Source organism: Rhamphochromis longiceps, linkage group LG16 (assembly GCF_057381845.1).
Source record: "Rhamphochromis longiceps isolate RC_006_pf linkage group LG16, R_longiceps_female_GT1.1, whole genome shotgun sequence".
NCBI lineage: Eukaryota > Metazoa > Chordata > Actinopteri > Cichliformes > Cichlidae > Rhamphochromis > Rhamphochromis longiceps.
The window spans coordinates 29,537,448-29,681,626 of record NC_140572.1 but is presented as its reverse complement, the minus strand read 5'-3'; the positions used below and the strand labels follow the sequence as shown (position 1 = coordinate 29,681,626).

The following is a 144,179-nucleotide window of genomic DNA, read 5'->3' as shown; positions in this document are numbered from 1 at the left end:
GATTTTCTCACCTCAAAGTGAAGATCAATTTATCCTGCTCTCTGTTGCATTACGTCACTAACACTTATTTTGCCTGTAGCTTCATCTCCACAAGACACTGAATTTCATTGACATTTCATTTTTTCTGGGTGCTGCTTGTCACCTCTTGTGGGTACTGTATTTAACATAGCGTAAGAAAAAGGGCAGGGCCAGAGTAAAACACAGAAAATGTAACCAATAATCAGAGTATGTGCGGGAGTTGCATTTCATTAGATGTTGATTATTGCCTCATAAGCATTTTCCTATAAATATATGATTTTTTTTATTCTTTTCAGCTTCTTAGGACACTTCAAAGCCATCAAGTCCTTGGAGTGACATTAGTATTCTGCTCACATGTACAATTGCCTGTAAGCAATGGACTTTGGATTAGAGGAGAGGTTTATGCTGAAGGTATGGCCATAGAGCACATTAATCTTTTATTTTCTGTCAATAATGTGACACGGTAATGATGAGGGAACGATTAAGCTACAGTGAACACAACATGTTACACAGCGTGTAATGGTCCAACCTTTATATATAAGACCACATTATGTTATGTGTGTGTGCATGTTAGTATAATTTACAGACAACTGGACAACAGGCTTAAGGCTCATGCATTGTTTTGTTAGGGGCCTACAGAAAGCTCTAAATGCAAGGTTCAAATAATATAATGTTCGAATATATTTGATGTCCAAAAGGTTGTATCCTTCATGTAGAGGGGGGATGCTGCAAAGCACAATGAAGGAATTCAGGCTTTGAACATTGTGATGATATGTTGGACACATATGTCACACAAAACTATAAAACAAGACGTTCTTCATTAACAGGAAAGCTTATTCTAAAGCCGAGCACTTCAGCACACAGAGTGCAAAGGGAAGGAGCTCTTGCCCCAATGCCAGTGATGGCATAATTCTCTGAATGAAAATCGGTGGAGTCTTGGCACAAGGCGGCCTTTTGTTCAAGCGTAATGTAAGCCCTTGAGCATAATCAGAGTCCTGTGGAACATTTCTTGCAGAGGACTGTGCTGAGTGGAAATCCACTTAATGTCTTCTTGTTTGCTGCTAAATAGCAGATTAACCCCAGAGGCTTCAACTACCCCACAGCTGGTGCACAGTATTGGAAGAAGGTGTCTAGGGACCCCTCTATCTTTAATCTTGGGGGGGGGGGGGGGGGGGGTTTGTTTTTTTGGGGGGGTGGGGGGTGGAATCTGAATTGCAAGAAGGAGATTTTTTGTCACAAAAGGTCAACAAATTTCAGGTTATCAGAGGAAAACAGACAAAATGGGAAGAGGATCAAAAGAAAGAGGGTTTATACTAATGATGAGGTTAATTTTTATCAGAGAATTTGGATTTTTTTACAGCTTCACACTGACTAAGAGCTTCAGTGTTTAATTAAATCAGATCCCAGTCTCTCAAATGCATAGTTTGACAATTTTAGGACTTACATGTTTTTCTGTTTTCAAGTATTAGGTAGCACTAAATGCTCTGTTTTACAGATAGTTTCCCTTTTCTAATCTTTGTGCCAAACCAATCCACACAACCGGATTGGTGTCTCTCAAAATGTGCAGGTTTTTTCTAGCTAGCAGTAACTTGCTTACAATTATAAATATACACATTTTACTAATCAGTCCATACGTCCATTATATTCCTCTTATCTGAAGTCGGGTCATACATCGCTTCCAAGTTTCTCCTGCAGGATCCCAAAATGTTCTCAGACCAGGTGAGCTACATAATGTCTGCTGTGAGTTCTGGGTCTACCTCCTCGTCTTCTCCTAGTTTTCCATGTCTGGGAAAGCCTACAAAGGGAGGTATTCTAGCCAGATCCCTGAACCACCAGAGCTGGCTCCTTTTGAGGTGATGGAACAAGGGATCTAGTTTGATATCATTCAGGATGTCTGAGCTCCTACTTCTATGGCGTAGCTTAGCCACCTCAAGTAAAAAGCATAGATGCTATTCTGAGGCCCCTCAAACCAGAGGTGTGGACTCGAGTCACATGACTTGGACTCGAGTCAGACTCGAGTCATTAATTTTATGACTTTAGACTTGACTTGAAAAAATGTTCTAAGACTTGTGACTTGACTTGGACTTTTACACCAATGACTTGGGACTTGAATTGGACTTGAACCGGTTTACTTGAAAAGACTTGATATTTTACCCCAAATATAAAATTTAACATGCATATTATATAGAGATTGAAAATGTGACGTCATTCACGGGTAGAACCGCAAAGGATTCTGGGAACTCGTGGCAAGAGGTACTAGCGCACACAGACTTTCAATTGAAATCAGTTATACAGCGATAAAAAGAAACACAAAAATGGCAAGAAGCTGTTGTATTATTAACTGCAATAGCCGGTCGCATGACAGCCACGGGAAGCCGACGGGTAAAGAGATCGGTTGTTATCGGATTACGTCGTTGAAGAGAAATTGTTCGAGCCATGTTTCCGAAGTAACAAAGACGCGACGGATGGCCTGGATCGCAGCCATTCAAAGATCAAATATAACGTCCCAGAACCCTCCAGCTCACAGGTTAGTCTGCTCCAAGCATTTACACGAAGGTCAGTGTTTTTTAGTAGTTAATGCGTCATTTTCATAAAATAATTGGTGATATAGGTTACAAGCAAGTCTGGCGCTGAACAGAAATGGTCGCGCTATGCTCCTTTATTTATTGTGCATGAATAGTGAATTGTCCTGACACAATATTGCGTTTCGCTTCTGTTATTATGGTACATTGACAAAAACATACTTTTATTCACAGGATAAAACGGGTTTTTTTGTATCACTAATTGTCCAGTACGATTACAGCATACAATATTATTGTCACTGCTACATTTCTGTGATGGGTACCAGAAATTATTTCCACTACTAATTAATTACCGTTGAGCTCAAAGGTCCTATTAATAAACGGTTAACGAATGTGTATTTATGACGACAATTTGTGAGACTGGTAAACTTATGATACGTACGATGGTCTTTCGTTCTACACTGTGCGTTTCAAGGTCCTGCACCCATCCGTCGGTAAACTGTACCTGGGCTTGTTGCAGTGACCTGAAGTTACTAAACTTCATGAGTGTATGCACTCACTCCAAGAACCGTATGATTATAAATATGCATATAAATATGCTAAGATGAGATAGCTGACTTCATCTAACTAGCAAATGTTGTCCAGGCTACGTTGGTGATGCAGTTTTTTTTTAATGTGTATGATATTTTTGTCATGCGATTTTAAAGCTGGTCCTACAACCGCATCCAAGAATAACATGCAGCTTATCTCAGAACTGTCGGTGAAAATTATTCTTGGAGCTAGGTTTAATTGAGCTGCATTTTAAAGAGGTGCAATTTCACAATTTGTGTATATTTTCTAAGTTCACTATTTTGTCATGTGTTGAGAAAAACACAGATTTAAAAATTACATGGTCTAATATTTACATTTAGCATATAACTGCAACATGCTTTTTTTTCGTTTTTTTGAATGACTCGAAAGGACTTGAAATTCAAAGTTTCAGACTTGTGACTTGACTCGGACTTTTACACCAGTGACTTGAGACTCGACTCTGACTTGCCTGACATTACTTGAGACTTGACTTGAGACTTGAGGATAAAGACTTGAGACTTGCAAAACAATGACTTGGTCCCACCTCTGCCTCAAACCAACACCTTCCTCACCCTGACAATGCTTTGAGATGTTGGAAAAGAAGATCACAGACAGGATTGTAAATAAGGGGCAAGCCTGGTGCAGCCCATTCTCCTACAGTACAACATACAGTACAACATATTGTGAATTTGTGTTATTGCTGTTGATAACATTGATTCCCCCCCCCCCCCCCCCCCCCCATTACAAAGCTGACATCTTTAAAAAATGCCCCCCCAAAACCTACCTGTTGTTGCCTGAAAGCTTAATTTAGATTCATTTTAATCAGTACACTGGCTGCTGTCAATGTCAGCTTCTAGGCAAGGTACTTATTTAGAAACATGTTTACAGTAGTTTAATTTAAGAGTTTGTGCATGTACTTTTTATACAGTTCAGTTGTAACTGCCTTAGGTTATTGAAGAGTTTGCCTCGACACGCTGACAGAGACTGTAAACATTGTTGGGGTAATTGTCTGAATAAGACAGGGTTCAACTTTGATATGCTTTTTAATGTCAATTTATTTCCACCTGCTTTTCTTTTTTTTAAACAACATGATTTTTCATGTGTCATTTTCTTGATACGTCTTCCTTTTTCTGGTGCTTTTTACTAGAAGTTTTCTGCCTAGAATGAGTCCTGCAATGTGTCTTATGAGAGCACAAACTATACGGGGGGAGTATTAGAGGCCCTCTGCGTTTGGGAAGAAAATTGGCAATTTGTCAGTCACATTCGAGCCATTCTCCCATTACTTGTACAGACCCATTAAAAAGCTACAAGTGCAGTAACGCCTCGTGATCTATGACAGTTAGATAGCAACCAATGAGACATGTGAAACGTGTGCAGGCGTGTTAGCTTTATGCTTATGTATATGTTCCCACTGTGGGTTTTAAAGCTTTGTTTATTTTCCTTCTTTAAGGTTCAGTTTGTAGAGTGTTTTCCTGCTTAAACCCCCAAAGACTTAAATTCTTAATGTCTGAGATTTTTTTCCCCCCCTATACAGCGTGGCCCTACCTCCTGAGATTATAAAGCCAATGACATATTCAAAACCGCAGAACTCATTCCTTCTGCTCAACAGTTTCCATCCCCTTTCAAGTCCTTGCCACAGAAGGGGAGCTCATGCAGAAAGGATTTGCCCTATCCAAGTATTGTACCTGCTGTAAATGATAGATTTAGAGAGAGGGAGAAAAACTGCACAAAAAATAAAATAAAATAATAATCTCTTTGACGCAGGACACGACAAGTGAACAGACATAAAAAAGAAACCAAGCACACAGAAAATTGGATTTTCAAGAGTGCCTTGTCTCGCAAAAAATGACCAGTCAGAGGGTGTTAGTGAGGCACACTGGCTTTCATTAGTGTAGTCATTTGGCATCACTGAACCATGAAGATGGTTAAGTGATATTATGTTAACCTCCTGTTTTACATCTAGATTTGAGATTAAATGTAATTATGTGGCTTTTGTACTTCCCACATAGTCTTCTGGGTAATTGATGACTGACTGACTGAAGTCCTTTAGTGACCGTCTGTGCTTTTGTTCTGATCACAGTCCTGCTGTATGCCGTTTTCACAATGATTGGCCGAGACCACAGACATCAGCTAGTTGGCTACGGCTTTGACTTTCACTGTGGCCACATCAAAAGCAAAATGGTGTGCCCTGTTTAGCAATTTCTGCTATCTACGCCTTATTTTTAGCCCAGGGTTGGCTGAAAAGATGTGAATAATGTTGAATTTCTCTAATATGCTGAAAACTCTCAAACACATACAGAGAAAAGTGCAGCCAAACACTGAAGCATTGTCCCTAGTGTAAGGATATGTTTGACACACTATTTCTGTTTTGAATTATAATTGATCGATCTGATTCAGGTGGGAGTTTTACTAGACACATCAACTCTTGCGGCGAGGAAGCATTTTTTAAAGCTTTACTCGGTCTGCACTGCAGTATTACACAAAATGTGCAATTTTTAAGCAAGTGGTAACCTGAGGTGAAAGGCTAAATTGTCAAAAGTCGTTTAGCTGCTAGTCCCAGAGGTCAGTCAGTCTCCACCTTGCTAAAATGCTCCATTTTACATTATTAAAAAACATGTTTACAGCCTTGTTAAAAAGCTGCAAAACCATCATTTCTGTCTTCATAATAGCTCCAGGGGGGTGAAACATTTATAACTCATCCACCTGGATACTGGCCTTAGGGGTGGAGCTTCAGGTAGTTGTAGCCTCACAGGCCACGCCTCTTCATTGTGTTTGTTGGTAACATAACAAATATTACGCTTGCTTTGTGGAACAAGCTGTCCCATAATTTTGTGCGTCTGTTTTGGTGAGTAAACCTCGAATATTTTATTGGTCCGTTTCTTAGCAGTGTTGTGTTGCAACTACACAGTTTATGCATGCAGCTTGCAAGCCAAGTATGCTGGAGATAACCGATAACTTTGCACTCTGTCTTTTCATCTAATATAGGAATGTAAAAAAAAGATCAATGTCCAAAACCAGTAATGGGTGGCATCACATCCATATTTTATAGAGTCTACTCTTTGCAGTTATGCAGATTAAGGCTATTTTGAGTGACGGGTGGGTGTCGGCTAGGCCACTAGCTGTCTGCTAGGTCACCTCAGGTAATTGGAGTCACTGAACTGGAGCTCTGGACCATGTTGTTGTTGGTTAATTGTCTATACAAAAAGTTTGAGCTTCCATTTTGGCGTCTGAAATTGTAGTTTTGTTTTAGAATCCTACTTGACAAGCAGCCATATAACTTTGGGATGGAGCTTGATAACAAGACTTGCTTGCTATAGTTGATGATTTGGCATTCCTGCCTACATGCATAACTACATACCTGAATTAATGAAATCCAAATATGCCTGCACAAACCAGTGGGTGAGGTGATGGTGCCCACATTCATTTTTTTCCGTCTTGAGGACTAATGGAGGAGGAAATATGCCACGTGCAGAGACAGCTAGAGTACCTAGTCAGTTGTGAGAGGAGTGACGTAAATAGGTTGGTGAATTATACAGTCCCTTAATTAAATCTTAATGCTATAAAGCAATAATTTGCACAAGAGACTTTTAATCACACTTACATAATATAATCAGAGGTTTCTGTGGCCCATTTAATCTACAGGTGTCAGACTGGGAGCAGCTGCTATTTTAGGAGGGCCAGTTGAATTAACCCTAGGAGCTCTCAGTGAGCAGCAATAATGTAATCTTATAGCTTCATTTACGTCTTCAGCTCTGTAGAACAATTACAGTATAGAATAAAAGCAATAGGAAGAAAGGGTGTAAAGATTCTTCAAACTTTTTGTGAGATTTTCAGAGAAACTGTTTCATGGCCCCAAATTTAAGTCTGAGTTTAATTAATTCTTAGCTTGCATTTACAGACATGACTTCTTACTGAATCGCCAACAAGCATTGCACCAAGATATAAAGTTTATAAGAGAAAAGCTTAGAAATAATGCATCCAAGTCAATGCTAACTCAAAGACCTTATACTGACTTTGCATTGCAGTTGTCCATCCACTCTGTGTTTGTGTCAGCGCACATTCTCTTGAGTGTAATTGCCTCATGCTCAAGTGTCTTTCTGGCTTATTAGCGGTAGATTGTGTTTCTCCGTAGCCTCAATTTATTGTAAGGAAAGTTTCAATGTTGACTAGTTTTAAGTGAGTCAGATGGTTGCCTGTTTGTAAAATAATCACGCTGTTGCACATTGACCCAAAAAGAAATTAATCTCATCCCCCTTTTTCTTTTTTTTTCTTTTTTTTAAAACTGTCTACTTACTGTAGAGCTTTGGACCCTCTGGTAGCTCGGGTGCCAAAAGTAACGAGAAGTAAACAGTGTGAACCAGAAGGCGTGAACAAATCAGACAGTCAGTGACTGAGTTTGATTCATTAAATCGTACTCTACGTTTGCTGGACGAGCTTGGAAAATGCCATGGAGAAGATTGTGAAGTAACTGTTAGAGGTGATGTTAACTGGCAAGCTGAGACTAAATATTTAAAAGCCTCTGATGCTTGTTATTGCACATATGAATACAAACCTGCTGAGAGAATGTGTCAGTTTCCTGTCACTATCATTATTTACGCAGGGCATGTGGGAATTTTCCGGTATTCCAGCAGAAGTTAGTTTTAAATCAGCCCAGAGAATATTTGCAGTGCTATAGCATAAGAGATTAATAATTTGTCAGTTATTATTTTCAGTAAACATCACTGCTTACATGCAGTGGTTACTTTTAAATCTCATCAATGGCTGTTTTAGATGTTTGTTTACCTGAGGGTTGTGGCTAGGGATGGGTACCGGTGTCCGGTGCCATGATGGCACCGGTTCTGACATAAACGGTAGTAACCAGACCGAAAAGCAGCGCACATTTCGGTGCTTTATTTCGGTGCTTTTTTTTCCTGAGCTGTGATACACTTCTAGCCAATAATTTTACGTTTCCGAGGATAGTAGGCGGGTCCAGGTACGTGCGTTCTTTTAGAGCAGAGCTACAGATTAAAAATGCCCAAGGCGAAGCGGTCAAAAGTCTGGCTGTACTTCACAGCAAAATATGCAAACTCAGCAGCCTGCAACAAGTGCTTTAAGCTGATACTGTGATACTGTCAAAGGAGGTAACACCAAGAATCCGATTAAACAGCTGGCGACGCATAGCGTTTTTTTTAAAAGCCCAGAAATGCGCCATATGATAGCTTGCTGCGAGACCTCACACCGAGCACATCTACTGTGCGTGGGTTGCCTGTTATCTGACCCGGAGTTAGCAACATCCCCCAAAAACCCCGAAGAGGAGAGTCCTGGCCCCTAGCCCTGCCAGTGTAGCAGAAATGATGAGGATGATGATGCAGCAGCAGCCGTTCTTCTCTGCGTGAGTAGCTTAATGTTGTTCGTGTGTGGAAAAAGTGGAAAACAGTTAGAATGAGAGGTTTTGGACAAAGTTTGTGTTTTTTTTCCATTGATTAAGCACTGCTTCCAGCCAAGAGTGATACCATATATGCCCCATAGCTGCAGAAAAGGCTAACATTGTTATCTTTTTACAAAAAACCAGCTGAACATGAGAGGTTTTTGGACCAATTTTGTGTTCTCCATTCTTTAAGCACCGGTTTGAGCACCGTTTGAGCACCGGCACCGTTTCAAAAGTACCGATTTGGCACCGGTATCGGATAAAACCTAAACGATACCCATCCCTAGTTGTGGCCTTAACATGCTCATCGGTTGACAGGATTTTGGTTTATCCCGTGCATTCAAATCGGTCAGCATTTGTCTACGATCCTTTACTTCTCCTTTTACTCCCACTGAAGACTAATTTTCAACCCGCTTTGGTCCATTATCTTGATTATGACCTTAGTTTGCACAGTTTTCTGGAACAGATTTCATACAACATATTTCTGTGGCTGCTGGCTAATCTTTCCTCCTACTTTTCTTCCCTGCTGGATGATAAAGATGATAATCAGAGGAGCCTTGGGGCTATAGAGGCAGATGGACCCTCATCCCTCCCTCCTGCCCACAGCTGGTCTGACCTCACCATCCCTTGAAAGCATGATACCTGTGAATACCCTGATTATGGCCAGGCCAGACTGCACAGGCCCACGACCCCTCGCTGTGCAGCTGAGTGTTGAGGCAGTAGAGTGGGCATGATTGACTCTCACTGCAAACCCTGTTGGAGAGCTGCGTTCCAACAGACAGACAGAGCGAGTGGGAGACGAGGGGGCAAAAGAGAGAGCCCGCCCTGCATTCTCCGGCTAATTAAGTGTTATTATCCTGCACAACAGGAGGTACCTGTGAAATAATTGGCCACAGCCACAGCTAAATGTTCCAATCTGGAGGTGAATCCAGAAGTACAGCAAAAGGTCACATGCCATTATGCATTGTGCTGATCTTATTAGTGCAGCAGTCCATCAAAAGACCTACCATTAATTCATAGCGAAAATACCTCCTGGATTAAACTGTAGTGTCTTTCCTTGATTTAAAGTCAGCCTTGTTTAGGTGAGAAAATCTTTTTTTTTTTTCTGACCTGCTAGTCAAAGAGAGAGTCCCCTTGAATTTTATCTTTTTATGCCCACTTACCTCCTAATAGTTGACTCTTTTGTAGTGCTAATGTCAATTTGAGAAAGGAAAAAAGAAAAAAGATATATATATGAATATGTGTTTCCTCAAATAAAGGCAGTAGTGAATTAAAAGCCGAGTCTCTAATAATGCCTGGGTCATGGCTGACATAAACAAACAGTCAATCTTCTAATACAGGCAGGGAAAAATGTTTTTACCAGCAAATGTCTCACAATAAAAGCCCATTTAAGAATTAACATTTCTCCTACTGAAATGCCTTTGATTTAAAACTGAAGTGCTGAAATACACGTCTTCATAGAAAGACGAAGTCGTTGTGTATGATAAATACGTCTGTGTTCATAAATGCGTACAATTTGTCATAAATCAGGGCAACTCGTGATAGATCGGCTGTAAAACAGCTCTGAACTCTTGGTTCACTGTCTTACCCTGTCAATAATTTCTTGTTATCATCAATCACTTGAAGATATTTTCAGTGACATTCAGACTGAAACTTTCTATTTCTTCTGTCAGACTCTGGTGTGAACTCATTCATCAGCTCCTTCAAATCTTTGTATGGACTGTCTTCAGCAGTATTGCTCATAGTGGCCATAGCCATGCCAACAAGCTGGGTCGTTGTTTACGTAGCTGTGGCATATACTTTTTATTGTAATATACCATTTGCACTCAACCATGTGCAGTGTATGCACGTCACAATACTCTTGCAATAGCGTGGGTTACTCTGGTGAAACGAGTAACGCCACGCTCTTGAGCTTCTAACGCCATTTTCTCATTTCATCGTTCACTGGAAGCACGAGTAAATGCTGCCAACCACTTACACAGTTCTCCATCGAACAAGTTTTTGTTACCTTCTGCAGTTGAATTAAAATAACAAGGCAAATCCACCAAATTAGTGATGTACTATTTGATCAATTTACTCCTGTGTCCACAAATCGTTCTTTATAAGAATTTTGTGGGAATTTTATCAGTATAAGCAAACACTAAACCAAGTAGCTGTACTTGTGCAATATAGTCTTCTTTCATTATTAACCTACAAATATCAAACTGTTGATTAATGACTTCTTTAAAATGTACATTAAACATTCAAATATAAATTATCTTGATTATCAGCCATAAAAGGCTGGATTTCGGTGCTGCTAAATTGAATATTAAGCTGAGCCTATCGGCCTGCAGCTGTTTATTTATCATGCTGGAATGACGACTTTCAGTCCGACTGCGTGGCTAAATCCTGTTGGAGTAAATGTCAGCAAGGCAGAACACACAAACTGAGCCAAACAGCTGAGCAAAATATTGAAATAAAATCCCTCCAGCTACTTTGCTTACTAATTATCCCAGATCAGCATCCATCACTATGCATCATTAGGTGGATACTACAAAAAATAAATAAATAAAAACCACAGAGAATCTTCGGTTTGTCAGACTGTGTCAGTTTTTGCAGAATACATGAGCCGGAAGAAGCGACGTGACACCCGAGACTGAACTTAGCAGGGATTCCAGCTGTTTGTTTGGGGGTTTTTTTTTAATCGAGTGCTGTTCTTTGCTTTTGTCTCCCTGCATTTAGAGACTGCAAGTGCTTCCAGGATATGTGCTAAGTTTCTTCCGTTCACATTAAATCTAATATGTTTTTGCTCATTTCACGAATATAATTGTGCACCTTTTAAAACTTCTGCTTTACTTTCTGTGTGAACACGTTGCAGCAAAAAGTGCGTTGTGTTTAGGTTCAGGGTGATAGACTGGACTGAGTCTTGTATGAGCTGTAACTGATGATTAAACTAGATACTGCAGTGTCGACTCTTAATCTATTTCAGGAATACTTACTATTAATTATAATTTATAAGGGTCAGGGTTATGGGAGGGGAATAAAGCGAATGCTATAACAATAATAAGGGTTTCAATTCATGAGGAGAAATGTGTCTTTTAAGAAAACAAGTAAGGGCTCTTTCAATAAGAAACACTCCTATTTTATTTAAATAACTCTGTTTTTTTTTTTTTTCTAACTGTATAATGGACTTAATAATATCACTGTTAAGGCAACAATATAATCACACTGTCAGCAATGTTGCTAAGGTCTTTGAATGCATGAACATTGTGTTTTTGTCCACCCATTTGTTCTTACTGTGTGCTTTTTTCTTTCTTTCTTTCTCAATTGCTTTATTGGAAATCAATCTTTTATTCTTGGCAACAAGGCTGTACTTGTAATTTGTGTATACTACATTCACGTCTTTACTGAGCTACACAGATGTATCTTCTTAAAGTAGGAATTTAAACTGGATTTGTTTAAAAAGAAATAACCCTAATGTGAGCTCTTAGAGGCATATTCTTTGATGGAGAAGCTCGATGGTCAGTGGGCTGCTGTGGTTATGTAACATGGCCTCAGTTTCTGATATAGCTCTATTTAACTACTTTGGGCTGTTGTGTGGGCGTGTGTGGTTCTTCTATCCCTCCTGTGTTTTCTCAGGTACTACTCTTCTTCCTGTGGGGTTGGTGGTTTGACCAAATCTGACTCGACTCAGTCAATAGCCTGGGGGGTACATATAGTTGAGGCACATGAGATGGCTAGGGCCAGTGTAGTTCAGGGCAGCGTGTTTGGGGCAAAGTATGACCCTCGTTTGACCAGTATTTTTGATTTGTTAGTTTTAGAAGCATTTTCGAAGCTCTCTCAGTAATTCAATAATAAAACTCTGCTGTCTTCTTTTATTCTCCGGAGTACTTTTAGATTTCTTTCCCTCATCCCACGGACTTTACGGGGGGTTTAACCCTCTCTAATGACCTTTAAGAGCAAAGGCCTTTGGTCAACACTTACGGACACTCTGTCAGGACATCTTGACATCAAGTTTTAGCATAACCTTTAGCAAAAATTTTCAACATTGTGATGCCCCCCCCACCTCCCCCAAATAACAACAACAACCCAAAAAAAACTTAGCAAAGTAGCTTTGGTTGTCTGATCTGACCAAATGGTCAGCAGACATACAGTCATGTCAATAAGCTAGCACACACTCATTCAGTTCTAAGGTTGTACATATACAGGACATTATACATTCTTAGATGAACAACACATGACATATTACACATAGCTATTATTTAACAAAATCTTGGCCAAAATGTAGAAATGTGTGTAGAAGGAAAAGTTTTAAAGACCACACCATGATTTAGGAGCTTACAGAACCACCTTTAGCAGCAATAACTTGAAGTACTCGTTTTCTGTATGACTTTATCATTGTTGGGGGAACAGGTTAGGCCCACTCTTTTTACAACATTGCTTCAGTGCGTTGAGGTTTGCAGGCATTTGTAAGGTCCCACCACAGAATTTCTACTGGGTTGAGATCTGGACTTTGACTGGCAAAATTTGTTTTTTGGTGAAAACCAAAATGTGCTACTGCGTATTTTAGGAAAACGTATCCACTCTGGTCTCATCTGTCCAAAGGACATTGTTCCAGAGGTCTTGTGGTTTGTTGAGATGCAACTTTGCAAACCTAAGCTGTGCTGCTGCTTTTAGAGAGAAGAGGCTGTCTCCTAGCAACCCTTACAAACAACCTATATATGTTCAGTCCATCCATCCATTCGCTTCCGCTTATCCTTTTCAGGGTCACGGGGGGCGCTGGAGCCTATCACAGCTGTCATAGGGCGAGAGGCGGGGTACACCCTGGACAGGTCGCCAGTCTGTCGCAGGGCCAACACACAGGGACAGACAACCATTCACACTCACATTCATACCTAGTGACAATTTGGATTATCCAATTAACCTATCCCCTCAAGCTGCATGTCTTTGGACGGTGGGAGGAAGCTGGAGTACCCGGAGGGAACCCAAGCAAACACGGGGAGAACATGTAAACTCCACACAGAAAGACCCCGGCCTGATGTTGGAATTGAACTCAGGACCTTCTTGCTGTGCGGCAACAGTGCTAACCACCATGCTATATGTTCAGTCTTTTTATATTATTTTGTAATTGTACTGTCATGAGATTTTACATGAATATGCTAACTGAGCCTGTAGAGTCTGCGTCCCCTCATAGTTGCTTTTAGGGTTTCAGGCTCTGTAAACAACACTTCCATGGATAACGGAAACCTTTACTCAAGAATACATATTTTATGCCATTTTCCATAGTCATGTATCGGGATTTGCTCCTCCATGCCTGTAGTCCGTTATGCATGTCAGTTCAACAGTGGCTAAAATATAATCCATCCATGCTAAAGGTAAAAGTTTGCCTTTACAAAATAGAAAGTTCTTGCTCTGTAAACAACCAGGCATTGTTGAACTTTTACTTTTTGGAACAAAAAGGTCATAGGCCACTTTCACAGTTGTAAACACTCATGGGTGTTACTAATTTGATCAGTGATGGCTCTGTTCTGCCCAAGTATGCCAGTGACCTTGCATTAACAATAACAGAATCTAAAACTGAAGTAGCTAAATGGAATTCTTCCCATACTGATGTTATTAACCTGGGATTTTCTACTGTGACTTGTCAAAATATCTTCTCCGAAGAGCAATAGGAACAAATTACTGATGACAATTTAAGATGTCATTGGGGAAACAAACAAACAAACAAAGTAAACCCTCTTAGAGTATTGCCTTTTAAAAAGTATAAAGCCCCCGAATTGAGCAGTGTGCCAATGTGTTCAGTAAAAAGCAAAACGATTCACCGTAAAGTTAAAATGTTCCCTAATGAGCAAAATAAGAAAATAAGATTTCAGAGTGAGACTCTTTGTTCCTGCTGTGAGCAAGTGTGACATGAATTAATGGGCAACTAGTAGCACAGTGTGTTGTTATTTCACAGAGTGCTTTGATGAACTGAAGGAGCCACAGCAATACTTTTAATACACAGGATTATTGCTTTCTTTATCTTTGCTCCGCAGAACAAAATAAGAATCGACGCGCATTCATAACCTGCCCGAACAATATGGGGTGTTGTCAGATAACTGAACATCATGCTGTGAATGGCCACATTTTGTTATTAACAACTGACCTCGAGTAGTGTATTATTCAAACAAATAATACACAGCAACCTTCTCTAAAGTTTGCACAGGGCTGATGCACAGACCAAATGGAGTAAAATGGCCCATCTCTATTTGTAACAGCAAGTTTTGTTATTAGTGTGTTTTGCTTTTCACCCCTTGTTGCCCTTGATATAACAGCGTAACCCCCACCAAGCTTTTTGTCAGCCAATTATTCACCTGATGCTAATGACCAGTTGCCGGCTGTACTGTCGCTCAGATATTGTGCCTGAAGACTGATATATTGATCAGGTGAGATTGATCAAGAGAGGGATGATACAGCAACATTACATGATTTATTTGGGTTCTAATGTCTTGCGTCAGGACTGCCCTCTGGGAATCGGCTGTCTAGGCCCAGTGTGCTTTCATCTTCTGTCTAAGTATCACACCCTCTTTATAGCCTACAGCTTCACCTTTTCCAAAAGCAAGAGGCAGACAAGGTAGTAGAAAGAAGAACTATTTAAATAAATCCCGGCACAGCTTGAAAGCTAACATATTATATTGTTGATGGAGGAATGTTTTTGCTTTCTGTCTCTCGTTTTATTGGAATAATTTGCATTCTGTGGATGGAAAAATTTAAAGCATTCAGATAAGCAGTTTTCCATTTCACAAAAACAGGCCTTAACCAAAACATGACAATCTAACCTGTCAACATAACATTAGTATTCATCACTTGGGGAAACTAATTTGTGTTGCATTAGACATTCTGACTACATGCGGATGTTTTACTTAGTGTATTTATTCCATTTGTTTAGAAAATCTCAGAAACGTAATGAACACAAAATCAAACCGTCTCCAAGTGGCAAGCAATGAATTTGTTCAGGTTTCAGCGGGGCAGTGAATGAGGCTGCTCTGCAGAGCTGACAGTAAACAATTTCAGGTTTTCGCTCTGAAAAATATATAAATAAATAATTAGAAATGACCATATGATGCCTAAGGCTGTTTGAAGAGCAGCTGAAGCATTTTAGTCTGCGAGAGCTCCATCGGGGTGCCACAAAAACCTCGCGCGGCTCGTTCACGACAGCGAGCGCGCTGTATGTACAAATTATATATGCAATGATGCAACATTTATTTCCGAGATGGAAATATGACCAGTTTGATTTAACTTTGAATATTATTTCTTTTTAAAATACTTTGTGAGTTACTCAGTAGACCTATGATCTAAACAGCACTGAAATAGCATTTGGGAAAATGCACAGACTGTCCCTAAACCCTCAAGCACACAACATTTAATGAACATGAACAAACGCATTAAATGATAATACAAAAGGATGCAGAGGAAGTGGAGAGAAAGCGAGAGAGGTCACGGACATGCATGACTGGAGAGTGTAACGTGATTATAAAACAACTTCTGTGCCTGCCTGAACTACCAAAAGCTCTGTTATGTTTCCTTCAGTGGACAAACACCAGTTTATCACTATTATTCAATCAAATATATCATTAAATGAGCTTATTTTAAATATATATGATACTACTTTGCACCATCAGCCCTTTTTTCCCCTTGCAGTCTTTTTCCAATAATAGATATTTATGCCATGGTTAATAAAATGTCAGATCCCTAATGAACAGGAAGTCTCCCAGTGGCGAGCAGAGAATTTGTTCAGGCTTCAGCGACCCAGTAGCTCAGGCTGTTCAACACAGGTGGCAGGCAAAGCTCACGCTGTTGTTCTGAGGGGCTGGAGGGCAGGTGAGCTTCTGTCAGAGGAGAGGATGGGTCGGACCCGTGAAGCATGTGGCATGTTGTTGGTGCAGCTGATGGGGAAGGGAAGGGGGTCGGTGGTACCTCCCAGGCTACCCATCCTGTCCCCCCCATCCCATCTGTGCTGCGCTGACAAGATGTGCATAGAATAACAAGTCAGCATCTGGCCAATAATGAGGTTCCCAGCTCAGCATCAAGATATCAGATGCTAACAGGTAGATGATTGTAATTATTTAGACTCACTCAGTTTAGTCAAGACCATGTACTAATAAGCACACTTAAAGGCTGATCAAAGTGTGGTACAACCAAAAAGAAAAGGGAGGAAGCCACAGTTATCTTTTATTATAGTTATTCCTAAGCACTAGAAAAGAAGCCATAATGTTTCATAATCCTACATGTGTTGATTAAAAAAGACAAAAAAACTTAAAGTACAAGATAAATATTCAAAGTCAGCCTGATTTACAGACCAAATTAAAATCAAATTAAGTTTTCAAATACGTTTTCTTTTTTTTTTTTTTAAAGTGCAGTGTTGGTGAGGCTCTGATCTGTGCCGTAGTTGCTTTACACCAGTGTTTCCATGTCTGAGTGTACGGACATGAGCTCTTGGGCACGAGTGATGCAAATTTTATCCTCAGAGGGCAAACATGAGGCACCATGTTTTGGACTTGTCCATGAGACACAATGCACCAGCTCCCCATGCGTCCTTCAGACAGATTCTAATTGAAAATAATACAGTAGGAACAGCTACTCATCCACAGCAGCTGTCCGCGTCTGTGTTTGTAAGCGAGCATAATTCCAGCCTAGGCCTGGACCTTAGAACGGCGAGGGGCATCTGGTTGACAGACCTCAGTGATCTTGTGGAAGTGTGCAACGTTAAAAGATCAAAGAGGTGTGGGAGTGGGTGCTATCCCATTCATTGACTTAAAAAATAAAACCAGTGAGCCAATGTGGAGAAGCTCATGTGAAATGAGCCTGTTAGGCACTGAGCGACAGCATTTTAGATCACTTATGGGTGAGAAAGCAGACTGACTGTGTAAAGCCCGTAGTGTCTGTGTTGGGGTAGTCAAGCTAAGATAAAATAAAAGGCTCAAGAACACAAAAAGCTTAACCTTTAAAAAAGATACGTTAAAAGAAACTGGCGCTTTCAAATGCAGTTATTTGTTTATCAAGTATCAGTATTTTCACAAATGTCCTACAGTTTGTTTTTCTTTGTAAAACCAAGGCTTTTCATAACCCTAGGGGTCAATGTCATCAGTTAGGATGGCGTAGAGGTTAGGGGGTCGAAACAACACATCTGTTAATTGAGATTAGGCATGTTTTGTACCATCCAGGTTGTGATGTCCTCCAGGCAGTCCAATAAGGCCTTCAGATAGGTCATGGCTTTACCTTCTCCAAAGCATATTAAAATGTGAGTCATCTGCACAGCAGTGGAACAAAATATTATATCGCTTAAAGACTATAACTTTAGGCAAGCACATATACAGCTTGTATTTGGACAATAACACATTTTATTTTGTAGTTTTCCCTGCAAGCTACAAACAATAAAATTAAAGTTCTCAGAGGCTCAAAAGCAGACAAACCGTCCATTCACACAGCAGTCTGTTTGAGAAACTAATATCATTTGAAATAGAATTATTGTTGCACACTGATGAAACTTATTTGCAGTCATTGACTATCTAAAGAACCAGTGGATCTCATCTAACATTTCCTCCCTTCAGATGCTCTGCTAGACCCTTACTGCAGCCACCTTCAATTGCTGTTTGTTCGTTGGCTTGTTTTATCTTTAATACCTAAAAAGCATCCTCCTTTGGGTTGCGATCAGGTAACTCAATTGGCCATCAAACAATATCCAATGTTTTATGCCTTGAGAAGCTCTTAGGTTCCCTTGCGGTATGCTTTTGGGTCATTTGTAATGTGAAATGCCATCTGACCATTTGGCTGTCTCTGAGCAGAGAGTATAACCCTGTACAGAATACATCCTGATACTTCTATCAGCAGTCACGTCATCAATAAACACTACTGACCAAAGAATTTCTTTTTTCAGAACTGTGCCGACTCAGAACAAGTAGTTTAGTATTGTTAGATATACACTTGTTATTTGTTGAGACGATTGATAAGGCTACACAGTCACTGTGGCCACCTGCTGCCTTTTTGCATTTCTGTTAGTGGATGCATTAAACACATGGGACATGTTAATTAGGAAGTTTGAAAGCTGCTATGTGATTATGGTTTTAGTTTGGATAGAACCAGCGAGATCTATACTTGGTATACATAAATTACTTAGATAAAACCTCCTGTTATTTTTTAAGTTTCAAAAAGAATAGTAAAGTAAAAAACAAGCAAGCTCCTCTCTGACTCCAAGACCATAGGAACCCTACATCTTGTCTAATTGTCTTTCTAGGTTTGTTCTCATTTACAACCAACTAAATTAGCTATAGCGCCGGTTGTGTTCTCTCCCAGCTCTATCTCCTCATTTTGCCACTGTGACTCAAGAAATCTGACACCATAAACTTTGAAAAGTGTGTGTTAGTGTGCTTTTCTTAACAGGCTGTTGGGAAGTAAGTTCATTTATTATTTACGATAAACTTCATATATTGTAGATGTTTCGCATCGTTGGTTTGTCAGTCAGAAAAGATTCAGTGGTGACATTTAGCTTTTGTTCCACTTGCTTCCACAGAGGGCTCTACAGAGGGTTGTGCGGTCAGCTGAGCGCACCATCCGCTCCGAGCTCCCTGACCTGCACTCAATCTACAGCAGGCGGTGCTGGACCAAGGCCAGGAAGATCGTGAAGGACCTCAGCCATCCCAACAACAGACTGTTCTCTCTGTTGAGGTCAGGAAAGCGATTCCGCTCCCTGAAGACCAACACGGAGAGACTGAGGAGGAGCTTCTTCCCGCAGGCGATACGGTCTCTCAATCACACCACCACACAGTACTGACCCACACATATGGTTCTTACACACACACTGGACTTTCTGGACTTTGGTTTTGCACAACACTGGTCACTATATTCTTCATTTCCGGTTAATACTTGTACAGCTGCTGTTATTGTGTATATATTTATTTATATTTAGATTTCTTCATACATTCTTATATAGTTCTATATTGTGTATTGTGTATTTTGTTGTACAGTTATTTTATTTTCAACTTTAATTTATATATGTATCTTTATCTTATTCTTCCCAGTTAAATTTACCCTTCATTCTAATTTGTGTTGTACAGTTATTTCATTTTTAACCTTAATTTATATTTTATTCCTTCCTAGTTAAATTTACCCTTTTTAATTTTTCATATTTATTTCCTATCTTATTCATAGCCTTTTCCTTTTTTGTTCTCTTTAGGTCACGAGCAGTTGTCCAAGCATTTCACTACATATCGTACTGTGTATGACTGTGTACGTGACAAATACAATTTGAATTTATTTTTTTATTTTTTTATTTGCTTATAGGAAAGAGGATTTCTTTCATTTTTTATGCTGGGGTCAGTTTAGAGAACTAACAAATGCACTTTAGAAGCAGGAGGCGGAGACTCGCCTCAGTTACCTGTTTTGCTGCCATGACCTTCAGTTATGAAGGTAGCTCCCTGCTATTTTGCAAGTCGATTACTTGGTGCCCTTTGACAAAGGCTGTCTTTTTTGTATTTACTGTTGAAATAAACTACTTTTACTTGTGTATTTATTGTTGTCAAGGGAACAGTTGTCAATCATTTAGAAGAAAGCGCTGTTGTATATTTAGTGCCAGGAATATAACAAGTTGGTACATTCAACTCAGTGGAGACACTATTGCAAATGACAGTGTGGTTGAACTGAATGTTTAACTTCTTTCCCTTTTTGTGGGCACATAACTATTGAGGGTGTCTTTGAGCATTGTGTTGCATTGCCGCATAGAACAGCAATCTGTTTGTAGTTGAAGAGAAGTGATCCTCAGGGCTATAAAAAAGATCACTGAACCCTGCTCCTTGCACTCATGTGCAAAGCATGGCAATTCCTCAGTCCACTGCACAAGCTTCCCATATTTTCCCCTTCCCTTTGGGCAGTGTGTTCTTACATATACAGAAATATGAGTACCCATATGGTCCTTCAGTAGATAGTACAACCTTAATAATGAGAGCTCTCATTAGGCAGTGAAACCTCTGACTTTCATCTACTATTATTACATGGTAGCAGAATTTGTGCTCGCAAAGGCTGAACTAAGCTACTGAACCACACCATGTCCAATCTCAGCATTAATGCAAGCTGATATGTTACCTAGCAAGCTACACCAGTCATTTCAGCATTTTCAGAGATGAAAGGTACAGTAAAACTCAAGTGTTCTGAATTTGTAATGAAGTGGTGAGTAAATGGCTCCAAATTTTCTTTTGCAGATGCACAGTGAAATCCGCCTAAACCAAAATGAACAAATGAACAGAATTTCGAAGGATCACAATATGCTTTGCTCAGATAATTTTACATCACTGTGCAAGCAGTCATGGCAAACCTAATCCTGCAATTTAAACAAAATCCACGGCCTTCCTCTTTTACATTCTCTTAACTGGGAGGATGTTTTGCTTGATCTGCTTTGGGACTTTTGCTCAGTGTAAATATCGGTGGCTTGCAAAGCTGCTTGTGTTAACCACCTTAACCTTTTATAATAAAACAAGCATACAGACAGCAAGTTAAAAAGCCGGTATCTTGACCTGGAATTTATAGAAAATAATCAGTTGCAAAATGAATTAACCAAAGCAAAATTGGTGGTTGCACATTCTGTTAAGACTGTTTATGGCATGAAGCAAAACAAAAGCAAAGTAAGAAAATCCTAATAAAATAAACACAACTATATAAATATCTGTCCATATAAAGGACAAGTCATAGAATAAGATTAAATACTCTTTAATGCCTTCAGGGAAATTTATTCTCTGCTTTTACCTGTATGAAGTAGGACCAATGAGCAGCCACTGTGCGACACCTGGGGACCCAGGACTCTCTTTCTGTGAGGCATCAGTGCTGCTACAGCTGCCTAGAAGGCAGATGCAAAACAGAAGCACAACTCATGAGTCATAGTTTTATTAGTAGGTCATGTCAAGCGGTGTCAAAAATAGTCTTCACACCGTCTGGAGATTGACTGAACTCTGTTTGCTATAATGGATCTGTCCTACCTCTTAAAAACACGGAGGGGCAATGATGGAAAATAATATTTTTTTTCTTAGCTGCAACATGCCTCTTGTTCTATCAAGTATCATAACTGTTTAAAACACACCTGTATAAATCTGTATATAAAAAAAAAAAAAAAAAAAAAAAAAAAAAAAAAAGTAAAGCTGAACTTGTCTGCAGTACATACAGTTACTAATGTTAATTGTAATCCAGAGGCATTTATAATTTTCTGCACATTTCAAGTTTTCCACACCAGCATCACCACTGCAAAGCTCAGCATCTGTGTGCACTCCCTACACTGCAGCGGAATAGTTTTGAATTGAACCAACCCATCAAATAAACATTTCTAAGGCTCAAAACCCGACCAGTTGGCTAAATAAATATTACAAGTGCAGTGATGTGCAAACTATGTGAGGCACAAACATTTTCAGTATGATTTATATTCAAACCCAGTTGATGGCACAAACCTTAAAACTATGGTTAAAAAAACTCCCCAAATTTGTTTAAGTAGAGGAGGAGTAGATCTGCAGAGCTGATTTTGTGTTCTTGTCAATTAATTGTACTGTTTGCAGAGTTGCAGCTGGTGCTGCCTGTGTAATCAGCTGAATGATTGCTGTCAGTCGCATTTACCGTTGCTTCTCAACTTTCAGTATTTACACATAAAAATAAATAAATAGACATGCCATCCATGACTTACCACATGAACATGACATTCCCGGGAAAACATAAAGAACCATTGTACCAGGAATTCTGCCAATGCACCGATGCATGATCAAATAGTGAGATTTGCTACAGCGGCAAGAAAAAAAAAAACTCCTCCATTTCCCTCCTTCTGCAAACATCATTACATTCATGTATAGAAGAAAAGCACACTCATTATTATTTATATTCAGTTTTCCACACAAACTATTAAACGCTGATAACTGCTACCTTATTTTAAGTAGTTTTATGTATATATATATATTTTAAAAAAATCCAGTTTAGTGCAGGTATGGGAAAGGGGGCAGAGCTTTTTTTTGTTTCTAGAGTAATGCAGCTCTACGGTGGTCACAGTCCTTTACTGCTGTGATGCTCTACATGCTGCCATTTTAGCAGTGCATGGGAAATTCATGTTAAACCTGAAGAAAAATATTAATGTAACACAACAGATGCTGCAGATGTTGTAGCTTCCTTGAAATGGCTGTTGCTAGTACCCCATTTTCAATGTTGTTATCCAGTTAAATGACTGTTACCTCATTTTAAGGTGGCTATGTTGGCCCCAGAGTTTTAAAAGAGAAATTGAAGTCTGCTTAAGGGGACAGGAGGAATAGCAATTTTATCAGTTTTATCTGCTAAACTTGAGCATAAGATCTATTACAAATAGGATGGAAGGTCTTTACTTTGCCATTACTGTATTCTGCCACGCATCGTGTAATAGCACCGTTTCATTTTTTTAATATATACATCTATGCCTATTTTTTTTCCTATATCCAACAACTCTGCAACCAAAAACTGAAAAACATGTTAAAGAAAAATGAACTAGCAGACACATTTTTGAATCCAAGTTTTGTTTCGACACACTGTTTGCTCAGTTATTTTCAGGCACCGCAAATATTTGGTTATGGCAGTAACATTATATCAGGAATAGACATAGCACTGCCCCCAAAGAGCCAATCATCAGCAGTGTTGGTCAAGTTACTTGAAAAAAGTAATCAGTAACTAATTACTGATTACTTACCCAAAAAAGTAATCCCGTTACTTTACTGATTACTTATTTTCAAAAGTAATTAGTTACTTAGTTACTTAGCTACTTTTTAAAAATACGATTTACAACCTGAATAGGTAATAAAGCGATAGATCTGTCAGGCCAATTCTACTTTTTCTGCATAATCCATCATACAAAATGTAATCAAATGGAAAAGTATCTTTTTAAAACTTGTTTTATTAGTTTTAATCTTTTAACTTTATGCGTCAAGCAAAAATTTAATTATATGCAACATTCTCTGACTTGAAAAAATTAGTTTAACATTTAAACCTATTTTCTGCACATTCCAGCACATAAAATGTTTTTTTGTGTGTGTTTACACTCACTCTTTCAAATAGATGCAAGTAAAACACAGCAGAAAATAAATAAAGTCACAGACTAGCGGTCCTGTTGCTCTATTTTCACCTGTAAAGCAGGAGCAGGGTAGGCGGAGGTTTACCCTGGTGCAGGTGTGCCGCAGCGGTCAGTGGAAGAATCCGCGAGTTTCTCTGTGAATTTCCCATTACTCATAGCGCACTCGGTGCTTGCTTGGAAGTTTAGGGTTTTTTTCACTGTAAAAAGAAGTTTTCTTCCCACGCACAATGGATGCTAATGTTTTTGTCACTTTTTATGGAATCAAACTCAAAATAAGGTCAGTACTTCCACGCTTTAAACGCTGCACGCTCATACTCTCTCGCACTTGATATATTATCCATTGTTGATCTGCACACAGCTGTTGTCGCTTACGTCACTGTCATGAGACATTCTTGCAAAAAAATCACGGTTTTAGTAACGCCGTAACGCAGCGTTCCTACGGGAAAGTAACGGTAATCTAATTACCGTTTTTGCAATAGTAATCCCTTACTTTATTCGTTACTTGAAAAAAGTTATCGGATTACAGTAACGCGTTACTGCCCATCTCTGATCATCAGTCAAAACAGGAAATTTTAACCAGTCATGCTGCATTGACAACTACACTGAACAATAGAGGTTCATACCTGCATGCATAGTAGAAGTATTAGAGAGAAAGAGGTGGTTTATATGGGATTTTTCTAATGTTTGAATAGATGTGGTTTTTATAGCACTACAACTAAAATAATGTCTCTCTCCCTATTCATTTACATTAGGGCTTCAAAGTAACCAGCTATTGTTGTGAGACTTGCTTGTGAAAGCGTTTTGTTAGGGTTTGTAAAAGATTGTGCTTTGGCCTTTGACAACATAACACGTTACGAAGCTCAGGTTTTTATACATTTCTAGGATAATTCCAGCAACTTCTAGGCGCCTCTTACATAATCTCTGTTTCTTTCTGTTTATCAGGGATTAGAGTGAATGATAACACATCTTTAGGGAGGTAGGTGCAGGAGGGCACCTACTAGCCACTATCTATGTGAGTGATTACAAATGATGCGAGTCACTCAAAAGGATGATAACATCCAAAGCAGGTGGACTTGTCAAACTGTCTATATAACATCCTTTGAAATATAATTGTGCAGGTCTGCATTGACAATGGCTGTCATGACCACTGATCTTTTTGTGATTTTTGCATGGGTCAGATATAAATGGGTTTTCAGGATGCACTTCTCTCTTATTTTTTTTGCTCACACAGTGATGAAGATGGCTTTTTGCACGAGCAGTGCTGTTTATCATAGCTTGTTTATGCACGTCGTGTTGAAAATACATTTTTTGTGAACAAGACTGAAACTGGTTGCTTTTAGTTGAAGCCCCCAAGGCTCAGAAACAGCGGAAATTTCCATCACAACATAATTATACTGAATAGAGTTCAGTGTATAAAGCTCTACCCACAAAATAGACTGAAGAGGTAAAACTACAAAAACTATGACATTGATTTTTAATGAAAATGTTACATCAGTTCTAGAGATGAAAGAAGTTGCGCATAATACAGAATATCCTTAAAACAGAGGCTTTAAAAAAGGTGAGTCCAGGTTAAAATCAGATGTCAGGTGGGAATGCAGTAAAAAAAAAATCACAATGAGAAGCTTCGTGGAGACAGACTTCAGTAACTTAACTCAAGTACCCTTCAGTGTATTTCCTCCCTAGATTGTAACAGTTCAATCTAAATTTCCCCCTCATTGAGCAGAGATCTCTGATGTTTGCTCAAGGAAAAACAGAACAAATATCAACCCGCTGTCTGCGGCCTCTACAATTCTACATCTTCAAATATGAATGATATAAAAAAAGAAGAAATACAATATTTTGTGGCATTTATGCAAATATGACATTTCCCCTGCTGGCTCCACAGAGCAGGGTTTTGCTGTTGACCACAGATACCTGTCCGTTTTGGTGCTGAGGTAGGAGCAGCCTCTGCTGCACTGGGTCTTCATTATTTGTTATCAACACATTAATATATCAAATACAAATCGCACACATGCAAGTCTAAGAGCTAGGCTGTTTGTGCTCTTCATCTGAATAGAAAATACATTACATGTCAAAAAAGTGCACAGGCATATCTTTTGGCTCCACATTGCAGTGCATAAAATGATTTTTATTTCATTCAGTTTTAGTGAGAGAAAAAATACTTGTGCCATAGGCATAAGCAGAATAGATCTATAATAACAATCGGCACCTGTGCTTTGTCTTCATTTCCTGACGAAAAGTAAATACAGGCGATTCACAATATCCATGATGCATCGACATTTAAAGAAACGACTGTATTATTAGGCGATCGAGTGAATGTAAGTCTTTTTAGCAAACAGTGCTTTTAACAAAGGTAATCAAGAGTAAAAAAATACACTTTGCATTAACTGTCTGTCAGTTTAATGGAAAATCTAATGTTTTGTTCTTAAACCCTTTAAGACGAAACATTTTATAAGTGCTCTTGAAATTGTTACCACATGCTAGAGACAAACTACAGTTGTTTTCGTAAAGAAGAGAAAATTTGCTTTATGGAGAAATTCATGTATCCCAGTAGCACAAGGCATAAAATACTGCAATGTGAACACAGACAGAAAGAGTAAGGTCCGCCTATATTTTACCATGTGCGCTTCACGTGACCTTACTCAACCATTTTGGGCGAAGTAAAAAATGTCACATGGTTGAAAAATGACAAAATAGGTTTATTAGGTCGATCTTGAGAAATAACATTTTCTTCCACTTGTATGCTGATGACACGCAGCACTAGCTCCCATTAAAATATTAAGAAATGGATGTGCGCTATTTTTATCACCTGGCCCTCCTTGTAACAGGTATCAATAATCCCATCCCATCCATCCTCTTCTACCTATCCTTAGCAGGATCGTCGGGGGGGGGGGGGGGGGGGCTGCAGCCTATCCCAGCTATAGGGGACATAAATCGATAAATAGACTTCTTAAAAAAGTGAACATATTAGATCAGTTTCATTGACTCCACGCTGGCTGTCCATTACTTTTGAAATAGATTTTAAGATTTTATTCATTACTTTTAAAGCCATTCACAGTCTGGCTCTGGCATCCATATTGGAACTGAAGTCCATTAATATTGTGCAGCCTGCGATCCTCAGAAACGTGTTAACTGTTCCCATTGCACACCTTAAAACAAAAGGTGATTGAATATTTCCTGTTAGGACTTCTTGGTTGTGGAATAGTCCACCTTAATTCCAGCTCACACTCACTGTCATCTTGTAAATCGATGTTAAAGACTGATAGGACTTTCTTATAAATTTTAATATAGACCCTATATCGTTTAGATTCTTAGCTTATGTCAATTTTGTTTTTTTGACTTTTAAATTTTAGGTCAATTTCAATTTACTCTTCATTATGCAGGCATTTGTAGCCTCTTTATAATTTTAGATGTTGCACTTGAGTCTTGCATGGCCTATTTTAATTGATATCCACCTTTTTATACTTTACCTCTTCTAAGCCTATTGTTCATGTATTTTTGAGAAACATGCTGTTTTTTTTTTTTTATAAGTGGTATTTAAATAAACTCAAATTTTTATTTTTAAAATTATTATTAAAAGAATGAGAAAAGAATGCCCCATCTATTTATACCCATTTAAAATCTTGTTTGTCTTACACCACCAACAATGCCATATTCAAAGCAACTTTTCTTACCTTTCTGATACTTGGTTTGAACTTCAGCAGATCCTCTTCACCATAGTTACGATCAAACAGTCATTTGTGAGTCTGAACTTTCCCAAATGAATGAACTGAGTGAAATTTGCTGAAAACATTCATGCTCTCAAGGAGATAGATACATCTGATTTGAAAGATCTCTTTAAAGTTTAATGAACACTGCAACCTCCTGGGAAAGCTAGTGAGGAAAAATTACAGTACATTAGTGCGGTCACTCGCAGGGTGAACGCTGTGTCTTTTTAACTTGAAAAGAACTGAACAGTCCCGCAGGTTTCACATTCAGCAGTCTAGATCAAAATAATGCAAATGTCTTCACTTTTCCTTTAGTTTCTCCCTTAATTTACACACCGTGTGCATTTTATGCATCCTCATATTTGGATACTTTAAATTTAAAAATTCTTTTCAGTCCATCATTGACTAAACTTTTAATTTTCTGCTTTTCCCCCACAGCTTTCTGGGAATACAAGACCATCAGCTCACACAGGTGGGTACTGTTTGGTTTAGTTTAACCAAGTCTTTAAGTCTTATCCAGTGTAAATTTTGAGCTTGTAGATTGCCTGTAGTTTAGCTTTAAGGCGGTGAAAGTTGAGGTTCAAACCACAATTTAGCAATAATCGATCTTGAATGGTAAAAAAAAAAACTTTACAACGACCATGGCTTCACATTTGGCGCTGGTTTAGGCTTTGCGGATGTGTCAAGGAGAATTTTCCATAGGTAAATGTTTGGTTTCTCAACCAAACTTTACAGCTCCTACAGTGTATCTACACGTTTGTAGTGTAAGCAAAGTGCTACTTGTCTGGTGAAATCTACAACCAGACATTAATTAAAACCTAAAGCAAAGCAGTATTTTGTCGTGCATCTCAAACAGTATTTTGTCATAAACCGTTTAGCTTGTTTGCATCCATCTATTAAATTACTGCCATCTAGTAGGAAGTGTTGGCTGTTCTCCCTGGAAGCAAGATTAATTCTGTTTGACTCTGACCATGACCATGTCCCGTTTACACTGGCTTGAGCTTTTCAAGCCAAGTAGCATAGACAGTATAAAAGTAAGCATAGCTACCGTGATATCACTGTTTCCATCTTGGTTAGAAAAAAAATGATGTGATGAGAAGAGTTCAGTGTGAATGTGAAACCACTTGTGCATTGGTTTGTCAATGAGCATACCACAGATAATTATCCTGTAAAATGGTAAATGGCCTGTATTTATATAGCGCTTTACTAGTCCCTAAGGACCCCAAAGCGCTTTACATATCCAGTCATCCACCCATTCACACACACATTCACACACTGGTGATGGCAAGCTACATTGTAGCCACAGCCACCCTGGGGCGCACTGACAGAGGCGAGGCTGCCGGACACTGGCGCCACCGGGCCCTCTGACCACCACCAGTAGGCAACGGGTGAAGTGTCTTGCCCAAGGACACAACGACCGAGACTGTCCAAGCCGGGGCTTGAACCGGCAACCTTCCGATTACAAGGCGAACTCCCAACTCTTGAGCCACGATCGTAAAGCCTGTATGACCAGGATTTACAAAATTGACCATTTCCCCCCCCCCCCCCCCCCCCCCCCCCCCCCCCCCCATTAGTCAGAATCATTTTTCTGCAGAATAAATGCTTTCATCATTTATGTAAAGTTTGCCAGTGATATACTTTAACGTCGAGTGAAATGCTCTAAACGGTTCTAAAGACATTCGTCCATCACTCGTCAGTGTCAGTTAATAGTAAGCACTTTGATGATCCACACCAAGAAGACTTTCCATGAGGTTTAGGAGAATGTTGATGGGAATTTTTAACCATTCCTTCAGAATGGTCAGACACTGATGATAGGTGAGAAGGCCTGACTTGCAGTCGTGGTTCTAACTTATCCCACATATTGTATCAGTTTGGGTTGAGGTCAGGACTCTGTGCAGGCCAGTCAAGTTCTTCCACACCAAACATGCTTGTCCATGTCTTTATGGACCTTGCTTTGTGCACTGGTGCGCAGTCTCAGTAGAAGTGGAAGGGGCCATCCCCAAACTGCTACCCGAAGTTGGGAGTATGAAATTGCCCGAAATGTCTTGGTATGATGAAGCATTAAGAGTTTCTTTCACTGGAACTTCACTGAAAAATAGCCTCACACCACAATCCCACCTACACCAAACTTTACACTTGGCACAGTGCCAAGTACAGAGAAGACAAGTACCCCTCTCCAGGCACCCAAACTTGTCCATCAGTTTGGCAGATGGAGAAACGTTTTTTGTCACTCCAGGTAACACATTTCCATTGCTCTGGAGTCCAGTAGTGGCATGCTTTATAGTGGCATGGAAACCCATTCCACGAAGCTCCCTATGCTCTGTTCTCTGCTTGTCTTTATATAAAACTCAGCCCATTTTACTTCATGTTGATATACATAATACACAAAGAATGGAAGCCATGGTTTTTCCTGAGTGGACCTGAGATACACAGGGTGAGTATAAACAAGAAAAGGGTGTAGCCATTTAGGGAGCACACAAGTGAGTCAGGAATAAGAAAACTTTGTCATTTCATCTGTGGATTTGTTCTGTTCATTTGCAAAAGTGAACCGCACAACAGGAAATTGCAAAGAACAACTCCGATACGCAATTTTCACAATCATCAAAACGGTATTACAAACAATGCAGTCGTTTTTGAGTCCATCACTGATTGTTGCGGTAAATGCTCTCCAACACCTAATTCGTTGTATTCCTGATTTGGATCCTTAGCTGGCCACCTACCACGGTACCTGGAATAGAGAGTCTAAAGCAAATATAAAAACTTATTTTTTAAGTGCAAAAGTTTTCAGTGTAATGCCAGATGTTGTTTCTTTAAACATTTGTAGTTTTCATATGCAAATACAATCAGTTAATTGTTTTTTTTTCTTTGGTTATCATTGGAATGACTGCCCAAAACCATCTTCTTAAAACTGTAGTTGATGATTTGGACATTTCTCACTCTGTTACTCAGTTGACATCAAAGCAAACACTGAGTACAGAGACATCCAATAGATGGAGCTTTTTGGACAAAATGATAAAGCTGTCAGCCTTTTCTCTAAGGGAAGGCATCATGTATCCACATCTTACAGCTCTGCAAACTGCTTTCATTTCTCAATAAACAGACCAAAAAGAGCGATTTTCAACAGCCATTTTGAAGCATTTTCTGTCTCAACTGTACCTTGTATTTGAAAAAGAGAAAAAGCACTTTGTGTATGACTTGACCGTGGTGCCCTACAAAAAGCCCCTGCTGATGTTGTTGCAAAATGAGACATTATTCATAGTGTCAAAAATAACTTGAAGGTCAGTGACATTTAATCCATTGTATCTCATTTTTAGGGCATCAGACACAAAGCAGGCCTGGGGTTTGGAGTGTAATTGACTCTGACAAACATCATGACAAATGTAATGCCATCTACTCCATGAATAGTTTTCATGTGCCAGATGTGTCTGCATGTTTTTTATTCACATTTGGTATTTAGTCATGGCGTGGACTGTGAGCCTTCATTCCCTCTGTGAGACAGTAAATAACCCCAGCATCCTCTGGGAGTGACTACATAAAACACTCTGTGGTTAGAAGGGCTCTGTGCCTGCCAGAGGCATAGCTAAACCGTGGATGCTTAACTTGTATCAAGTAAAAGCAATATTCTACATATATCTGTTTATCTAGCCGAAAAACACAACAATAAAAACAAATGTCTAAAGATCTGAAATGACAAAACAAGACATAAAGAGAGAAAATGGCAAAATTGGGAAATTCTTCTTTTTTTTTCAGTGTCTAAAGAGGAACATTGTTTTTATAACCAGCCAAACAGATTACAATTTTATTTTGATTATTTCTAGAATCTTATGTCAAAAACGATTCTTCTGTTGGTTTTCACATTTTATGTGAATCACAAGACCTCTTTAAGCTGATTAAGAAAATGCAGGGCATTTTTCTTTTCTTTTTTTTTTTTAAGTCCCCTTATTTGCTCCTTTTGGTCTCTGGTGCTCTTTCAGACTTGACTTCGCACGTGTGTTTAGAGCGGTTGAATTCACTTTTAAATATGCCTTTTCTCTAGAGGTCCCAGCCCCTTGTGATGTGACCCGCATGACTAATTCCATTTAAAGGGGAATAACATGCATTAGGGCTCTCACTTTTCTGCCTTTCATTTGCATAATTTTGTTTGGCAACTTGGAAAAGGGCCATTAACAGCACTGAGACACGCACTGTAAAGGGTAGGGACGGAGGCAGATCGATACTCGATTTCAACGTCTTTAGCAGCATCGGGGTCCAGATCAGGATGCATTCACTAATTCAAATTCGTGCTGGAGTCTTGTGATGCTACTATTAGTTCCTGATAAGGAAACACCGTTGTACTGCCTCGCTTAATCTCTGACAGACACATTCGCTCGATCGATAGTCTTTTACTTTTTTGTTGCAAAGACAAGATTGATTGCCAGGGGTTAGCTCGTGCTCAATTCCACTGCTTGCACCGCTCATTATTGTTTCAATTAGGCATTCTCTAGAGACCTTATTCAGTGTGGCATGAAAATGCCGTGACCCTCTGCAATTCACATCAAACACCAGATGTTTGCCAGGAGAACCTCTGACACCAACTTTATTCAGGTTGAGAAGTGAAAGCACCATCCAAACAAGTGGATTAAGCAGGAGGTGGTCTGTCAGCGGGGAAGCATGGGGATGACCGGGGAAAGTTGCGACTCGCGCCAGTGAGGAGGAAATAATGACAATGTTACCTTCTCGTGAATTATTAAGTGCCCTGTTCTTATTTTAGCCCGACTCAAAATGCTGCATTTTCATCTGTGGGTCTGAGGCTGTGTGCAAGGGTATTTTTTTTTTTATTTATTTATTTTTTTGACAGCTGTATTACTGCTGATAAGCGAGACTGTGTGAGCTGATCAAGTAGTGAGACAAGCGTTCAGAGCAGTAGCAGCACAGCAGCAGCAGCGCTGTAGTCACTAGGAGCCGTGGCAGCAGAAGCAGCAGCAGCACTATCAGTCACAGCACAGGCAGCAGCGACAGCAGCAGCAACAAACTCTCTCCCGTCTTTTTCTTTTTGGAGTTGTTTCCTGCACAGACGACAAAAGGCGAGGAAGTGGGAGAGAAGTGATCCAGGGCTTATAGCTGTCATCAAAAACAAAACCAAAACGCAGACCTGGCTGCCCCCATGCCTATCGAATTTGTTTGCAAAATCAAATTTGCAGAGGAGGATGAGAAGCAGAAAAGCAAGCAGGATGGGGACAAGGAGAGCCTGATCGAGGAGAGCTGCACACCTCCGGCCAAGGACCTGGCCGGGTTTGCTAACTCCTGCTCCCTTCATGGGATTAACCATATCTTTGTCTCTGGTCGGCTGGGCATCCGGCAGACTCTCTGGGCTCTTGCCTTTTTGACTTCACTGGCACTCTTTCTGTACCAAGCAGCTAAGTGTGCCATCTCTTACCTGGAGCACCCTCACGTCACAGCTCTGAATGAAGAGGCGACCCCCGAGATGGTTTTCCCCGCTGTGACCATCTGCAACATAAACCGCTTTCGCTTCTCAGCGCTCACCGATGCTGACATCTACCACCTGGCTAACTTGACAGGTCTGCCCCCCAAAAACAGGGACGGGCACAAACCCACTGATTTAATGTATCCTGCTCCTGACATGCAGGACATTTTCAACAGGACAGGACATCAGTTAGAAGAGATGCTCATGAGCTGTAATTTTAGTGGACAGAACTGCTCAGCCGAGGACTTCACTGTGGTGAGTGTAAAAGTTTCCCAAAGTTTTGTGTTTTGCTCGCTCTTACAAAGTGACACCACTCAGTTGTGATTTATTGGCTTCAGAAAAAAGCTTTTATTGTTGTTGTTGTTGTTGTTCCTGCAAAAGCAACCTTGTTAAACAAGTATTTGAAACATTAAAGGGGCCACAAGTGTGTAAGTGAACAATATCCTTGTTCACACAAAACTACCTGTAAGGATGAAAGCGGTAGGATCTCGTTAAGACGAGCGGTTTAAATTCTCTTTGTGTTTCTACTCATCTCTTGGGGCCATGTGGTTCCCACGGTACAGTTCTGCATGCAAGATTCATGTCTTTTGTTCAGTCATCGAGCTGTATCTCTTCTCACTAAGTTCTAAGCAGCAACAGTGTTTCTCTTCAGCCGTGCCTCCACTAGAATCTATTATGTCAAAGAACAAAGGCTGCTCCCAAAGAAGAAAAACAGAGAGCTGTTGTATGTGGTTGTGTACTTTTCCAAGGCAAACTGCGCTTTAGTGCTGCCTCCAACCCTACTAGCTGAGAGTGCATGGCAACAAAATTGCCATCAAAAATAGCCGAGTCTCTTCTTCCTCTCTTTTCCATCTCTCCCTGTCGCTTCCACTCTCTCTTCCTGACATTGCAGAGCAGCTGCCTGCCTCTCTCTCGCTCTCCCTCTCGCTGGGCTCTTGTACCTTTCAGGAGGGAAGGAAGGAGTAATGCTTCTTCAACGTTGTATTTCAATCTCGCTGCTGTTAAGATTAAATATTTAAAGACTGACATACATGATTTTTGCATTAGCCAGATTGACTAAAAGGAATGAAACAATTTCCATGAGAGGGAAAGTGTGTGTGTGTCTGTGTGTGAGAGAGAGAGAGAGAGAGAGAGATGGAAAGAGAGAGAGGATCAGGTGAAAGAGGGAGAGTTTGTGCCTGTGTTCTGTGCACTATTTATTAAAGGCACTGTCCTTGCAGGAGATGGATTTCCCCATCTCTCCTGCAGGAATAGGAATATGCAATTGCTTTAGTGATGATAAAGTGGGGATGTCAAGTCTTAATAGGGTATGTTGAACATTGATATGCTCACCTTTCTGAGACCTGAAGATTCTGTCTTATCACAGAGATGGCACTACATTATGTCTGATGTGCCAAATTACGCTGAAGAAATAATGACGTCTCTCTGCTTCTCATTTGATTTCTCCGACACTCTAGCACGGTATTTATTTTTTCTTTATTTTGTTGGCAAGGCAGCCTTTTACATATACACATAAAATTACCTGTGACATGAGCGTGGATTCCCCTCCAGAAAATGTTCTCAGTTGTTCTGTCGAGCAAAAGAAAATGTTGTGCTCCTCAGGGTACCCAAAAAGTTTTGCAGTATTCAGTCTGATGCAGCATCGCGACTCTAAAAGTTTGTAACGTGCTTCTGGCAGGTTTGACGGCAATATCCTCTGACACTTTGACACTCACTCCTCTCCGAGTACATTAATTAGCAGACAATTCTGACATCCAGGAAATGTCTGTTCCATGTCGATGAAACGTCCTGTAGCTCTCTTTGGACACTGGGTGACTTCATCACAGATTAGGATCCTGTTGGAAGTTCCCTAAGCTGCTGTTTCCTCTCTGTCAACTATGTGATCTGCATTTTCAGGGGCTGTCAGTTAGATTTGTTACAGACTACTTGCTGCCGCCACGCATGAAAAATCACTTACTCTGAGTCCTGGTGGGAATCTGCACTGGGAGTGCAAAGAGAGGAAGGACTGGGAGTTGTGGGATCAGACTGGTGGGCAGAACGCAAAACAGGACAATGCCAGTGAAGCTCATTTACATGCATGCGTGCCTCTGTTTTTATTTGTGCACGTGTATATTTCTAACTAGAAATTGCATGCAGCAAGAAGGCCATTATTACAGGTGATGTGCTATTAATCACATGCAAGCATGTTCAAAAAAACTAGAGTCCTGCACAAACTGGTCATTATTCTTCCTCGTATAGGGCCCTGCTTCAGGATCGAAATGTATTTTCTTTTGATTGATCATTCTGGGAGCTCCAGATGTTATATTTTGATAAAAGCTTCATGGATGCGGGACTCTTGGGAAAATTGTATGATGAAAAATAATTGTGACATTTTCTGACATTTGAGCTTTTCTGTAACCAGACCGTGTTCTGTGTAATAGACCTCCGGTTTCCAGTTTTCCTTTTATTTTTCTCTCAGAATCTTTATTATATCTTTTAGTTTTTTTATTTGAATTACTATAAAATCCCAAATCTAAATAGCCATGACTGAAACGGTTTCTGCAAAAACACTAAAATCTCAAAAATATATCAATATTTTTCTCTCTTTTTTTAAGTTTGTTTATTTCAGAAATCATGACTTGCCCTCTGTGCATTCACTGATGAAAGAGTCAAATAAATATGAGTCTCAAGGCCAGGAAAAAAAAAGGTCTGGCTTCTCTAATTCATGGCAGAAAAATACATAATCACGTAGCAGAGAAATTTGTTTTCCTCTTTCCAGCATCGTGGACCGGCGTGATTATTTGACGTAGGTAATAAGGCCATTCTTTATAATTAAAGATTACATTATTGACTTGGATTAATCACAGAAGATAAAGCTGATTCAACAAGCCATGAATAAATAGATTAATATTTTTCTTCCAGTCTAACTCTGAATAATTGTTCATCTATTGTGTGGTGCTGTCGCACAGATGAGCAGCGAGCCCTTTGGCTTTTTTTAAACAGAGCTCTGAATTGGTTTGCTCTGACTCTCAGCTGTGTTTGCTGCTGCATTATCAGATTTTGCTCTCAGCAAGGACAGATCCCTTCTGCATATATTCATGGAGATAACTAAACAGCTATAGGGTGGCATGCGAGGTGATCTATAAAAACCTGGGTTAACGGGGACAACACTGAAGAGCTCTCCGCCTGCAATTTGTCATTTCACTGACTGAAGCCTCCATTGTGTGTTTTATAGATAATTGAATGTGTAATGGTGTAAGCCACAGATGATTTTCACCCCCTTCCCCCGTCATATCCTTCATAGTAGAACAAAATCCGAAGCCGCATTAATGTAAATCAATATAATGTAGAAAATGGCACAAAAGAGACATAATTGGGAGTTGATCTCAATAACTGTACTGCTCCTGTGTGGGTCATGAGAGAAAGATGGGAGGCAATGAAAAATTATAGTGAGAGCGTAAATAGGGAAGCGAATTTAAGTCTCGATGGTAACAAGCTACAGAACTGGCATACACCTAGACTTAGAGTTTTATATGTAGCTGGCGTGGATTCACATAGAGCCGACTTTCAAAACAAGTTTTTACATTTTTCTGATATGCTGAAGCCATGCACAGTCTCCACAATCTCCTACTTGGGCCTGATGTGTAAAATGTGTCTCCTGAGCCCTTGCATGAGTGTGACATTCCATGTTACAACAAGAAATACATCCCCGACCTTTGGCGTTGTCTTTGAGCCCCGCAAAAACTCAGTTACAGGATTTCATTCTCACTTATATATACGTGTGTGTGCATGTGTGTGTGTGTGTGTGTGTGTGTGTATGTGTTTGCGCTCGTGTGAAAATCTGTGTATATGTGCAGATAACTGTAGGAGTGACATCCGCTTCCCTAGAGGCTCCAAAGTGTAACAGCACATACACACACACACACAGACACACACACACTCTTCTCCCCCAGCCTGCCGTCTTCCCTCCTGGTGGAGAGCGAGGAGTGTGGGAGCGTGAAAGTGACTGGCTATCTGGACTGGCTTCGTCTTCAACAGCCTGTCAATTAGCCATCTACAGTTCCACTGCTGTGGGAGTCCCTGCAGCTTAACATGCTGTCTGATATCGGATTCAACCCTAGAGGCCAGCGGTGAGCGTTATTACATCCTCCACCACCCATAAACAAACAACTCTTTTCTTGTCTTTTTTTATCATCTTTTACTCTTCTTGCAAAATGCAGGAGGGAAAAAAAAAACAAAAAACTGATCGCATATTTTTTCGAGGCTAAAGGGGGGACTGCTGCTTTTGCAACCCAATTCAGTGCCACTGCACTCCTTTCCCACCTTCTCCTCCTCTTCCTCCTCCAGTGTATCAGAGGAAGATGAATTACAGTGCATTTGGTCTGTTGCTCCTCCTGATATGCATCACCACTGTCTAATCAGATTAAACCCACCTGTGACCAGCCAATGGATAACACCAATATGCAAACTGTTTATATTTGGGAAGATTTACCTTTTCCATCGCTCCCTGAGCTGGTTTTAAAACCTCTAACTGTGCCTTGGTTTAGAGCGCTCGGCGTGATGAGGAGAATCTGCGGCTCAGGGATGGCGGTGGCTTTTAACTTGACGATAAAGGCTTCCGATGTTGTGGTACAGCTAAACCCCCTTTCTCTAACCCCTGGGAGTCTTTTACTCACACAGACATTTGTCTCTTTCTGACAAGTCATAACACTGAGCTGTTGGTAGTGTTAATGTGGCTGCACACAACACACGCATGCACGTAGGCACCCACACACAAACATGTGTACCAAAGGGTGTATAGTGTAGATGGAATACTTCCCCACACAAACACACACAGGTCTCATCACAGATTGAGAGAGTTGGCTTGCAAGATTGATCATGACTCCTGACTGGGTGCCCCTCCCTCTCTAGAGGATCAATACATCCTTCAGTCAGATTGCTTCCCTGCCCTTCCTACTCCAAGCCTGGTGTGACTAATTATCTTGTGCTTGTGTTTTGGGCCCAGTCTCAGCTGCATTTGTTAATGCTGCCAGAGTTAGTGAAGAATCTGATCTTTGGAACAAGATATCTGTTTGTTTTAGCAAATATCCAACCCAAATCAATCAATATACACTGTCTACCTTTCCCCTAAAGGGCGCAGAAATTATCGAGCAATATAAGATGACTCACGACTAAAGCTGAGCTGAGATGAGGAGGAAAGAGCGTTTTGATAAAGCAATATAAAATTTACAGACATATCTGAAAGCCAAAATGCATATTTTTCATACAGCTATAGGACTCCCCCCCCCCCCCCCCCCCCCTACAAACAGGTCTTAAAACGGGTATCGCTCCTCAGGCTCCACCAGATTAAATGGAAGTCTTTTTCTTGAAAAATAAACCATGTGTTTACACGTTGTGCAGGTGATGGAGCATCTAAGCAAAAATCTTTTTCTGTCTACCCAATTTTCATATCGCAGATGTTCTCCATATTAGCAGGTGTGATATTTTCAAGTTGGGTATGTCCACATTACCAATTTAAAAAGTTTCTCTTGCAGCTCTTCTGCAATATGAACACGGTTTGCACCATCGATTTTTGAAAAAATGCCACAATTTGTGTAGTTTTTCCTCAGTACAGCACCACAGTGGTTTTAAATCAGTTACTCGAGATATGATTCAAATGCAGACTTTCGCTCTTGGGTTGATTTTGTGGTATGCTTTGGGTCTGTCAGATTAGTTTTATAGCATTTGTCTGAACATGACAAGAGAGTGTGCTGCTTCTATCAGCATTCAAATTCAAATTCAAATTTTATTTGTCACGTACACAGTCATACACAGTACGATATGTAGTGAAATGCTTGGACAACTGCTCGTGACCTAAAGAAAACAAAACACTAGTCAATAAACACTAGTGGCCCAATTAAACTGGAAGCCATACATACCGATGCCATAACACAGCCTCTACCATGTTTGACAGTGAGGTATGCGTTAGACCATAACACTGCCTTTCCTTCTCCATACTTTTTTAATAAATTTCTTTTTTTTTTTAAATCAGCTAGAAGTTGATTCTGATTTCACCCGCTCAAAGAATTTTTCCCCTGAAATGTCCAGGCTGTTTTTAGATGTTTTCTGACATCATCTATTCTGGCCTTTGTGTTCTTCAGCGTAACCAGAGGTTTGCACCTTGTTGTAAACCTGCTGTATTTAAATCATGTAGACCTTGACACCTACCTCCTTAAGAGTGTCCTGGACTTGACTAGATATTGTAAAAGTTTTTTTTTTTTTTTTTAACCTTGGAAACAATTCTGTGATCATTCACTTTAGTTGCAGTATATGGTCCTTCAGGTTTGGTTTTTGCAGACCTGGTTAGTGCATTACTTGCTTTAAGAATTTACAGACTGCTGATCTGAGCAAGGTTTTTTATTTTTTTTATTTCAGTTTTTGTTAGTGCTGTCAGCGTTATTCTCGTTAAAATGACGTTAACGCCATAACTGCATTAACGCGGCAAATTTCCATTAGCGAGTTAGCATGGATTGTCCAGTGCATGCACGGTGTCAACGTGTTAGCGTGGTTAGCTCATTAATGGATTAGCCCCGTGCGTTCGGTGCGAACTCGCTAACTGGGGTTTGCCCCGTTAATGCGGGTATGGCGTTAACGTCGTTTTAACGAGATTAACGCTTACGGCACTAGTGTTTTGGTTTGTTTGTTTGTGGTTTTTTTTTTTTTTTCCAGCCTAATAATGCTTCCTTTATTTGCATCAACATCGCTTTTTGGAGATCCAGCTACCAAAAGTTCAACACTTAAACTCCTGCTCTTTGTCTACTTATTTTGTCATGGAATAATGTGAGTACAGGCCTCACCAAAAATTTCCAATTACTTTAGAGCAGGGGTGCCCAATCCCGGTCCTCGAGAGCTACCGTCCTGCAGCTTTTAGATGCATCCTTGTTCCCACACACCTGAATCAAATGAATGGCTTGTTGTCAGGCCTTTGACAAACATGATGGCATGCTGAAGAGATCAAACCATTTGATTCAGCTGTGTTGGAGTAGGGATGCATCTAAAAGCTGCAGGACGGTAGCTCTCGAGGACCGGGATTGGGCACCCCTGCTTTAGAGACTCTGAAAATGTTGACTGTGTATAAAAGTAGCTCTAATTCCTAAACAGTTGATGCAATACTTTTGTTGAAACCCTCGAATTAAACCTGGGAGTCTGCACTTGAATTGCATCTTGATTGATTGTTGTAGTGTACAGAGGTAAAATTACAAACATTGTGTCACTGTCCAAATACCCATAGACTTACCCATACAGCTTAACCACAGCACTACCCTCAGTACTGCTGCTGCTGTTCCTCTGGGTTTTTTTTTTGTTTTTTTGTTTTTTTTTAAAGAACCCTCATTAAGCAGTGATTTTGGAAAAAGTTAATCAGTTATTTAAGTATGCATTTTCTTGAGTAAAGTTTAATGAAGTATTTTTGTACATGTGTCATAATAAGGCTTTTTAAAATACATTGCAGTAATGATGAATGGCATTCACTGTGAAGATAAGTATGATTATGAAAGTCTTTGGCCGAGACACTTTAAATCTACACTTGTCTTCCTAGCTGCCAATGTGAGCCTTTTATTTTGTCATGTTTCCTGGGCTCTGAATACATTAGTGGAAATTCCTCTGAAAAATTAACCAAGCTTGCTTTTAGGCCACCACATAATGGGTTGGTGCTTCTTCATCCCCCCAAGATTTAATTACTTTGAGAGAGATAGCACATGCAGGTAGACAAAAAAAACAGAGACACCTTACAAAGTAATTCTGTTTTATACACTTGCATTATTTTAATCAGTAGAAAGTAACGTAGAGTTCTGAAAAAGAAAACATTGGTTTTATGAAAACTGCAATGCTACAGTGGTGGTAAAATAAACAACACAAAAGTGTCTTGGTTTTCTCTTTGTTCTTTTAAAGCCTCATCCTAAAACACTGGAAAAAAATGTCTCATAGGACTGATATTACTTGAGATCATGGGCTTGAGCTACCAAATTAAAGGTTTCAAAGAATTTATTTTTGTGGGATAATTTTAGTATGGACCAAAATTTGTATTTAACATAAGAGCATGCCTTCTGGCAGCCATTTGTGGATTGTAATTTAAACTGAAAGACTAACATAATATCTTTTAAATGCATCCCCACTCCCCCAGTAATGAGGTCTTAAAAGATTTTAGGAGGGGAAATACAAGACAGAAAACAGCTGTAGTGACTTTCTGTATAGTATACCATGGATGTCTAGCAGAATATATGAAATAATGCACACTGGTGCATTGGTTTAATGTTACCACTAAAGTGTAGATGGTATTTCAACCAGAAATGCAATTCAGTTTTTAATAAAAACTATTCAAAGTTTCCATTTCACTGTCAAATGATTGTGCATAGATATGGCAAACCTACTTTTTAATATAATTTAATAACTGTTTTACTATTTGAAGCCATCCTGACTTCAAAATGAAGTAAAACTGATGTATTTCCAAAATAAAACTTCATTGAAACAAGGGAGGAAAACTAAAAAGTAAATTAGATGAAATCTTTGAATACTAAATGAAAACTGCGGCTGTTTCTGAGGCTGTCGTTGCATTGCTACTTCTACTGTTAGGTGGTCTCGATGTGTGCAGTCCCATTCTGTCTGATATTTTAAATAGACAGAAGTGGAGAAATCGTGGCCAGCGTTACTTGGATAAAAATGTCAGTCGGCTACAATTCAGCCGATGGAAATCGCACGCAGCACAAATGTCATACCGAATATTTACCCCTGGCACAGTCTGAACATGAGGGCCTTGTCTATCCGCTTGGCTGGACACTTGGCCCTTATTCTGAATTATGTCTAATGTCACACACTTGGCTGTGCCCCTTGCTGCTTTTTAGAGTTTGCGTCCACTTATGCAATGTTTTCTCAACAAGCATGCTTATTAATATCCTTTTGCTTTCTTTTTTTATTCTACACTCAGTTTCCCTCGTTACTGTTTCCTACAGTTAATGCAAACAAGGTTAGAAGTCTAGTACATAAACGCTAAGGTGTTATGACGGGTGTGATATTTTGTCAGAATCTGAGTTTGTTTTGTGCACCACCTGAGCAGCCCTTCCAGTATGATGATTTTTGGTATACCTTGTTGTTTCCTCTCAGGAGACACGAGCAATGATTAGTCAAACGGCTTCGGGGCCGGCTTTCCAGCAAAAGCACTAAATGCATTTTTTAACCTCAGTTTAATATCGGTTCCTTACATTGTATATTGCTTAATAATGTACGCCCTGCCTATAGAACAGTATGCTCTGATAGAAAATGCTGAATTATTCAAGCTAATGCTTTCCTAATGCCAATAGCTCCTGGTGGCCATCTTTGAGACCATTTGCTGTGGAGGGACCTTTGTTAAGTCTTTATGCAGTTTTATAGGCTGCAGCTTGGAGGGAAAGATTAAAAATTTTCCACCAATATCACCTTTTCAAGAGCAACTGCACTGCTGTAGACACAGCTTAGACAGCTAGAACAGAGCCACTCGATTCATAATATCCAGAGATGAGAAGAATTCATCTGTACCCTGGTTGTCCAGTCGGCTACAGAGCCGAGTGGGAATCATCTGTCTGCAAATATGTTCTATGAAGTGAACCAGTGCACATTATGTATAAACAACACATTTAAACCAAATTTATTTCTGGATGAATATGATCAACTAAAACACCATAATTGCTGTTCAGATCCTCACAACCTCATCTTTTATGAACCAATCAGTCAACTTCTGTGCTCACAACCTTCGGATATAGCACTATACAACCATATTTGCTGAATATCATAATGGAAAAGCTGTTGGTTTTGCTGACAACTCACTGTTGACAGGTCTGCACTGTAGCCGGCTGAGCTGGCGTTACCTTCACACACTGACAGGAGAAGCTTTTTCACAGTTCCTGGAAGTCCTTATTCAAAACTTTTAAGAGGAGATGAAAGAAGGATATGTTTTTAAAAATTTAACTGAGATTTTCAACACAGTTCAGCTGTCACTTACACTTGGGAACTCAAGCTGGTTCCTAGCTGCTCAACCGTAATATATGTAAGGCCATGATCGATGTTGTTTACATTGTTTATGTATGCTGTAACAGAAAAGATACGGCTTTTATCACTTTGTTTTCTTTGCCTTTATCCAGTTGTTTATAATGCATGCACCAGCATACTGACAGAATGTTAATCAAACAACACCCAAGATTTCTATGGTTTTAAGCTAACTAGAGCAGTACAGTGTTTACATTTTCATTGGGTACATTTTGTGAAGATAGTTATGTGTCCTTATTTATATATAAAATTACAGTTACTGTTGCAGTGGTTGATGCCTGTTTTAAACATGGACAAAGTTTCAAATATTGAGGGCTGGTAGTCAAAAACCATTCTCTAAAAACACTTCTTTTATAGCTATTATCAGTTATATATGTGTATGAAATCAAAGCAAGGGGATGTCCTTAATATGATCAATTCAGACACCGGCTATTAACTTGTAATGACACTTAAATTACAATTAAATTGCAAGTTTCAATATAAAAACAAGGCATTGCCAATTTAATGTAAAAGAAATTGTGAATGCAAAGGGCAAAAATACAGTCATTCAAACATTTTCTCCACTTGTAGCACATGCTGCACATTAGTATGTACCTTGAGCATCCCCTTCTTTTTCCCTCAGTGCAGAAAAAGCAGCCGTCACCCAGCCAGGATTTCTTCTTAAACACAATACTTTCACGCCCCTGTTTTGGTAATATGACGACATCAAATCTTTCACCTGATGTTGGCAGCTTTATCATCTGGGTCTGTCCTCTGCTGACAAAACACTTGACCTTCAGGTGTGGTGAAATGTCATCTGATTTAGCACGGCCAGTTTGAATTGCCACCACTCGTTTTGTTATCCAAGCGTTGCTTTTTGGATTGCAAGTGTCAGAGCAAATGCATTACAGTGAAATAAGCCTGTTTAAAAAGGAGAGTCACGCCAATGGGGATTTCTAGTATCATTTCAACGTAGCATTTAAATAGCTGTTACTATATATTTATGCATCTGCTTTCGTGTAATTTTAAAGAACGTGATGATGGATATTCAATTCACATTGTCTGGTAGCTTTGATGATTTGTAAGTCAAGTAAATGTTGAAACATCTCGACCTCTTTTTTTTTTTTCCCAGCACGACAGAGACACTAGATTTATGCACTACAAATCTTTGAAGTGGCGTTCAGGCGGAAACGCGTGATTTTATCCAAAATGACAGAGGGGGAAGCCATGATGCACTCAGGTCTTGAAACATTGAAGATGATATTGTGGATGGCGTGTTTTCTAAATATAAATGAAACATCGCTGCCTGTGCTCGTCCCTTTTTTCTTAATTTATGCTTCTCCTTCAGTTGGCACAGTAGTAGCTTTTTGTCCAGTATAATGTCTGTCAAGCTGCTTTTACCGATATTTTCACCTCGCCATCACCAAGTCACTCTTAGGCGTGTTTGCTTAAACAAGCATGTAACTGTCGTCATGTTATCCGATGGTGTTGTCAAGATTAATTCTCTGTTTTCTTAATGCATGCTAATGAGAAAGTTGTGTGCATTTGATTGTCAATAAAGTGAAATACGGCTCTGCTCCCTAAATGCTGGCTCCGTTCAATATCCTATTAAAGTTGAATCACAGATAACTTGGCGCGCATCAGGAAAGCAATCTGAAATTTGTGCTGACATTGATCCAGCAGGAAGGAGACCTATTGCTCCGATTAACACTGCTGCCCCAGGAGAGGAGTCCCTTGGCCATTAATAGCCCTCTGTCCTAGATTTTACTTAGACCATATAAAATGCTTTTATTTATGAGACAAATACTGCAAAGCATTATGGATGTAGAAGACGAGTACCAACCTTTTTGGCTATCCCTGGGAGCTCTGCGTTTCATTTCCAGGTAATACTTTAGCCCATATTATTTTTCTCATCTGTTAGCATGACATCTTTGCTGATTGTACAATGTTTTAAAGATTACTCTGGAGCACACATATAAATCTTAACCATGCTGTTATTGTAGCATTGGGAGTCATGTGTATTCTGAAAAATCTGTTGTGCTACCATGTTTGTCTGGTGTCGGTATGTTGCTGTTGTTCCTACAAAGTCATATTAATGTTGCTTCAGCACCTGACCAGTTTGAAAACTCGGGTGTGTGTCCCATTTGGTGACTCGGTGAACCTCTTATTTTCTGTTTACAAAAATATTTTCATTTTTCAGACGCATGTTAGTTATGCATAGCTACAAAAAACTACTTAACTTTTTATGAAATGGTTTGTGTTTAGAGAGATCCACAGTGTTTTTGGCTTGGCCTTCTGGCACAAAGCCCTGAATGCTTTGCGTGTGTAGTCTTTTTTTCTACCAGGTTTCAAAGCTATAACAAAAGCATGGCTGATCAGTTGTAGTGATGATACTGGGGCAGCATTGATTACGTTGCAGGGAGAACACCAACACAGGGATGAGCTGACATTTGGTGTAGCCTTATCCTCACAGTCAGAGTACGAGGCTGACCTCAACATAAAGCTAATGGCTCAGAGGAAAAACAGAATAGCAACCATCGTGGGACTAGGAAAAAAAAAAAAACAGTGATTTCCTTATGATTGAGTTGATTGGGGGTTTTTGCATGTAGTGACCAATTCCAGGGAGTTTTTGCAACCAACTGGTAGACAATAGGCAAAGAGACAACTCTAGGGGAACATTTGCTCAGGTTACCCGATGGGAGGCAATGTGTCACCCGTGTTCAATGCAACCATTTCAAAGACAACAAGAGTGCAGGTTTATTGCACAGGGTCGCAGAACATGTAGCAATACTATTTTGCAGTTTGCTAACATTCATATAAAGGGGGAAAAAAAGGGAAATCTGTGTCCAGAAGGGAAAAAAAGGAAAAATTCATAAACGGAGTAATAGATTAAACTGAGTGAATACTGCTCAGTAATGAGTCCTGTGGATGGTGAGTTCATTTTATACCCTCATGGTCGAAAGCCCATCTACTGTGCATATGAAAATAATATAATCAGCAGAAACAAAACCTTGGAAGGAAAAAAACAAACAGTGTAGCTCTATTTTGGTTGTGACGAAACACAGCTACCGTAGTTTTTTCTTTTTGGTCAAAAAAAGAAAAAGTAATTAATTTTTGGGAACTTTTTTTGTGTGTGTTTTGAAATTGATTACATTATGCATTATCAGATTTGTTTATAAACTCTTTTGTTTTTTTTCCTTTTTTTTTTTTTCTCTATTTTTTATTATGCTTCAGAAATGTGGAATTGAAGGTGTGGTTAAAAAGGAGGCTGAGCATTTGCAGACCAGGATTTCTTTAATTCTCGAATAGATTTATTTTTCACGTTTAATCATCTCAGATCCAACTAATGGGTGTCTCGACAAATTTTAAATGGTTCACGAGAACATCTGTAAAATGCCACGCACCCTTTCTAAGTGTGCCAATTATTTGAATACCAGATGTCTGCGTGCGGCTGTAGTCTAATGCCAACTCAGGGGAGGCTGCGATAATTACACCCACTCATAATGTGATTGTCTGATCTTACGACGCGACGAAATACATGTAACATGCATCGTGGCAGAAAAAGACAAATAGCTTATTCATTAGGCAAACCCCAGGAGCTTGGAGACAGAAAATGACACATCTTTGTCTTTCTTCTTTCTTTAACTGTGATCTCATCTGTTTAATTACAAACACTGTGATAAGGGCAGCGTCTTGGAATAAATATGACCAGTAATGAACTATGGCATCGCTGTTTATGCATGTCCTTGACATTCACTTGGAGAGGGGAGGGGGCTAACAGCATCCTTCTAAACAAATCTTAAAAGTCCACTGGAAGGGATAAATGTCAGTGGGCCTCACTGAGAAATCGCCGTGCTTTTTTCTTCTTGTTTGACCTTCACTTTGTCTACTCTAAAGAGAATTAGCAGGATATTAATAAATAATTGGTATGTGGTATATGAAAGTGATCCCCAGAGACAGATTGAATATGTCTTCCATAAAAGCATGCCCTTAAACTGACAATTAATTAGTGCGTTTAGGTAATGATAAATAATTAATTAGTATGACATTGAGGGACTTCTGGGACAGCGCGACAACTAGATAAATTACCAAGCTCCAAGATCGGCTAAATAAGCCTAAGACGTGAGCCCACACCACATAAATCCATTGTGTATTTGAATATCAGTGTAATCTAATTGGTGTCATCATATCTCTCTTGGCAAGTGCTTCGCCTAAGGATACTATTTGGCTGCTTCAGTGGAAGTGTGCTGTGAACAGATCAATAGATGTAGTGGGCATGATTATGTTACGATTATACACTGGAGAGAGTGAGAGAGAGAGAGAGAGAGAGGTGATTTGAAGAGAGGTGCCACACCTCTTGGCACAGTTCCTTCCGCTGAAAAAGCTCAGTGGGAAACAGAGCGGTCAGCGAGCTTGGCTGCAGCCCTGCTTTAGGACCAGCTGGCTGGAGAGCAGAATTAGAGCCTCCCCCCTTGTTTCCACCTGCCGTATGCTGCTCAAGTGTTCCAAATCAAGCCATTATTTGCTTCATTTCCTTGCTGTCTGACTCAGCTTGCAAGTAAGTCAGCTGCCCACCCCGTGGCATGACATGTGACTATTCTGAAAGATAAGTCTAAAAGAAATCTAAAGGCAAAACAGAGCACACTTATTTAACTACAAACAACAGGAAAAACAGCAGGATGAAGTGTGTTCTTTAAAGTCTGGGTAATAAATGTAATTCATGTTTGTCATGCCTCGAAAAAAGTATCGCAGCCTAATTCTAATGATTTAAAAAACTGCTATAAACTGTAGTTGGTGTTCAAAATTCTGCTTTGAGGCCACTGATCGACAGGTTGCAATCAGCCCAAATGAACAGCACTAACCTGCAAACCTGCAATAAATGTGCAATATTTGCAGATGTTTTCGAGTGTGGGACATGCAGAACCCTGAAAAATTAACTGCTGATGATGTCACTGGAAGATTTCTTGATATTTAACATTAAATGCATAAATTCTTATCAAAACACAGTTACTGAACCTAAAGAGCCACCGTGGACCTTGTTCCCTATGATACTGACTTCATGACTCCATAATGTGGTGGTTTACAGATTCATCTAGCTAGAAAAAAAAACCCCTGGTCGATCTTGGAAAGAGACACAAATTGGAGTTCATCAGGAAGTTCAGCTGACACAAAAATCTGCCAAATTAAAGCTGTGGCACATTGTTATGACCTCTTGTGGATAAGGGAGCAGCTAAAAGTAGCTTTTAACCTATATTTAACAATAAGGCGTCTTAGACTCATTAGCAGATGTGTAGTTTGGATGACAGCAGATAATGGCGGGATATCAGGATGTCGTTCAGTTTGTCCTGTTATGAAGCAGCAGTGGATTATTGATCAGTATCAGTATAAAATGGGGATGCTGGTGGAGATTTTCAACTCTCCATTAATTGTCTCATTTTTGGGAAATTCAATTCAGTACATTGAGTTGATGCAAATTCTAGCGTCATGAGAAAATGCATTTGCATTAAGAAGGCAAAGCTAGCAAGCGAAACTATATGTTACTGTATAGCACCAGTAGGTGTAGTAAGCAAGGACCAACCTCCAGAGCTGCAAAAACAAAGTCAATGCGAAAGTAGCAAAAACTGCAGTGGCAAGGTGCCAGATGAAGCTACGCAAAAAGGAAAGTCAGCTCCGCAGACTTCTATGTAAATATGTGCAACTTTATAGCTTAATGCATTTTTACAGCCTGGTAAAAAATATAGTTTTAGCCTCTGTTGATAGTTTTCCCCTTTTATAACATCTCTACTTGGGCTATTTCTTTTTAAATAAATCATCCCCCTAATTGATTTATTTAATTGACTAGTCACTGGAGCAGGCTTTGTTTTCATGTTCAATTTTGAAGCATTTTTAATTGATTTCCAGACTAATATGTGGCTTTCTGTGTGGTACAGCCCACCCAAGTTTGTGCTACAGATTTGATTCAGTTCAGTTTTATTTATGCAATGCCAAATCACAACAACAGCTGACTCAAGGCACATTATATTGTAAGGTAAAGACCCTACAATAATGCAATTAAAACAGAGAAAACTCCAACAATCATATGGCAAGTGCATTGGCAACAGTGGGAAGGAAAGACTCCCTTTTAACAGGAAGAAACTTCCAGCAGAACCAGTCTCAGGGAGGGGCAGCTGTCTGTCCAACTGGTTGTGAGTGAGGGGAGGAAGATGGAAGAAAGACAATCTGTAAAAGAGAACCAGAAATTAATAATAACTAATGATTAAATGCAGAAATTATTATTGTTATTTTTGTTATTTATTATGGTTTGATGCTACAGTTCAGCAAAGTTGAAAGCCCATCAATTCCATTCACACAAGCCTTAAAGTTCTTTTTTTAATGGGACCACAACAGAGTCTGTTTTCATTCCTACGTCTCTGAATAATTGAAATCAGCACTCCTAAAAGCTACGGTGTGGAAAAATGAACCAGACCTGATCCTCACAGAGGTTGCGATGATCCTCGGAAGAGGTCACCTTTAACTGTGGCTCTTTCTCATGGCCAAACTCTGGTCTGATCTCACCAGACATCGCCTTTGTACAGAGTAGATGCCACTGAATAAATAAAACCCTCACTCTTTGAAACGAGAGTGTAAGATTCCCGGATTAGCATCTCATTAGACAGAACTTGCACTTGCACTACGTGGACAAAGAAGTGAGAAAAAGAGACTGTTTGTGCCAGTGTCTTTGCAAAAGATCAAATTTTTATGTCGAGCTTGTTAGAGGCTTGATCTCCTGTTCTGTTATACCAGCTGCATTATTTCAAAAATGCTCTGGGAGAGTTGTTGGCTCGGGGTACGAACCATTTCACAAAAGGAAAATTCACCCTTGTCATTCTTTAAAAGTGCAAGATTATTGCTTAAACCCAATCAGCTAAGAAGACAGTGCAATCTAGTTGATACTTGCGCTGAAAAACTTAGTGACAGTTTGCTTCTGAGATAAATTGGCCCCGGCAAAAGTGTCTCCTGCTGGTGGCCAGTCTGTGTTATCTGTGCCATGAACATGCAATTTCTCCTTGATTGTACTCCCCACGGATAAGTAAACACATTCAGCAGAGCAGTAAACTACAAAGGACAAGCATTCAAAAGACAGTAGTAATAATCTGGCTGAGGAGACAAATTCAAACCCTAATTCACAGAGATTCAGAAGATTTCAGGTACTCGGATTGTCAGCCGGCAGTAAACGCGATTTTATTTTTTATTTTTGGGACGATTCATTTATTAAGATAAAACTTGCTGTCAGTTTGTTCTTCCTGCATGGCTGCAGATTACGAAGCAAAGAACTTTTATATCGTTCTGATTTCCTAGATGTCTCTGAGAGATGGACTATACCTGACAGATATGAATGAAATATGAAATGCCTTGGCAGCCCGGACTATCCCAAACAGCACCTCAGTTTTGCAGTACAAACAGCACTTTGCAGTTTTACATGGCCGGGTTAATGTTGCAGACTTGCATGGAAAAAAAGTGCAAGAAGAAGGTTAATGCTAGCATGTAAGTCCCAGGTGTGCCGTGCAGCAGATTTAACCGGAGGGGTTTTGTCCCATATGGATTGTGAAACATGTATTTTCATATCAGAGGGGAAACGATAGTTACGGCACTCTATGTTGTAGCGCGTATTTAGATTGAAATGGCAACGGCATGTTTACCTCTGGCTGTTGATAGAGCCATAATCTCTTTCAAACTGTGAGGACTGTTCCTCGTTAGTGTGCAACAGTATCATAAAAATCTTTATGTCACCACGAGCAGCACAAGAATCATACTTTGAATTTCACTGAAGTTAAACTGCCTTCTCTTGTCATCCTGTAGGCAGTCTGAAATTAACTTTTTTGCTCACTTCCAAAGGCTGTAAACTAAAAGAATTACCTGCCAAGAATACCACCTCTTATCAGGCAAAATAATTTTTTTTTTTTTTCATCAAAGTACATCACCCTGTAACTTCTTTGCCTTTTTGAAGCGCAGCTTTAATACACACTCACATAAGCACTTGTTTCCTCACTTATTTTCCCATAATAATTTAATGTGTCAGACCTGCCACGAACAGTAATCGGTGGGATACTGTTAAGCGAGAGATGACATTAATTTAATAATATGACATTTGTACTCGATGGTTCACTGAACAGTAGGCTTTCAGTTGTTTTGATTTACTAAAATATGTCACGAGTTGATTTCGCAGAGAGAAATATTAAACCTCCCCTCCTGCTGACGGGTTGGAAAGGGTTTTGTTTGAGCACACAGTGAACAGTCCATTAAAGATTTTTGAAGCTGATACAAAAGGGCAAATGTGGCGAAGAATGGTAAATGGTAAATGGTAAATGGCCTGTATTTATATAGCGCTTTACTAGTCCCTAAGGACCCCAAAGCGCTTTACATATCCAGTCATCCACCCATCCACACACACATTCACACACTGAAGAAGAAGAAAAAACCCCAGAATTACACAAAACACTGGAACAGCAGTGTGCACACTACTGTGTCTACCATGGAAAAGACATATGTGGTGTTTTAAAAATGTGTGCCATTTCATTTGCCTTGTAGTGAAAAAAAGAAGATGTTCAGGATACGTTGGCTATTACTTTGTCTCTTCTGTTTGGTTTCTTTGGGCTGGAACAAAGGTTCAAAATAAGTTGTTTTTCACCAAAGACAGTTTTAGCAAATTTCCCTGCATCATGGTTGGTGCTGTGATGCAGGGACTGTTCCTAGGAGCCCGTTCAAGGCTGTTTTCAGGGGAGAAAAAAGTACCTACAGCAGCGTAAGTGCTCCTAAACAGCCCTGAAATTTTTCCAAGCAGGACTTTGTGCTGTATTATGTTTTTTTAAAAAAAAACACAACCCAAAAAACAGTAGCATATCAGAAACAAGATGAAAAATAGCAGACTGCTGGTCTCTCAAATAACTGCCATCAAAAACACAAAATTTGCCATGCACACCGATGCCAAGGTTTTATTTCATTCATTGTATCAAAGCAGGAGCAATTCAGAAGCTGAGAGTTTAGTCCGGAAAGGGTCTTTTATTTAGAAAATTGACCACATTCTCCATGCCTCCTCCCGACTTCCTCCTCTCCTCGTCTGTTTTGTACAGTCTGACCTATCTCCTATCAAAAATAGATTAATAGACTCGCTGTGTACTTTTAGCGACACAGAGCAGAGAGCTCTTTCTGAAGCACTTCCAGGACACGCTGTGGCACTTCTGGTGGAAAAGTATTGTCTTGAGTGGGAGCAGTCAGCCGTGTAGCAGCGGTTTTACGTCCCCCCCCCCCCATTTTCACAATTGTTTTGGTCTCAAATTAGAAATCCTGCACTGTTTTGGGATGTCCTAACTTGGTGTCGTGGCAGAACCTATTCGAATTATTCCACCTCACCTCTGGAACGCAGTGGATCCTTCATTGCCATGGAAACAGATAGCCTGAGAGGTCCGTAAATGTTCTGGCCACCGAAGAAGGCGGCTGCACTGTCGTCCTTGAGTTGTGTCCATTCTTTGGGTCATAGCGACGTATTACAGACCACATGAGCTAGACAGGAAGATACGCAGACTGCAGGTGACTCTTTTATTTGATAGTACTGGTCACTAATCACCTCGCTTTGTTAGGACCTGCAGGAAAAGCAGAAAACACAGTTTATTCTGGTGACTGACAGCGAGCCTGCACTCTATGGCTTCATTAATCTTCTGTGGTATTCGAGGAAGAATGGCAAACATACTAGAGCTTACATCTGTGACATGAAAACCACAACTTGCATCGTGTGTCATGTCAGCTTATTTGTAACTGGGGCGTCTTGACATCAGCCAAATAGTTTTTGTGCTTTAAAGTTGAACATTAGCAGCGTCAGAATAATTTCATCTGAATTACATCTGTAACAGTCATTTCATGTACACGGAAAATGAGTTTTTTAAGCATTTTTAAATAATCAGTTGTCTTTCTAAAAAATTGTCTTTTATCTTTTTTGATCAATATAGCTGAATGTTGCCTTCCTGTTTTTCATGTCCTCTTTCACTAGCAGCAAGTAACCAGTTACCAATTTTAGTTTAATCTTTTTTGTTTTTGTTTTCATATCTGACAAATACTGCAGGATCATCATGGAAATGCTGGAGATTATCCGTGGAATAAGCATCTCTTAATAACTGCTCTATTTTTCTTCTGTTTTGTATCCTTACCTAGAACTGTCTATTATGTTACTAATTATTCATTTAAAGCCTCTTGAGATGCACTTATTTTATGAAAAAAAAAACATGGTTGCGTAAAGGCCTCATTGAAATTGTGCATCTGTAAGATTTCCTGTAAATGCAAGAAAGCTCTGAAGAAGAAGAATTACAGTCTAAAACTAGTAATAATTATCATCTCAGGTAGGAATCAAGAACGCTTTCAGCCTCTTACTTGTAACTATTTCACCCATTTTATCAGCTAATATTTGTGCCATCAGAGATGTAGAGATGATAATGAAGTTCTCCGCTTGTTTATGTGGTTAGTATTACTCGGGATCATGCTAGCTGGAAAATGTATTATTGTCATAACTCAAAAGGAAAGAGAAGGGCCATGATCATATGATGGGAAAGTGGTGGGAGGCACTATCATCCTCTCTCGAGGCCAGCCATGTAATTTCTTTTTTAGATTCACAGGCACAGTGAAACATTATCAAAGGGGACGGAACTGAAATCAAAAGGCTCCAGTTGCCGAGCAAAACCAGGCGGTGGAAAAGCAGAAGTTTAAACGTTGTGGTTTTGTATGGACTGAATAATAGAAAGCCACTCGGAGTCATTGTTTTGCTTTGATGTAACTAGCAGACAGTGCATGGAGGCAACGAAGAACAAAGAGTGAGAACAGAGACATTCAAATGCTGCTGTTCTTTTTACCAAGCGGTAATAGATACACCAGTTAGAGCTTTTAGGGTCATGATTAGCCATAATTGGCTAAAAAAAAAAATTGACATTTTTGAATTTGTGTTTCCAAAAAGATAAAGGAAAAAAAACAGTGCAACAGCATGGAGGTTTTAAATGAGCTGAAAGAAATGTCACTGTCTGTGCTTCTGATATCTCTTTCTTTTATGCAAGAGTTGCACATGAACACAATCTTTAAACATTTATTATTATATAGTAGAATTGTGTAAAGAGTCTGTATATATATAATATAATCTTCAAACCTCACTTTAGTGGGATCAATGTAGCAGGTGAGATTTAAACTATCTTAAAGCTGCACCATCCGCCTGTGAAACATTGATAATTGTGTCTGGGAACTGCTACTCCATTAGTCTCCCCATGCTGGAAAGTTAAGATCATTTGATCACCCACCTCAGAGACATCCCCGGCAGTGATTTACTCCCTGTATTTTATTTTATATTTTATCCGGCCGATCATCTATCTTGGCCTGGCACATGGAGCTTGGATTTGCCCTCTGTATTCTGTCTTCCAGATTACACCAGGTTCAGCAGCCTGTCTGCCGCCCACTGCTCAGCTGAAGCCTTCTGTGGGGCTTGTGGCACATGGCTTGGTGCCGATGATCCTGAGATGTTGCTTGAGGTTTAATCCCCGGCACTGTGAGAAATGAGGTTCTCTCGCCTCTCCTCCTTGCTCCTGCAACTTTGATCAAGCTCTAATGTGATTAGGCAGTGACCCTGACATGACTGGCCCAGCAACTTGTAAAAGAAGTGTGGAGAGAAGGGGAGAGGGGGCTGGGAGAGCATATGATATGACCAGTAAACCAGGAAAAGAAAGGAATTATTCTGAAGGTGTCTTTTCTCTGTTGCTGCTCTGCCTTGTGGGTAATAAAGGTTTCATGTATTCGTTTTACCCTGGCAAAAATTGCGATCTATAATGACCTGACATTTCTTTTTTAAAACTAGCCAAGAGGCTCATGATTTGAATGTTAACAGGGCTTTACTTGACGTAAGGTGCAGTCTACTGGGAGGAAGCTTCTTTTGAATTCTACACAATCCGGCCCCCTGTCAGACGAGTCGTCATGGACACTGATGTAAATCTCCCGCTTTCTGTATGACAGAGCAAAACATTTGCGTTCACTTCTTGTCACGAAGCGTAAATAACACATTTCAGCTACTCGCATAAGATTGGCCTTCGCTACACCCCTTACAGACATGTCTTGTTCCGAATCATGCACTGAGCCTGTTTACTGTGTCGTGTACTGGACTGCTCCCATATGTGCCGAACATTATTCTTGCCGTCAACTCGCTGATGATGTGTGGGGTGAAATGCAGTGCCTTAACATCAGAGGCCAAATGTGTCAAGTCTCGATATATTAACTTCACTCTAATGGACTTTATCAGCCATAGTGCAGAAAGTCATGGAGATTAGAGTGAGAGGGAGTGGATGCTTGATTATTTTTGCATTCTGTTTGGTTCCCTGCACCATGTCAGCAGCTGCATGCGGATAGTTAAAATGCCTCTTGGAAACAGTTGAATGCAGCATTACCTGCATTTCATCTGCTGATACAGAGCTGGGCCACAACCCCGATTGACTAAAACTGAGTTTGAAACCTGATACAATTTTGTGTATATTTTATTACAACTATGGGAAATATGTCAAGCAATTTATTGCAATGTGAGTTTCTAGAGTTCTTATGAGCTTAAAAGTCAATATTTGGTATGATCACCTTTATTCTTCAACACAGCCTGAACTCTCTGAGCAGCTTTCTTGTAATTTCTTTTAATGGTCTTCAGGAATAGTTCTCTGGGCTTCTTGAAGGACATTCAAAAAGCTCTTCTTTCGATGTTTGCTGCTTTTTGTTCTGATGCTCCCGCACTGCTTGAATAATGTCGCGATCCGGGCTCTGGGGAGGCCAATCCAGGACTAATAGTGTTCCTCTGTGTGTTTTTTTTTTTTTTCTATTCTGGTATGCTTTTACTGCATTGGCTTGTGTTTGTAATCATTGTCATGCTGAAAAATGAAGCCACTCAGATGTTTTCTAGATGATATTGCTTGGTGGATCAAAATCTGCCGCATTCGTAATTTCTTAAAGTTTGGAAACTAAACTGAACTAAAACAAAACTATTTAAATATACAAAACTATAAGAACTCGACACCCCCTCAACCTTTACATGCAATGGGATCACTGCATTTTTCACTTTCAGTGTGCGTATACAAATGACTGTGTTCGAGAACTGTATTAATATTAAAGTCAAGGTAATATATTCTACATGTACACTTTTCCTTAATATGTATTTCAGTCAGACAGCCTAGCTTGCACCTATGTATTGTGCATTTCTTGCTTTCTTTGGCAACTCCAAAGGGACAATGTCAAAGAAGAGACAGAATGTGAAAGATGTCCTGTACAATTGGCAGTGAGATGGAAAAAGATGCAGCACCACCAGGGATCCTTCGCCATTAGTCTAGAATGAGAGAGCTGGTGTAGAATGGAAATAGGCTGATTTACAGCCACGATGGTGCTTTAGATCAAGAAAAAATGTGTCAGATAACTCCCACTGGTGATTGCATTCAGTGTCTAATTTTGACCAGGCATAAAACAGTAAACAGTATTTGTTCAACAATTAAATATGGACGCAAACCTGACAAAGGCCCATTTACTGAAATACATACAGATACAGCATATGCAGCAATCCTGTGGCATGTTTGGATTCAGTGCATTTATAATCTAACAGTGGTGTCTAAATTAATGCACAAATATCAATTATAATCATAATATGATGTGTATTTGTGTGTGCATGTGTAAACAGAAAGAGTAACAGGTGCATGTAGGACTCTGTTTTCTATGCATCAAACTAACTGTAATAGTTTTATTTTGACAACGGTACAGTTTCATATTATGTATGTTATTGAACTCTGGGGGAACCTGTGACTATAATAAACAAGAGCAGTCAGAGAGCACAAGTCCTCCCGAAGGGCAGTGACTTTACTAAAACTTTGATGTTTTAAGCTGGTTTTTATTAAAACATGCTGACTTCAGCCTCTTTTTATTATAGTATGATGACATAGATATTGTGGCATCATTGTGAGATTGTTTGGCATTATATTGGAAAAAATAGAAAAAATAAAAAGTGTGTTGTATATCTTATGCATCTGCATGTCTTTTTATGCTAAATGGTTTCTTCATATTTTTTTCAAGGCCAACTTTTGACCTTGTGGGCTGACGATGAAGGTCAAAGTCAAACGCTTAGTCACCTTAGGTACTCGTGTCTCTCAAGTCCTAGTAATATTGGTGTGGAGTTTGATGACTTTCCATAAAAACTGTGGGTAATATAAGGGCTTTACTGATTTTCACATTTGTGTGACCTTGACTTTGACCCAATTTTCAACAAAATTAAATCAGCTGAAGCTGTTATTGGTATCTTCAATCACACAAAATTAGAAAATCATATCCTGAAAATTCTGGATGCTAGACTGCTAACAAACAGACTGACAGACAACAAACTGAAATGATTATATGCTCCCTTCAGGGGGAGAATAAAAGCATGAGAGAATGAATAGACCTGCAAATCTACGTATGCAGACACATATAGATACGTACGTTAAGAGATCAAGAGTTTTCCTTTTGGGACTGAAAACAGATCAGGAAGGGAAAATTAGTCACAAACATCAACATTGCGAATTTTCAACTGAGCGACTTTTGTGCCCGTGCAGATTAGAAGAACCAAAACAATACAAATAAAAGTGGTATTTGAATGTTTAGCTGGCACCGGGAAAGTTATTTGCTTTATAAATGTCATTATTAAACCAAAGGTTGATTGGCTAGCGAATAATGACACATCTGCATTTAGACTGGTTCCCGTTTCTCTTTACCTCTCAGTATGAAATTTGTGTAAATGAAGGCTCGACTGTGCCACTGAATCAGGAAGACGGTGGTATTTTTGTGTTCTGTGTTAGCTCATGGTAGCTTTCTGGAAGCTCGCAAAAGAAATTAGTCCCTTAGGGAGAGGGATAAAACCAAAAGTTAAAAAGGATCAGCATTCAGTTGATAAATGGAGCTTAAAGCCATTATTCTATAAGATCAAGCCTATTGATCACAGCAGAAGGTGGAAGGGACCTGGTCTTTGTAACACAGGTAGGTATATGGAGAGTGGATTTGACCTTTAAAAATGTAAGTTGGGATCAAATGTAAGTTTAAAAAACTTTGATTTTATGCACACATCTGGGGTGAAGTAGACAGTTTAGCATAATATTGATTTTAGCTGGCATCATGTCAATCTAACCTTACCACATTTTTTTTACATTTTATATATATATGTGTTTGGTGGAAGGAGATTTATGTGCAGAACCTTTTACTCCACTTTGGCATCCAGCGAAACAACATGCATCAGTAGAGCACAAATCTTCCTGAAAAACGACTTTCAATTTTGACAAAAACCTGGTAAACGCTCTTCTCTGCTTCATTAGGACTTATCATGCTTCCACATAGCACTCGTCGGGCACTGGGAGTCCAAAATCACTGTGTGCCTCACTGCATCCCAAGTCCCACCTCGTTCAGAGGCGTAATTTGACACTGTGGAGCTAGACAGGAACATAAACTAACAGAGATGCCAATGTGATAGCCTTTCCTAGATAAAGTGACAAATGCATCATTTGAGCGAGGTTCATTAATTTGGCTGGCCTATCTTAAGATTGTTTCTGCTCAGTAAATGCAAGATCATGGATTGAGTCATTTATAATGAATTAAGCGCATCCTGCTGCAGCGTTTCGGTTGTGCACTTTGCACAGTTTACTTGTCAATTGTTGGATTAATCAAGCTGTTTTGAATGGATGAATGCATCTGTGGCTTATAGAGAGTGAAACTTTTCCAGAAGGAGAGAGAGAGACTTTTGCTATTAAAGTGAAAATACAGGTTGAATAATGTGTCATCTATCTTTTTTTAAGTTTAGAAAGTAGAGCTAAAAATTTGGAAAATTTCTTTAGGTGAGAAATTCAGTGTTCATCGCAACCGACAAGTATGCTGTTTAAATTCTCTGCAGGCCTGTGTGAATAGATGTGGACATGAACAATTATGGTGATACCTGTGCTGTTCTGCTAGTAGATGCTAAGCTAAACTTCAGGTAAACACAAAATATTCATACATCATCTCCTCTAAAGCGATTCTAGCAAATGAATGTGGACCTGTCTGTGGAAGGTAATCTTCAGGAACATGCTCCACTTTTTAAGACTACTGAAACCACTGATTCTAGCCTGGATGTGACATCATAACTCAAGCTTCTTAAACCTATATTCACACATGAACTCCTGGCAGTGTTGAGAGAATCAGGAAGTGGAGAGAGACTCGTTCTCACTACTGGAAATACATTGTTGGGTTTTGGAGGGACAGCTACCTGGAGACCAGAGGCGGCATTCCCACAAGCTCGATGTGAACACACCACACTGTTGTCCCATGAGCACAAATCTGGCATCACACAGATTTTGGACTTAGAAAGCTGCCAGGTTAAACATCCATTAATGTCAATCTAACTGCATCAGATTTCATATGCACCTATGGTGGGTAATGGTTAGAGTAATTCAGGGCGGCTGTGCATGTGTGAAAATGGCATAGGAGTCAGAAGTCAATGATGGACAGGAGCTAAAGTGAGCAACAGCTAATTGCTGGTCTGGTGCTTAAAGAACTGCTGGATTTAAATTTCAAAGACAAGTGCATCACTTTGCCTTCAGCTAGGCCAGACACTGTGTGTAAAACTTTAAAACCAGATAATTCTCAGAAGGACTGAATGTTTTTCAATCGAATGATTCTCAGAACAGTATCCTTGGAAAGTAAAACAATGTGTATCGTGTCTGAGTGTTCAGAGCAGACTGAGTTTCTGAGGCAAACTGTGGCATTTGGGCAGGCCGGCAGGCTTCTGTTCTTTTTCCTTCGCTCAATATCTTTGTCTCATGTCTTGTTGCCCTCACTGAAACTCACTGTGCAACCATATGGCAGTCTGAAAACTTCATTGTGGTATCACTGCATGTTATAAAAAAAGAGTTGCGGTGCATTTGTTTGAGTAAAGAACATTGTGGATTTTGGCTTCTCAGATGAATTTGCAGTCCTGATATGTAAGCCTTGGATTGCATTGGCTCTTACACTTTGTTCACGTTGTGTTGTTCATTTCTTTACCCTGTACACACTTTATTTTCCATGTTGGAGCTCTGAGCTAAAAAATGAAATGCATGGCAGCTTTCCTTTTCTACCCAGAATAGAAAACTCGTTTACATCCCACACAGAGTGGGCCAGACATTTCACCTTCTCCTGTGTTGGCCTTTTGTTACTTCTATTCTCCAACATTACACGCACACACACACAAAAATATATACCTGCTTTAGCTGCATCATGGACCAGTATATAAACAGAGACCTCAAAGTAGTCCTAAGTCAGTGTCCTCCACAAGGTAAGTCAATCAAAGCCTCCCAGCAGTGAGCCATTTCTCCAAGCCTAGCTGATCATTTTCCCTCTAATATCCTCGGTCCCAGCAGCTCAGAGGCTGATCAGTGTTGTTGAAAACAGAAAACTGTCCATTCTGTCTGGGAGCAGTGGGTGAAGTGAAAAACACACTGAATTGATGACTTTGTAAATGAAAGCTGGGGTAGACTTTGTGAGACCAATATGCCCCCCACCCCCACGCCTCAAAACACGTCTCCCATCGCCCTCATCACAAACAAATTAGCAATTCAGAGCGTTGCCCTGGGGTTGCCAAGTGTTTATGTGGATGCCTAGTGTGATGAAGCCTCACATTTGTTTTCTGTCACTGACCTGTCACTCACTTGGCTATTAGACCCAAAGGCTACACTGATTTTAACCTTAAATAGTTAGAAAGACATTGGTAGTGACCAAAGAGGGGAGGACGGAAAGATAGAAGTGAGAGGAGAAATGTTTACCAACCCACTCCACTCCCCCTAATCATCCCATCACACACAAACAAAGCGGGCGTTATATCATCAAGGCTTTCAGGGAGAAAATGCCCTTCACAAAACTGGTGAGCTGGCACACTTTCACACTAAATTATATGGTGTGAGACTTGCAGCCTGTTTTGTTTTTGTCTTTTTAAATATTGTTATATGGGATCAATATTTTTAATTAACACATCTAAAGAAGACTGAAGTACTTGTCAGGTTTTTTTTAGATTATGGTTTCCAGTGAGTGGATCAGTTAGCTCTTTGAAGTGCCATTTCACCTTGTGCATCGTAGTCTTTTAAAAGGCTGCTTAACTTTGCATTAACTTTACTGTAGTCGAATATGTGGCCCAGCCCCGACGCACGCACCTCTCATTGTGAAGTTTTGATTAGCTACATGAAAGTGGAATTTAATGCTGTACGTCAATCTGATGCAAATACCACCTACAGGTGTTAAATGAGATTCAGTGTGAGGAATGCTATAAAGGTATCGGCTTGTGTTATGCAGGAGGTTATTTTATGCATGCCATACCGTCGTTTTACAGTGTCTGCTCAATGTATGTTGGTTTTTGGCCAATAGTATGAATTCAAATGAGAGGTTTAAGCTTACGTGACAGTTGCCTCCCTCCTCTTTAATTTTTGTCCATTAAACCTGTTCATGATTAGAGGTAAAGCAGAGTCTGTCCACACACAGATTTTTATTAGTGCGCTTTTTTGACCTGATGGAAAGAAATCCATGTGAACAAAACAGTCTATATTTAGTGTACAATTAAAACAAGACAGCTACAGCAACAATTATACAAAATTATACACAAACAACATATTGCCTGCACAGAGAAGACGAAATACAACAAAATATCCTATAAAAAATGGAGAAAATACACGAGGACCATAACTAATTAATAATTGCTCTAGGTCCTGAAATGGGAGGAGACATATAATTAAAGCAGGAAAATTTTAAAAGGGCTTTATGGCATATTATTAGTATTTAAACAGTGTGGCCTCACTGTGTGTGACTTGTATGAATCCAAAAAGAGTTTCTTTTCCTAGATTACAATCTTTAGGAGACTTTTTTCAAAAGCCAGTATAACTCTGGCTGCTGATTGCCGGGCCCACCTACTTGAACTGAGCTGTTTCTGATGACGGCAGCACAGCTGCAGCTCTGTATGCCCTGAAGTTTGTATTTTTGCACCCATAATGCAATGTACTATCCAAACAATAGTGTAAGCGCCTGGTTACTACTCCCAGCACAACAGTGTAGTAATATCGTCCAACAAGGAAAAAAATAAATAAATGGGAAATGTGTTTTCACAATCATCTGTATTTTGTATTAATGTTATGAAAAGAGCCAACAAACCAAAGTCAAACACATAAACCTGCAAGGCTGTGTGTTATTTATTTATTTTTCAGCTCAGTTTCTTGAGATGTTTTTAAATGTGTGCATAGAATGAATATGTAGTGTAAAAGCACGTTGAGTGCTCGGTAAGAGAGGGGGAGTGCAATTTATTTAAAAAAGAAAATTCAACATCGCGTCGCTAGTAATGACACTAAAAATGGCGGTTTCGGTCTCTTTTAAGACCTCTGCAAAGGATGGTCTCCTGTATTCTCACGCACGCCTCCACTCGAGCAGCTAACCTCTCACAGGACTGGAAATGGAGACATCCCTCATTGTAGCAGACCATATTGATTTCCAGGCCACCCGAGGAGCAAGGAAACGTGAAATAAAGCAAATTAGGAGAAGCGATTGTTTACATCCATGATTTCTTGCTAGCGGTTTTCTTCATCCTCGCCCTTCTTCCATGTTTTGCCATTTGTCGTGTATTACTTACACATTTCCATCTCCACCTTGCAGTGGAAGTGCGTCAAACGAACGACGGGCCTGCATACTCTGCCGAGCGAGAGAAAATGCGTGTGTGCACGAGATATAAGAAAACGATTGCTCCACAGGGCTTTTAACCTGCATTAACAGCATATTTAGGCAGGATATGTGTGCAGCATCCGAGGCTTTAAACACATTTTATCACATGATAAAATATGCCGATGTGTTGAATTAGTTCTCAGAACTCTTACTCATCCAGCATATGACATTAGCAGATATTTACATTTCTTTTATTTCTTTTGTGTTTATTTGATTTTTGTCTCATGTCCTCTAACACTTAAAAAAAAAAAAAAATGCTGAAAACAGGAGAAAAAAATGAAAACACATAAATGGGCTCAACTTTTTAATTGTACAGCTTAGTTATTAAATGTTTCACCAGCTGGCCAACCGTTTTCAGCTTCCAGAAACATCACACGAGAGAGCAGTAAGAATTAACCAAAGCCGTTAGGTTAAAGCAATAAAGCCAAAATAATTAGCTGAAAGAAGCTAAAGCTCTGTAGGAACGCCTGTAGAAATAATAGGTGGGCAAACAGGGAGGCAGATGTGTGATTTTTCGTGAACAGTGGGACCTTGAGCTGTGTGTGCTGCTTAAACAAACTCTGGGGGAAGAAGGGGTGAACAGTGGGTAGCTCAGAGGCGGCTGTAGGCTGCACAATTGCATTTTTTTTTTCTATTGGCTTAAATCGATCTTTTTAAATTTGGTCACCGAGACTCGTAGGTGGGCCTAGCTTGCTTGTAGCAATCTCTGGCTTAGCTTACGCATTAATTTGATCAGTTTACAAAACATTGATTTCTTTGACCACTTTAGTTGCTGTTTTCTTAAATCATTAACTGCTGTCTACCACACTTGCATCACCAGTTGTTAGTTAAAGGTTTGCACTCGTTTATTCACATTATAATAACAGAGCAATCCTTTTGCTTGTGTTCTGCTACTAAGTTATTGTCTGATAAATAGAAGGCTTTGCTGCTGAATTATTATCATATTAGACACCTTTAAGATTGTGTTCCTTTTAACATTCACTTGTATATTAATGGGATTCAGTATTTGTGGATCGTGATAAAACAGAGTGCTGCTTGCTGCAGAAAGAGCCTAATCAACATGTTGTTTCCTACCTCATTTTTATCCACCAGCTCCATATAGGATGACAGCTCATTGTGGCTGCACAGTCTTATTAAATTCAATAGCAGTCATATCAGCTCAGGGTTTATATATGTGGTGTTTGTCCATTGCTGACCCTAATTATTTAAATGTAGCATTAATCCTCAGAATCCGGGGGATTGTGAAGCTGAAATAGGGTCAGCCAGAGGTTAATGATGGTCAGAATTACCTGGGTGGTTCTCTGCACAGTCTTCTAAAAATCCTGAATTTAATGTGGCTGCTGTGTGATTACACCCCGCAGACTCGCTTTTCACCGCTTTGTGTATGTCTCGTTTGTGTCCCTATTGTGTCTGTGTGGCCATTTTTAACCTTTACTTTGTTTAAATATCAGCTGTATTTTTAGGCCCACTTCCAGATTGTTCTTTCTGTGTTTGCCAGATGTTATCTGCCAAACAAATAGCCCGTTTAATAGTATAGATCTCTGTGGGCAAAGTAAATGGTAAATGGCCTGTATTTATATAGCGCTTTATTAGTCCCTAAGGACCCCAAAGCGCTTTACATATCCAGTCATCCACCCATTCACACACACATTCACACACTGGTGATGGCAAGCTACATTGTAGCCACAGCCACCCTGGGGAGCACTGACAGAGGCGAGGCTGCCGGACACTGGCGCCACCGGGCCCTCTGACCACCACCAGTAGGCAACGGGTGAAGTGTCTTGCCCAAGGACACAACAACCGAGACTATCCAAGCCGGGGCTCGAACCGGCAACCTTCCGATTACAAGGCGAACTCCCAACTCTTGAGCCACGATCGCCCGACAAAAACAGTCAAGGTTTGACTGTTTTTGATTTCTTTGAAAGCGTTGTGAGTGTCTGGTGTTTCAGTACGCTATTGCCTAATCAATAAGAATTTGGGTGGCCACTTACATGTTCTGCATGAAGCCATTCACTCGGCTATAGTTCTTTGAAAACAAAGCACCAAACGAATTGAATGAATTTTGGTAGGAAGAAAAAAACAGCTGCGATCCTGCAGGTGAAAAACTGTGAATATTAATTCAATATGCCTTGAAAGCCCTTTGATGTGATTTTGATGTGAGTTTTTCTTCAGGCTGCACTTCACTCTGCGCGATTAGCAAGTGTTACTGGAAGGTGAGCAAGTCTATCAAGTGCTCCTTATGCAAGGTTTTTATAAATAATACAAATAATGGTATAAAAGACCTTCCAGGTGTTTTTCCATAGTCTGCTATCAGATAAAGTGGTTGTTTGCCTTTTGTTCATTCAGTATTAGTCTCTCGGCAGTGGCGAGATGTGCCTGTGTGTTGGTCAGATTACCACGAGACATAATGATGATGATAATAGTGAAGTTTTTATTACTCTGTGATGCATTTTAATATTCCCAGGCCGTGCTGGCTTAAAAGACTCCGCTAATTAATATAGACTAGATCGAGACTGCAGTGCAGCCATTTCTTACAGAAAGCAGCAATTTCCTGGACTTGATGTGTGCAGCACACTTCACTATAACCTATGGAAATGTAACCTGCAGTAGTTTTAGTGAAAGACTGCATCCTGCATTCATTTCTGTTTCTTCATCCCGTGTCTATTTGCCAGAATCAAGCTTTGGCTCGTCTTTTAAACTCTCAGTCTAAAGTCGTACCGCGGTTTGGATGCTAACAGGTGCTGCATGAAACCAAATTTCAATTGGAATATCATTACCCTTCATGTTTGTTTTTCTACTCATCTTGCATGTTCTTTTTGGCGGTTTCACCTGCACTCCTGAGTGTTGACCTGCTTTTAAACACTGTACAAAAACAACAATTACGTGACTCAAATATGCAAACAGAAGTCTGGATTCTGGGCTCATTATGGCAATACTTTAAAAAGTCCCCAAATCACTGCATTTTGAATTAAATTAATTTAATTCATTTTTTAATCTCCTACATAGTGACATTTTCATAAAGCTCAATACATTAGCTCACTGCACTCACCACTCCACGCTCAGAATAGCGGAAGCAGCCTGAAGCCTCACCTGTTTGTGATCCTAATAAGGTGATCTGGCAGCCTGACAAAAAAGGGCTCTAACTTAATTAATAACATGTCATAGCGTAGCTGGCATACATGTTGCATTAAGCACCCTACAGCTCCAATCAAGTCTAACATGACAGCGCTGGTTACCCGTGACTTGGCATAAGCAGTATCTAAGGAAGAGTGCATGGGACCCAGGGGTGCACTTGATTTGGTCATCAACATAATGAGGTAATTTTAAACAGATTGCCGCTGAGACAGATAATAGGCACATCATCAATGTGCCAGCCTGACCTTTACTAACAAACCATAAAACTGTCTTACTCTGGCTTGATATTCATGTTCTCAGTTAAGCCTTCAGACCAAGTGATGAAGCTTCAACGCGGCTTTTCCTTCTTTGATCTCTACCTAACGAATATGGTGATACTAATTAGTATGTTCTACCCAGCGATCGTACTTTATTATTTTGCTTTTTTTCCACAGTGAATTACGTTAAAAGTGTAATCTTTGATTTTTATGGAAACTCGTAAACGCTGACATTCCCAAATTGCTTTTCATGATCCAATGCCAAAACAAGCTTGTGTTTTTAGGACTTTTTTAGCAGCTGAAATTATGTTTCCAATCTGTATTCTGGGAGGTTTTTTTTTTTTTTTAAAGTTGCATAAACCTATTGATGCTTTAAATAACAACTGAACACTGTGCAGATTTTTTTTCAGAGATCAAATCCAGCTATTGAGAAGGAGAACAAGCTTATACAGTCTTCCATGTGAGTGAAACTTTGTTTTTCAACACAAATTGAATGCAGCGCAGAAAGCTGAGGAAAATTTCATTGAAATCTGTCCAATATGTGACAAAGGTATTTGAGTCCACAGAGAATTCCTGGTTCAATACACCAAATGAGTTTCAAAATACCATTTTTTAAAGGTTTGTTTTATCCGACAATAAAATGTATTTGTGAGTCTTTTAATAAAGGTCACTGTTTCGTGATTGTTTGAAATGATTACATGTTCAGCGGCGGGAAGGATCCGGCTTCAGTCGAAGCCGCAGCACATTAAACGCCGGAGCTAGTGGTGTGTGAGCCTGTTATTTACTTTGTACAAATTGACAACCTCAAATAGAAACTCTGCTCTGACTGATGTTCTCATCTCACCGTCCTGCTCAGTGAAAGATGCACACTCTCTCTGGTCAGTGAAAAATTGTGAGTGTTTTTGCATAGATATGTTAACTCTCAGCAGGGCTCCGACTGATCTGGTGCAGCTGTAGACTTTCATTTTGAGCGCACATGCGATTCTGTGTGTTTTATTTTTTACCTGCTGCACTGACTTTCCACAGCTCTTGGGGACATGAAGCCTTCGCAGCCTGTTTTTCTGTTTTAGGAAGCAAAATGTCACACAGAGACAACGTGGCACTATTTGGGACGGACAAAGCGCAGGTTGAAACCAATCTGCCAATGAAGCAGCTCTTTGTGGCATTTTAACTGCGTGGGTAATTGCAGCTTTGACTTGAGACTTGAAAATGTCAAATGCAGAGCAAAAGAAATACAAATGGACTAAAGAACAAATGTAATAATAGAGCATAATAGTCCCCATGCATCATGGCATGTTATGATGCCTGTTATCAACATTCATGGCATTAGTCATCATAGACAAATGCTCACAATAGCTGGCAACAGACATTACAGAGATGGAAGCCGCCAGTGTGATGAAGAATGTGTTGTCCATATTTCTCTTGCATCCAGACCCTTGAATGATTTGTTACACTTTCTGTGACCAATTAAATCCGTTTGCATGTAAAAGCTGTGACATGTTTATGGCTTCCTCTTTATAAATCTATTGTGGCGTGTGTTTTACATGCTAAAATCTCATTAGATTGGCATGTTTTTCATAGAAGCAGTGAGTTATCTTGTGTTTTTTTTTGTTTTTTTTATCACTTACATATATTGGACAAAGAAAAAAAGTTTTATGATGGGAACTAAATGTGTTTTCTTTAGATTAATGTCTCCCCTACCTCTCAGTTATTGTCGACAGTACAGTAGATCACATCACAGGGAGAGGCACTGCAGATTAAAAATGTCAATTTCAGACGTCACCCTCTGCTCTGTGATATACAGCCCAGGATTGGAAACGCACACAGGAATTTGAGCAAGGATTCTTCACTCGGATGTCACAGAGAAAACACCTGCTGGAGCCACATTCACTTGAGCACACACAGGACGTGACTGTCTTGACTCCTCGTGACACGACTATACACTCTAATCTCCGTCAGGGTTCGCCCGGCGTGCTACGCGCCTCAGCCTGAATAATGTTTCTCCATCCTCTGCCTCCTAAGCCACGCTGGCCTTTGACTTGTTTACACAGATTAAAGATGTGATGTTGAAACATGTGCTGGCTCAAACAGCGGCTCTGCCGAGGCGTAACAAATGTCAGCATGATGAAGGTGAGGACTCTAATGCTGTATTATCTCTGCTGCATTGGGAAGCAGGTGTGATGAATGTCCAGCAGAGACAGACGCACATTTCTACCTGTCTCCACCTGTCTCGGGAGGGGGAGGGGGGGAAATCTATTTAGCCGTTGGGGGAGGGGGTGTCAGGCAATCCAATCTGAAGATGTTTGCTGGTTGACGGGGTGGAAGTGGTGAGCGGACATGGCACGGTTTGGCCCTGGGAGATTTCTGTCTGACACGGCCAGGGAGGATGGACAGGAGAGGGTCGAGAACAAAATGGGAAGGTCAGCACAGGACAGGCAGGTGTCACCTGATGTATTGTGGGTTAACAGCTTCCGAGTAATGTTGCCATCGGTTCAGACCACAACAGAGACATCAGTGAAACAAAGCTGAATTCCTCTGAATGCCTCTGATGTTACGGGACTTATTCTAGGAAATCCTGTCGTACTAATTTTCTGTTCGGCCGATCTATGTCCAGGCTGCAACGCAAGGAAACAAGACAACAAATGATGGCAGTAATTTACCGATTCATCTGGCTATTATTAAATAATCTGTTTTAAGCCATATGGTAAAGACATTAAAAAAAACAACCCTGTGTTTCTGAGAGTAAATGTTTCTGTTTCTGTCACTTGTCAGTCTCAATGTAGCATCAGTTTTGTGAGCTTGTGTTTAAGGTTTGATTACATTTATTGGGTCATTGGTGCAATGCTTAACAGTAAAAACGACATCTTGCCGGGACTGAAAACAGCCGATGTTTATTATGTCCGTGCTGGTCTGGTGGGAGGGGCTTATATAGGGATTGAGGAGCTGCAAGAAGACTCTGAGCTTGTTTTTAGCTAGGGGCCACCCAAAGAGGCATCTTGCTCACCCAATAAAGGAAGTGACCAGCAGCAATGTGGCAACCAGACACCACTGAAAGTTAATGATATTTGGTGACCTCAAGCGACTTTGGGTGAAATATCCACTGGCAGCACAAAGCGCGCAGGTCCCGAGTGAAACTTTTCACAGCTTTGAAATGAGCGATAGCAGCGGCCGAACACAGCGCAGGATGCATCTGATATATGACTGCTGGTTTTCAACCCGAGTAAACATAAAATATAGAACAGGAGAAACACTTGACCCCTTAATGCCTAGCGTGTCTTAGTTTTTGAAACATCAGTGTGATTTTTTTATTTTATTTTTTGTATTTTAGCAATAAATAGTAAAAAATGTTGGACTTGGCAAATATGAGAGAAACTAAAAAGTTATAAATGTATTTTAAATTATTAATTACTATTATATACGTTAACACTTTACATGTTTTGGTAATTGTTTCATGGTTCAGGGTTAACAGAGTTAAGTCATGTTATTTATTGCTGATTTTTACCGATGATAGTTTAGGATCGTTCACAAAAGCAGTGATCTCAGAGAGAGGAGATGAACCTGCAGGTTCTCAACCTGATGCTAATCACAGGGCTTCATCTTGTTTAAGTTCCCCACCTGTTATTTCCAGGTGCTCTTTACTTTCAGTTCTGCTGGTTTTTTTTACATTGTACATTGCTTGTATTACTTCTCTCTGCACCTTTAAGTGTGGCATTTGCAGCTGATATTTTCTGACCACTAAAGTCGTAGTGGTCTAACATAAGGAATATGGTGGGCAAGTTTGGTTTATGGCTTCAGCTGATGACAAGAAACTTTAAGCACTTGCTAATAGCGTGCTGTAAAACCACAACTTGTCATTTTTACACTTAGATGAGGTGGGATGAGTTTGCTATTTTGGGATAGAGCCATTCACGGGGTTTGCTTAGAGCAACGAAAGTGGTAGATTACCACTTATTGGTGGTTTTTGTTTAACCACCAGTTAGGATAAACCTACTGCTTTGCATTTAAAATAAGAGCTTACTTGCTATAATGACCATCTCCCCCTTACATTAACCTCCTTTGTCCCACACGCCATCAGACTGTTTAACTCCTCTCTGGAGGGGAGAGGGAGGGGAAACAGGAGGACAAAGGAGGGGGGAACAACTAAGCTGTAGTGCCTCTGCACCTCACTGTACAATACCTTGTGCAATACTTTTTGTAAATAGTCAACAGTGCAATAGACTCAATACTTGAAATGTGCAATTCACTTGTATTTTTATTTTTTATTCCTATTTATTCTATTTATCCCCTTTGTATATTTTATTTATATTTGTCTCTGTATTTATATATATGTGTGTGTGTGTGTGTGTGTGTGTGTGTGTGTGTGTGTGTGTGTGTGTGTGTGTGTATATATATATATATATATATATATATATATATATATATATATATATATATATATATATAAATAAAACAGTTCTGTAACTGTAACTTCGGTCGTTGCTGTGCTTTTTTTGGAAGTCGAATTTCCCAGAGGAACCCACCCGAGGGATTAATAAAGTTCTATCTTATCTTATCTCTTATCTTAACCATGCTGTAGTGGCCCTGTGCTATCTTTTTTTGCAGAGCTGTCAAATATCTTTGATCTTCTCACTGGGTTTTACCCTCCTGACCTCTACAAGTATTTGTGACGCTTTGAAAATGCCTTTGCTCCAAACTGCCAAGGGTCATGCTTCAAACGGCAGCTGGAGGCAGGTTATATCGGGGCTTCTGAACGAGTGATAAATGCTGTTGTTTTTCTCTTAAGGATAATAAAATGAATAATAAGTTTCCATCAGTGGAATAATGAATGATGAATCCCATCGTGTATCGGTATACAGCTAATGTTTTACTCTCACTGAAAAGACATCAATCACTATGGCTGCATGAGTCAAGTCAGTCAACAACAGCTTCTCAGCCTCTTCAGATTCAGATAATGAATCGCGGAGCTTTATCAGCAGTCAGTGGTGGTGAAGCTTCCGTTGTATCAGATCATAGTGGTGTCTTATTCCTGTGGGTGAAAAAAAAAAAAAAACAAGCTCTGGTTTCAACATGTTAAATAATTATAAAGTAGCACACTGACCTTTTCTCTGACCCTTTTTTTAAAGGCTGTTCTGCTGACAGGCTCTAATTAACATTAGCCTCCAGAATCTGACTGCTGTCTTCTGGGAAGCGGAGAACAATCCTGGCCAGGCTGTAGTCCTGTAAAACACAGCAAAAGGCCATCAGTTCATCTGTTCATCCCCCACCACTCCTCCTCATCTCTTCCCACTCCCCCTCCTCCTTCTCATCTCCCACTCAAGTGAAAGAAACAGCTGGAAAGATGCTCGTAGACGCTGCCATTAGAGAAGCTTTCTATGTGTTGCGTTGCATTTAATCTTTTCACTCAGTTATGTAGCTGACTGGCAGCTCAAAACATGCTGATCATTTTGATGATTTTACAGCCTGACAAGCAGTAAATGTGTAAAATGCGAAATGATGCTCACTGGGATTTACGACCTTTTGGACACTGGACGTCTTAGAAATGTCTTGTCAGTTTGGAAAGTAGATTTTGGCACCTGTTGCTCTCTTAAAGCCCCAGGCTGCCAACAGTCTGAGAGCCCAAATGTTCCAGAAACTTCAGTCTTTTAAAGATGTTTATTTAACTCACCACAAGCAGAACAAGTCAGCTTGTGAAAACAGTGCTATGACATATTTTATGGAAGCTTATTTCTGCCACTGAAGAGAAAAAAATGCCATCCATAACTTGTAATTTCGAGTTAATAAGTCAGAATTTCGAGTTAACTCTGCCAATTAAGAATCTCTGTGAAGGTACTTTATTTCCTTGTTACCCGAAAGCAGAAGGCAGAAGACATCAGCTCCCAGTGCGACAGCTGCAGACCATGATTTAAAACTGCAGAGCACGTTCAGCGGGGTTTTACAAATGATGGCATCCTTGTAACTAGGTGGATCGTGTGACATTATCTGGACAACAGCAATTTGTTCATGTTCACTATACATTGGTATCTCACTGATGCCATCTCTGCCTGATTTTGCATGCGCCTGTTCCTGTGCAGTCTGCTTCTGGGTAACAAGGATGATGTCATTCACGTTGATTCCTGATTATAGTTAGAAAGTAACTAAAATTTCAAGATATGCATGGCAATTTTATTATTGTTTTTTTCCAGTGGCAGAAAAAAGCTTCCATCCTTTCCTGAATCTAAAGGTTTAAAACATGGCTATTGTATAATGATGTAATAGTGATGTCATCAGGGTCCATTGAGGCTTGGATTTGAATTTGTCAACAGAAATCTTCTCTTACCTTGAGGCGTAGGAACAAAATGGAGATGCATTAAGGCAATGATTTTAAAATCTGCATTCAACTTTCTGGCAGATGAATTCCAAATAGCTTAATGCGCCTTTTTTATGTCTTGTATCGAGAGTTGTGTGTAGTGTGCTGATGGGAAATGAAGCAGCATTACGCAACACACTCAGTATTTGTCCCTCTCCGGGCCCTGCTGCTAGCAGAGCAGGAGCTCAATTAAAGCTCAAACAGTGAGAAATTGTTGAAAGTGAGAAACAGTTAATGTTCTCTTTATACATTTTTCTTTATACATTTTTTTTAGTATTTTTTTTTAGCATTTTGTGTATAATGAATACCCAGAAGTGTGGCCAAAACTAGCAGAACTAGAAATCAATGAATGCCCTCCACTCCCTATTCTCCCTGTGAAGTTTTCTCTCCTTCATCTCAGAAGCACCTGAATCAGCGGCACATTGCTGGAACGTGGCCCCTTTCAACTTTTCGTCCTGATATTACCAGTCTTATGACAGTTGAGGCTGACATCACATAAGTGCTGTTTGTGTGCTGTATTTACTCAGGCATCAGTTAACCCTTGCTCGTGCCGCACTCTCTATATCGATTTGTTTTTTCTTCTCAGTTCTGAAGCTGTCGGCTAAATCATCGTCTCACTTTAAACACATTTACCTCTCCAAACATGATTTTCTGGCTTTTTCCCTTTTTTTTAAGTTCTATTTTTCCAGCAATAATTGCCTCTCTGAGTGTGTTTTCTAATCTGTGACTGGTTCAGATTTTTCAGTCAAGGTCAAACCACTTCTGCTCCTGAAATCTCAAAGCTTACAGTTTCCCCTCATTCTCCATGATAAATTCAGGTAGCATGAGAATACGTAGTGAAAACGATTCCCCATTCCTTCTGCGATTCGTGTAGTGCCGACAAGTACTCCCCACGCACCTGCCATTTTTCACTGAAAAAAATCAATCAGCTGCATCTGGGGGCTCGTTTTCATCATCACTTCATTGACTTTCTCCCCAGCTAAATTTTCTTTACAACTACCTAGTGATACTGCTGGAGGCCAGGGAGATCATAGCACGTCTTAATGAGCTTGTGTGTGCAAGCATTGCTTTTTCCTTTAGCCTTGTTAGCTGACATTTAGTGAAGGCGCTCATGTTGCTGACAAAAGCATTCCCAGTAATGCTCTTGGAAGGTGAGGCACGTATAGCTCTTTGTTTGATCTCGACAGCTCAGAGCCATGATCATCACACAAGCGGTCAGAGGAGCAAACCAGGTGAGACGAAAGCACCATGCTAGGATTTTTTTGTTGATTTAGCAGTTTTGTGGTTTACATTAACGGGACATATTTCTGCTGGAAAAGATAAAGCTGCAAAAGGTGTTTTATTTAAAACTTTCATGAAAAAGCTACAGAAAGTGTTGATTTTCCCCATGCCGTGCCCCAGCATGATCTGGTATTGATCGTACGCATCTCTGAAGCTCTACTCAAGTCTCACAGGTGTTTAGTAGACTGAGATCCGGTGACTGTGAAGGCCACAGCATATGACTAACACCATTATCATCCTCATCAAATCTTTCAGCGACCTGTGTGCCCCGTGGATGGGGGCACTGACATCCTAGACCAGGCCCCTGCTATCAGAATAGAAATTTTTTCATCATAGAGTAAAGGTGATCACTCAGAACAACTCTGTATTGATTTGCAGTGACCCTTTCACCCTTTCACTTTTGCCAGCAAAATGTCTCCCCACAGCATAAAAGCGCCACAGGACTTCTTAATGTAGGGGTCAAGGGTCAAGGTTTTTCTTGGGTTATAATTGATGTAGTTGGGACAATAAATATTTGGCACATTTACATTTAATCGTTATTATTTTGCATCCTGTTTAGTTTGTTTGGGGACGTTTCAGGCCTGTAAATCATTAGAAATGTTTCCTGAAATCTTTTCAAAGGCCTCATATACCTCATGTACAGTCCTGTAAACGCAGTTTGAGTTGCCCCTCATTTCTTTATATGAAACTGTAAAAAGTCAGAAACACGTGCAGCAAGTTATGGTTTATAAGGTAAAAACTGTTTGCTTGAATGTATTGAATGTTAAGCTTGAAAGTTAGTTTTTAGTAGGGCCTCCTTTAGGCTTCACACAGCCTGAACCCTCTTTTCCAGGCTTCCTGAATGACATTTAAAGCTCTTCTTTGGATATTGGCTGCCTTTAAAAGGCTGGCATAGTAATAAAATATTACTATGCCAGTCAAACTGTGTTATCCTTTGCATGTTTCTTTTCTTTTATTTCTTCTTTTTTTTGTATATTTAAGTAAAGAAATTGGGGAGGGGGTGACAGGGTACTTGTAATGAATTACCTAAAATTTGTGCTTAATTTCTTTGTATTTTTAACCCAAAATTACAAATTTGGATTACTAATACCTAGTAATGAGTCAGTCCTATACTACTAAAATTATTTTATAACCTTTGTTCATATTTCTTGCTCTCTTTCTTGTATGACTTTATCTTGGTTCACCAAGTCATGCAGCAACTGCATGGTCCAGAATAGCCCTGTTTTGTCTTGCGATCACGATAATTGCGAGAAATAGCAATGTTTGACTGTATTTTTTGTATTAGCAAATTTGTGTATTGTTAACTGAGCCGTGAAAGTGAAGAAAATCCCCTTTTTGAGTACATCTATATGTCACAGTCTGGCGAGGGCAGACTGTATGAATTGAAAAAGGACCCAAAATGCAGACTCCAAGGAACAGGGAACAAAACTTGAATGTTAACAAAAAGCGAGCCGTTTAATATGGCTGGTAAAAAAGGTACAAACAAAGGGCAAGGCAAACTGAAGCAAAATTAACACAAACCTAAACTGGGAAATCTAAACAAACAATAAGAAAAACCTAGACAAGAAACTTGGAAGCATGGCATAGGAAACATGGCGTGGACAACAGACGACCTGACAATCACACACTGAAAACAGAGGACTTAAATACACAGGAGGTGATTAGGGGAAGAGGAGACACATGAGGAAACAGCTGGCACACATGAACATAATGACGTCACAGTGGGAGAGTAAAACTGAACATGATGAACACAGAACACCAGACCTCTTCACAATAAAACAGGAAACATAATGAGACATAGACATGACAACCCGAACTTGACAACGTAAGACACAGACATGAAACGCATGAAGAGCAGGGGAGATTTAACATGGTTGGAAACACGAGGGGAAAATAATAACTAGAAACACTTAGGCATAATAATACAAACTTGATAACATAAGACACGCAGCATGAAACACGAAGGGTGAAGGGAAGCTTAAATACAGGGGAAGAAAACACAAGGAGTCTAATAACCAAATGAACTTAGATAACCTAATGAACAAAATAAACTCAAACTTAAAACGCTGGGTCAAGAGACCCAGGACCATGACACTATATTTGGGAAGCTGCTGTGGTTTTCTAACAATAACCCATTTCGAGTCAGCTCCATCCTTATAGCTGTTCAGTTCTTCCGTGCTTTTCAGTGCTGACCTTACTCCCAGCATGTGTGATGTGATCCAACATGACATCGAGTATGTCTCCTCGACCATCGAATGGCTCTTAGTGCTGTGTGCCAGAAGAGGCCCAGCTCTCCGGTTCCCTCCGCTGTCCTACAGGGAACCAACCGATCGTCTCTTCTTTTCAAATGGAGCTCAGGTTTTTCACTGTCGCAGCAAGAGTGTCCCTACAGAGCTGCTACTCAGCTACTCAGGTATGTGGAAAGGTGTGAATGAATGTCACTGTGGGAAACAAACACATGTTTCACCCCTCCACCCCCGCCGCCCCTCCCAAAAGCACCCAAATGACTGTGCACAGTTGCTTATGCAGCGTTACCTGTCAGGGTTTGTAGTGGAGCTTATGTTCAGTTTCTCTCTCTGTTGTTTCTACAGCATTATTTCACCACACCCCACACATTTCAGTGGAATTATTTACCTGAAACCTGATTTGTTCTAGACATACATACAAAATATAGTTCTTCTTGGTCTTACCTTTCACAATAAAAGCCCCAGAATTTTACTGTGTGACTGTTATACTTTTGGGGTTCTAAAGAGAACTCTTACTAATATATTTAGAAGTATGTCAAAACAATTTAGGATTTATCTATATTTTTATGATTGTTTATAGTAGTTTTATATCTAGTAGTTGCTGTGACTGTAATTTTTAAAAATATATGAATTATATGATTATTTAAATTACTACAAATACATAATGTAGAAATGTATACAATATGATTTTTCTGGCCTTTTGCTTCATGACAGAAATTCCAGCCTCTTCTGAACAAATAAATGTATATTTTTCACATTAAGCATATTTTCTCCAACACATGTAGTCCATTTAGTAAATGGGCTGGTAGATATATAGTGTCCTGTTATATAGTCCTTTTCTACTCTAACTCGGCACTCAAAGCACTTTTCACAAGCATCAGTCACACATTCAATCAGGTCTTTATTCAACACCTTTTAGCGATTTCTAACTTTGATGCACACACTTATGAATGGATTTAGGGGTTCAGTATCTTTCCCAAGGACATGCAGACTGGAGGAGTCAGAGATTGAGCCGACCTTCCCATGGGTGGGCGACCCAGTCTGCCTCTGGAGTCACAGCCATCCCCTAAAAATGGCCCTGAGGCATTTATCAACATAAAGTCTGGCTTTGATTCACAAAAACAAATACATACACCAACACAAAGAGAGAGAGGTCTGCTGCAACAGCAGAAAACAACTATAGTAGAGTATGATGGGGGAAAAAACATATTTAAACAAATGAGCAAAAATATATAGCCTACATGTCTATAGACCACCACTTATCTAGCTGAGGGGTGCAGCTCCCACCGAGGCATTGTACACCATGGACAGGTCATTGCTCTATTGCAATTTAAGTCTCACTAATCAAGGTTCAAGGTTCTTTATTTGTCACATGCATAGTTATACAAGTATAACACACAGTGAAATGTAGTAATTATTTAACATATCAATATTAAATTATTACAGGTTTGCAGTATTTGATTTGACAGTGACAGTTAGTAATGGGCTCTTCTCCTTTTTTGTTCTTAATCGAGATGGAACAACAGCTTAAAGGTGCATTAATGGCACCTACTGTAGCATTTGTAGTGCCTAATATACTACAAGATATGGGTAAAAACAAGGGGAAATGTGTTTTCAAAGAAATAAATTACATTTATTGGCTTTTTTAAAAACTTGACATAATAAAGTAATGTGTACTATGACTCCTATGAGAAGGGAGCACTGAAGGTCACCATGACACAGTATGCTTACTCATGTCTAAAAGCACTGGTATCTATCCTAACCAGACTGATTATTGCCTCACCCACGGGATGTGAACTGTGTTAATGGAAATCAATGATATCAGTGGCATTTCAAATGTGACTTGATGACATGTCGGAAGTTACTGGGAGAAACCCATTGATCACGTGAATATTGCTGGCACTGGAAAATGTTTCGCAAAGGCAGGAGTTTGGTGACCTTTAGGCCACCTTCATCCAAACACCATTAAAGTCAAGTCCCAGCTTTAAATATTACCATAGGGAATTCCAACCAAGAGACATGGAAGACCAGTGCCTCAGGGTTAATAACAGGTAAATAACCATCGGGAAGGAGGAAAAACATTAGGCGAGAATCCTTAAAATGTTAGTCTATGATAGTACTAGTTAAAATACAGATCCCAAATTGACGTTATGTGGGTGTTGGATGTGTTTTAGATGGTCCCCCTTGAGGTTTACGGTGAGAAATGTTCTTTGCCGAAGGAAAGGTAGAGAGAAAATGCATTTCTGCTTCTTTGCTCCATGATACACAGTTCAAAGGTGAGCTGCCAGCCTCCTCATCCCACTTTCTCATTATTTTAGAACAAACAACATTCTTGCTATGTCAAAACACAAAAATAAAACATCTTATCTCTTGCTTCCTTCACGTTTGTGCCATATAAAACCAATGATCTGCATGCATGCGATGCAAACACTTGTTTGGTCTTTCTCGGCAAATAAATGACACAGAATCAGCCGAGACAAAGCTCAGGCTCAATGCCTATTTCCACCTGTTTATTTTTCAAATATACATTTCCTAAAGGCACCATTTCTATTTGTATTCTCAAGCAGAAGTATTATAAGAGGATGCAGCGAGTCTCATACATATAACTGCAATGTTTTGCTTTGCTTAGATAAAACCTTATTTAAATGTAAATACAGTGATGTCTTGTTATATTTGCAGTCATTCATAATTATTGAAAACAGCTCTTATCAGTAGATTACTGTGAAGGAGATAACTCCTGATAAGAACAAAAAGGGGCATTAATGCATTTCATTAGCTTAATGTGCGTTTTGCTTGACTGCATGTTGAAAGCATGTCGGTGTGACTCTTCAGTCCTCTCTCATTGACAGGCCATGAAAGAGTGAACGTCAGGCTTCTTGAGACCACTTTGATAGAAAAATTATGTAGTGGCTTCGTGTTCTTTAGATATTCTTTGCCATTAAATGAGGATATTGTTCCACTGGACAAAGAGAACGAAGTCAAAAAGAAACAGCGGAAAGAACAGAAAGCCACCCATTTGGCAGACAGACAGTTTCTGCAGCTCCCAGCAACTCTCTGTGGACTCTGCCTCTGACAGTCAGGGATAAGTGGCCATTAAAATCCCATGATCACTTAATACACCTGTCATTAGCCATCAACTGTGCATTAACACTGCAAGCCGGGACTTACTACAGAGGAAGAAATAGTCTTGCCTCAATTAAAAAAAAAAAAAATCATCCCAAATTTGTCGGCATGTCTGTATAATAGTGTGCACTGTTAAGTGCGCTCAGTAAAGTTAATTGATTTATCTGACTATAGAAGTGATTATGTAATTCAAGTTATTTTTTTATTTTTACTTTATAATATGCTAACACAAAACAGTTTTTATTACAAAGAGGATGCTGAAAAATGGTTTAGCACTCTCAAAGCAAATCTCTTCACTGCTACATCATGCATTTATTTAGATTGCACTGCTGGTTGTTAGTGGTCATTTTGAATTCATCTAATCTGCACTTTACCAAGAAAGATATTAAGAATTTTGGGTTGCAGGAGATGCACTTCATTCATGAAACAGAAAGGATGAAGGGGAAATGACTTGCTGCCTAACAAAATAAGGTCCAACAACTCATCTTCCACAAATTGCTAAAATTACTACTTTTGCTCCTTTTAAGGCAGACCTTCCCAAAGTGTGGGGCCCGCCCCCTAGGGAGGGCGCAGAGCCATTGCAGGGGGGCGTGGGAAAAAAAACAAACAAGGCTTGGACACTGCTAGCATGGGGTGCCCACAAAAACGCAAAGCAGGAGATGAAGCATAGCTGAATATGTTTCCAAACCAACTTCATTCTAAGCCAAAGACTAGAAAATATGGTGAAGCATATCTTCCCTTTGGTTTCACCCGCACAAGTGCCAAGGTAGGTCTCCCCTCCAGAATTGGTTTTCCCTGCGTCGGGAGCACACGCTGGGCTCTCCAAATCACGGACAAACAGTATCCCACATTCTTGATTTTTAGTTCACAAACATTTGTTGTAATGACTAACTACTCCTGACATTTTGGAGATGTTAGCTCTTTATACAGTAAAGTTACAGCGGGATACAAATAATATCAGGCTGATCCTGCCACGATTTGTTCCCCTGTCTAAATCACGGACAAACGGTATCCCACAGCTGTTTATGTTTTTAAACTCATTTTGCACAGAGAGGCATTTTTTGAAAAATGTATTGATAGCAATGTTGAATATTATTACACAGGAAAAAAACAACTACATGTAAAATAATCACACCGTGACGCCTCTGCCTTTCTAAATGAAGGGACAGTAACTGCGTGTGTGTATGTAAGCGTTTAAAATCTGAAGATAGTCAGATTAACAGAAACAGTATTTTGTCTGTATCTGCCATTCTGCAATTCATCTCATGTAAACAATAATGTGGCGCACAGCATGACGATGACGTGAAAAAAGGCACATACCTTTGACGTTGCGTGACGAACTCTGTATTCCTCGTCCACCAGTAAACGCAAAAAAGGAGTTTTAAAAAATCTCAGTTTTCGGGGATTCGAAACGCCGTTTACGTGTGGACGAAACTGCTGCGTTTTCAAAAATACCCGTGTAGGTGTGGACGTAGCGTAAAAGAGTTAGTAGTTTATTTTCTTACTACCTGTAATTTATTGCAGATTACTTGTATTTGCTTAATTGTTTACTAAATGTTTGAGGTGTGAAAAAAAACGCAATGGAGCAAAATATGGGTGTGTGTGTGGTTGGAGGATGTGTTTGTGCGTGCATGCGTGTGCGCGCACGGGGGTGGGTGGGCGCGAACATTTTTCATGTAAAACAAAGGGGGGCCCAGCAAAAAAAGTTTGGGAACCACTGTTTTAAGGCAACCGATCATGCAGTGGGGATGTGCAGGGTAACCAAGAACAGGCAGACGGTTGTAATGTTCTGTATTAATGTCAATTAATACCCATCTAATAATCCCACACAGGACTTCAACCTTCTTTTCTGGAGAAAATTCTTGTCTTTTGTGCAACCACCATGACATTTTTTCTCCCTATGCAGATTTCAGCAGAATGAGGAGCTCTTTGGAGTTGAATTTCACATGAAATGTAATTCAGAATAAAGTTCAGTTGTATGCAAATGCAATCTTTTGGAGACAAGTTTGAATAAACATTAAGAAATAGAATTGGGTGATCGAACTGGTAGAATATCAGACACAAGCTACCACTGGTTTCAATGTCCCATGATTTGAACAGCCTATTCGTCCTTCTCAGTTTCCCTCCTATGATACATCGCAGCTGTGTAAATACTTTTATCTCTGTTGCATTAGAGTATCTGATTGGCCTGTGTTTTAATTTTTCTGCAGTCTTAGTGTTTTTAATCTTTCCAGCTTTCTTATTATTATTTTTGGAGATGACTTTGTGCTCAGAACTCAGTTCTCCTGATTCTGGCATTTAGATAACACAGACAAGTCATCAGTGTAAACAAAACCGGTACCGGCTTCAGCTTTCCCAAATCCCAGACATTTTGATGCACAACTTCTGTTTTAATTGCAGTTTCGTCTGTAAGCACAATTTCTGACAAAACAATGTTTTCTACCATTTTACAAGGGGAAAAAGAACAGCAACAAAGCCGGGACCAAGGCCAGTCAATGAAATGTTATCATTAATAGAGTCATTAAAAGAATAGCAAGCTGTCTACGTATTAATGGATTTTCTGGTAATTGTTTTTGTTGCCTGAGGCCTTGGACGTAGATTTGTTTTGTTGGTCTGTTTGTTTCTTTCAGTATCATAGCTAAGGGTCGCCCATTTTCTGCATGGATATACTATTTGAAAAGGGTAAGCACCAGGCCATTTTAATTAGGTCCAAATGTCCAAAACAGGACTTTTTTTCTGCCAATATTTCCTGCAGATAGAAGAAGAGTCACAAATTGAGACTCAAAATTGGACTGTGTCAGAAGCTGCCCATTTAACCACCTTCTCTACCTTCTACTAAGTCATATCACTGGTTACAAGAAAAAGGGTTGCAGAAACGAGTTGTACAATATCATAATATTCACCTTAAATTGACAAGAAAAAACAGAAAATACTTTTCTCAATCACAACAAATGGCATGACAGAAATATTCTGGCATTAGTCTTGCAATGCCCATGCAAGCATCAGAAAATTGTGAAGAAATTTTAATGGTTAGTGCTAAGAAGTCTTTGAAGCCCTGTTGGCAAAGGATTTGTATCACCAGGAGACTTGAAGTGATTTGGAAACCGTCACAGTTTGTGTCCCGCACTCACAAGCGAGAACCCAGTTGAATTTATTTACATCTACGGTTGCCTGCCACAGACCTAAAATCATTATAAATAGACCGCAAGATAATAAGTTGAGCCAGTTGAAACACCCTGTGCTGCAATGGATCTTATCCATCTCATCATCTTTTGAGATTTGAGATTCTGAGATGGATCTGCACACTCCTGAATTTGCACCCAAAATGCTGTCCAAACTGTCATTTATAAATGCCAACGCAGCCCCCATAGCTCATGTTGGAAAGACACAGGAAAAAAGCTGTTGTGGGATTTTTACTAAGTTGCGTAGATGGCAGAGTCACACGAGATTACAGACGACATGCGCATTTAGTACTAATTGCTAGAGATCCCAATCGAGTAGGTCTTTGGAATGCAAAAGAAAAAAACAAAGAAAAGAAACTCAACAGTTTAGTTTTCCCACAAATTAATTATCTATGAGCTGAATGTAAAAGAGCTGCAGGGTTACTTGTTGGTGATTTTTTCCAAACAGGCAAACAATATAAGGTCACTCTCCATTTGCGGCCATCCAGGATCCTGTTATTATTTGGAGCCCTCCAGAAAAGTCTGCTGAAGCCGAAATGGTGGTTGTTAGGTCAAGTGGAAACTATCGTCAAAAGATTTTGAGATCCGAGTTCCTTTCACTCTTCCTGAAGGCAGGTCAGTTGTTTCGTGATGTTTTGTTGTGGAGATGAGCTTGCGGCAGACCTGAAGTAGTAGCTGAGATAAACTGTGGTGAGATGCTTTTGGTCAAACATGAATATCCATGTTTGAGTTAGCTAAAATGCAAGCCCATGTGGGATATTTTTGGTTGCTTTGCTGCCTGAGGGTAGCTGACAGCTGTTTGGTTTGCCAGCAGTGCTGTCAGATAACAGGCCAGCGAGTTCCAACGTTTCTTCGTCGACTTTTTCCCTTATTGCAGTTTCACCAAATAAATGTGAAAACGAGGCTTGTCGGCGCTCAGTCCCACAGGAGCAGAACTGGCGGCATCGGGCTCTCTGTGGTCGTCACAAAGCCGCACGACAGGGAGGGTGGGAGGTACGGCGTGTGCTTGTGGTAGCGCTGGCTCTTAATGTTGCTGCAGTTAGCTTGTGCTGTCTCTCCCCCTTCACCCCAGCAAATCCCCACCACCTAGCACTGAGTGATGTCAGACAGTCAGGAATGCTGGATGCTGAAGGAGAGCGCAACGGCAGCAGGCGGCAGAGATAAGGTCCCCCATACCTCCACAGATTAAACAGCAGGATTAACCTCTCTACTCCACCACTGCCACCACGGTGTCTTTCACCCCCTTATCTACCCCCCACCTCCTCCTTTTCTCCTCCAACATTTGCCACCATACATTTGTACAGTTGTCATGATGTGGGAAATTGCTTTTTAACCCTATGTGGCTTCGCTCTGTCCTTGCCAATTGAAACATAAGAAAATGGAGCAGGCCTTGCCAGGAAAAAAAAAAACATTACTGTTTTGCCCCAAAAGGCTTTCTGGTCTTGTCCCAAGCCAGACATGAAATAGTATGTCTGCAGGAATATGGAGAAAAGGAAGAATCTGCTGAAAATGTCGAATATTACATCAATTTTGTCAATTCCTGTCAGCGTCTTTTCTTTGAGCCAGACTTAATAACTTGAAGATTCAAATGCTGCTTTTGAGTTATCATGTTCAAAGGAGTAAGGAAAGCACCAATAAATAGTCCAACAGATAATGTCCTCAGCAGTGGCACCCTGAAGCCACACTACAGAAACGATTTGCAGATATTTATTTCATGCTCCAGTGTTCAGGGCTCCAGCCACACTTCTCACAAAACATGTCCAGTTCTCAAACTTTACGGTTATTGGATAGCAATCAGAAAGTGTATATGTTTAACGAGTCCACTAAAATGGAATGGTGTATATTTACATAAAGTGTACGGCGCAGTATTGCTTCACCCAGTATCAATTCAGAAGACAGTGCATCTCAACTATCCTTGCCCACGGCTTTTACTCCAGTTATATAAAAACTACATTTGAAATACTAATAGTTTTGTTATTCTTACACAAGAGTTATTATGTTTTCTAATCTAATCCATTTTCTTTGTTTGTCCCAGGTTAGCCTGTGGGTTCCAAGTTGAGCTATTCAAAGGGAAATGAGATAGTTGGTATGCTCTGCGTTTTGCCTGGACATTTTGTCATGATAATGAATGCATGTTTACTCAAAATATAAAAGAATGCTCATAACTCGATATGTTAACAGTTTTTGTGCCTGTAGCCTTTTGTTCGGCTGCCAATAACTATCATCGGTCATATCAGATCTTCTTTTTGGTTTGGGCTCAGAACGATGGAGGAAATGTAGATCCCCAGCTCTCCAAACCAGGCAATTAGCATTGCATCCCCCTGTGTTAGGTACCTGCGATAAGAGGGCTAGTGACCAAGTGAGCTATGACATTCCATTGATCCAGAAAATTGCTGCGGAGCCAGCCTTGAAATTAGTTTAAATTGCTGAATCAAAAAATGTTATCCTGGGTTCTGGCAAGGCCAGCGTAAACCTCATGCCTCTAATCCCCAGACTGATGTGAAAAGTTGTCAGGGATCGTGTCACCCACCACCACGATTGATGGGGGACTTTGGATTACGCGTGACAGAGAGAGACACATGCAAGCAACTGGGATTTGACTTGGATGGCACTTATGGCTACCAGGGTCGTGACTTGGTTCCAAATCTGCAGGCTTTGGGAATTTCCAGTGTGATCCAACACTGGCTTTGTGCTTTTCAATTCAATTACACGCCATCTCTTTACTCTGTGACAATGTCAGATTGCAAGCTCTCTTAAATGCAAGTTGAGTCATAAATCTAAGCTTTGACGCTTGGTTCAAGGATTGGTGGGGGGATAATTTACCATCAGTCAGGTGCCTCATTTTATCCTCTTCGGATACTCTTAAAATAGCAACAAACAGCCACATTGGAGTTGCAGACTGATGGAAGGAGGGCGCAGGCAGGAATATGTCAACTCTAAACAGCTTTAATGTGGAATAACTTCTGGTAAGAGGATCACTGAAGCAAACACAGAAGTGGATTAAAGTCAAATATATTCTGTAAGTATAATCACAAGTCAGTTAAAAGCAGGGTGTTACCCAGAATAGTAGTGTTGTGAATTGTAGGTGATGCTTAAAGTAAATAGACAATGATTGCTCACAATGGCAAACACAGCAGCATGTTAAACTTAGAGCAAAGTAGTGATTTGAACTTTAAGAACTCACTTGCGCTCCGGTTAGCGTATCATATGTTTTACGCAGTAATTAAACAGGGAGTAGACAGTCTTCTAAAACAATTTGAGCTCACTGCTTGGCTGCAGTGTGCTGCTGCCGCCGCTCAGGTGTGCTTCAACTGCTCACTAATAAACGGCTGAAATATGATTTTACCACCACTGCACAGCAGCCTGCCACAGTCAGATGCAGCAGATGCTGTTTTAATCAGTTCTTACAGGGAAAAACGTGGAGCTGTACAGTCGGTGCTTCCTCCAGCTGACATCGCTACACTCGGCGTGTCTTCTTCCCTTCTTTGCCACAATTGGCTTGTTGTGTATTCACTTTCACTGTTAAAGAAATTCACCCATCTTCACCACTTAGTTTTGAAAATGTCAACCACCAAAGAAGAAGGCATTTTTTTGTGCCAGTTTGACAGGGCAATCTTTGCACCACCTGTGTTTTTTTTAGGTTTGTTTATCACATCCCACAATGTCAGCAAATATAAAACTGGTCTCTGTTTCACTTTCTCTTTTTGACTTATGTGAAAAAAAGTTCTGCTCTAAGTGGGTGAAGCCTTAAGTATCGTACATAATCCCTTTTGCTTCTGACAGGAATAAGAAACTTGCTCTAAAGACCACTCAACAGAGTTTTAAGTTAGTGTGTGAAAATCCAGCAGGATAAGAGAATGCCCCACTGGATACTCCCGGATTAGTATATCTATTGATTTGTGTCATCATGAGGAACACAGAGTATATTACAAGCACATTAAAAGACAGTATCTCCCCACATTAAAATGTGAAGCAAAGGGAACGAGGCAGGGGCACTTCAAATGGCTGCTTAGAAGCTTACTGATTTGCTGAGTGTGTTTCTTCCCAACAGGTATGTATTAATGTGCTCTCATTAGAACTCAAAGCCACAAAAGAAAAGAAAAGCTATTCTTTACTAGGAACAGCTGGGGACTTCTTTGCTTTCATTATAAAGCTCAAGAAAAAAAAACTCTTCTAACTTTAAAAAAAATAAAATAAAAAAAGAATGTAGGATGATGAAGAAAGTGCTACTGCAGCAGCCATTTCTCTACCTGAGCAATCATCAGTGATTTGTGTGCTTACAATCTCCCATTGGGCAGTGAAAAACTATAAGGCCTGACAGTGTGTTGACTGCAATGTGTTAAACCCGTCATGCATGTCACATCAGTACAGAGGCTGATGTGGTGCAAATATAGCCAACTATAGCAAAGTCAGTATGTGATGGTTGGCTATAAAGCTAAACAATGTGTGTGCTTATCCAAGCTGCAGCTTAAGACTTTTTATTTTCATTCAGTTTAAGCCACTTTTATTGAAATGGCTCCAGTTGACAACAATAGCTCACTGTAAGGAAGCACTTGGCAACAGTGGGAAGGAAGAACTCCCTGTTAACAGGAAGAAACCTGTGTGCTCAGCGGTAAACATCTGCCACAGCTCATTAGGGATGAGGAGAAAATGCTGAGAGGATGTAAACTATGGTATATATTAGATCACAACTACAAAAACTTAAACTAAAAGTAGAGACAGGGTATCGAAACAGGGCTCTGGTTCCAAGGGAGTGGGGGCTGCTACCTGAAGCCTCTGGCTCCCATTCTACTCTTGTAAACTCTATGAACTAGAAGGATGCAGGCTGAGTGTTCTATGGTCGTTAAGTGATGATGTGACGAATCCTACTTCCGGGCCTGAAGTAGTCTGTGTTTAACTCATTCACTGCCATTGACGTCTATAGCCGTCAATGGCAGTGAATGAGTCAATGGGTTTAACTCATTCACTGCCAATGGCTGGCAGTGAATGAGTTAATATGGCTTTTGTGTTGTTAACATGTTTAATGTTTTGTATTTTCTTCTATTTAATCTCAAAAAGCTCCTAAAACAGTCAGTGATCACTGTTGACCTCCCTCGGCTTTTATTACCGCTATTTATTTAAGCTCAGTTTGTAAAACCTTAGGATGTAACTACAGCCCAGCCCATGCAGCAGTATATGAATGACTAATCTCGTATTGTGGATGGATTATCTCAGTTGTTCTCCTGGCTGAAGTTTGGTCCTTTTACAGCATCCTGCCATGCGATTACATTTGTTCCTGACCACCGAGAACACTCACGGTAACTTTTATTGAGTGGAAAAAAAGTTAGCTTGTTTATATTATGCTAACATAGCTGTGTTGCTAGCGGTCACGTAGCACATCATTATATACCAGCTAGCCCAACTTCAGTAACCCTACAAACATCACTGCTGTTTAGTTTTCTGTCTTCATTTATGCTGGAAGTGATAGCAGAGCTGTACGTTTTAATTTGTTTCCAAAACCCCACAGTCAGGACATGCTATATTGTATTTAGATAGAAGCTAGAGAGCTAACTCTCTGCTAACTTCTAACTCCGTTAAATGTCATAAATTCCGTTTTCATGGATGCCTGGATGTTAAACTCAATTGTTACACCTGGTAGAGCAGAACGCTGATCATTTTATTAAAGATGAAAGACTTTAGACCGTTTTTCAACTCTCAGTAATGCCATAGTGATCGTTTGATATATGGACCTGCAGCGGAGTTTAGGCCCAGACACGGCTAGTGACGTCAGACTTAATGACCGGATTGGGATAATATGGTAATAAAAGGACTTTAACATATTATTTTAACAGCCACTATCATTGATGAACACAAACATAACTCAATTGCAAGGCTGTTATCATAATGCATATTGTGCACTAATACATACCACAGGGAGTATCCCGCTGGCTTGTTGTATAATTTGTAACACGAAAATTGCTAACCATAAATAAATATCATGCAAGCAGACCAGCCCAGATGCTAATGTAGATTAATGCAAGAGCTTTGGCTGAGGTAGTGGATGCAAACACTAAATTGTTTTTGCACAGTCCTGCATTTTGTTCTGGAGGAAAAGGTTTAAAAGTGCAGTTTAGAGTCTCAGTTGTTTGAAGAACAGCGTCTTTGACTAGAAATCTAAAAGGCTGAATAGTCATAATGACGAGAAGAGTACATGACCTTCTGGGTTATTTTCAGAGGATGGAGAACGGATAAAGTGCATCGCTCACCTCCGTCATGATGGACATCATCTAGTTCAAGCCTGTGAATCACAGTCTAATTTAAAGTCTTTGTCAAGACACTTGATCAGAGCTACTCATCAGCTGCTGCTTCGTCAGGCGGATTTTGGCCTTAGCACTGACGTGTACACTTTTCTAAATGAGCATCGGAACCTTCTTGGATGACAGTGTTGTTGATGTAATTGAACGACAAGGACAATAAATCCTTTTAGGTCAATGGTTTTACAAGCAAAGGTCAGACACTGAAGAGGAGATGTAAGGACGTAAATTTTAGGTGGTTCTTATTGGTTGCTGCTGTCATGAAGATGTGGGAGCTGAACTCATATTTGAGTGACATTGAGGAGACGTGTATTATGGACAGGGTGAGGACTGAGAGCAGCAGCTGCAGGCTTCCCATCACACCGCAGTAACAGATTATGGATGTGTCCTCAAACTGTGAGCTGAAAATGAAACAGAAAAGATACTGTCACAGCGTGAGGACCCTAATGAACCCTTATCCTTTGGATCTAACTTGACGTGTGAACGAACGGCAGAGCAACTGACTTGGTATCGAAGCATCAGTGTTAAAGCTTTCAAGGAAAAATAATCTAAGATGTCTTATCAGAAAAGGAAAAAAATGTCTGCGGATTTTTTTTCTTGTTGCTTATTATATTGATTGCAGCTTTATTGACATTATCAGCAATGCAAAATGAAAGCGATATTAAAGTAAGCACCTTGGAAGGCCCCAAACAAAGCTTCCACTGGAATTGACACCAGTATGAATACCAGATTAACTGGAGAGCACTTACGTGACTAACCTTGAATGTCTTTGAGCTGTTTTTCTTATTGGCTTGAAAAGATTTTAACAAATTCTCAAACTGAAACCTTGAAGGGGAAAATAAAAGTTCTATCCTTTTCTGTTTTGTTTTGTTTTGTGTTTTTTACTTTCAGCTGTCTGTTCATAGCCTGACCCTCTGGGAAATAGACTTATAATACACATCCATCTCCACATATTGATCAGGATTATAATACTCTGAACATTCAACTATGAAAATCTTAACAATACCACTGCTCACTATAACAAAGTTGAAGGAACTCAAGGCCACCAGACTAAGGCTACTTATTACTTTAAAGTTCATTATGAAAATACACACCTATTCCTTTAGCTTTACATTATTAGCACTTGGAAAATGTGCTTGAAAACATTGTAACTAGTACAATTTCAACAAGGAAACAGCATATTGAACACTGAAAACTTGAAACTAGTCGTGAAAGTTATATTGTAAACTTATTTTTCGTTTGTTTGTTTGTTTGTTTTAATTGCATTTCTTTAGTTGATGTAATGCAGACTTAATGGATTGGATTGCATTTATATAGCGCTTTTCGAGACCCTCAAAGCGCTTTACAATTCCACTATTCATTCACTCTCACATTCACACAATTGGATGTTAATTCAGTATAACTATTTATGGGATTGCCTAAATAGAGGTTTTTAATATCATTTTCATTAACCTTCCACACACACACATTAACACGCAGGAGAAAACAATTGAACTATCTCACAAAACGTGGCCTGTTTATACTACATAGTATATAACTAATATGGAATGCCTCCGAGTTAACACATTTGACCTGGCACTTGATCAGAAAGTTGTGTGAATAATGAAGTGAGCTGGGGATATTTGCTTTCTGCAGCCAAAACAGAATAAACTGTAAATTACAAAAACATTATGCAAATAAATGACATAATTTTTCTATGCTTGGATATTTCGGCATGAAAATGCATGAAAACCGCTACTGAAACAATACTTGTGAATTTTCAATGAATACATACATCAGCCACAACATTAAAACCGCTGACACATGAAATGAACAGGCTTGATTATATAGTTACAAAGAAGTATTCTGGTGGGAAACTTCGTGTCCTGTCATCCATTTGGATGTTACTTTAACTTAATATTTAATTTAATACCGTCTCAGACCAAATGCAGAGCCGCATGGAGCGACATCCCCCGCAGAACAGTGCATGTTGTCTGCTCCACAATGTCCCAGAGAACATGACAAAGAGTCACTGATCCAGCCATCAATCTCCTCAGATCTCAATCTGATTGAGCATCTTCAGGATTTAATGGAAGAAACCTGATGCGGCACACGCAGGGGATCCCAATAGAACATTCCCAGAGGTCTCATATCCATAATTTGAAGGGATCAGTCCTCTTGGTGGTTTTGAAGGAATTATTAAGGGTGATTGGTGGACTGTAGGTAAGATTTCCAAAAGACATTATTAAGAATGTAGCTGATCATTATGAAACTATTGTTTACAAAGAACACAAAGACTTCATAAACAAAGTGAATAATAGTATATTTGATTTATTTTGTGGGATTTAAGGCGTTTTTTTTTTTTTTTTTCATATCACCTCTGTTTTAAAAAATGAAACCTACTTTTTGCATGAATAAAAGACTAAAATAGTTCAGAACTGCACTACGGTGCTTGTCCCATGCAGAGCTTCGAAGAAGATCAAGTGAGGACTGTGCATATAGGCAGATTATTTCATGCTAAGGTCAGTCATAACGACAATAGGAAAAAAAGCATACCTTTTAGTTTCATTCAGCCAAGCTGCTCCATCGTTAAATAGTTGCTGTGCAAGGACCTCCTGGGAAATTAAAAACATATTGTGCCACAATTTCCCTGTGACTCAGAACATCCCTCGGGAGAGAACTTTTAAAATTTCTAATAAAGGAGACTTCAAATTACAGAGAGGGGACCTGGCATTAATTAAACTGGGGATTTCAGTAGGGTCAACCTCTCATATTTATCTGTTTATATCCATGGTTTGGTGCTCTGTGAAGACTGTTTGGTGTATTGAGGTCACAGCTCATGGGTAAAACAAACATGTGGATGTTGTCACATGTGATACAGAGATTATTTATGTGTTACAATAAGCTAAAACCACGAGGTTGTAAAAATAAACTGTGCGTCGAACAGAAACGTGACAAAGTTTGCTTTTCTGTGAGCCACGCTCCATTCGCTTTGTAAAATTCTGCTGTGTGGGCCATAATTGTCAGACTGTAATGTTATCAACTGATCTGTCCAGCTAACCTTTTAGGAAGGTGTGCAGTGAGAGTCGTTTTGATGAGGCTTGCAGCATGCATCGCTCTGAATCTGTCTTTATTTCTGCTGCATCGATGATCCCTCATCAGCTACCTGCGCTTTCACAAAACTAAAAGCAACATTTCTTTGTGTCCTTCTGCTGAATATTTGCAGACTAAACTTGTGGCTGTTGTTGTTTCCAGCCTTGACCTAACTGGTTGAATTTCTGGCTGTCTGGCAATATGCGAGGAATATAAGATGTTGTTTTTCTCTGTGTGTTGTGGGTCCGTCTGAAGCAGAGCTGTGGTCGTGCATGACTGATATTCTACTTAACTGTTTTAAGAATGCCTTCAGCTTTTTTTGTCCCATAGCCGTTTAAACACAGCCATGTCAGACAGATTGCTCAAGTCTGATGATGTAAAATGAAGTAAAGCCAAACTGATGGAGACGGGTGGTGACATTTATGGTTCCACATGATTTAGGTGATTTACTTTCCCGAGGACTAAATTTCCTCGAAAGCACTAAAACTAAAGGCCGAGGCTGAGAAATTATTTGTCAGTAATTATGACCTTCAGAGGTTAAATCCTAGCACGTAGCAAATCCCTGACCTTTCCTGTAACAATGAACATCTCTCAACTTAAGAGTTTCAGTGCTCCCTGAATGAAGTGTTTATATTCAACATTGATGCCAGAGAGAGCATTGATACTGGGCGTTTCAGGGGAGGAAAAAGCCTGATTTACATTCAGTGACATTTTTAGAGCATTTCTAATCAGTATTTTCATATTTACAATGGAACAAATAAATGTCTGTAAAGTGAAAGGTGGCATTTGTGGTGACAAATCCTGGGAGCATTACAGGCGGACTCTGTCGGCTCCGTTTGGTTCTTTTATCTCTCTATTTTTATTTAATTCCCAACAACTTGACTTTTGGTTCATTCTCACCGCTCCCATCAGTGCCTCCTTGTTTTCAGCCACAGCAGGCAACAGAAAATAATATAATATGATCTATAATAACAAGTGACCTGCTAAAGGGACGGATACTTCCCTCGGGAGCTAGCAAATAGCAAAGCTGAGCTGAACGAGGGTTAATATTGCCCTTAATTAAACAAAACAATATCAAAAAATGCTCCATTTCTGCAAATCCAGTTGCTGTTCTTTCAGTTTTCTGAACCCTTTTATCCAGCTACAATCTGACCACAACCCACTGCCTACACTGTTACCACTGCTCTCACATTACATTGCAAATAGATTCATAATAGAAAGAGAAAAGAGCTTTTAGTGCAGCAGCTCAGTGCATGAATGTAAACACACTTGACAGACGCATCAATAGCCGTATCAGAAGCTACTCGCTATCGGCCTCAGCCTTTGTAAAGAACCGTACAGCTTACTCAGGATCTTTTAAGAATTGTTTTTGAAATAAGAACACCTTTTATGTTGCTGTAAACAGTGTGCTGCGTCAAAATCCTCCTTATGATTTCTTTGGCTGCTCAACGATTGCTATTTTCAGCCATAGTTTGTATGTTAAACACCGATTTGTGTTCAAATACTCACCAAGTTTAGTGAAATTTAAGAGTGTAATGCAAATTGGAAACCCTGAATACTCGCCGTCAATTAAAAGTTGTGCCTTTTGAAACATGTTACCTGCTAAAGATTTATTTTGAAGGCGAATGGTCTCCCTTTTCTGTCTGTTTCTACAGTTTCATTATTACTCTGAGAATAGTTGGCAAGTGTTTGTGGACAAGTCGGCGTCTTCCATGTAAACTACCGCCTTGCAATCTGCTAACAACCAAAGCAATTGCAAGGCGGTTTTCGGTGCTGTATAAAGAGTATATCTTTATGACCAGTTTGACCTTACGACTTGCAGAAAATCCAGCAAATGCGAAATACACATCTTTCCCTAGAAATTCCCTCAGAATTTAACAATAAGAAATGAGAAATTAAAGCTTGTTGCGGTGCCCCCAAGTGGCCAAAGCAATAATCTTTCTTTTTTTTTTTTTACTGTTGCTGCTATTATTGCTACTTGTATTTGTCTGTGATTAAATACATACATTTGTTAATAATGTTGTTAACTAGGTATTTTAATCTGTTCTTTAACTAGTGACTCCAGTCTTTTATTTCCTGTTTTAGCTTGTTCCTTCGTAATGTTACTGTTTATACTGAGTCTGGTTTTACTGATGTTCTAGTGTACTGGAAACAAACTATGTACTATGAATTCTTAAACTCTTTAATTAGTGCACCTTAAACTTCACATTAGCTGACTGGCTAAATAATCGATGGATACAAACTGACTCAAAAACACTGTCTCCTGGGGGGTAATTAGCTGTAAATGTTGCGATTACACAAGCATGTATTTGCAGACACACTAAAAACAAAACTATGTTAGAAGTCTGTGTCAGCACAGAATCTGAGAAGGATGTGGCTACATGTGCTTCAGTTCTGGTACAAACCATGGTTGCATGACTTTAATTACATTGTCTGTTTGGCAGAGCTGTGGCACATCAATCTTATCTGCTCAGCTGCAAGCAACAATCCCAGATCTCAACAAAAACCTCTCAGCTGACACAGGGCCTGAAGAAGTACAGCAAACATTGTAATCCTCTTCAGTTTGAATGATTTTAGCATCTCACCTTGCCTTAAGATCTGTCATATTAGGTATGCTGAAACAACAACAAATGTTGGAAACCGTTTCCCCCGTCGAATCATAAATCATAGAGTAGTGAGGAAAACTGGAACAAGCTGATGATCGATAGTAGCACTAACACGACGACTGATGCAGAGGACATGAATGAACCTTAACAGCCTTACTGTGTACAGTTGTTATCATTTCATTATTTGATTTTTGAATTCTATGGGCATCATGTTCATCACTGCAGAATAATAAAGTGGCAATTGTCTGTTAATCAATATTGCAATGAAAATGTCTTGTATGCCTTGTGAGCCTATTTGTTGTGTTTAGCATTTCAGATTAGGTTTTAACAATGTTTGATCAAGCTTAATTGAAGATAAGGCCAACTTTATCTCCCCTTCAACAAACAGCAGGGTAGAGCCAAGTAGGAGTGATGGATGGCTCCTCCTAGCTTCTCTTGTTGTTTGTTTCATCCCTCGCTGTGTTTAAAAATGACCCTTCAAAATGGTACCAAGGGTGGAAACTAGTGTTCTCGTCTGCACCGAAGGAGGACATGCTTGCTTGGGTAATCCTTAACCATGGCTTTTACAAGGGCCTTTCTTGGCACCACGGCGCACTCCTTCAAACATCAATATCAGCTGCGTGCTATCCCCTTTGGGTAGGTTCAGTTGATGGCTTTCCGTCTTTGTATGAGGGCTTTCTGGCAGAGATGGAAGCGCCATGGGAGTGGACTGACATTGATTTCTTCATCCCAATGCACACGCTGATGTATTGACTGCCATGCTGATCAGTTAGAGACATTCTGTTTCTGTTTGGTGGAGCTGAAAGATGAGAACAGAATTGTATCAAACTATGCCACCATTCAAAGGCCATATTAATTTCTTTTTTACTGTAGCACTCTGATCTTTTCTGTTTCTTTCACGAGGAAAAAGTCGACTTGTGTTTGTCTGTGAAATGCTGTCGGAGTCGGTTTAGAAAAGAAGCTTTGACTTACTCTTCGAGCTATGGCACCCAGTGTGATTATGTTGAGGGTGTCAGGCACAAACAGTAAGGTCCCGATTCTCTCTGTTGCATTTTCTGTCATTCAATTAAAATCTGCTGCTCGTGTTTAAAATTTCTATAGAGTCTCTGAAGAGGAAAAAAGGTATCTAGAGTGGGGTGGGCCTTCCCTCTTTTGTCACAGCGAAGAGCCTGTGATTCATTTCAATTTGTAATCATAATTTAGTCATCTCACTGGAGCAGTTTCTCACTAATGATGTAGTCATGCACAACACAGAATTCACAGAATTCAGGATGTTAAGGCTTCTGATGTGTTCAGAGGTATATTTTGCAGCCTGTTGTCACAGTGCAGCTAAAATAAACATGCTCCGTTTCTGACATCTGTCAGAGTGAATTATAGATCTCCAGAAGAGTTGCAAAAGTCACAATTCTTCTTCTTGGTGTACGGCTTTGTTGTTTGTTATAAAAAAGAGGTTTTCAGTGTGCCTGACTTGCATCTAACTGATAACACATACTCTGGAGGCAGAATACGAGAGCAAAGCGCACTGCAGCTGCTTCCCCACCTTCAGGTAACGAAGCTGATTGTGTGCATGTGTGTTTGGTGGAAGAGTGCAAATGACTTCTAGCAAGATAAATAATTCTGCACGCTTGTTGACCTAATATAAAAATGTAAAAGCTGAATTAATTGCATCTTAAATTCAAATAGCTGGTAATTTTCCAAATCCATCGCTTGCTAGATATGATGGATATGTAAAATGCTTACAGTGCGTCACCTCCGTCCTCAGTTCTGCCACTGAAAGTGATTGTCACTGGAAGCATTCGGGATGTCTTTGTGTCTGTTAAATCCAATGAAATTGCTCTGAGTTGTATTAATGGAACTCAGTCACAATTTGAGCAGCTAGGGACAAGGTCAAAGTCGAGCCCACCACCTTTGAAATTGATTTGACACCGATTCATCCATGTGGAGCAAATGTGTGTTAAAAAATGCATGCCTCTTGATATTTTTGTATTATAAATGTTGAAGCCACATTCACCTGTGACATAGAGGGGGAAAATATATCAGTTTCCTTTCTCTGAGTTAGCAATTTATCAGGCATACCTCAGTTTTCACTGGAAATGATACATAAATGTTTTTCATGACTAATATACAGGATTTTATTACGGATGAAAATAAAGTAATTTTCAGTCTTTCACCCAGCACAGTCCAACTGACTAAATAAGTATAAACACCAAAAGGATTGTTTACGTAGTGAAGCCTGCGTAACAAATGGCCAAAGTTCAGTGTGATTTTTATTTGTCTCTGAGTGTCTGAATCACAAGAGTCTTTCAAAACATTCTTTGCCCTCCATAAACATGAAACAATAAATCTGAGTAAAATGCAGCTGAGATATATATTATCAGAGTTTTATTTATTTCAGTAATTAATCATTTGGAAATGTTCTTGATATAACCTGAATATATATAATTCAAGTGAAATTCCCATCAGATTGCATTACATTTAGAGTTTTACATTGTACTCATGTAACAACATTACATGTAAAAATTTACATGTAATCAGATTATTTAAAGTCAGCGTTTTTAGGTTCAATTTCCTTTTAGAGTGTATCGTGTGTGTTTTCTGATAGTGTGCTGGCTGATTAAACGTGTGAAGAATTGTGCAGGTCATAATAAATTACATATCCGTAGCTGTCATATATGCACAAATAGACTAATCATGTTTTCACTGTTTATGAGTGTTAGGGGTTTTGTTTACCAAGCTATAGAATGAATCACTGAGATTCATTGAGCAACAAGAATGTCAAAATCAAATTTCATAGCCATCCATCTCTTAGCTGAAAAAGAACTCCTAACTAAAAGTTGAAAATGCCAGGAGATCCCTTTAGAAACTTTGGTTAAACTTTGTTCTGTTGTTATTCTAGTGAATTATGTTGTTTAGGATCATTATTATTCTCATTATTATCATCCTATTCAAAGGCACAGGAGCTTGCTAGCAATGTTTAGCCTGTTGGTGACTTTAACAAAATTCCACCGCAGATAAATATTTGGATAACTATTAAATTATGTAAACTGAGAACGTAACACTGCATTTACAGGTCACTAGGCAACGTGATGACATCATGCATATAATGCATAAGTCAGCTTTTGTGGATATAAATAGGACGTTACTATCATGAAATTAAAACGATATGATGCTTCCACAAAGATGGTCTAGATGCATAAAGGCAAGAAGTAGGTGGTTGCTCGGCAACCTGATGATGTCATAACATCTGATGTAGATAGGTACCCCCAGGGGTCTATGATATATCTGTGTGCCAAGTTTTGTTGCTCAACCTCTGACAGTGTAGGAGGAGTTGGCGGACAAAGAAACAAACACACGGAGACAGATTTGGTGTTTTATAGTGAGATTATAGTGATTATTATTAATGGTATTTCTAGTAGTAGTAGTAATTGTAGTAGTAGTGATGATGGTGGTAGTGGTAGTAACATAGCTGTATCTCTTGTGGATGTGTTTATTTGGTTTTAATTGTACTCTCAGCAATATTTAAAATGGAAGAATACTCTCATCCCTTTGTTTTAAGTTCTAAAATGCTAAATAAAACATTGAGTGTATGAATGCATAAAATCTGCCTCTGGGGACCAAAGCTCAGGGAAAGAGTTTAGGTTTTAAACAGGGAATGGCTCATTCATTGGTGCGAGCTGGAAACATTCATTTTTATTTCTTAATGCATGCAGTGCAGATGTTACAACATGTTTAAGTCATATTTAATTCATGTTTTTACGCTTAGTAAGAGGAATTTGCTTTCTTTGTAAAAACATTTGCACTTGTTTGACTCATTGTGAACTCCTAAACAGGGGGTTTAGATTTTCCCACCCAATGCTGTGGTATAAAAACTAGAAACACTTTAATGGAAGACTCAGTGGATCTGATCTAGGAGATTCTCTGAGAGTCGTAATTATCTATAGACACTTAATTGATATTCCAGCACGGATGAAACTTTTACTGACATCACTGGGTTACTTTCATCTTTTAAATGCGTGGGATGTTTTAAAAAAAAATTAACTGGAAAGTTGAACATTTTCAGTAATTGTTTGATGTTACAGTAAGAGTAGGAGTGTCTTTGTCTTTCTCCCAGACTTGGTCAAGTTGTGGCTTTCCTGGTTCCAAATGTTTACTGTCAGAAAAGTCTGTTCATGTGCACATATTTAAACTCCAAGAATAGAAATCTTAAAATGTTTTGGCAGCTCACCGGTTGTTATTTTTTTAGCTATAACATGCTCATAGCCAGTCCAGTCTGAGCATTTTAATCAGCGTTCCGACATGGTGGGAAACTAAACTTCCCTGCTCACACTGTACAAGTCAAGACACCATGTGGAGCTCCTTCCGAACATAATCAGAAACTGTAGCCTTCTGAACCTTGACTCTAAAACTGAATTACATACAGAACCGAGAACTCCCGTTCGAGACTGCGGCCATCTGTCCACTTTGTGTGTCGAATGTTGCATATCTGTTGGTCTTTGTTCTAATTTAAAAACTGAGTAATGTGTTTCAGTAATGCACCACATAATTGCAGCAATCACCTTGGCCGGGTGGCACAGACTTACTCTGAGGCTTTGGCTGTAAATAACAACAAACAACTTCAGTGTGAATAAACTCCCTGGAAATCAAATGCACATTGACAGTCAGGGCTTTAACCACAGGAAGCCTTCCAATATTCTGAGGCCCTATCACAAGCAAGTTCTTTAACTGACAGTCAGAACCCAGGCAGCAGGCCTGGGATTGTCACGACTGTGGGATATACAGAGCCCAACATCAGCTCTTTCTAATCCACGCTGAGCTTGGTGGTCCCTGAAGCAGGATATCAGGAGAGCCTGTTAAGTTCACAGAAAATTAAAAACGTAAATGTGAGGCAGCCGTGGCATCAACCTTTTAAAGGTGTCAGGAGCAAAGTAAATTAGCTTGTTAGCAAGATGTGAAATTGATTTTATGAAAAAAAAAAAGATCCATTTCAAATTGATTAGTGTATAAAAAAAAGTGGAAAGTTTATGGAATATTCCATAAAATTGCAACTATTTGCATTTAAAAAAAAAAAAAAAAAAAACTATGACTACAGGTTTGTCCTTGACGTTTGGGAACCTCAGATGCTTCCTGGAAGGCATCCTGTGGTCCCTTGATCCCCATTTGGCATAACTGGACTCCGCATGCCAAACATCTGGGCAGGTGGCAGCCAGCCACTCTGCTAATAGCAAGCCAGATATCTTTCCTGTCTTTGATGTGCAGACAGGGATTACTGTGGTTCTCAGCACTCACATTTAATAACCTGGTTTAAAAAGAGCATCAAATCATCTGTAATCTTTATCGACCTCCATTGACAAACAAAACGTGTCACAGCAGCAACGATAAATCAGCCCGAGGCACGGACGTGATAGTGAGGCAAGCGAACTAACCGATCAAAGATCGAACAAAAATGTCAAAAAAGAAGTGATGGAAACTGAACTAATCACACTGCGGAGTAATGTTATTTCTGAACGCGTTTAATATTCAGGAGTGAAATGTGTCGTTGGTGCTCATTTGTACTTCAGTGCTGCTCTGTGTGTGCATGTGGGTGGGTGGGTGGTTAAATGTGCCTGTGGAGTTTTTATTCCAGAATAGAATAAGTAGCGGAAAGCAAGTTTATAATGCCAGAAATGTCACCACCTCAATTGTAATCATTAATTCGCTGAAATTAATCATCAACTCTATCAGTGCCCTGCAGGTCCACTGTGCAGAAATATGGTCCTTTTGTCATGTAAAAAAAAGAAAAGGAAAGGAAAAAAATTTGACTTTTACTTTGATCAGATGCAGTCAAGGACAGAATCCATGGTCCAAGGTTTTCAATTCCTCTTTGATCTGCCTGCCCTTTGTTCCATTGCTGCATTATCTCCTTCCTTAACTCAGCCATTTGAGAGGCCAAATTAAACCGGGTGTGTTTAGGTGTGCAGTTTAAAACTCTGTGTCTGCCAAACTTCCTTGGGCTCCGGCTTTAGAGCCAGCTTAGTCTAATGGACTGTGAGATCTGCTTTTGACTCAGAACAAGCTCTTTCGCCCGAGCAAAAACACTAATCAGACTTGTTTACTTGAATGATTTATGTAGCATGAAAAACTTGAATTCCCATGCTCATAAATGTTACACGGTTGAAAAGGCAAATATTGTTTCACTGTTGCGCACACAAAAGGAGAAGGTTTAGATAAGTGAGGCAGTAAGTAGTAGAAGTGACTAAGTGCACTTATTGCACCATCTTGTGAATGAAGCAAGTGTTGCATGTCATTAAAGGTTCGACGACAATAGGCTTGTCACACTGGTGGAGGGAAAAAATATCTCATGCATAAGCCACGTTTCATAAAACATGTGCAATCACAAATATTTGTATATGCTCATATAGTTGCTCGGTTATGAATAACTTGTCACAAACTGACAAGAGCTAGCAGCTGATATTTATTTGCATTGGCATCACTCTCGTATCCCCGAAGGGACACCGTATATTAAATTGATGATTCACGTCAAGAGATAGTAGATCCTGCTTCTCCTTTCCGGAAGTTTCATCAACCCCAACATGTGGCTCCAATCCAGTAGATATCATTTCCCCCGAGTCGCCGGGAAAGAAAAACAACCAAGCAGGTGTCTTGGTTATGATGAATACTAAATAAAAGGTAGGCCAGGGAACTGTGCTGGCGTTTCTTCAGTGGCAATTGGGTGGGAGTGTTTGTGCTCTGGAGTGGGTGCCAGAGTCTGAGAGAGGCAGAGTGGCGTGAGATTGAGCGCTTCGGAAATTAAATCATGTGTTAATGACAGTTACCTAATTAAACCTGAATATCTAAATGACTGCAGAAAAACAAAGTCGACAGTTAGACAAATGCCTAAGGCGGGACTGTGTGTCGGTGCAGCGCCCAGAGCAGGCTTCTCCTCGGCTTTATCAATTTATAACACACAGGAATGACTGATCCGAGCTGTGGGCAATATGAGGTGAAGTGGAAAAGTAAAGCACACTCGGCTCATGTATAGTGGGCGGTATGGTCCTTTTCCATCTCGAGAGCACCATTACACTTCACGTTCAGTATGACTATGCTCTACTCCTCTATTCTGAGCTGTGCCCTCGAGCTTTGCTGTGAAATATAAAGCCTAGAATTTGTAATTCTCCCGAGGTCAAAAAATAAACACATTGCTTAAGCAGAGGTGCGGTTAAGGTGTGACGAGGAAGACGCTAAGTGACTCGGACGACTTTTGCAGGACACCTCGAACTTGTTCCTAGGAGCTTAAACATGTCGTGACTTAAATGGCATCAATTAGGCTGACCCATTTTAACGGTGATACATTTCAAATAGTGATAATTGTTCCCAGGAAAGCACAATTAATAGGTCCTATTTGACTTTTAAGGACAAGAATTATCTGTTTTTGTAGGACCCAGGCACAAGCTCTAGCTGCAGGAAATGATTCATAATTACGTGTAAAGACTGATTAGGGACCTGTCTCACTGTGGTGATCCAGATGAATTATCTCCCATTATGACAGTACTTTCTAATCACATTTATAAAACAAGGTCTTTATGGGTCCATGGCTGTGATGTTAGGGCAGACTGTACTAGCAGGAAGCTTTCATGTCTCTGAGAGTGCTGGATGTTGTGGACTGCTCTGTTTGCGAGTTGCTGTATTGTGCTGGAGAGCCTGTCCATTTTCAACCGCTTTTTCAAGAGCATCCCTCACCGCTCCATTAGCTGAGTATGCTTGGATATGTGGAGAATTGCAGAGTGGGGTGAGTGGAGGGGTGGCGGGGAGGTGGCTGAATGCGTAGCTCCGGCTTAGGTGCTCAACTAATTTTTGATGCTCTGTCAGAGGCAACCAGAAAGAGGAGGGCAGCAAAGAAAGAGAAGAGATTAGTCAGAACTCCTACACTAATAACTGAAACAAGCCCCGCAGGTTTGCATCACAGTTCATCATTTTAATCTATGTTCTTTAGTCAGAGTGAAGGGCAAAAGATGCAGGCAAACTACTTAAAATGATCAAGTAAGATCATTAGTTTATAACGTAAACCGGCCTCGGTGTTTGCGAACACAGCGTGTAATCTGAAACCCCTCAAATTCCTTTTATCAAACATTCATTTGCATTTCTTTACAGAACTTGTCACATTTATAAAACATGCTATTCTACCCAACCACGGAGTAAGCCCAACCATGATGACTGAGCAGTGTTTACCTCACTTGAATGGCTGTATTAAACTACCATTGAGATCTCAGCACTCAGTTGTGTAATGAAGGTTGGAATTGATACACAATAACTGTAATGTGTTGAATTGCAAGCGAGCGCGGTGTCTCTGGTGGCGCGTTTACAGACCGACATTGCGATGGAGGTTAATGATGCAAAACTTGTGCGTTTCACATACCACAGCACTGTTTGGGCTTCATGTCTGAGCTCTGCCTGTGTTTAGTCAAGCTGTGATTCCCTCATATATAACTGAAAGGGGGGTTATGATGGGGCCAGATTTGTATTTACCCCCAATGGTTGAATGTAGAGATCTTAAAGCGCTGACCCTCGATAAAAGTAATCCGTCTGACATTTGATTGAGGATTATATATGAATTATACAGCTTAACCACAGCGCATGAGAAGAAGAAAGGTCTAGCAGTGAGTTCTTATCACTCCATGTCAGTTTTTCCACAAATCACTATCATTTTTCTTTCCTAATCTTGAGCTAAAATATGTTTAGAATTTCTGCAACCTTGATGTTAGCCTTGCTCGCGGCTTCTGAAGTCTCTTTTAGGCTGTGCCGCAGTCATGAGAAGGTACTCCCATCACATGAGCTGCATTTCTAAAGGAAATTGTTTGTTGGGTTTTGGATTAATTAGAAAATACAGTGAGATAAAACTTGATGTCCATGTCAGTGCCATGTGTTGAAATTGCAATAACTGACAAGGAATCATATTAAATACTGCATACTGTCATAAACACTATTGTGCATTTTTAAGCCAGCCGTTGTTTCTTTATATGTTTCTAGGAAACTAAGAAAATAGGTGCTGCAAATTACTGTGAAAAACATGTGGAAATGCAGTTTATGTTTCTGCAATTCTAGCAAGCTTGAAAGTCAGTATTGGTATGATCATCTTTATTCGTCAACACATCCTGAACTCTCTTTGCTTTTCCTGTAATTTCTTTAAGTAGTTCTCAGGAATAGTTCTCCAGGCTTGTTGAAGGACATTCAAAGCTCTCGGTAGCCTTTTGGTTTGTCTTCTGTCCCACAGTGATCAATAATGCTGAGGTCCAAGCTCTGTGGAGGCCAGTCCACGACTGACACTGCTCCATTGTGTTTTTTTCTATCCTGGTATCTTTTTGTATTGTAGGGTCTTTAATACTTTGCAATATAAAGTGCATTTAAGCAACTGCTGTAGTGATTTGAATAGAATAGAATAGAATAGAATAGAATAGAATAGAATAGAATAGAATTCAACTTTATTGTCATTGCACATGCACAGGTACAGGGCAACGAAATGCAGTTGGTGCTATAGAAATAAAAATTGAATTGAATTATTGCTTATGCAGTGCATTTGAAACCTGTGCCAATCCAGATGCTATTGGGTGGTGGATTAAAATCTGTCTGTTGACTCTTATTGTTGTACGTCTGTCTTAACCTCATCTGTAGATCCTAATGATGATGATGATGAAACATTTCTAATTGTCAGTCCAGTTCTTGTGTAACTCAGTCTTTTCTCCCCGTTTCCCTTCCTTAAGCTTGCATTCATGACAGTCACCCTTCCACTGCGATCATTTCAGGCTTTGGTGAACGATAGATGGATCAACTGAAGGGCCAGATGTGTTTCTCGGGTCCTGTGTCAGGTCTTTGCTGCATTTTATGTCTGTTTCTTAAGGACGTGGCTTTCAGATAGCGTTCATGTGCTGTGGACAGTATTTAGGCCTGCTACTTGTTCCATTGTCTTGTTCAGTTTCCTGTTTTTGTGATTTTTTTTTAAACTATTTATTTGTTTTTATGGCAGGGTTTTAGTAACACAGTAGCTTAAGATAAGAAAGAACTGCTTTTTAAATTCTAAGTTGTCTGTTATCTGTTGACAAAATACTGGTTTATCCATTGTCAGAGCTGCCTTTTTTATATTTGAATGATTCACACGTACGTGTTGAGTGACTTAACGAAAAAATAAAAAGATTCCTTTGAAAATAGTCACAGAGGAGGACCTGGGTGAAAATGAGTGAAAAAGCAGACAATTTCCAAAGAAAAACTTTGAAAGACCTTTGGAGAGCCTCAAAAGCTACTGCTCAAGAGCAGTTAAAAATGACAAGTCTGCCTCTTTGGAAGCAAACTACACTTTTGCATAGTATTGTTATTGCTCTCATAACTGGCTGCACTATAGTGAAAAGTCTTTTGGGGCAATCATGATGAACTCTGGGAAATTGTACAACTGCATCAAGAAGTATTTGGAAGAGCAAACAGGTGCTGCAGAGCATCTCGTTGAATTTTAGTGTGGGGACGAATTTCAGCAGGCTGTAGTTTTGTCCGTTATTGAATTAAACCAACACCAGAAAAGATCAAGACAACAGATTTTTCTTCCACTGTTCTTACATGTGAATTGCTTCCTTTTTCTCCCTTTTGGGGGGAAAAATACAGAAAGCATACCAAAAAAATCCTTTTGTGTCACATAAGTGTTTTTTTTTTCCCGAGCAGTGCAAGACGGCAGGTGAAGGGTAGAGCTGAAAACTGCTTATACAAGTGATAAAGCCGTGGAGATAATCTCTTTTTCTCTACCTCTGAGTCGTTTAAAAGTAGATCACATACAATTTAAAGATATGTCACTACCCTTTACTGTTCTTTTCCATGCAGTCTGGTGGTGAGGGCTCCGTCTGTAGTGACAGTGGGAGACGAAAGCAGTTAGTTCATAGAGAAAAGTTTTGTGTAGGAAGTCCAAAAGGAACAAATGGGATGCTGCAAAAATGTGGTAGCTGGCTTTGTGCCCTGCACTTAAAGGCTATGTTCACTCTGTAAATTGTGTTTTATTTTTTTGAAGACTCATTCCTCACATTCTTCTTTGCTCTTCTGTGTTCAGAAGGAGCCTTGAGAATAAGACATTGCATTTTTAGTCTGCCTTCTGATGGCTGTTTACAACAACAGATTTAAAAGAGCTGAGTGGTCGCCACAAAGGCTTTTTAAAATGGCTACGTGACTTTAGCCTTTGACCATTAAAACACATCGCAGCATTTGTAAGAAGGTGATCAAATGTGAACCGTTTGTTGTTGTTGTGCTGCACCAACATGTAACTTGTGTTGGTTGAAATAAATGTTGTTTTTCATCCTCTCATTTTGTAATTAGACTGAAAATCATTGAAATAGGATTTCATATTCAGCTTAAACTAAAATTATCCTTGATCCCTTAGTCCCTTCTGTACTTCTCTTTACAGGTCGAGAAACAGATTAAACATATAACATTTTAAGCTGTAGATAGACGTTTACATACACTCATTATATAGAAAGAAGCTCAGATTTATACATAGACTAAACCTTGGTTGAATGTCTTTTAGCAAGTTGCATCTCAACCAGAGACTTTTGGTAGCCATTAACAACCATCTGGTATTTTTCTGGTTGGATATTAGAATGCTTTTTAGGTATAATTCATTCAAATCGTTTGATTTTTGTGGCACAGATCCAGTTTTTAAGTGTAGTCCACAAGTTTTCAGTAGGCTACAGGTCGGGCCTTTGGTGAAGGCCATTCAAGACGTTTAATGTTCACCAGCTTTATCCACTCCAGAACCAGTTTTGATGTGTGTTTGGGATTATTGTTCTACTGGAAAACCCAATTGCAGCTAAAATTCAACAGTCTTATCTGTTGATTTGAGGTGCAGTTTAATTTAAGGGGTGGTTCTCCTTCTTTGTTATTGCATCCACTTTGTACAATGTATCAGTAGCAATGAGAAACAGAGCATGATGCTATCACCGCAATTCTTGACCGTTTGGTTTCAAAGCCTGAACTTTACTCCTCCAAAAATACCTCTTGTCATTGTGGCCAAATAGCTCAATGTCTTTCTCATCTGACCATAAAATCTTTCTTCAGAGGTAATTCGGTTTGTCCATGTTGGCAAACGTGGACAAATCTGAGTCAGTCTTGAAGGTTTTGGAGCTGGTGGCTATTTCTTGGTTGACACTTCCTCAGCTCGATGTAAAACTCTCTTCTCTGTGGACAGTGACACTGGTGTTCCAACAGTTTCCACTTCATGGCAGGCTTGAGCCTTGGTTGTTACGGAATATCATAATCAATTTCCTCTCATCTGAGGGTGACACTTAGGGTCTTGACAAAGTGATGACACAGCTGAATAACTTATACTTACATCTAACAGACCTTCTCAACTTCTCCTTGGAATTTTAAAAGAGTTCCTTTGACTCGCATTGTTCTGAGAATTGATCAATCAAATCAGTGCAGTCAAACAAATCCTTTTTATACTGGCAAAGAGAAACTCCTAATTGTAGTGAATCGTGATAACTAATGAGAATTTAACGTTTAACTGAGTGTATGTGTATATTTGAGCCTATATGGATTTTAAAAAATCCTAAATAAATTGTATTTTTTCCATTATAGATGTATTCTGTATAATTATTCCACCCTAGAAAAACAACCGTTCAATGAAATCCTTGAACTCCCCAAATTACTGTGACGTTCATACACACGATATATTTAAATGTCTGATCACAATTTTAGAACTATAGATGAAAATACATGAAAATATACACTGAATATACACTAAATAGGAGGATGAAAGAGAGAGACTTTTGCAGTGAACTGCCAGCCCTGTTGCATATACCATTTTTCCTGAAAAAACATTTTGAAATATCATGTAAATATTCAGTTTATGCCACACTGTGATCCAAGTCTTTCTGCTGGGAAGTTGTAATGAAGCCATTAAATCAAGGATCGCTCTGTCTCAACCTTAAGCCTTCATGTGCCAGCCTTAATGGTTTTCAACTGCCAATCAGCGCTCTGGCATATTCTACCACCCTGCGTAAATGAATTCAAATCCTCCTTCCTCGTACTCAGAGAGCCACCCGATGACACGCAGCCTGCCTGGAAATGGATGTCCTCTGGAGAAGCACTGAAGTGACTCCTGTGGGTTATTTAAAAGGAAAAGTTGGGACTGTCAGATCACAGTCATAAAGAGGGTGTTTAAGGGTTTAGCCCACCGGGGCTTATGAATTACATGGTAAGGGGTTGGTCTCTTAATGCATTTAGCATGGAGAGACGGAGACAGAAACAAGGCACTCTAGGCGGAAGAAAAACACTGGCAAAAGACACATAATGAATTGACATTTAAAGCAGATGCATTATAATTGGTGAGATACAGGATAAGCAAATGACATGATGACGGGAATCTTTCCAAACCATGTTGCAACTTCATCTTAATGCATTTGTACTTTTAGTGCTTAATCTATTCAAGTTGAGACAACTTTTTTTATTTATGTTGCCAAGAGAAACAGATTTGTGTCAAAGCCTTTATGGTGTGAACATAAGACAAACTATCCTAGAGAGAAAAGAAAACACAAAATCCACCTTTAACAGAAAACATCCCTCCTGTACTGGATGGACAATAGATTTTACATATATAGCCAGAGATAGTCAATGCAGAGGGTAAATATAGGGATAGGACGCCATATTCTTCCTGCTGTCTTTGTACTATTGATGTGTTCTCGTGCGCACAGCAGGCTCCACTTAATAGCTTTATTAAATTTTGCACAGAGACTCAGAAATGAGCCATTACTAATGTTCTGTGATGCTTTTCATGTCCGGGTTTGTGACCTCAATAAACACAATGCAACATGTATGGATAATTTCATTTATTTACTTTTGATCACAAATGTGGGATGAAGACATTAAAACGTGTATTTTTCAAGTACATTAGGTGACATCACTAAATGTCTTAACTTTATGCTTAAAGTTTGCTTAAGTATGAGGTTTTTGTGCCTCAAGGAAGAATATAGCTCGCTTTACTCAGTTGGTAATTCATCTCTGAATAGTCCAACTACTATACAAAGAAACAAGTTTAGGTTTCTCGCAGACATAACTGACAGGATAATGCAGAAACTGAGCACATGTTTTGATCAATTTTTCATTACCATCTAAAACACTGTCACATAGGTGATATATTTTGAACAATGCTGCATTGAGTGCTGCAAAATTTAGCTCCTGAGCTACTCAGAGGAATACAACGCTTCTTTTCATCTGGTTTGTAACTACAATGCCGCTGCACTGTTTCAGCTTGTCAACAGCAGTGCCAGGTCCCCACTTGGGATTTGCCCAAGTCAGTCCTGTTACCTTTACTAAATTTGGTGCAAGATTTAACAAGAGAAAAATGCTCCATCAATCACGTTGTGGATGCAGGAAGAGGAGATGGAGAAGGAGAGGGGAGGGAGAAGGGGTAGGTGGGAACTGAGAAATAAACCAGTGGAAGCTCTGCCAACATCCATTTCCTGGGTGAGATGATGGGAAAACTTTCTCATATTCTCTGGGGGATATCATTTGTGAACACACGGCGTCCTCCAGAGCCTGAAGTTTTAGAGCGTAACCCAGGCACTTGGTCTGGGTGTTTTGAGCATTTCTGAAGTGAAATCCTCCTTTGCCTCTGTTGCTTGCTCCATCAGATAAAGACTGCCAGTCGAGGCTTAAGTGTGTCAATGAACCCAGGTGGGGGCGGGGAATCAATGATAAGTGCAGCTTACCTCCTCAGCCGCACCGCACCAGCCAAACAGAGATTAAACCATTTCAGCCTAATAGCACATGTCAGTCAAAAGTCACACTTGAATACTTGAACCGTCTCTCCCACGGGCCTCCGCCCACACTTTGCCACGTCCCATTATCTAATCACACCAGCTGAGAAGATGCTGCAATTTACAAAAATGCATATTGGCTGCTAGAACTAACAGAGAAACCGTTTATACCACAACAGAGCGCGAGCCGAGATCTGTAATTGTCCAAAAATTGTCTGACTCCTCAACCAAGATGCACTTTGAAGGTAACTATTTGAAATTCATTCAAAAAAGCACACACACACACAAACACTCAGTGCAAACTAGCATGTACAAAGAGCCAGATCAAAGGCCCCGAGGCCTATTACTGCATAAAATATAGCTGTCCGTCTAAACAGCTTTTGTCTGTAAATGAGAGCTTGTGTTGTTCCGTCAGTGTCCCTTATTTAGACATCACAGCACTCATTAGGTGGATCAAGCTGATATCAAAGTCAGATCACAGGCATTCTATGTTTTTGTGCATGCAGGGACCGTCACTGTCTCTTTAATGATATGTCTGCTGTCTGCTCAGCTCAATTGTTATTTCACTGTCATTTCTCCAGTGCCTTGTCTGTTGACCTCTCCTGCCATGTGATTTCCTAAGCTTGAATACTTTCATCACTGTCCTCTTTTATTTGATGTTTGGATAAAACGAATCCAACAGATTATTTTTCGGCACTCTGAGTGGGGAAAAAAATGGGTGTTTTTCAGCGGGGAAAGCTGTAGTCTGAGAATTTTTTTAGGGATCTGCATACACAGCAAAGCTTATATTACAAGTGCTGTTTGAATCCATCATTATTTCTTCATGAAACATTGAGTTCACACAAGTAGACAGAGACAGGCCTCTCATTTTTAGCTTGTGGTCTCCAGTTTTACTGGATGAAATGACAGCTGTGGTGAACATTTTCATCAGCTGAATGTATTTTTGTACAACTGAGTGCTGAATTAGTGAGGCGTAGATCTAAATGAGAACCCAAAGACACTGAATGCTCGTAAGGTAACAGTTTATATGCCACAAGGTTGCCAAATCCTTAAGCATACCTTGCTTTACTCTAAATGAGACTTAAAAGTATATAATGATGAACCAAATTAAATTTCAAAAAAAGATGTATTAAAATCATAAATGAAAATCTGATGAGTCCACCTCCTTCTAGCTATTAAAAAATGCAACTTTGAGCTACTTCTACACTGGCTTCAGTTGTAATAAGTAGCTTATTAACCCTTCATATGTCATGCTTTCACTGTATGGTAATTCTTAAAGAGCGCTTTATATAGCATGTCTCAGTCACCCATTCATACAAGCTCTCTTTTTACACCTAAGAACTTCACATACATTCACACATTTAGATGAGCACATTTGAAGCACCTCAAAGTTCAGTATCTTGCCCAAGGATACTTTGGCATGCGGAGCAGTAAAGTCAATTTTTCATTTTTGACTCAGGCCAGGAGTTAATATCTATATTAAATTTTCAACCACAGATCTATTTAGACTGTGGTTCAGATTTTTGAAGAAAAACTTTTATGAACACACATTCTCATTATGCCTAACATATGAAAATATAACATTTAAATATATTTTATTGCAAGTGAAACTGGGAGGAACTGTTGGGATTTATTATATAACTTTTAAAACCATTAAACACTGTCCTCACTGCTATACTTAAAAATCCGTATAGCTACCATCTATAATTATCAATATTAATTCAACATTTATTAACACATAGAACACGTAGAACACACTATCCCATGTAGTTTAATCTCCCTTAACTCAGAATAAATTGATTATTATTGTTGTATTATTTAGAGTTTTCTGTTGCATTGTGGGTGCTTCTGCTTGCACATCTAGGTGCAAATGTTATGTCATGTTCTTGTATTTCTATAGCACTTTTCTAGCCTTACTAACCACTCAAAGCACTTTTAAATAGAAGTCACACTTTAACCATACATTCATACAGCTATACACTTGAAGCACTTTATCTGCCTCACATCCACGGTCAATTTGGAAGCACCAGTTAACCTAACATGCATGTCTATGGACTGTGTGAGTAAGCCAGACTGCCCAGCAGACATCTACACACACACGCAGGCATGACGTGTACAATTTCACAGTTTCAAGATTCCCTAAAACCAATCGTTTTCCTTGATTTGACCTACACTGGTGGATCTAAAATCCATCTGAATGGATACAACATCAGTTTAAAAAGATCAGTGTGAAGTTTTACAATATTTAATTTTGTGTATTTTGGGCCACTTGATGAAAAGCCGTTGAGATTTGACATTCAGAATATATGTACGTAGGGTTAAGTGAAAAGGTGCGATCAGACTGAATGTACCAAATATCACAAGTATCACTACCTTGGGTAGGATTAGTCTTGGTTTCTTACGTTTACCATTTTTTATTTATACAGATAAATGTTCCGTATCTTTTAAGATACTTGGAAACGGCAAAAATTAGCCATCCTCAGCTCTCTTGACAGTTTCCCTCTGGCTATCGAACTAGAGCTTGACATCCTCTAGTTGAACGTGAGAAGAAATCCAAAGCTGGACACCTGCCATACCTGGTGACAGAGTTTAAGCTATGATTGTATCATCATTGTTCAGATGAAGGACTCAGCTTTTCAAGGAATAAACTGCCTTTAGAATCAAACCTTAATCAGTGTCTGTGAAAGACTTACAATCCTGGATATTGGTGGTGCTGCTACAGGACCATTTTCTTTGCATGTGGATCACGGATTGTGCCTTTAAAACTGGCTTCAGATAACAGTTAAATGACTGGTAAGAATTATATTTTCCACAGTGCAGCAGTTTAGATGAGAGGTATAAACAAAGAGATGATGTGTTCCCTACTGAGACAGCTCCCCTGATAGGTGGTGGTGTGATATCTTACTTAAAGCAGCCTCTCTCTCATTGTCTTTTGTTTTCTTTTGAAGAGAGATTAAAGAATCTCTTATGCCATTTGATATTTCAGTGGGATGGTGCTACTACTGAGCAGCATTGTGCAGGTTTTGTGTGGTGGGTGTTGGAAATTGATTCAAATACTGCTTATCAAAATCCGCGAGGGACTGAGCCGTTCACTGCATCCAGAGGTTTGTGGGTAATATACAGCGACTTGTCCAGGCAGAGATGTGGCTTGTTTATTTTTTGCTCCATATCTCTGATTTCATTTCAGTGCGCCTGTATGAGCGCGTCACGTGCGGCATCTGGACTTTGTCACGCTTATGGTGATGTTCATGATATCAATCTGTTCTCTCCCAGGTGTACACCAGATATGGGAAATGCTACACTTTTAATGGCAACAAGACTACATCCAGGAAAACCAAGCAGGGTGGAATGGGAAATGGGCTGGAGATCATGTTGGATATTCAGCAGGATGAGTATCTGCCAATCTGGAGAGAGACAAGTAAGCTTCAGAACTATTTGTCTATTGTAATCCTATCCTGTGCAATGCTGTGACATACCCTCTGCTGCAGTTTAAATCAATAACCGCCTGCATCTATTTGTCTTGGTCATGTACTGTAAATAATGCATTTCCTGATTGTTTTGCTCCACCTGCAAATGTGATTTGTAAAAGGGAATTCCTAAACACAGTACACTTCCTTTGATTTGTGTATGCATTGTACTTGTCATATAAAATTAATCCCTACGGGCCTATTTTTTAAACATGACTGATAAATGATTTGCGGTTAACATCAAACCGAGCCCTAGCTGTCAGATGAGGCAGCCATCTGAAATTCCCTTGTATTTTCTCTTTGCAACGATCCGTGCTCCATTTCATCCTGATGAGAAGATGAGACATCCCTGGAGGCCGGCATCCGTGTTCAGATCCACAGTCAGGACGAGCCTCCTTACATCCACCAGCTGGGCTTCGGTGTCTCTCCGGGCTTCCAGACCTTTGTTTCCTGTCAGGAGCAGAGGGTAGGTCGTCTTCATCTTAGCGCACCATCCCTGCCCCCGCTGACCCGCTACCACCACCCACCACCAGATTACTGTTCTCCCAGCAACCCCGGTGGCTCAGACTGGGTCTAATAAATCTTTGTGTGCTTAGCTGACCTACCTGCCCCAGCCCTGGGGGAACTGCCGCTCCACCAGCAAAGAGAAGTTCCCAGGATACGACACATACAGCATCAGTGCCTGTCGCCTGCTCTGTGAGACCAACGAGGTCCTACGAGTGTGCAAATGCAGAATGGTGCACATGCCCGGTAAGATCAGCCCCTACATTATCTTTACACAGAGCGGCACATGTTTCAGGGGGAAAGAGGATTGTGTGCATCATTTCAAATGGACACACAATAGTAATTCATTCTCTGACATGTTGTATAAGGTGCCAAACTGTGAACCGTAATGACTAAATGTATGATTGGAACTTAAAATAGTCATTCCAGGTCATGAAATGGCACACGACAACAATATGCGGAGGAAAAAATACTAATCAGAGTTGGTATTTTCAAGTATTTCCTTCTGTTTTTAAAATTGTTCGCCTTGTTGACCTGCTGTAATTGAAAAGCCAGTCTGCCCAGTATTTGCCTGAGATTTGATGAACCATTGTGCAAAACAAGTCATAATTTTTGGCCCACTTGAATCACTCCAGCATAGATATAATTTGGACTGCCACATGCCTGACCTTGATGCTTGATATCTGGAGTGGTATGCTCTTCTCTGCTGCCAGCACTTTGGCTACAGGCACATCAGACTAAAGTCTCAATGAGGTTTGGATACTTTTGCTCATCCATCTCCATCTGTCCTGGAATTGTTCTGTTGTCCTCCCACAGCCATTATTAATTATTATGATTGATTATTATTACTGGTATTGGTCCTGTTTGGTTTCTACTGGTAGGTTGCTTACAAACTGCCCTTAGTACTGCTGCTTATATTGAATTATTTGGTTATTTACTTACATCATGACATATTGCCTAAGGAGCACATATCTAATTTAAACTCGGTCTTGACTTTAATGAAGCACAAATTAAAATAAAGCTCTGTTATTTTTGTGTATGATTTTGTCTCTTTATTTTATCAACATTAAAGAAAAGAGAAAAAATTCCTGAATGTGTATGTCACTCAGAAATAGCTGAATTTAGAACTACTGTTAGTGTTTTAAGCCAATAACAAGAGTCTAAAGCCAAGTTAAGTTATCTGCATAACTACATAGTTCCATAGTGCAATTTTTCTTTTCTCTGTTAAGCACCCCTATACATCAATTGCAGACAGCTTCTGTTGAATGGGATTAATAGGAAGTGGCCAAAGTTAGCAGTTCATCTTGTAATTAGTTGTTTCACACAACACTTTGACACTGGAGGGAAAGCAGACCATGAATGGATGTACAAAACCTACAAATTTTTGAGACATGATGTAAAAATAGGTCTATCAGGAAACCGAGAACACTGGTTAGTAATATGTCACCATTTGAGCAGTTTTCCTCCCAGTGTGAGGATATGTCATAGAGTTGAGTACCAGAAACACAAAATGAGCTCTCTGGACTTTTTCAGAGTGTGCGTCATCATGGCTAAAGAGCAGGAAGTCACAGAGCTGAGTCACTGGATGCTGGCTGTTTGATGTGTCTAGCAAGTAGGCATGCTGAGAGTGGTCACATTTAAAGTTAAGACAAGAAACTTATCATGTATTCTTTTTCATTTCCACTTTTGCATTGAGTGCAGCTGACATTCAGAAACCGATTAAATAAACAAGTATGAGACAGCTGATTCGAGGCCGATCTGATTCATCACATTTTTTGACAGAGCGATGCTGTGGTTATCAGCCTACACATTTACATAGCAGTCACACATTTTAATCTTGGATTTGCAGACTGAAATGGCAAGACCAAAGCGGTGGTCTGATCTCGGAGAGATTGCGTGCCTTAAAGGAACTTGCTATGTCATGATTTGGGAGGAACCTGGTTATAATTGTTCCAGAAACATTTGCATTTGCATTTGCATACACTCTGTACTCTGAAAACCCAGCAGATGAGAAATCCACAGAAAAAAAAGTGCCTACAGAAAACTGTAATATACTTGGATAACACTGTGAGAAAACAGCTTTTTCAATTATTTATTGGATGCAATATTCTCCTGTTGGAATAGTAAGCATAGAAGCTGTGTTAGGACACTTGCAGGGTCTTTTTTTCATTTGTTTTTCTGTTTTTTACACTTTTTCTATTAAGAATTTTCAGTAGGATTTCAATCAGGTCTTTTTAAAACTTTAAACCTTAAACACTATGAGTTTCCCAGCTCCTGAGGCAGTAAAATAACCCCCAAATCAAAACATTTCCACTACCATGCTTCACAGCTGGTATGAGGTTCTGACCTCTTTTGGTCTGTGCTAAAAACGTCTGCTGTCTCTGCGGCCAAGCAGCTCTATCTTTGAATCGTTTCTCTGCCACACAGGCCTGTTATTTGCTTATATGTTCATTGACAAAAGCCTTTTCCTGGCAAACCCCCCAGATTCTCAGATTCATTTCAGGTTTAATTTGTGGAATATGCGGTTGTAGACGCATGCACTGACACTAGCAGCTGCAAGAGCTCCCTTTAATGACGTTTTGCGGTTCTTAGACAGTCCTGGATAAATCGTTTGAAATCTCCACAGTTTGGTGCACATTGGAATTTCAAATGCTGCACTCAGCAGCATCTTTTTTTCCAAAGGCCTCGGAGAGCTCTTTAGATCTTGGCATGATGACACTACACACATCATTGGCAAAGACAACACCTGGCTGTCAGTGTCAGAGGTTTAAATAAGACAGGTTGTACCTGTCACTCTCTGAGGTGTATCTAATCTTTGGCACCAAATCTGGAGCCCCTAATTTCTGCTGTAATAAATGCAGCACGTGTTTACTTTTCTCACGTGGCTATTTTATTAATTTTAATAAATAATTAAAATGGGAATTAATATGCATTATATCGCCCTTTGTAATGTTAAATGTTTGGCCATCCAAATATGTAAAAAAGCAAAGAATATCCACATGAATTCTACTTTTTTTAAACTGCCAGAATAGCCCATATATGCAATTTAATGAATGACAACAGCAAAAGGGAAATCTTTAAATCAGTGAACAGGAAGGACAGAGCAGAGGTGGTTAGAAAAACCAGCAGAATCACATTGCTTTCTGTGGTGATGTATCACATCAGATATGATATTTATTATGTCAGAAATAATAAATGTGGAAGCTTTTCCAGGTCATTTGCTCTCAGAAGAGGCAGATGAGAGCTTTGCAAAGGTAGCGGCTAGCTCGCATTAGTTCACTGCACTTATCAATAATGAATAACATTTATTGTTGCTTATTAAATTTAATTCTGGGGTTGCTGGTTCAAAACTCATAAGGGAAGCTGAGGCGGTTCAGTGAACACACCCTGCTGTATCACTGAAAAATAAACAAACATGGCCACCATCTGTTGCATTTTGAGGTGGTCAAGTCGTGGCCAATTTTAAATCTCACGACTTTTGAACTGTGAACCGTAGAAGCAAAATTGTGTTTTGCTTGGATCTGTGTTAATATTTTAGTCTTTCAGTCTACTTCTATATTTAGAGGACCTCCCAAAAAAGCTATTAAGTTGTTCTTGATGTGACGACAGGACTGCTTTTGCTTTCAAAGTCAGAGCGTCTGAAAAAATTAAATACACAAGGCAGTTAAAAGGATAATGTTTAACAATGAATAATATTTAATGATGTTTTTTGATATTTCTGCTCCTGGAAAAGAGGCATATCTGTGAAAGTGTGTAAAAACACACTCCTCAGATCATCAGATGTAATTTTGCTTCCTGTCAATGAACATTTCTTAGCGTCTGGGAAGGAGAATTCCACAAAACATTAACCCCATGAACATTTCACAGACAGACAAACACACCTCTGCTAATTAATTGTGCTGCTGATGAATACCTGTCATTAATGGCCTGGGCAGCATGTTTTTCTGCCAGGAAGTGACTCATTGATTGGTTTTTAAAGACTTTCTAAATATGCCTCGCGGGTGGAGCCAGCATGCTCCATTTCTCAGTGCAATCAAGGACAGACTTCCAAGATGGCCCAGACTCCGTGGATGGAAGTCATCCTTTGTGTGCCTGCCTTCATTTGGAGATGAATGATAAGCTGTGGAGTGTTGTTCACAGCCACGCTTCCTCATTGCAGCAGACACGGGTCACTGATCATTTTGTTTCTGATTGATCAGACTCATTTTCTGTTCTCCTTTGCAGGAACCGCAGATATCTGCCCTCCCAGTAAAATCAACTGTGTTGACAAAGCGCTTGGTAAGAAACAATCTCCCTTCATTTCTTTTCTCATTATAATAGACTCCACCGAAGGGAAATGGAAACACAATCAGTAAATATGATAAGGATTTTTTTTCCCCTGTATTACAAATACCTGGAGGTAGACTGGGTTTTAAAATGACTTTTCCTCATTGTGATTTAGTCACTTTAGAGCTTGATGACTGTTCTGCTTCCATTGTTGAACTCTTAATATGAAAACCCCTTCATTCCTGCATATCTGGACTCCTCAGCCTTGCCCCTGCAGCAGATACTGAACCTTGATTTCAAAGTAAGAGTATTCCAGTAAAAGAAAGGCTTTTTTTTATTGCCATAGTGGACATAAGTACAATTATCATGTATCAGCCAAATAAGCCAGAAATTTAATTAAGTCTCTCTCACCGAACTCATACCCAGCTTAAAACATGGCTGAATGAAATTGTAGATATAGCTTGCAAGAATGGACCATATTTATGGGGGTCATATTCCTGAATCAGACAGTACTAATAGATTCAGCCCCCATGAAAGGTAATACATTAAGATGTAATTTATATATTTATATTATAAAGATGTTTTGTTCCCACATCAGACAAATGATGTATGCCACCATGCTCCTGCATACAAATAACCTAATTGTTTGAGTTATAAAATTCATAAATCATCAAATTATAATTATGCTTTCAGTGCCTCCCGTACCCGTTTTTGTCTGGACTGAATGCATTTACAATTTAAAGAGACAGGCTGGGAAAAGCTATTTACTCTCCTGCATGCACTGTGATGCTTTAAAGTCAGGATTATAAAAACGTATTTGCCAGTGTGCGAGCATTTCATACCTGCATGTTAATTAGGCCTAATGTAGCCCTTCTTCACCATTTATTCTCTAAGTGGATATTGCCACGGGATTACTGGAAACACCATTACTATAGTCACTGTCTCTTATGTAATTTGATTAGACTAACAGATAGTTTTGTTAAGATGTTTAGACAATAAGTCGTGTGAAAATGGCCAGCTGCCATCTTCTCTTGGCAAAATTCATTTTAAGTGGACTGAGGCAAAGTGGAAAAATTGTTCCGTGATTATAAGAATCAAAACTTGAAATTCTGTTTCGGTAAACATGGAAACTGCATCCTGCTTAGCTTTAAACATGTAGCTCTGATAGCACGGGGGTGCTTTAGCGCCTATGGAGTTGGCAGCTTGAGCATTTGGAAAGGTACCGTCAATACTGAAAGGTAAATAAGACTTTAAAGCAACATGTGCTCCCAATCAGATGATTTCTTGCACCTTTCAGCAAGGATGGTAAACATGACTTTGTGTCAACTTTATAGAGACATGTTGCTTCAATCAAATTTAGAATGAGCTAATATTTCATTTAAAATGGTAAATTTTCTCTTTTTAAACATCTCAAATGTCTTCTGTGTTCTACTGTGAATAAAATATAGGTTTATGAGATTTTCAAATCATTGTGTTCTGTATTTATTTACATTTTATACAGTGTCCCAACTTTTGGGGTGTTATGTTGTAAAAGCTATGATGCCTTCTGTCTGTCTTCCCACAGACAAGAGCAGCTTCTAAATTTCTCTGACTGGTCAGTAAGACTAATAAAGTGCAATGTTATTGCGAGTCTGAGCAGTCTGACACCACGCCTAAAATTCAGAGTGTGACTAAAACAGTGTGTAAACACAATGGCAGAATCATGCTAATATTTTTTTTCATCAGATTTAGAAATCCATGCATATGCAGCATCCACATTTAATAATCTCGGCTATTGTGGATTTTTATGCACATGCACGAGCCTCATTTCCACTCCTATCTTTATCCATGGAGAGGATGTGGGCACGCCCTTATTTCCTCATTGTATACAAATTTGCACCTGAAATCATTAGATGTTTGAATTAAGCCGGCAGCTAATAGGGAGCTCACATGTACCAGCGTGAAACTGAGACGCTCACCGGAGGAGAGGAAATGGAAATCTCAGTTCTGGAATCACAGACACACGACCAAGGAAAGGGATAAAAAAGGAAGGAAAAAAGCGAGCAAGAACAAATGTATGGATGCTCTTAGCTCTGTAAATGCAGAGTAAAAGGACCCTGGCAGAGGGCGAGGAGCAGGACGAGCACATTTGTAGCTGTTATATATAATAATATCTATAAAATACTAGATACATTTATAATAATAATGAAACAAAATACATTTGATTTTAAAAAAAAGAAAAAAGAACGCTAGATGAAATCTGTGGGGTTTTTTATACTACAGTGTGAAATACACGTGACGTCCACAGATTTTTATGCACATTCTTCCAGTTTACACATCAGCACTTCAATGGATGCCTTTTGTACATGCATCTTTTTTTACATCCAGCCTCAATAAACCATTATGTACGATCTGGGCTTTTCACAGTGACATCACTGGAATGAATTGTACTAATGGCTTTTTTTCCTCCCACATAGCTGGTAGTTTTCAGTATTTACTTACACAAAAAGGCAAAAAGTTAATTGAATTAACTGTAACTTTGTATCAGTGTTCACAAACCACCAACAAGCTGCAAAATATCATCTTCTTCTTCAGTCGGATGCTCCCTTCTGTCACACCAACTGTCTGCAGCTTCTCTGTTGTCTTCCTCTTTTCCTCCTCCTCTTGCTCCATCTTCAGCATCCTTTGTCCATTATATCCACTATCCCTCCTCTGCACATGCTCAAACCATCTCAGCCTTGCCTCTCTAACAGTGTCAGTTGGGAGAAACATTAGCAAAGAGAAGTTTGCATGGCACGGGATTAATATGATCAAACGATGCTTAGTAGTGGCACAAAGTGTTGCTCTACCCAGTAAAGCATAAAAACAAGCCTATTCATCCATATCAGCCAGTATATACAAGTACCGTAATTGTCGGGCTATAAGCCGCTACTTTTTGCACAAGCTTTGAACCCTGCGGCTTTTAGTCAGGTGCGGCTTTTCTATGGATTGTCCATGATTTTTGTGATATCGTAAGACGATTTGTTTTGTTTGTTCCGCTGTTGTACGGCACTACGTTGCCTGGCGGAAGGATCGGGGTTCAAGAGTGGTATGTTAGTCACATGTCCGTCCGCCAGGCAACGTAGTACCGTACGAAGTAGCGCGAAAAACAAACTTCAAAGTAGCGCTACGCATTCAGCGGGAGTCGTGGATGACGAGCGGCGATAAACTTGCAAAAAGCAAGTTATGCCCAACTCCACCGGTGGATTCTGACAGCGTGGAAAAGTGCGAAAACATCCACGATCACCAACGGATTTTGAAGGGCTGGACTGCTGCATGATGGAGAGGAGGACACCGCCACGGCCCTTCTGAGGGTGTTCGACTCTGACACTGACAACGAGGATTTCTTTGGTTTTGAAAGTGATAACGAAGGAGAGAAGCGGAGAGTGGATGACGAAGCCATCCTGAGCCTGTTTGTATCCGACATTGGAGAAGAGGACTTTGGTGGTTTTAGAGCGCAGGAAGAAGAGAAAGATGGTGAATGACTGACTTTTCTTCTTGTTAAAGCCGTGTCACTGCACCTGAGCCTAAAAGGTAGTCCGAATCTATTTTTCTGGTGTGCTGTAGGTTACTGTTATGTACTACATGTGCAAATATGTACCCATAACTTGTTTTTCAAAATATTAATAAAAGGGGTGTGTCTCCAAACAGCCATCTCTTTCCTGACAATTCCCTTTGTGCATATTCTCTTACATATGATAAGTCAACATTGAAACACCTGCGGCTTTTAGTCAGGTGCGGCTAATGTATGTACAAAACAGGATTTTCCCCTGATTTTAGCTTGTGCGGCTAATATTCAGGTGCGCTTTGTAGTCCGGGAAATACGGTATATGTTGTACTGCATTAGCACACAAGTGCGCTTAGTCTTACTGAGTGTAACAATTTGACTCTGGCAAAACAAAACTGCACAAATGAATCAAATAGTGATTTATAAAGCAAGAACAAAGCTGTACATAATGATAGTTACCACCTGGTATCTGTGTTGCGGATCTCTTTTCTGAGGTGAAGTGAAACTGACCCAGTCTGTGTCTATTAAACAGCACCACTGCCATTTTGTGTTGCAGCACAGCTACAGAAGAATAGCGGGGACATCTGTCCATGTGAGACGCCCTGTAATCTCACCCGCTACGGTAAAGAGCTCTCCATGGTCAAAATCCCCAGCAAGGGCTCAGCTCGCTATCTCTCCAGGAAATACGACAAGTCGGAGGACTACATCAGGTACGGCAAGGAACCTTCAGCAGGACCTAACACACTTATGAGCAGTGATGTGGTGCTCAGTGCTAGTGCCATAAACAATGACCTCCAGGCTGCAATCACTGACAGACCCACACCCATAAAAATAAACAAAACTCAATTATATTTTGTACAGTATTATAAAACTGCTCGTCGTGCAGTAGTGTGTAGATGTATGAGTATCTTCCTTTTTATTTAATCTGACAATGTGAAATATTTATTGTAGTATAAGATTCTAAGTTTCTGTGTCTGTATGTTAAAGACTAAAGGTGACCTCGGCTGCTTTTTGGTTTTTCTCTCATGTACAGTTATGATTTAAAAGAAAGAAAGAAAGAAAGAAGACCCTCTGTCAGTTCTTTTACATATCAGGACATAATAAAAATCATCTGGTTCTTAACTGGCCTTAAAATTAGATAAATAACACTCATATGAACAACAACACTTTGGATATCCGGATATTATATTATTATTATTATTATTTTGATAAAATCCTGATGTATAAAATCTTTGAATTGACAAACCTTAAATATATAAATTTTCCAAAAATGTATGTATTGTTACAATTGTTACAGTTTTTTAAACATGGCTAGAGTTTGAAGCAATGACGTCAGTGTATTTGCCTGTAATCAATCACATTCAGACAGTTACTTTGGGGTCTTTATGATGTCAATAAGAGCCAATGTCCATAAAACAGACATCCCAGGCCCTCTGCTCTGCCGGTGAGACCAGCCGCTGTCCCAACCTTTAGTTTTGGAAGGGCAGCCAATCGATCAAATCAAAACACGGAGCTGTGAATAAACATGTTTAGTCTCTGTTCCGCAGTATCTTATATAGATCATTTGCTAATATTTAAATTATAAGTAATTCATTGCAGTTCCTCTCAGTGCCTAATTGTTGGGGATGTGTAGAAAGTAAACATGGCTAAACGAATGCGCGTATGATGCCTCACTACATTTAATATTACCAGCTTTTCTAAATCCGCAGACATCGGGGACGTGGCAGTGACTAAGCATGCCGTCAGCGCACGTTCAGCTCGTCTCAGTTAAACCCTGTAACACCTCATTATCTCGCAAGCGCTGGTTAGATCTGTGTAAAGCGCTGAAGGCCTGGCAGTTAACAGTGAGCATAAAGATGACTTGATTTTTTTCTTCTTCTTTTTTTTAAACTACGTTATATTTCTACCAGTGAATTTCACTGTTCTCTATGGTATTCACACTGTTTTTCCAGAGACAACTTCCTGGTCTTAGATATCTTCTTCGAAGCTCTGAACTATGAAACGATTGAGCAGAAGAAGGCATACGATGTTGCAGGTTTATTGGGTAAGTAATTTCTGCCTCTTTTTTCCTCTATTTTCAGAATATGAAATGCTCTCGCTGGAGCCGAGTGAAAGCTGTTTTTATTGCAGCGCTGCTTAGTTTTCATTATCATTAGCAGAAAATGGGAGCAGATTGGGTATTGTGTCCGCTGGGCCTCTCCTTCACTACTTAAGTCCTTTCTTTTCAGGTGACATTGGTGGACAGATGGGTTTATTCATCGGAGCCAGCATCCTGACAGTCTTAGAAATACTGGATTATATCTATGAGGTACAATGTGCATGCAAGTCCGCACGTATCAGCCAATCACAATATGAAACCAGACCTGCGGTAGCTGCGGTATAATTAGCGATAATTAACAGTTATTGTCCCGCTGGTTTTCAGAAACCAACCAACAGTCACTATTTATAAAACACATTAGTGCTTCATTGTTGCCTCTAATTGTCATCCTTTTTTTTAATTTCCAAATGTAACCACTGAGCATGTCAGTATGTTCTTCTGAGACAAAATCACCTGAAATTTTAAGGAGAGGCCTTGCAGTGCGAATCTTATCACTTATTATGCATGTGAGAAGTTTTATTTGATTCCCAGGCAGGAGAAACTAATATCCGCTCAGGTCGGTGCTGAGGACATGGTACTAATGCTGATCATGAAATGAACTCCTGCCTCATCTGTATCCCCTTTAAGCTTCACACCCAGCTGCCTGCTGACTGCCAAACATGTATGAATAAAGCAAAATCAGAGGCAGGGATTGTAATGCAGACGTCATGTCAGATGAACCTTTCACACCGCTGCGTGTCTTGTCTCATTCCTTCATCTGTTCTCTTTCACCCTGCCTGCCGCTGTGGTCTCGGTGAAACCAGGTGATCAAGCACCGGCTACAGCGTCTGCTGAGGCCGCAGAAAGAGGAGAAGAAGAACAAGCAGCAGGCCAGCACCGTTGCAACAGTGGGTCTAGAGGAAATGAAAGCAAAGGTACAGCACATGGTGCAATGTAACAAATGATGCTTACAGTGGTTTCATGCCGAGTGTACAACTTCTCCTGCAGCACTGGAACTGCATTAGAAAACAACAAAAGAGTGCGTAAGGGAGAAGCAAATTAATATTTTTCCCCCCCCAATCCTAAAACAATAAAGAGTGTAATGTTCCTAATTAGTCCTAACCACTGCGCAAAGCACATCCTCCCCCCAGAGTTCATATTAGCTCTTCCACAACTTTATTTGGAAGTTGCTCATTTCTGTGTGAACAATGGGCTTCTTATCCGACTATGACTGTCTTATGTCCACGCTGCATGCCATGACAAACTGTGTCAGACGTTGACTAATATCGTATTTTGTTGTTGAGGTCAGTGGTACAAGCGGTTGTGAAACGGTTATAAATACAAGCAAAAATGCCACCGCATTAAAATCCATTAACAACTTACAGAAAATGAATCAACGCTGGCCTGGTGGAGATATTAGACATCTTACATACAGCTCTGAAAGTACTTTAAATTGGAGCTATTGTGTTTTCCTTTGCTTTTTCTGTAATATTTATACTGTTACAGCAAGAGATGCCGATGTTAATCATGCACCAGTAATCCCTGTGATCCATAACCTTAGGCTTCAGTCGGCTCTTAACACCCAGTTCCTGACAGTTTTTACTCTGTAAAAGGATGATGGGGTATTGTCAGCACCCTGCCAGGCGGACAGGCGGTAGGGCTGCCTGGACTCCCAAGTTTGTGAATGTGATAACTCCAGAACGAGGCAACGTATGATTTTGATACCATACGTGCATCTACTATAAATCTCGGGCGAGTGCAAGTTTCAGTAACTTTGAAATTAAGATCAAGGTCAGAGATCAACTTTTCTGAAAATCAACCAGGATTTTCAAGTTTACACCATAGTAGCACTGGCAACCACCTGTACTTTTTTACCCTACTTTTAGAGCTTTATCACTTCAGTGAGAGGGGATATTCCTAATATGGTCATCTTGGGACACAGCTCTGGCTGTTCAAACCTCATGGTTGCGATGGGCAGCACATAAGAAGAAAGTTGGGTTAAAGAGAAGGTGGCCTTTGAAAAAAGAAGAGGTAAAACAGCTTGTTTCAGGCTGCGGATGATGTGAATGACTGCATCAAGGCCCCAGTATAAAGTATAGCAAAAAAAATTATGGAGGTGGAAATGAGCATAATAAAACCCCCTTAACCTAAAGCTTTCCTTATGTGATGAGAAAGACTAATCGCAGGACACAGAAAGCAAGTAAGGGTCAAGAAAATTGACCCAAAGCGGGAAGAAGTTCAAGGGCATTTTTGACAACTTGTAGGTTAACATCAGGCAGGTATGCTAGAGTGACTGACATGTGCAGCTAAAACAAAAAGACTAAGAAAAACTAAGAAGAATGAAACAAGAAGGTGGGTAAGCATGGCACCGTACATCAGACACAAGAGAATCTTATGATCTGACTAGCAGCAAGTATTTCCCAGGGATAAGGGGCTTTTCCTTTAAATCAAAATGACTTATACAGGGAGTGCAGAATTATTAGGCAAATGAGTATTTTGTCCACATCATCCTCTTCATGCATGTTGTCTTACTCCAAGCTGTATAGGCTCGAAAGCCTACTACCAATTAAGCATATTAGGTGATGTGCATCTCTGTAATGAGAAGGGGTGTGGTCAAATGACATCAACACCCTATATCAGGTGTGCATAATTATTAGGCAACGTCCTTTCCTTTGGCAAAATGGGTCAAAAGAAGGACTTGACAGGCTCAGAAAAGTCAAAAATAGTGAGATATCTTGCAGAGGGATGCAGCAGTCTCAAAATTGCAAAGCTCCTGAAGCGTGATCATCGAACAATCAAGCGTTTCATTCAAAATAGTCAACAGGGTCGCAAGAAGCGTGTGGAAAAACCAAGGCGCAAAATAACTGCCCATGAACTGAGAAAAGTCAAGCGTGCAGCTGCCAAGATGCCACTTGCCACCAGTTTGGCCATATTTCAGAGCTGCAACATCACTGGAGCGCCCAAAAGCACAAGGTGTGCAATACTCAGAGACATGGCCAAGGTAAGAAAGGCTGAAAGACGACCACCACTGAACAAGACACACAAGCTGAAACGTCAAGACTGGGCCAAGAAATATCTCAAGACTGATTTTTCTAAGGTTTTATGGACTGATGAAATGAGAGTGAGTCTTGATGGGCCAGATGGATGGGCCCGTGGCTGGATTGGTAAAGGGCAGAGAGCTCCAGTCCGACTCAGACGCCAGCAAGGTGGAGGTGGAGTACTGGTTTGGGCTGGTATCATTAAAGATGAGCTTGTGGGGCCTTTTCGGGTTGAGGATGGAGTCAAGCTAAACTCCCAGTCCTACTGCCAGTTTCTGGAAGACACCTTCTTCAAGCAGTGGTACAGGAAGAAGTCTGCATCCTTCAAGAAAAACATGATTTTCATGCAGGACAATGCTCCATCACACGCGTCCAAGTACTCCACAGCGTGGCTGGCAAGAAAGGGTATAAAAGAAGAAAAACTAATGACATGGCCACCTTGTTCACCTGATCTGAACCCCATTGAGAACCTGTGGTCCATCATCAAATGTGAGATTTACAAGGAGGGAAAACAGTACATCTCTCTGAACAGTGTCTGGGAGGCTGTGGTTGCTGCTGCACGCAATGTTGATGGTGAACAGATCAAAACACTGACAGAATCCATGGATGGCAGGCTTTTGAGTGTCCTTGCAAAGAAAGGTGGCTATATTGGTCGCTGATTTGTTTTTGTTTTGTTTTTGAATGTCAGAAATGTATATTTGTGAATGTGGAGATGTTATATTGGTTTCACTGGTAAAAATAAATAATTGAAATGGATATATATTTGTTTTTTGTTAAGTTGCCTAATAATTATGCACAGTAATAGTCACCTGCACACACAGATATCCCCCTAAAATAGCTAAAACTAAAAACAAACTAAAAACTACTTCCAAAAACATTCAGCTTTGATATTAATGAGTTTTTTGGGTTCATTGAGAACATGGTTGTTGTTCAATAATAAAATTATTCCTCAAAAATACAACTTGCCTAATAATTCTGCACTCCCTGTATTTAATGATAAATATACTTACTGACCCCCTTTGCTTTGTTTTCAACAGGAGCCCAATGACATGCCACGGAGTCACCCAGAGGGGGCCTATGCTAACACGATTCTCCCCAACCACCACGTCCCTCATCCTCACCCCCATCCTCATCCTCACCACCACCATGCCGGACACCATGGGGTGTTTGAGGACTTCGCTTGCTAAAGCCAACCATTGTTTCCTGTCTTGGTGACAACAGAAGATAAGAGCTGTCTGTGTTGAGACCAATAACAGACCCTTGGCATTTCCGTCACTCCTTTGCTGTCACCAGTGAAAAGCTACAGCCAAAGTCAAACACCAAACTTGTGCTGCTAACAAACCACTTGTACGTACAGTATGTAGGCACAAAACGGACACGGCTTTTTCTCCTTTCCTTTTTTTTTTTTTTGCTCTATCTCTCTCTCTGTCTCTGGATGGGATCCCACTCAACATCGCCCCGCTTCATGTTATGATTCAAGACACTTTGTGATTTCAGGACCAATTTTTTGGTACATGATCACTACGAGGGAACAAGAGGAGGACTGCATGTCACCTTGATCCAGTTTATATTCCAAAAAAAGAAAGAAATAAGAAAAAAAAAAGATTTATTTATTCAGCTAGCATCTCAGATTTTTTTTCCGTCTGTATCCTTCCATGTATGTCTCTTGAAACTGTTTCTCTTACTTCGAGGAGAACACAGTGTACCATATCAAGTCATCTACACAATATATTATGTAATTATTTAAAGAGATACTATTATATGTTCTATATTGTATACAAGATGACAATAATTCAGTAAGCATACCTTATTCACCATCCAAAGTATGAAGGGAGCTATTTAGGCTGAAATATATGACCTTGGCTTAGAAGATCTATCAGCATCTTTCCACATGATACACTTTGTCTGGTTTGTGGTTAAGGTGTTAGAGAGTAGCATTGTACCTGTACATAAAGTCCAACGTAAAAATGAGAAAGTTCTAAAGGTTCTGTTTCGATGGTTGTTGTTTATTTTTAGTTAATATATATCTTATGTACTATTAATTTTAGTTATTTATACATTTTAGAGACAATTTTTATAAGAAAATATAGCGATCACGATTGTAGCAATTACTGTACACTTACAATCTGCAGATACGTAGACTGCCAGACATCGATACTTTCGTCCAGGTAACAAGAACGGACTGAATGCATTGTGACTATTATATCCATCATTTCCTTTAAGATGTCTGAGACAACACAAACATGCTTTGCTTACGGATGAGGATCGGGTTATGTTTTCACATATGACATGGTTGCGCTTTAAGTATTCCTCCTATTCGACTCATTTCTGCCCACCATCCACTCTTCACCTTGGTTAGCATCCTTACTTAAAGCTGACATAAGCAATAAGAGAATTTTTTACACATTTTTTTTGCAAACTCATCTCCTTCAGAACTACTGTAAAAGTACAGCAGCTATTTACAGTGGGGACCCAGCGTGTGTGTGTGTTTATGTGTTTGCATGCGCACTTTAACATTTTGCACACATGACTGAGCACATTAGACTGACACAGCTCAGATGAGCTGATCCATGAAAAAAGGAGGGATTACAATCAAAAAGCTGGAAGAGTATTACTGCGGCGGGAAGGTTTTATCAGCTGAAGCCACCTCTGGAGATGCAGATGTGGCAGCAACGTAAACAGGTACTGTGGCAGAGCCGGATATATTCTTATTGGTTTATGTAAAAAAGGACAGAGGACAACACAAATTTTTAAGAGCACAAGTAAGCAAAGGGAAATATAAACTGATTCACTGATTCACGACTAGTCTCTTTTTTTCCACTGCAGGAACTTACCAGACTTCCCTTAGCCACCTAGAAATGCATATTTGATTTAAGGCTCTTTCTTGCACCATTCTTTTCAAATAAGAAACTGGAACTTACAACAGCATTGTCTATGTTTTATCGTATAACCTAAAGTAGATTATTGTTTATGATAGCAGAGATGGGATGGACAACCTTTGAAGCATTGCCGATATGGATTTTTGTTTCAGGGAACTAGTAGGACCAACTCAACCAGAATGGGGTCCTGTGCTGTCAGCCACATCATAGTCAGACGTTTCATCTGTTTGGCCATGTGTCTGTGCTTTGTTTTTAATGGTTAAATAGGAGCTCGAGTGTGATTTTGAACAGAAATATCCAGTTCTTTCTTGAAATATTTGTAGTAGTAAGATGGCAGATGCTGCTCACACTTTTTAATCTTGTGACAAAGAAATCTGTGTTTCGTTTACTTTAGCAAATCCTAAAGGCTGGAATTTGCTTTTAGTTCATTATAATAAGAGAAGAAAACAACCGGGGGGATTAGATTGTTGTTTTGCTTAAGTTCCTGCAGTAGAGTAGTGGGGGCTGTACATGAGGTTACCCAGTAGCCGATAAAGACTAGCTGTGAGCTCCTCATTATTTTCTTTTGCAAATTAATTGCATTCTGTTACACCCAAAAGAGAGAATTATTCAGGACTGATACAAGTTTTTGTATGCTTTGCTAGTACAAGCCTCTAAGAAATTTTAGAAAGGTCAGCGTATATGCTAATCCAGATCGGTGACATGGGACTGCATGTTTTATATCACAAGCACCTTTAATCTTGAGTGAGGTTTTTGCAGATGTGTGCTCTCAAGCTGTAGTTTGGACTTACACGTGTCAGAATAGGTATCACGCAATGCGCTGGTGCAGAGTGTGAACCAAATTCGTTCCTACACAGAAGGTGGCAGACACTCCAGTGTCTGAGAAATGCAAGAATACCTTACACGATACAGAATTTCATGTTAACAAATGACAACATCATTTTTCCCGTTAATTTGATAGGTGTATTCTGTTGCCGCAATATTACCATACATCACTTTGGCTCACAGTGAGATTCCAGTCTCCATCTGCCAAATCCCCTCCTCCTTTCAAGTAATCATGGGCTATACATGGCTGTTTAATATTCATAATCATGTGTCACTTTGACATTTTCAAAAGGTTCCCAATCTGAGTCTCTGATGGCATCCTGTACAGGCTATGCATAACAATCTTCTCCTCTGTCATCAATAATTGTAGCTATCCTCAGAGAAGTCACACAGGGGTTGGTGTGTTGAGATGAATACAGGGCTGCTTTATTACTGTAGAGTTTTATTTAAACGGAAAAGCCTAAAGTGGATGTGGAAAGGCTTTTTTAATCCTGAAGACAGTGTGTTTAGGTTCACTGCAAAACACAACTTCAGATAATTCTGCATTCGTCAAAAAACACAGATAACTTTACAGCAGCAGCAGCCTGTGTGAGGTGCCACATGACCACACGGTGGGCGGCAGGTCTGTGCTGTAGCAGACGGGACAACTTCCCTTCTTAACAACATGTAGCTCACATTCCTGGGATTCCTACTCCGAGCTCCCTTTACATAGGGGACCTACCTATGTTTTTAAAAGCTTAAACTACCAATCAGCCTGTATGTGCTTGCTGCATTACCCATAAAAATTAATGTAATCTCACTAGCCACAGATGTTAGGTTTTGAATATCTGCCATTTTCCTGCTCATTTTATTTTATTTTTTTCAGCTGAGGCCTCGGAGAAAAATATAAGTGCAGGGTGATGCAAGGAGCTGTCAGGAATTCAAAAGGAGAAATTTCATCCTATATCTGACAGAAATGGAAATGGACTATCCCTGCAGTGACAAGGAACGCTTACATTTTGTATATAAGTGTGATCTTGTGATTATTTCTTCTGTTAGAACACATTTTTATAAATGTTAAATATGGTAAATACAATGAATATTAAAGTTTAGATAAAAATCAGTGCCTCTTAAATCCCATTTCACTGTATGCCGTCTTTTTATTCCCCTACAAACCACACCATTGAATAGCAATTCAGACTCTGGCCATTTTTATTTCCTTTTGAATGACCTTTAAGGTTGCATAAAGACATCTCGAAGGCTAGCTCCTACAAGATGAGAGCAGGATTATTGATAGAGATGGTAAAAAATGTGTTATTCTGCTTGTTAAAAGGTGAATTGTTTGGGGTTTTTTTTTGATGGTTTAATTTTTTTAATTTTTTTACTGCTTTCTGGAGGACTTAAAACAACCTTGTCCTCACACGACAGGAGAAAGTCCTGGGATTGAACATAAAATAAAGTACAAAATAATGGCTTACAATTAACTCACAGCTGCTCTGTAGTTATGCGGTTTTACAGCATGCCTCGGGGCAGTACATATAGACCCTTGAAATAACTAAAGCTGTAATTAAGGTTGCGACGTTTTCCCTGTTTTTACCCAACCCAGACATCAGGAATACCCAAGTTCTAACGTGGGCAGCAATATTGCTGAGAAAATGTTGCTTATTTCTGTGAGATTAAAACAGTCTTCTTCGTATTAGAAATGTGATGTCTACACGTTCAATCCTCTGCTTGTAGCGACCAGTAGCCATTACTGGTCTGGGACCTGCGCTGCTGACAGCAAACGCATTCTTCTGCTGACACCTAAAGGACAAAAAGGATTCTGTTCCTGCATTGCCAACCATGTTATATCACAGCAATCCAGACAACAAAAGGACAAAATGTCATATTTAAACATCCTTTATTTAAAAAAAACAAAAACAAATAAAATTACAATTCACAGCTTATTGGTAATTACAGCACACATTTGGATGTGATGAACTTTAAATTGAAAAGTATTGCTTTGGTTTTACAAGTACCCACGTGCACTGAACACTAAACCAACAGGTTCAATCAGCAATGGAAAATTTTAAAGAAAAAAAATGTTTTATTTTAAATAATTTGCTTGATCCAAAGTGAATTTTGTTTCTGTTTGAAAGCAAAAGGACAAAGCAGATACTTGATTCCGTCACAAAATAATACAATAGAAACTGGAGTGTAAATAAAGCTTAAAAAAAAAAAAAAGTTTAAAAATAGAGTGTCTATAAAATATTTATAGATGCACAGAAAATGTCATGGAAGCCTCTGTTAGCGCTGAAGTGTTTAGAAGATGCATAATTTAGGAGATATGACAGATTGAATAAATTATGGACAAAATACTTAAGAGACTGCGCTCGGCGATGACGGATGTGATAATTAATCTGCCCGCTCCTTTAATTTTGGGCTTCTCGCGTCTGCAGAAGGCAAAGACGACGCAGATCACCACAATAACTTCATATTGTAATCTCAGCACTTTCAGCAATCTTTCACAGATTATATTTTCAATTATGCACATTATTAGCATCGTACTCTTCAAAGGATTGAGACGAACATTCATACAAGCTGGTGCACCGTAATGGTAAAAAGAAAGACTCATCTTGAAAAAAGACGCGTCAAGGAAAAATAAAATGTTCACATGGCAGACAATACAGAAAACACCTTTCAGGACCACCAAAGTGGATGTAGTGTTTCCAACATATACATCAAATCCAATTACAGTTAAATAACAGGACTTGCCTTGATTTTATGTATTTCCAAGTAAACCGGATGATGAAAAGTGTCTAGTGTCAGAGAAAATACATTAAAAGGTCTTGTCATAAGAAATTACAGTGTATTTACTTCGTATCAAACAGAAAGAATGAGTCACGTACAGTATTTTTGATATACACACTGCTTTCGAATGAAAAGTCCTCCATCAGACATATTCAGCTGTGTTATCTGTAATATTGCACATTATAATATACTCAATGACATTATGGTGTCCAGTACCGCTACCTCCACCAGAAAAGACCCCCATTGGGCAGCGTTACAACTGGGAGAAAGCAGCCATTTGTGTAACTGAGCACACCGCATGGGAGGACAATGATGCCAACCAGTGACTTACAATATCTTAACAACACAGTTGAAATTCTTTAAAAAAAGCAAAACAAAAACAGTTTCTTTTGGAGTTCTCAGACTGCCTACACCTGGTGAAATGTCTTCATACATTCTTTATTTCAGCTGTTACTAAACTAATTCAATTCTAATTTAAAAAGTACCGTACATTTCAAAAGGGACTCTTGAAAAATCTGAGCAATCGCTACAAGCATTTAATAATGAGCCCTCGCCCTCATCTACTGCCTCATGCAAGCAAGTTTTCTTGGAAAACTTACAAGTAGACAACCTCTGAATAACTTAAAAACACAATGCTGGCCTACATAAAAATAAAGGTTTGTATCTATTATATAAAAGTTCCAGCAGCAATTTCTCAGAAGCTCCATTCCCTGCTTTGAGGCACATGTGCAGCCTGTGGATAGCTGGTGGTCTGACATTTCTGCGATAACCACCGCTGTATCAGGCTTCATGCACAGTGAAAGGTAACACCTCCCATTTATCCAAAGCGTTATTGATTTTATTCATAAATCTAAAAAAATATATAGATGTACAATACCTCGTGGAGTCATTTTTGTCAAGGCACATATGCAAATATGCACTTTTGATATTTACTGATTTGAGTATTTACCAAAGTGCAACACTTCAGTGCCCCCTTGTGAAGGGACACATAGGTTACCAGTAAAAAAAAAAAAAAAAAAAAAAAAAAAAAAAAAATAGACAGCTCCGCTTTAAAATACCTTTGATATCGACATTAAATTAAAGGACATTCCCACTGAAAAAGCAACAACATACTAAAAGTTTTTGCAACTTGTTTTGGTTCGTTTAGTTGAGCAGCTGCAGCCAGTACATCAGCTCAATCATGCCTGTTGTATTCAAAATAGTCAAAAGCACAAGCATTACATCCAAGTGTTGCGAACCAAAATCAAGGTTATAAATCCCACTGAATGCATTGGACGTCTGAATCATAACAATCAAGTCAATACTGCAAAGTTTCTGCCCTCTAGTGGTCAAAGCCTGCTTGACGCAATCATTAAAACTATGTGAAAAGGTTTTATTGGGAGTGTACTGCACTTATATATATCCAAACTGCCCTTAATGCACACAGGAAGACAGAGACAATCACTTGTGTTACCTGACTTGGTGACTAAAAGTCACCTACACCCCTAAGCAGGAGTTGTACTTGGTAAAAAGTTTAAGCGATGGGTGGTGGCACAACGGTTGCCCTCTTCACCCTAAATTCAAGCCTCGAGACTTTTTTAGCGAACGTGCAGGAGCACAGGTTTCACTGCTATTTTTAAGTGCTGTTTCCGTGCTCTTGCTCAAAAAGCAGCATGGCAAGTTGGGAGCGAGAACCGATGCTCTCCAAGTTGCTCTGAACACATCTGTGATAGATGTCCTCACTGAGTCTTGGGTTGCAGACTTCATAAAGGTATTGCTGGCGTAACGCTGGCTCTATTGCCCTGAATACGTGCAGACCTGAATACTTTACGAACATTTCGTAGATATCCATGTTCTCTAGAATCTCCTCGTTTTCTTGGACGTCCGCCACCATCCGACTGCGCGTCGTCATGTAGTCCGAGTTGTAGAAGCACGTTTCATCAAACGACCTGCGGTCAAAAAGGCCCGCGTCCTTGACCAGATCAAGTGTGTCTGGATGTGGCTGGTTGTGATAAGCCACGTCGGGGTTGTACTCCTGAAAATGAATGGGGAAGAATACTTGCCAATTGTTAATGGCATTCATGCGACAGCGATTCAGAAACTCCGAATTGATGTTTGTGTTGACTTCAGCCAGGAAGAAGAGCGTGTCGACGGGGTGCTTCTTTGAGATGATGTCCATGAATTTGATCTGGGATGGCGTTTCCGTCTTAACACTGATCCACGGGATTTTAACTGCAGGGTATTTGCGTTCATAAACGGTTATCTGAGACTTCACGCTGGCAAATATATCATTCTGGCTAACTTGTTGGGCCTCCACTGGGTCATAAATAAACAAGAAGGTTAGGATTGCATTTTCGCTGGTCTCAAAGGCATTCGAGGCAAAGACTTCAAGAAAGTGATCGACGTAGCTCCGGTCCTGCAGAGTAAGCGGTATAATAATGTGGACCCTTGTAGCTTCAGTGACATATGGCATGGGAATGATCTCTATCTGGCTCAAAGGTCGCACCAGATGAACCCTCTTTGTGATGGAGCGGCTGTGACCTTTCTGATTAACAGCCTCCAGCTGAAGGTCTAAGGTGTACTCCATCCCCCTAATGGGGTCAAAGCGTCTGTAGCCATTAATCAGTTGCTGCTTCTTTAAGTGTATAATGGGCATGTACTTCTTGTTCAGCTCTCCTATGGCGGTGTCAATGACATCCGCCACGTCCATGCGGTCAATGCCGCGCAACTCGCACTTGGGTGAGCCATCAATGCACGAATAAATCTCCTCCTCTGTGAAGTATTCCCATTTCAGAACTTCAAACCGAGACTTTGGTTCAAAAGGAGGATTGATCCCCACTGGCCACTGGGCGCTTCGATTCCCCTCAAAAGCAACAACACTCACATTCTTTATTTCTGCCTGTGGAAACACAATAAGTGTTAAAATAGACACATTTAACCCAGCTCGTACTACACTGAAATTGTGGTATTTTTGTGCCAACAATGGAGGCGAGCAGGCAGGTTTTTATTTGTGACTGATCCATGGGTGATTTGCGACACTTGAAAATCAGCTTACCTGCAGCTTAGCAATCTCATCATAAGTCTTCTGGAGTTCAATCTCAGTGAAGAATCTGTGCAGGCGGTACATCTGCTCCGGGTCAGACACTGGATGGACGGTCAGGGCTTTCTTAAACTCTTCACTCTGTTCTTTGCTTGGATCAGAGTTTTTTGCCAACTCATAATGGTGGTAGTGAAGTCCCTGAAAGGAATCACACAGGTCCTTTCATGAGGTGCGACGACACAAACACGCCTATTGTTATTCCAAGCTGTCAGCTGTTATGCAGCGCTGCTTTCATTCAAACAAACATTACATGCCATCCAGGCAGCATCTTGTGCTCGTCTCTGCTGCAAGGCTGACCATAATTGCACAGTGAACTGTAGACAGATTCTTTTTTTTTTTTCGTTTAAATAAAACAAGACGGTTTATAACTGGAGATTTTTACAGTTAGACTTTTGGTCATTTTTAGGGATGTGTTTATTTTGGGCACTCTTAACGGTGTCTCTCACTTTAGTAACAGGCTTGAAGGAGGAGAAAAAAAAAAGGAGGAAACTAACAGAAGTGACTGACACAGGCGGCAGAATCCCACTTACAGACATGGTCACTTAAGCTGAAAACAAAGTAACCACCTAAGGAGCTTGAGTGATTAAAAAAAGTGAACCCAATCTGATCAAGCTATTAAAAGAACAAAGAACAGAGACAATGCTTAACTGAGCAGTGAAGCAATTCTGTTGGAAATGTTTGCCAACTTACACCCTGTAGCTGAAGACTTAGTGAAGCCTAATTGTCACCAGTGTTCTCTTTCTTAGCAGAAAAAAAAATGCCTGGGTCTGTGTTCAAGCTATTTTCTTTAGCCATTTGAGGCCTTTTAGCTTGCCTCTGTTTCTCCCCTTATCTTGGGGGTGTGGGAGTGTGAGGGGACTCTGGTGGAGCTATTCTGGCTCAGGGCACTTAAGATAGCCAAGTTATTCACTCTCAGCTATGGTACAAGATGGTTTCCTGCTTTGGGGGAAGGCCAAGTAAGGGTAAATAGAAGCTAAAAAGATTTTTACATGTATGGAAAATAATACAAACAAAACCAAAACTTTAGTATGGGTGAAGCAGACTTCCTGAATGACACAACCAATCGCCTAAAGGGTGGTCAGACAGAGCTTGTTTGACCTTAAATGTTAATGACATTACAGGCGCAGAGCATGTTGACCCACAGGGGATTTTCACGCCATTGAATCTAAGCTGAACTGTGAGCTGTGCTTTCTTTGCCTGTTTGCTTATTCCACAGTGCTGCTGGAGATGCAAAAAATGCAAGGCTAAAGGGTATTAGCAAACCACTCTGTAACACAAATACCATCTCTGTACTTGCATGGTAATTACAGTTTTATATAGCTAGCTGTCCATCAGCTTTAAGTGCTTTCCCAGAGGCAAAGCATGATTTGTACTGTGAGGGCTAAACTAATAAAAAACTAAAAAGTTTTTTAAAATAACTGCTATGACCTATCACATGGCTGTTCTGAATGAAAGACTTTGTGCAAGTCTTCTTTATGGTTTGATACACAAATAAATGCACTATTAAAAAGGTGTTTGGTCTTTCAAAGACTGTATAAAAGTTTCTGTGTCCCAAACGTAGATTTAAGTGCTTTAAACCTGCATTACTTCAGAAAGCCAGCAGACAGCGACTTTTCTGGCTGTCAGTATGTCCTATTGCATAGAAGTCTATAGGGTCATAGGATTCTAAATCCACTTCTCAACCTACCTCATATTCGCCAACGCAGTTTATGCTGGTGTAATCAATGATGCATCGTCCAAGCCACTCATCAGGCCGGGCGCTCAGGATGTCGTTCCTACAATTTTCCAGGAAGGGCTGGAGTCGTAGCAGCAAGCTACGTGACAGCAGGTACCCAAACCCTCCATAGCAGTACCTCCCTTCCATCGCCCCACCTATGAACTCCTCAGGCCTGCCCATGTAAAGTTCTCGATCCATACTCAAGTGCTCCACCAGTGCTTTGATCCGGTCGGCTTCAGTGTAGGCGTCATCTTGGACAAAGTAGAACCAGTCGTATTCATTGATGTAATGGTCGAAAATGTATTTGATGGTCTGGAACATGTTCCATATCAGCCTCTCGTCTCCATGAGAAACCACAAACATGCCGTGAGGGATTTTGCGGCTGCGCGAACCAGTAAAGAAGATCACAGCGTCCAGATGATGGCTGATGGTTCGATTCACAGCTACACCTAAGGTGTTAATGGTGTTTTTGGAGGTCATGACCCCGACAAACAGACGCTCCCGCATCCCCAACTCCGTGCTGATGTACTTGGCCCTGAAAGAGATGTCAAACGGTGACTGAGTCGATGCTGCTTTGAATGAAAACTGCCAACAAAAGAACTAATGATCTAAATAGATCTTATATCATAATATATTATTTTGCATATGTAAAGTACTGTGTAATGACTCTTTGGGAATCACCTTGTTGTTCTTTTTAAATAAATTTAACTAAACAAATTTGGTGTCTAAAGATATAATTTAAAATTGGTTATGCGCCAAGTTGTCTGTTATGTGCAGGCACAAGACTGGTTTTGGTGTCTTTTATTCTTGAATGAATGAATGAATGAATGAATGAATGAAAGAATGCCATAGGTCAGTGTCAAGTGGCTTAACAAACAAAAATAACATTGCTCTGAAAAATGCTCAAGTACGAAGATCAGATTAACTGCTCGTTAATTCACATTCAATGTTCAAATGAAACATTTAAAAGACCTTCAGAACGCCTTGAGAACTATTGCTCAAAATCAGTTAAAAAAAAATGTCAAGAATGTCAGACTCCTTTGAAGTAAAGCAAACTATTGAGGTGTGGCTCAAAAACTGTTGTAGAGTCTTGTAATTTATTGTTCAGCTCATTAAACATCTAGAAATTATTAAATCATTAGAGAAAACAAGGACTAAACAGACATGATGTAGTGACCTATAGTGGTGGATTGTAAGTCTCAAAAGAGAATCACACTGGACTGCCTGATGACTTTACAGCATTTCTGACTAATTTTTTTTTTCCTTCCCCTTTCAAATCTGCAAGAAGATCCTCTAAACATCAGTGTCCAGTCAGGCTTTCGCAATATTTCCATCTTAACAGAAAACACCAAAACAGAGTTTGTTGATTAGATGATTTAAATATCTTGACACACAAGTAACAACTAATGTTCTTCGGAAAAGTAAACATGTAAGAACTTGCATTGTGTTTCATCATTTACCACAACGCCAAACTGATTTTCATTTCCTTGTTATGCTCCACATAGCATTAATAATGGCCTGTTGTTAGAGCTGCAACTGTTGGTCAATAGATCACTCAAGACAGTGGAACAAATTTTAAACAACATTTTTCCCCCAAGAGAATTTGCAGCTGTTCTCTTCACATGTGTGGTCCCACATTAAATATTTGCATTTTGAACTCTCGGTTGGACAAACAGTATATGTGAGAACATCTACATGAGCTCTGGATATCGGTGACCTGGGCCTGTACCGTGAAGCGAGTTCAAAATCCCCAGGGTATCTTTCTGTTATCTGGACTAATTTAACATAGGGCTGGGCGATATGACCCAAAATTCATATCTCGATATTTTTTAGCTGCATGGCGATATAAGATATATATCTCGATTTTTTTTTTTAAAGCCATAAGTTAAGAACAAAAAGAGAGTTCTTAGTCACACTGTGTCCCAGATGTCACACGGGCACTTTTATTTACATACAGCGTAGATATTACTCAAAAATAAATTATCAGCATTTATTAAATAATCATGGTCCATAAATAAAAGAAAACAATGTTGTTTTTGTGCATAACAAAAAGCTCACAATTGTGCAGTCAAAATGTAAACTAATAGACGCTGAGCGTAATAACAAAGAGACAGATTTCACAGCTGCACCACGTCTCTGAACAGGTGCCATTTGTGGTCCTTATACACACACAGTACGTATCACTCCGCGAGGCTCCTCCTCTGTAGCCGTAATCCTCCGACAATCCATCAAGCGGTGCAGCTCCGTAGTTTAGCAAAGTCATATTAAAACATTTTTTGACAGATTGCTGAGCGCTGTGCACCACATAAAATCGGTTCGCGGTCAGTAAGCATAACCAGAATTCATACATAAGGCGCACTGTCGATTTTTGAGAAAAGGAAAGGATTTTAGGCCGTGCAGCCCCTCCGGGCTGCATGTCGTTAGCGCGGTTAGCTCGTTAGTGCGGTTAGCTCGCTAACATGTTGACGCCGTCCAGCCCCACGCACGGTAACTCGCTAACGGAGATTTTCCGCTTTCATCTTGTCATTGCCTGCAGGTGAAGCTATGGGGGAGGGGGAGTTGGGTTCAGTGAAGGAGAGGCGAGGCCGAGTAACGTTGCGTAGAGACAAAAGTGGACGAAAGAGAGGCAAACCTGCGGCTCCACAAGTATAATTATAACGTAACATAGACTATATCGATATAAACGATATTGTCACATCTTATATCTCGTATGAAAATATATCGATATCTTTAAAAAACTCGATATATCGCCCAGCCCTAATTTAACATAACACTGGTGATTGAGATAAGCAGTCACACAAAGCTGGTTATCAACTCACTAAGTTAACCCAGAGTTTCCTAATCTAGATATCAGCGTGTTCACATGAAAAAGGGGTTTTTGGCAACATCTGACCTGTCACACTGATTATTTTACTGGAAGCTGATTTCGCAAAGAAAGAGTAAACTATGATATTAGGAAAATATGAATAGCTTACACAGATATAATGGAATGAACAGCTGCTGCAGTGTGAGAGGAAAAGGACCGTGCAGTAGTTTAGTGTTATAAGTGATACATGATTTCATTAAATGTTTTGGTCCGTGAGACTGGAAGAGACCTACTATATTAACAAAGTTAAGCCTGTTTAAAGACAGAAAGAAAAGCTTGCAACAATACAAGTTGTGTGAGTTAACAGACTATATCATTAAGGATGAGGTATAAACGAGTATTCCATTAAATGAATGTTTAAATTTGCATAGGACAGTTTTGGTTTTTATTCTTTCAGCTCCAGCTTGATGATGGATAACAGTAAAGAATTGATACAAAGAACTGATTTAAAATGTAGGTTTTGTCTAAATGCAATTGATAGAGAGCGCACAAGTACAAACAGGTTTCCCGATTTTGGTATTCATGTTTGCAGAACAACAAAACTGTTGTAAAATCGTTTGCACCCAACAGAGAAAACATGGCAAGGACAACTGAACCTAGAAGTTTTCTTACTGACTCTTCGGGAAAACAAAGTCAAACTGGAGCCATTAAAAACAAACTTTATAACTTTATACCCTCCTGTTATCAAGGTTAGATATCTTCCAAGAAGGCTGGCGCTATTTTCAGAAAACCTGATTGGTCAGGAGGTGGCGACTTTGTACTTGCTGATCTTTAATGTGCAAGGTTCACAGCTTAAGTTACCATAGCAATGAACCTTGGTAAAAAGTGAACCACCTTAATAGTACAGACCAACCTGGGTTAACACCAAAGTTACCTTGATAAGTCAAAATCCTGCTTGGTAGTACAGTCCTCAGGAGTCTCACACCCTACTCTACATTATAAGACAGTGGTTCACATCTTAATTGGCTCAAGTTTACAAAAGTTAGGATGCAACTGAAAACTGAGGATTACCAGACGGAACAGAGTCTGTAATAACAATGGCTATAAAAGACAGTATCAACCTGATCTGGGAAAGCCTACTTCCTTTAGCCCCACATTTAGCTTCATTGGGATTAGGGTTAGGCATAATTCATAAGAACAATTATAAGATGCACCACCCTTTACTGAACAAACCAACGTTTGGCATAAGCTGCCTCTGAAACCTCGGCAATTGCACGTTTTCATCTGTAGCCTCAGCAGAACTTCTTTACGAGGAAAGACCCTTTCTTGGAATTGAACTGAAATTCAGCCACTGTGGGTGCAGAGGCCAGCACTTAAATAAGGTCTTTACTCAGAGAGGGGAAAAAAAATGCAAGTTTGGAGGCATACTGTAGCACAGAAAAAAAAACTAGCTCTACTCTGGCCAGGGTTACACTGGAAAACAGCAGAGGAAGTGGTGCAGACTTCACGTTGTTAGAAGGAAACAGGCTCTGAATCAGCTGTGGCTACCACTGGCTGTCTTATTAGCTTCAATGATGAGGATACTCAATTATAATCGTATAGCTACATGAGAATTAGTGACTGAATGTGTAAAAAAAAAAAAAAAAGTCTTTGAATGCAATTTTCTCAGCTCCCTCACTAATTAACACTCTTTGCAAACTCCTGTAATCACATTTCTCCATTGAAGTAACTGTTAAACCTGCAATTTCAGCAGCTTTTCTGCCTCTTAATCATGTTTGGTGCGCATCTACAGATGTGCACGTCTCTTGTGAGGCATCTTGTCCTCACTTTACTTGAGCCTGTAAACTTGCGCCAACCAAACCTAGATCTTTGTCTCCACTTATGGGACACAGGAACAATGGTGTGCACAGAAAGTAGGACACCTGGCCACGTTACCCGCGCAGGCGTTATGATGTGAAGTCACACAATGAGTGATTTCAACATCATCATAATCATGACCATCAGAGACCAGTCATCATTAGAGGGGATGATCTACACAGCGGCCTGCTGTGCTGTAGTGTATAGCAACGTGCTGTCAGGCTGTGCTCTCCCAGTCAAAGTGAACCAACAAACACAAGTTACCTGAAAACTTTCTTTGGGGCGCTCGGCTGGATCTGTTTGTACGGGACTATTCTTGGTTGAAAATCCTCTTCGGACGTCACATCGTTGACAGCAGAAATAGAGTTGGGCTTTCGGGCTCCTTTGAGCAGTCCATCCTTACCTAAAGACACAGCCTCCCCTTCCTTACTGTCCGGAGAACACGCGTCTTCCGACCAGCTCACGCTCAGTAAACTCAGCGTGAAGCCTAAAGAAATACCGATCACCACCGGGCCGAGCGACCGCAGCACAGAAATTAACAACGAAAATCTCATCTTGAGCGTCGGATCTCTCTGTCCGGCAGTCCCGCTTCGGTCGCTTTCAAGGCGTCCAAACAGGCCTCTGGACTGGGACAGCTCGACTCTTCATCGAAGTGGAGCATCCAGAGACAACTTGAGGAAAAGATGCAGCTTCTTCCTTTAATTTTACGCAGGACTCTTACGTGTCAGTCTAGCTCATGCTTGGCTCCGCCCCCTCCTGCTTGGCGTGTCACAGGCGGGACTACTTGCACATTTATGTGTGTGTGTGCGTGCTGAGCGGGGCGGAGGGATATTGGCCAATCGTATTTATCGATTCGTGTTTTGGGACACGGATTTACCCCGCTTGTTTTAGTGTCTCTGAACACAATTTTAATCTCCGTGCCCATGAGCGCCAAATAGATATTTTCCACTTCAAAATAATGACACCCACTCCTGATATCCGATTACGAGTTCGCCTTGGGAAGGTGGGAACGACGCCTCCTCCTTAGCTACATGTTAAACACCAAAGAAACTAAATTAAATTAAAGTTTAGGATTAAAGCTATTTTTATTTTTAAGAACTGGGTATCCTTTTAGTGGTTGCCAGGGTGACCCTTCTCCAGGTAAAGACTCTAGATAACCTGCTACAGGGGCTGCAGACAGGAAACATGCTGAAATAGGGCCATTTGTGTTCAGGTGCACGTACAGATTTTCTTTGGGGGGGGGGGCTAGATCACCTTTCATGGCCTTGGACATCCAGCATGACACGATGAGTTACGACTGACGACAGGTAAGACGCAGGTGAGGGAGAGCTGAAACACAGCCAGGGTCCTGTCTACCTGGACCAGGTGATGGCCTCTTTTCACAAGCTCAAATTAAAGAACTTCAGCAGCTGCTGTCATCGTTTCACTGCCCCCCTCCCTTCCCTTCCTTTTTCAAATTCAGCTTACACCGAAGTAACAAACAGGTAACCTTAATAGCTGAAATTAAGGGCATAAGAATGAGAAAACAATGATTGTTTTTATTTTATTCAATCTAATTAATGATTAGATATTATTACAATAAAGAACAGTTAACCTTGCTGTGTTAATAGATAACAGTTTTGCAGTTTTCTGACCTTTTTACTTTTACAGCATACCTTTGCTAATTCATATAGTGTTCCAATTTTCTGAAATAAATTGAAACTGCCGTAAGTATTTGTGGCACAAATCCTGGAAAGATTCCTCTGAGATTTTGGTGCATATTGACACGATAACATCAGCTGCACGATGATGCCAATCTTTACCACATTCCAGTGCTGCTCTGCTGGATTGTGATCTGGTGACTGTGGAGGCCATTTGAGCACAGCAAAACTGACTGTCATGTTCAAGAAACCAGCGTGAGCTTTCTCCTTCTGGATGGCAATGCTCAGTTGGTGATACTGGGTGGAAAGTGTGCCAAAATATATATTAATTATTATTATTTATGTTAATAAAAACAACATGGTTGTTTCAGGTTGTTTACGCCGAGTTCCTACCTAACTATCTGAATGCTTTAGCAGAAATCAAGACTCATCAAATAAACAAACAACATGTTTCCAGTCTTATTTTGTCCAATTTTGTTGAAACCGTGTGAACTGTAGCTTCACTTTCCTGTTCTTATCAGACAGGAGTGTCACCCGGTGTGGTTTTCTGCTGCTGGAGCCCATCTGCTTCAAGGTTTGACCTGTTATAGTTTCAGAGATGAGTGATTATTCACGTTGCTGTTGCCTTCCTGTCAGCTCAAAGCAGTTTGTACATTCTCTCCTGATGTCTGGAATCAACAGGTATTCTCACACATTGGACTGGCGCTCACTGGATATTTTCTCTTCTTTTGGACCATTCTCTGTAACTTCTGGAGATGTTTGTGTTTGAAAATCCCTGCAGATCAACAGCTTCTGTTATAACCAGACCAGCTTGTCTGGCTCCAACAACGAGTCTGCATCCAAAGTCACGTGAATTGCCTTTTGTTCCTCATTCTGATGCTCGGTTGAGCTTC

At 39.9% G+C, this 144,179-nt stretch overlaps 2 protein-coding genes across 2 annotated transcripts; one reads left to right on the top strand and one right to left on the bottom strand.

Moving 5' to 3' along the window:
* Positions 1-32,211: 32,211 nt before the first annotated feature.
* Positions 32,212-128,637, top strand: asic4a (acid-sensing (proton-gated) ion channel family member 4a). The gene is made up of 10 exons (XM_085385198.1): positions 32,212-33,019; positions 112,110-112,254; positions 112,642-112,769; positions 112,900-113,053; positions 117,032-117,085; positions 121,156-121,309; positions 122,552-122,643; positions 122,828-122,907; positions 123,501-123,611; positions 126,752-128,637. Exons 1-10 carry the CDS (start codon positions 32,444-32,446, stop codon positions 126,899-126,901), a joined length of 1,644 nt encoding a protein of 547 aa, XP_085241324.1. The 5' UTR covers positions 32,212-32,443; the 3' UTR covers positions 126,902-128,637.
* A 2,660-nt stretch (positions 128,638-131,297) lies between these two features.
* Positions 131,298-142,379, bottom strand: chpfa (chondroitin polymerizing factor a). The gene is made up of 4 exons (XM_085384873.1): positions 141,911-142,379; positions 136,954-137,518; positions 135,222-135,404; positions 131,298-135,065 (listed from the first exon to the last, which is right to left on the bottom strand). The coding sequence occupies exons 1-4, from the start codon at positions 142,198-142,200 to the stop codon at positions 133,803-133,805; spliced, it is 2,301 nt and encodes a 766-aa protein (XP_085240999.1). The 5' UTR covers positions 142,201-142,379; the 3' UTR covers positions 131,298-133,802.
* Positions 142,380-144,179: the final 1,800 nt, after the last annotated feature.

Excerpts from the sequence above, each read along its gene's own strand:
- asic4a (XM_085385198.1), top strand. The coding sequence starts at position 32,444 with ATGCCTATCGAATTTGTTTGCAAAATCAAATTTGCAGAGGAGGATGAG. Across the intron at positions 117,086-121,155 it reads CTGTGTTGACAAAGCGCTTG|CACAGCTACAGAAGAATAGC; the intron begins GTAAGAAACAAT and ends TTTGTGTTGCAG. Across the intron at positions 122,644-122,827 it reads CGATGTTGCAGGTTTATTGG|GTGACATTGGTGGACAGATG; the intron begins GTAAGTAATTTC and ends CTTTCTTTTCAG.
- chpfa (XM_085384873.1), bottom strand. The coding sequence starts at position 142,200 with ATGAGATTTTCGTTGTTAATTTCTGTGCTGCGGTCGCTCGGCCCGGTG. Across the intron at positions 137,519-141,910 it reads GCCCCAAAGAAAGTTTTCAG|GGCCAAGTACATCAGCACGG; the intron begins GTAACTTGTGTT and ends CATCTCTTTCAG. Across the intron at positions 135,066-135,221 it reads ATGAGATTGCTAAGCTGCAG|GCAGAAATAAAGAATGTGAG; the intron begins GTAAGCTGATTT and ends GTGTTTCCACAG.